The sequence below is a fragment of the Maylandia zebra genome, linkage group LG19, assembly GCF_041146795.1.
Source record: "Maylandia zebra isolate NMK-2024a linkage group LG19, Mzebra_GT3a, whole genome shotgun sequence".
Taxonomy (NCBI): domain Eukaryota; kingdom Metazoa; phylum Chordata; class Actinopteri; order Cichliformes; family Cichlidae; genus Maylandia; species Maylandia zebra.
Genome location: NC_135185.1, coordinates 1368075 through 1511243, shown reverse-complemented (window position 1 = coordinate 1511243; position 143169 = coordinate 1368075). Strand labels below are relative to the sequence as shown.

The 143169-nt window shown below is 43.2% G+C and overlaps 6 protein-coding genes across 11 annotated transcripts in view; 3 read left to right on the top strand and 3 right to left on the bottom strand.

The window, feature by feature from the left end:
- The window catches only part of enpep (glutamyl aminopeptidase), a 44427-nt gene extending 13589 nt beyond the window's left edge, over positions 1-30838 (bottom strand). Inside the window, exons 1-15 of the mRNA XM_004564166.5 lie at positions 29694-30838; positions 28346-28487; positions 27305-27439; positions 27074-27194; positions 22954-23108; positions 20717-20830; positions 20487-20621; positions 19565-19630; positions 19376-19441; positions 16369-16529; positions 12514-12596; positions 11206-11342; positions 10963-11018; positions 10712-10862; positions 2553-2626 (exon numbers count right to left, since the gene is read on the bottom strand). Of these exons, the coding sequence (XP_004564223.2) occupies positions 2553-2626; positions 10712-10862; positions 10963-11018; positions 11206-11342; positions 12514-12596; positions 16369-16529; positions 19376-19441; positions 19565-19630; positions 20487-20621; positions 20717-20830; positions 22954-23108; positions 27074-27194; positions 27305-27439; positions 28346-28487; positions 29694-30331 (2234 nt within the window). The 5' untranslated portion in view covers positions 30332-30838. The remainder of the gene's footprint in view (positions 1-2552; positions 2627-10711; positions 10863-10962; positions 11019-11205; positions 11343-12513; positions 12597-16368; positions 16530-19375; positions 19442-19564; positions 19631-20486; positions 20622-20716; positions 20831-22953; positions 23109-27073; positions 27195-27304; positions 27440-28345; positions 28488-29693) is intronic.
- Positions 30839-31385: 547 nt separating this feature from the next.
- Positions 31386-50613, bottom strand: lrit3b (leucine-rich repeat, immunoglobulin-like and transmembrane domains 3b). Of its 4 annotated transcripts, none has more exons than XM_076877776.1 (7): positions 50361-50613; positions 42400-42774; positions 42241-42326; positions 38475-38768; positions 38324-38393; positions 34211-34251; positions 34022-34133 (listed from the first exon to the last, which is right to left on the bottom strand). In XM_076877776.1, the coding sequence occupies exons 1-6, from the start codon at positions 50468-50470 to the stop codon at positions 34212-34214; spliced, it is 975 nt and encodes a 324-aa protein (XP_076733891.1). In that variant the 5' UTR covers positions 50471-50613; the 3' UTR covers positions 34022-34133; position 34211. The 4 variants fall into 4 exon arrangements, with proteins under 4 accessions (XP_004564220.2, XP_023008359.1, XP_076733891.1 ...); XM_023152592.2 differs by having other exon boundaries at positions 38334-38393; XM_004564163.3 differs by lacking the exon at positions 34211-34251 and having other exon boundaries at positions 31386-34133; positions 38334-38393.
- A 1772-nt stretch (positions 50614-52385) lies between these two features.
- fam241a (family with sequence similarity 241 member A) lies at positions 52386-59262 on the top strand. Its single transcript, XM_004564162.5, has 2 exons — positions 52386-52740; positions 56896-59262. The coding sequence occupies exons 1-2, from the start codon at positions 52591-52593 to the stop codon at positions 57184-57186; spliced, it is 441 nt and encodes a 146-aa protein (XP_004564219.1). The 5' UTR covers positions 52386-52590; the 3' UTR covers positions 57187-59262.
- A 1847-nt stretch (positions 59263-61109) lies between these two features.
- jkamp (jnk1/mapk8 associated membrane protein) lies at positions 61110-70048 on the bottom strand. 2 transcript variants are annotated; one of them, XM_004564161.5, is made up of 7 exons: positions 69892-70048; positions 67644-67723; positions 66422-66576; positions 63906-64112; positions 62839-63020; positions 62628-62704; positions 61110-62136 (listed from the first exon to the last, which is right to left on the bottom strand). In XM_004564161.5, exons 1-7 carry the CDS (start codon positions 69893-69895, stop codon positions 61918-61920), a joined length of 924 nt encoding a protein of 307 aa, XP_004564218.1. In that variant the 5' UTR covers positions 69896-70048; the 3' UTR covers positions 61110-61917. The 2 variants fall into 2 exon arrangements, with proteins under 2 accessions (XP_004564218.1, XP_023008367.1); XM_023152599.2 differs by lacking the exon at positions 67644-67723 and having other exon boundaries at positions 69892-70023.
- An 8857-nt stretch (positions 70049-78905) lies between these two features.
- Positions 78906-119790, top strand: baz1a (bromodomain adjacent to zinc finger domain, 1A). 2 transcript variants are annotated; one of them, XM_014408195.3, is made up of 29 exons: positions 78906-79464; positions 83733-84011; positions 84133-84294; positions 84383-84478; positions 84885-84972; positions 85059-85181; positions 90543-90785; positions 90890-90985; positions 95264-95402; positions 97667-97798; positions 98466-98786; positions 98899-99064; positions 99987-100094; positions 100402-100463; positions 100547-100644; positions 101319-101563; positions 101682-101866; positions 101963-102093; positions 102170-102312; positions 102421-102572; positions 102753-102824; positions 102952-103034; positions 113865-114029; positions 115271-115479; positions 115562-115660; positions 116547-116725; positions 117001-117209; positions 117660-117747; positions 117843-119790. In XM_014408195.3, the coding sequence occupies exons 1-29, from the start codon at positions 79352-79354 to the stop codon at positions 118016-118018; spliced, it is 4362 nt and encodes a 1453-aa protein (XP_014263681.3). In that variant the 5' UTR covers positions 78906-79351; the 3' UTR covers positions 118019-119790. The 2 variants fall into 2 exon arrangements, with proteins under 2 accessions (XP_014263681.3, XP_076733957.1); XM_076877842.1 differs by having other exon boundaries at positions 84380-84478.
- Positions 119791-121623: 1833 nt separating this feature from the next.
- On the top strand, positions 121624-131243 carry cfl2 (cofilin 2 (muscle)). Its single transcript, XM_014408188.4, has 4 exons — positions 121624-121781; positions 124154-124461; positions 125472-125548; positions 130274-131243. Exons 1-4 carry the CDS (start codon positions 121779-121781, stop codon positions 130384-130386), a joined length of 501 nt encoding a protein of 166 aa, XP_014263674.1. The 5' UTR covers positions 121624-121778; the 3' UTR covers positions 130387-131243.
- The last annotated feature ends 11926 nt before the right edge of the window (positions 131244-143169 follow it).

The following is a 143169-nucleotide window of genomic DNA, read 5'->3' as shown; positions in this document are numbered from 1 at the left end:
TTCGAAGCACCTAAATGCTTTTTCATCCTATCTAGCTTTGTGGAACGGCGGTCTTCCTCAGTTCTCAGCATGAGGAGGAATTCAGGAAATGTTGGTGGATTTCCCTTTTTGCACTCTAACTGTAAGCCGATGATGATGCTCTGATCCCAACAGCCCCTACAAAACTGTCTGAGCAAATGATCATTGGAATTTCCAGCTGAGGCTCCCCCTCTAGAAATTGCTCTTGTGAGGAGGCTATGGAGCCTGTTCAAGTATGCTGATGGCTTCTCTCCACTATCTTGGTTAGAGCCGAGAAATGCCGCAAACAACTCCTCTCCATCCTCCACAACACCAAAAGCAGAGTCAAGTTGAGTGATGTAGACACTTGGTGGTGAAGAGATGCCAAGAGGCTTCACAACATCAGCTGCTGGACTCAGCAAGCTCTCAAGAATCCTTCTCACCTTGTGAGCATCATTCAAGGAAGGATCGTTAAGGAGAAGATCAACTTGGGTGTGCCATGTTTCGTAGTCCACCTCACCATTTGGCCTTGGCATCCGCCCAGAGAAGGTGCGCAACCTTATTTGTGGGGATGGTGAAGTGGTGGACTCACTTCGGATGACATGCTCCACAATCACTCTCTGGATCTGGGGGGGGTTAAAAACATCCTCACTGATGTGGACTGGGCTCGTTGGTAAACTAGCAGATGCACTATAAACATGTGAGGGCTCTGCAGGCTCATTTTGATCATTATTAGGTGTGTTAGCATTTTGAGCTGCATAGGGCTGTGTAACATTACTGTGTACGTCATGTGATGTGCCCTGGTTCCCATGCAGTTCCTCCTGAAGCACATTCAAGAAACCTTTCCTGCCACTGCCTGCGACAGACTTTAGTTCGTCCAGGTATCTGCAAGCTATCTCCCTCCCCACCACTTCCTGACAAACATCTCTAATGGTCCTCGCAAACCACATCACAGCTGGGTCCTTTGGACTTGGTACGGTACCCAAAGTAATGGGGTCGATTCTAGAGATAGACCTGTCAGATGCATACTGGACCAGGGCTCTACCCTCTGGTTGTCCTGATTCGTCAGGGATCCTCACTAATTTAGAAATATCTCCATTAACTTTGAACACAGCAGTTATTTCCTCATCTGTGTATTCTGGTCCTATACCTGTTACATACAGGGAGTTTTGACCATTAACCTCAAAACGATTGCAAATATCCATACCTGACTCAGTGGAACAAATCTCAAAAATCTCAAACGTGCGTAGTGTGGGGTGGAAGATCAGAAAGCTACTATTAACCAATCTCCTGGCTGGCTCGCCACTTTTTATGTAACCTGGACGTGTGTCCCTCTATCTATAAAGAGATGATCTATACTGCTCGCCCAAGTGCAATGTCTACAATATCCGAATCTAGGTTTGGGAAGGAGATTGGCGGTAGCAACTCTGTAAGAGCAATGAGACTTCCAACCCACATAACACGCACGACCACAGGTTTATGAAACAAAGTTTGCTTTATATATTTCCTTTTGGATCAGTTCCCTTTGCTCATCCTCAATGTAGGGATACCTTCAAATGCAGTAACCATCTCAAATGCATCACAAAAATAATTGAAACAATCAAAATAGATGTAAGACAAGAAACACAATATTTCAACACCCCAAAGAAAAGGAAAAAGAAAAGAAAATAGCACGTGAGTGTCCAGTTCCTTATGGTGTCAGTTTATTCAGTTACCCACTGTCCTGGGTTAAGAACTGAAAACGACCTGAATCTCAGGCGGAGAAAAAGTAGCAAAGAAAATGATAAGGTATCTCTCAGGTGGGCTTCCTTTTGTTTTTTTCCCTACCGCCCTCCTGGTACGGCAGGCATCAACGTGTAGCGTCCTGACACAGAGAAGGCCTCCACAGCAGCAACAGTGTCTTAGACCCACGATACCAGCTCCTCACTTGGCACCCATGGAACTGTACCTCAAAAAAAAACCAGTCAGAATAGTTCAAAAAGTTCAAAGAAATACTCCAGCTCCTTTCAGGTAGGTACCCGTCTGTGGTTCACCGCTAACGACAGCTCTCTCACAAATGTTAATTAAACCTCTTTCCTCTCTTTCAACTGGAAAAAACCGTGCTCCGCGGCAGCATGGAGTTTTTCCTTGCCGTCCTTTTTCCTCTACACCACACCTTCACGCGCACGGAGCTGCAGACGGTGCCTTCAGGGCAAGCCCGGAAATTAAACTATCAGACAAGGACTACGATGCATTCAAAGAACCCTGTACTTCTGATTGCTGTAAATCTTACCAGGGTTACACCAGTCAAACAGCAGACCGTGAGTGTGGGAGGGTCGTAACACTGGTTATTAGGTTTTGGGGGCTTACTTTTTCACACAGGGCCTGGTGGGTTTGTATAGCCTTTTCACATTCATCATGTTGTATTTACCTGGTATTCAGTGCATATTTACCTACATTGTTAAACATTAAAGTTTAATTAACGATCTAAAATATTTAAGTGTAAGAAAAATGCAAAAAAAGAAAAAGATTGAGGAAGGGGCTAATACTGTTTGACAGAACTATTAATGTTGTACCTCTCTGTCTGTGTTCCTTCATCCTCCCATCCAAGCTGTGTCGCGATTGCTTTAACATGGTCACGAAACAGTTGCTGGAGAAAAGAACCAAACATTTTTGTTAACTGTCACAGGAAAACCATATGTGTGTAGCAGTGCAGAAATGTCACATTGCAATATAGAAATGTAGTTTCTTCTGAATCAGTGATTACTGAATTTTTACATATTTGGACTCTAGTCTAGAGCCACCCCTCATTTCTTCATATTTTGCTGAGAAAACTGGAACACTTTAAACATTAATGAAAATACAGTATTTAAGACAAGAACAGAGTTTCTGCATTTGTTACAGACATGAAAGTCAATAATTCTTGTACACATCAACAACTCGTTTAGACAAGACTTGTTATGGGGGATTGGCTTGTATATTATGTATTGCCAATGCTTTCAGCTTCAGGTACATGAGCTAGTGCAGTGGTTCCCAAACTTTTTTTGCTAGGCCCCCTTTGTTTTACAACAAAAATGTTCGACAGAATGGCAGATAGACAAAATACTGTTAATCTGACTATCTGCAAGTTTTACACGCTTACATACACACAGGCAGTTACTGTCCCTCCATTTACAAAGGCAGAGGCGTCACAGTGCGATTATTTTACGTGTAGTTGTTTTTTCCTGTGTAATAATATTCAACATTGCTGTCAATACATTTTTCAAAAAATGCCTCTCTGTACAAAATGGGTTCAAAAACATAAACAGCTGTGGGATCCTGTTTGTCTGTGATTGAGACAGGAGGAACAAATCGTGGCAGGATCAGCCTGATGTTATTTGTATCCCGCTGTAACTTTACTGTATAAAGAGCAAACATCTCCAAAATGTCAGGAGTAGTTAGTCATTACAACAAGTGTTTGTGAACTAAAAATCAAGAATGTGGGATCCTGTTTGTCCGTGATTTGAACAGCCCAGCGCTGCTCCCGACGCAGGGAAAAGCAATTCTGCAGGGAGACCTTCCTCAGCACTAGCTGGACTGGCCATCGGGCATACCGGGCATTTGCTCGGTGGGCTGATGGTGATTTTCCGTTTTTATGGGCCGATGATTTTTTTTTTTTTGTAACAGCATGAACAATGAAAGGTGGTGGATTGGCCAGATGCTGGCTGGTGTGTAAAATAACTCAATTGTTTGGTGGTGGCTATGGCTGAGCTTCCACAGATTCAGTAACATTAGCAAGTGGTGGAGGCCAGCAGGTGGATGAGGGAAAGGGGAGGCAGGAAGAGGAGAGACCCGAGGCAGCTGCAGGTCCGAGTGTGAACTGAACTTCAGGTAAGAAGTTATGAGCTGCAGTCTCTCTGGGTCAGATATGAACCAACTTTAGGTGGAGTTTATTTTCGTTGTGCTGACTTTTTACCGTCAGTTACAATAACTCGTACTGCTACTAGCTAGCATGACGGAGTTTCTATACAGCTGGGTGGTGCTATGATGTTGCTGATAGTGAACTTTATTTTATTCATAAGGTTAGTTAGTAGACTTGCCAACCGTCCTGTAAAAAGACGGAATCGTCCCTCATTCAGAGAAAATATTACGCGTTTCGTGTTGAGCTGAGAAGGGACGCAGTTTGTCTAGGATGGAAAAAGACACAAAGGTGGAGTTATTCTGTCTTTATGCTGCACAGCTGCCTCTTCTTCTCTCATCCTCTCCCCTCCCTCTCCTGTTGCTACTTCAATCATGAAACTGATCAATGATCAGCTGATCGGCTTTTCTCTCTTGTTTGTTTATCGCCCACTTTGCGCCAGAAAGAGGAAACCAGCGGATGTCGCGCTAAACAACAGCAGCACGTTTAAGCTTGATCAGCTGTTGTTAGAATTGATTTAATATTAATTTCTAGTATCAGCTGATGTTTGCTGGAGCCACAGCTGTAAAGCTGCTGGTCATGATGTCGGTTTGGATATGTGGTGAGAGGGAAACATGAGGATGAAACCAGGAGATGTCCTTACTGAACCATCAGAGCTGAACAGGTGATGGAGAAACAGGTTTACCTTTTAGGTGACATGAATGAGTTGAAGGGCAGTTATAAGGGAAGGAAGAAATACACGGATACACCCATAGACTCGAGACAGAATTCACAATGCATTTTTGGGACTTTCAGGTGTTTGGACCAATGTTTTATTTTCTGATCAAACCAGAAAGCTTTAATGAGCAGCTAGACTTCTCTTGCATTAACTGGCTGAGTTAATGCAAGGTGAACTCCCAACTCTTGAGCCACGATCGCCCCACGAAAGTAACTTAACTAGTATTATAACAAATGTCTTTATTCTGGGTGCCATTAAGTAACGTACTGCATTACTTTTAAGAAAAGTGTTCCATGTGATATGTGTAAGAACTTTTTTACTTTACTTTCAATTGAGTAATGACCCAAACACTGATCACATCATCTGACATTTACAAACATTTGAGCACTCAGCATGCAATGTCTTTGATATGCTACTTAGAGATGGTGCTGACAAACCCAATTAGAATTGATAAGGGAATCAACAGGGAACCCAATCGATAAGTGTCATTTCTAATGGAATCGGAATCACTAAATTCTTATCAATTCCTAACCTTAGTGATATGTCCCTGTAAAAGAGAAAATACAGTGTAATCAGATATTAGGGTTGCTATCCACTTTTATCATATCGATTCTCTAGAAAACGAAACATAAGAAAAACCAAAAACGAATACATTTCTGTTTAACTTAAGTAGTGTGTTGATAAATGCAACATGAAAAGCTTAAAAAAGAGAGACATTTCTTCATGACCTCATACCACTGAGCCATACAGCAATACTGGTAAGATGACTTGATCTGAACAACTATAACTGGGTTCCACAGTTCATACCGTCTGATTTGTTGGTATAAACCTTTTCATCACTACCAAGTTAAATAATTTGGTAACCAATGAAATCAGCTCTGCAGGACTTGCACTCATATTATACTATTTATTTATGAGTGACTTATGTATGTATGTATGTATATATATGTATATATTGTACTATTCTTAGTTAGTGTATTGTCTGTCTTGTCTTAATGTTGGTTTAAAATGGAGCACTGTAACAAAAAATAATTTCCCCCAGGGATCAATATGTCAGGGTCCTGGGACTGGGCGACCCAGGACCCCTGGGCAGTCATGGACCTGTGTTATTGTTGTGTATTTTGGTGTTGCTTCCCCTTCTCTGTGCTTGTGTATATGTGTGTGTGTGTGTGTGTGTGTGTGTGTGTGGGTGGCTGAGCACTTGTTTATAGGCGGCGTCAGGCCTGGAGGGTGTGGCCCTGCAAGGGGACTGGCCACACCCGAAGCCACTCACCTGCTGCTGATCAGGCCTCGTCGGGGGAGCTACTTAAGAGAGTCTTGGAGCTCCCACCGGCGCGGGACCATTGCATGAGACTCCACGTTAGTCACACTGTCTAAGTTTAGTCAGAAAGTGTATGCCTGCCATTTCTGAGTGTCCTGACAGCTGCGCTATTGTTTCCCGCAGGAAGGGCGTGGAAGGCACGGAGAGCAGCGAGCACCGGGGGGTGCTGACACGGGAGCAGAGAGCACACGGACTATTCACGGGAGACACGACACGGGAGTCTGGGAGAACACGGGGATTTATTGTTACGTTGTTTTCACTCTGTAAATAAACACTGTTTGTACATAGAGCACCGCGCCTGGGTCCTCCTTCCCCACTCCTTCCACGGTGTGCCATGCCATACCGTGACAGAATGATCCCGCCACTTATGGACCCAGCGGTCTCCGAGGAGAGGCTCAGGAGGGAAATTATGGACAAAGTGTACCGCATGTGTGAATTATGGTGGGAGAAGCCTGCGGAAGGTTTGCGTCACGCCGTGGAGAGGCGGCTGCAGGAGATGCTTTTTAAATTCCCCTGGCTGGTGGACTCCCTTAATGCGGTGGTCCTGGACTTCCTACTTTCCACCCTCCACCTCCACTCTCCTCCTCAGGCTGCCCACCAGCTCGGACAGCTGGTGGATTCACTGCCTGAGACGCCGGCCCCGACGCTGGCGACACGGAAACGACGTTCGCGCCGCCAGCGTTCCTCACCGCAGCTAAATCCACAGACATCTCAACAGCCGGCTGTGGTGAGTCATATGGACAATTCATCGTCACTCACCTCAACTGTTTACTCTGGGGCTATGTTTATACGGTCAGCTGCCCAGCCGGTAGCCAAAGCGCAGCCCGCGGCCCAGCTGGTCGCTGTACCTCAGCCTATCGCCCGGCTAGTGATCCAGCCGTCACCTGCTGAATCATCCCCCGCGACATCTACCTCACCGCTTACCGTTTCATCCTGTTCACCATCCACATCACACGCTCAGCCATCTTCTCCACCAGCAGCAGCCTCCATTCCACTGCCCACTCCAGCGGCCTTGTCCGGAGAGAGCGACCTCACCCGCGTCCAACGCCTGATGGACTGGGTAACTCACACCACCAACACAAGGGCAAGAGTGGTGGGGTTAAACGCCATCGAGGCAATCCTGGAGGGAAACCCCTACCTCGGCCAGCTCAAGGGAGTTTCCGCCTGCCTTTGCACCCTGCGTAAAGCCCGGGGGGTAGTGCAAGCTCGGGAAACCTCAGACTTCGTCCAGCTGCAGCAGGAGCTCAGCATGCCCGAGCAGGAGCTCAGCGAGCCGGAGGAGCCCGCACCGTCAGCTGAGGCGCTCAGCGAGCCGGAGGAGCTCAGCATGCCCGAGCAGGAGCTCAGCGAGCCGGAGGAGCCCGCACCGCCAGCTGAGGAGCTCAGCGAGCCGGAGGAGCTCAGCATGCCCGAGCAGGAGCTCAGTGAGCCGGAGGAGCCCGCACCACCAGCTGAGGAGCTCAGCGAGCCGGAGGAGCTCGGCATGCCCGAGCAGGAGCTCAGCGAGCCGGAGGAGCCCGCACCGCCAGCTGAGGAGCTCAGCGAGCCGGAGGAGCTCAGCATGCCCGAGCAGGAGCTCAGTGAGCCGGAGGAGCCCGCACCGCCAGCTGAGGAGCTCAGCGAGCCGGAGGAGCTCGGCATGCCCGAGCAGGAGCTCAGTGAGCCGGAGGAGCCCGCATCGCCAGCTGTGGAGCTCAGCATGCCCGAGCAGGAGCTCAGTGAGCCGGAGGAGCTCGCGCTGCCAGCCGAGTTGCGGCTCAGCGAGCCGGAGCTCGCGCTGGCCGAGCAGGAGCTCAGCGAGCGGGAGGAGCCCGCGTCGCCAGCTGTGGAGTTCAGCGAGCCGGAGGAGCTCAGCATGCCCGAGCGGGTGCTCAGCGAGCGGGAGGAGCCCAGCGAGCTAATGCTGGAGGAGCACAGCGAGCCGGAGCAGCTCAGCGAGCCACCCACTGAGGACCCCGCACCGCTACTGGCGAACCTCAATGAGCCGGAGGGACCGGCGTTGCCGGCAGGGGAGCTCAGCGAGCCTGGTGAGCCCACGCTGCCACCGGAGGAGCTCGGAGGTCCGGAGGGATCCGCGGAGCCAGAGCTGGAGGTCGGCGTGCCGGAGGGGCCGCCACGTCCAGCAGCCCGGCCGCCACGTCCAGCAGCCCGGACGCCATATCGGGAATCGTGGGTTGTGCTGAGGCGGGAGCTGCGACGCCGCCGCCACCGGACCCGTGGCCGCCTGCCGGAGCTGCGACGCCGCCGCCACCGGACCCGTGGCCGCCCGCCGGAGCTGCGACGCCGCCGCCACTGGATCCCGGGCAGGCCGCCTGGGGAGCAGCGCCGCCGCCGTCGGACACGGGGCAGGCCGCCGGAGGAGCAGCAGCGCCGCTACCGCCACTGGAGCCCGGGCAGGCCGCCTGGGGAGCAGCGTCGCCGCTACTGGGCCCGGGGCTCGCCACCGGAGGGGCAGCAGTGCCGCCGCCACTGGAGCAGTGGCAGGCCCCCAGAACTGTTTTTCTGCTGCTGCCGGACCCGTGGCCGTCCGCCGGAGCTGCAACGTCGCCGCCATTGGACTCGAGGTAGGCCCCCTGAACTCTTGTGAACTCCTGAACTGTTGTGTTGATGGGCCGCCTGAGACTGTTTTGTGGCGTTTTTTTCTTTTTTGCTCCGCTGCCGGATGCGCGGTCGGATTTTGGGACTGTGACCTTGGGGGGGTTGTTTCTTTGGTGGTTGTTGCTCGTTTTTGTTCTGGCCCTCCGTCCTGGACCTCCCGCCGCCCGCCCTGGGTTGGTTGTACTGTTGTTTTTGGTTTGTGTTTTTGGGTCGTCGGGTGCCGACCCTTAGAGGGGGGGTACTGTCAGGGTCCTGGGACTGGGCGACCCAGGACCCCTGGGCAGTCATGGACCTGTGTTATTGTTGTGTATTTTGGTGTTGCTTCCCCTTCTCTGTGCTTGTGTATGTGTGTGTGTGTGTGTGTGTGTGTGTGTGTGGGTGGCTGAGCACTTGTTTATAGGCGGCGTCAGGCCTGGAGGGTGTGGCCCTGCAAGGGGACTGGCCACACCCGAAGCCACTCACCTGCTGCTGATCAGGCCTCGTCGGGGGAGCTACTTAAGAGAGTCTTGGAGCTCCCACCGGCGCGGGACCATTGCATGAGACTCCACGTTAGTCACACTGTCTAAGTTTAGTCAGAAAGTGTATGCCTGCCATTTCTGAGTGTCCTGACAGCTGCGCTATTGTTTCCCGCAGGAAGGGCGTGGAAGGCACGGAGAGCAGCGAGCACCGGGGGGTGCTGACACGGGAGCAGAGAGCACACGGACTATTCACGGGAGACACGACACGGGAGTCTGGGAGAACACGGGGATTTATTGTTACGTTGTTTTCACTCTGTAAATAAACACTGTTTGTACATAGAGCACCGCGCCTGGGTCCTCCTTCCCCACTCCTTCCACGGTGTGCCATGCCATACCGTGACACAATAAAGTATTCTGATTCTGATTCTGATTATTATTCTTCAGATACTTGATCTGGGTTTTAACCTCTTCCTCAGAAAAAGTCTTGAAATTAAATATTTAAGTAAATTTGTATTAAAATCAAACAAATCTGTACCATACGGCTTTAGATGTTTATAACCATGAAACTCCTCTACCGTTATTCCATCACAGGCAATCAGTTGTGAAGATGTTCCTATTCATTATCATCCAACACCCTTTAGCATCCTTACTTTTATAGTTAAGCGCATATTAGTTTCTTTTCTATACTTGAGTTTAAACTTAAGTAAACTTTTACCCTGATGGGGGTAAGGCACAGGATATCCTGCCTTAATCTTTTCTTCTTACACTCATGATACTATTAACATTAACAGTTTTCACCATGCCATATCTAATATTGCAGATTTATCACCTTCAGCTTTGTTACTAATGTATCCAATTTTTAAATTTTTTTTTTTTTTTGGGGGGGGGGGGGGGGGGTGTCAGAATTTATATCCTTAGACACATGTAACCCACTAAATACATACCTAATTGGATGATCTACATTATTAACAAAACCTTTTCCTTCCTTCCAACTTCTTTTTATTCCTTCCAAGCCCAGTGAGAAGCTCGTCAGAGCTTGTTAACTAAATTCTTCTCCCACCTCCACCTTTTCAATGCGAAACAAATTTTCCTGCCCAAATTAGGAGGTATCTGCTTTAGGCCGTGACAGATGTGGCAATCCCAGCTAACACCAGTATCACAAAGAAGCATTTGAACACTGACAAATGCCAAGAGCTTCCAAGTGCTGTAGCAACCACTGGAGAAGATGTGGAAGGTAAAGTCCAACACAGAACACCCAAGGAGACACACACTTTGTATATATGGCATATATAAGTTAATAAGTATTTCTACCTATCTCACTGTTATGAGCATTATTTCCTGGGGACATTTTTCTAAATGCTACAGGTTGATATTATAATGTAGAAGAGAGATTAAAACTATCTCACCTGGTGTATATAATGGTAATAATATCAACGAAGCATGTGAAACTTGCACATTTCATTGCAGATGGAAACTCAATGTCTTACCCAAAGCACAAGAATATCATCTAAATTGCAGCTATAAAAACTATGCAGATAGTGGGATTAAAAGTTGGAAATGAGTTGAGACGTATTAATATTATTTATTAATAACAGCAATAATAAACTGACAGGTTTATATACTGTGGCCTTGTTTTGTTTGTGATTTGTGTTTCTGCTTACAATGATTATTTGCTTTTAAATAACTGAGCGCTTAAATGTGAATCATACATAGAAAGACAGAAGCGTTAACATTGTGATTACCTGAAACTTTGGATAGAGTAGAGCATTGCTAGACAACATGTTCCGGACATAGGCAATGGAGGCATCCACACGGTCCCAGACTATATACTCCGTCTCACTTGTCAGGTACTTAGTGAGGTTGAAGGCGTGACCGTAATCTATAATGTCCGCTCTAAACAGTTAAAAGAAAAAAGATTAGTATTCTGTATTTCCAATTAGACATCAATGATTTGTTTATGCAGATTTCTTTGAGTGTTTTGATGATATCCAACCTTGCAAGAGCAAAAACATCATCAATATAGCTTGTGCGATCAGCTGCATCAAACTCCTGGGGGACAAGAGATTCAGAAAGAGTAACAGTGAGGCCTATGAATGCTGTGGTATGGTTTGGCTCTGCCTCTTCATTTTCTAACTCCTCCATAATAAGAGTTTAGCAACCCAGATAAAATCTACAATATGATTGGTTGAGTGTAGAATAGATATTATTATGTTCAAGTGGGGTCTGAAAGGTATACCAAATGGTTGGTTTGAAGCTGTTGACTAATAGCAGTCCACATGCGGTCATCATGGTTGACTCTGTAGAATCCAATATGATCATCGTTAACCTTTAGCAGCCCATCCGCTAATGGTGAGTAACCGGTGATGGTTTGCTCTGAAAGTAGTCATTATAAGAACAGTGAAGGAAATATTATGAGCAGTACTGTTTGAAAGTTTGATGTTTAAAGTTAATTGTTACTTGTCACTTCTCTGGTGGGGATAAATCCCCTGGTTGAGCGATACTAACTAGATATATTTGGGCTCGCCTCAAAGCACAGCTCAAGCTCTGGAACCAGTGTCTATCTATTTCCCCCAAGATGTGCCCTCAGTGGGAGGTGGCAGACTGGGATGAATTTACTTGTATCCTCTTGGTTCAATAACTGCATGTTCAGTGTTTTACCCAGTGGATAAAAGGGTTGCCTCCCTGTGCCATCAGATCAGGGAATGGGTCCCTACTGTCGTAACTGTGCACCAAATAACAGTTCAGAGTACTCAGCATTATTGGAATCACTGGGTAGAATGGTGAACAGTGTTCCACCTGTGGACTCCACTGTTGTGCTGGGCACTTCAACACTCACCTGGAGGCTTGTGACCGGGAGGAATGGCCTGCCTGATTTTTCAGTACTGATCCTGGATTTCCCAATTAATTCTCTTAATGCATGAGTCATGAACTCTGGGTATATATACTGAGCTCTCCATTAGGAATATAATGAGCAGCTCAGCTATTTAAGAGGGGTTGGGAGTACAGTTTCTTCTTCTCCATATTAAAAGGCGCCAGTTGAGGTTGTTCGGGTATCTGACAAGGATGCCTCGTAGACAGGTGGAGGCATCCTTGTAGGACAAGCCCAAAATACCTCATCTTGGAGGTCCAAGATGAGGTATTTTGGGCTTGTTCTACTGGCAGGAGGCCCCAGGGCAGACGCAGGACTCGTTGGAGAGATTATTTGTTGGCAAGCTTGGTAATGACTCGTGTCCTCTTGGATGAACTAGAGGAGGTGGTTTCCCTGCTTTGACTGCTCTCCCTACAACCCAAACCTGGATAAGTGGTAGAGGATGGATGGATGGATGGACAGTTATTACCATCCAACTGGTTGCACTTAACATAGATGTTTCTCTATGTAAGAAGATACCAGATAAAAACTAAACTATGTACTATCAATTGCAGCATCTCAACTTTGCTTTTAGTGCAAAACATTTATATCACTGTCCTGCCTGCTGGTTGTGGATTTGCTTTTCATTATAATAAATGTTTTGTAGATGACCACAAAAAATTTAAGCTGAAATACCTGCTGTGTTTTTGTTAAACATAAGCGACATGTTTTTGTCACTTTGAAGAGAATGCCATTGGACTGGAATTGTCCACTTGTACCTGGAACAAAAACACATTTATAGTGATCAATTCACATACATTTTTTTTACTTTTTATCTATTCTGTGACTTAACTAACATGTCCTTATTTAGTCTTTTTCATCAAGAACAACAAATACTCTCCTTTACTGCTAAATGCTCCAATAAGTCACAAGAAAGTCTCTAATTTTGTCTCTCCAAGATCTCCAAGCTTCCTTTTATCTCAAACATTCTTGAAGCAGTTGTAAAACAATAAACAGATCGTCTGCAGCAGAATGGTTGATCTTAAAAGTTTCAGAGCTCAGCACAGCACAGAAACAGCTTCAGTGAAGGTTACAAATGATCTTCTTATGGCCTCTGACAGTGGACTCATCTCTGTGCTTGTCCTGCTAGACCTCAGTGCAGCGTTCGATACTGTCGACCATAATATCCTATTAGAGCGATTATGCTGTAGCATGCGGTCATTAATGTCGACAAATCAAAAGGGGTTTTCTTGAATTGTACAGGTCAACGGGTCTTTCACTTTTCACCCAGGTATAAACCACATCAACTCATTTCTTCAATATTTGGTAAAACTTTGGGGGGGGGACTTTGGTAAAAGATGTCAGGGAATATTTGTCCACCTGTCAAGTTTGTGCCCAAAACAAGGCAGTCGCCTCCCTTTCTTCGGGACTTCTCTGACTTCTTCTAACAGACTCTGGACTTCATCGCCTGCCTTCGTCCCTCAGCAGACAACACAGTTATACTAATGCCTTCAAACAATTCCTGTGGATAATTGTTTTGGATCAAAGACTCCAATTCCATTCTGGTATCCATCCTTAGACCAAAAGCCAGGCAGAGTGGTATCACTGTTCTGGGTCTATAACCCTTTTTTTTAAAACTTTGTTATCCCTTTAATGTTTTAAACTTTATGTTTCCTAGTCTCTATTGGTATAGTTTAGTTACTGTGTGATTATGACTTGTATTTATTTTATGTATCTCTAGGGTAATTCAGACAACTTTAGATATTTTAGCTTTCTTTAATACGCTTCTCTTGAGCTTTAGCTTTCTCTTTGTTTTAGTATTTTTCTTACTTAGTCTTGTTGTTATGTCCAGTCTGTCAGAGTTTTGTCTCTATGTTCTGTGTACAGCGTCCCCATGTTTGGTTCCCTTCGCGCTCTGTGTCTCTCATGCTGTCTGTCTCTGGGTCGTGGTATTCGCTTCCAGTGTCAGCTTTGTGTTTTGAGTCTGGGTATCTTTCTGTGTTTATTGTGTTTCCTGTCTTATTTTGATAGTCTTTGTCTCATGTGCTTTGTGTTTAGTTTTGCTTCTCCTGTCTCGTTGTATCTAATTCGTTCCAGCTGTGTTCCCCTGCTGTCTCCAGTCTGCTCATCACCTGTCTGTGTAGTTAATGGTCGTGTCCAAATTCATGGGCTGCATCCTCCTGAGGCCGCATTTGTAGACCGATTACGTCACAGCAACGCGCCGAAGGCTGTCCAAATTCGTAGACTCCTCCGAATACAGCCGACAAATGCGTCCTCCTTTTCCCTTTGAAGGATGGGTCGGGTGGGTCCTTCATGGCCTACCATATCCCAGAATTCATAGCGCGGACCAGCCAAACTCCAGTTTCCAACAATGGCGGCCGCTACTAAGTTTTAAAATTACTCTTACTAATCTTTCTGGGTCACAAAATAAACTTTTAACATATTTTCAGGTGAGAAAGTAGCTGTGTAAACATCAAATATCTGCTCGGTTTATCAAGATATCCCATATTTGCCAAAGTGCTTCGATGTTTTCGGAGACGTCTGCTACCCACCAGCTCGACAGCTAGCCGGGAGCTCGAGGGTCACTGAAGCCGCCGAGAACGGCACAACTCCCGGCACATCATTTTCAGATCACCGCGGAGTTTCGCTACTCAGGTTAAACGTAATATATAAGTCACTTAGACAACCTAAACCTTTTTTCAGTGTTTTATTTGTTCGTGAGTAAATCGGTTTGGCTGAGATTAAAGTTATTAGATTAGATTAGATAAAACAAAACTTTATTAATCCCCCGGGTGGGTTCCTCCGGGATTTTCACACAGCTGAATAAACGTCAAGCAGAAAACTGATTAAACAGAAGTGTGAGACGGTCGAGAGTTTACGCCAGTGTCTGGTTATATTTTAGATAGCAAGGAGCAGACGGCCGAGTTTATTAAACTCCACCGAGACAGCGGTGATGCTAATCTGAAGGCTAGACCGTCCAATTTCCCCAGTCATTTACTTCCAGCCTACCCGACCTTCTGAGGACCCGGCCCACGTAGACCGCGAAGGCCGGGTCCTCAGGAGGATGCAGCCTATGAATTTGGACATGACCATTGTGTGAGTTCCTTTTTGTCTCTCACCGGAACGTCAGCTGACCTCCCTTCGTGTCTTTCCCAGGTTCTATTGTTCTAGTTCCTATAGTGTTTTCCTACTCTTGTTTTTTGCAAATGTCAGTCTTACAGTAATTCCCTTTTGCTTTTTGTTTGTATTTTGAATAGTTATTAATCAGCATTAATAAACAATTCGCCTTTTGTTAAGATCCCATCTCTACATGTGCATTTGGGTCCTGTTTTGCTAAACACAATCTGCGCCCCACAGATCCTGACAACTGGACCTAACTAAGAGTGAGCTGGCCCTCCGGTGTGATGTCTATTCCAACCTGTCCACCTGGAGCACCAACTGGCCTTGATATAGTTCCCGCACATATCCCTGACATCCTCTGACACTGGCCTCTCATCTCTTGAGTCGTCACTGGGGTATCAGTTGCCTTTGTTACCTTCTGTTAAGGGTGAGTGCACTGTCCCATCTGTTCAGCACCACTTATGCTGGTGTCGCGAGCTCTGGAAATCTGCTCAGGCCACCTTGCTGGGCACCGTGGAGCAGAATAAGCAGCTAGCTGGTCAATGCTGAACCAAGGAACCTCACTACCAGCCAGGTCAGAAAGTTTGGAAGAGGGCTGTGATATTTAGTGCAGCAGTCCCCAACCTTTTTTGCACCACAGACGGTTTAATGTCAGACAATATTTTCATGGACCAGCCTTTCAGGTGTGGCGGATAAATACAGCAAAATAAAATGATACGATCAAATGCGCCAACAACATTGAGAGTAAGATCCTCCTCTCTGCCACTTTATGCTCTCTAGTCGCTATGGTAACGTGTAAATATTTCTTTCAAAATAAGACACACAACTACAACACGGGAAAAGACCCAGGGAAACCGAGTTAACGATAAAAATCCTGAAAACCCTAAATATCACACCCGAGCCTCAACTCTTGCGGCCTGGTACCAAACGACTCACGGACTGGTACCGGTCCGTGGGCCAGGGGTTGAGGACCACTGATTTGGTGGACTGCTTATCAAAATATCAGAAGATTGTTAAAGCTGCAAATTCTGCATTTATGTCCAGTGTAATTTCTGCCCCAGAAACACAAAATACAAATAATGACAGAGCTGGAGCCGGTAACAAAGTCAGTCGGATGACTGGAAAAGAACATGGCACAGTAGAGCACACAGCACTGAGGGCAAGAGGAAACCTGAGGTACAAATACACATAAGCTAATGACTACCTTAGTAGCCTTCACGAGAAACTAAAAATAAAAACTAAAACTCTCAAGAATAAAATCCACAATGAGCCACAAAACACATAAGACTTATAAATGCAGAGAAAATTCAACTAAAACCACTAAACAAACTGCAACTAAATACTAACTAGAACGAGGACAAATACTGAGACACAAATGCTGGGTCAATGACCCGAGGACGCTGTCATGGTTATTTTTTTTCTTTCTCATACCCAAGATCTGAAGGAGGCTGGCTAGTATCAGCTTTGGGGTCCAAGAGGAAACGCTTTTGGCTCAGTCTGGCATCCGTATCAGAGACAGACAGGTCCAGCACAGGATAGCCCATCTGTTTGGTCCATGTATCCATGACTTCTGCAATCGGCAACCCACTCACCTGGATGCAGAGAGGGTAAATTAGCTATGTGCTAAGGAAAATGTAAATACTTTTCAAATACACTTTAATGCTCTTAGATTAAGATATTTGTAATAAATCAATATTAATGTCTTTGTATTAAGTAAATATCCGAGGTTGGGATGCTGGTAGTTTGGCTCAGGTTAAAACTACTCTCAGCCGCCAGTGGTAATCCTCAGCCTTCTGGTAGATGCAGCTGGTAGAAGGTATGGCATAATTTTGAAATCCTACGTCACGTCATTCTCAAGTTATTGCATTCACGAGACATTCAGAAAACCTGACCTTTGATCTTGACCTTGAGGTTGAGGTCTATGAGAATTGAGCTCGTTTGTGATCTTTAGTAGATGCACCTAACATTATCAGTTTCAAAATCATGTGTCTCTTACTTCTTGAATTATCATGTTAACAAGAGATTCAGAAAACTTGACACAGCGTTGCTCCTCCCGAGGAAAGCGGCGCCCACGCCGCCGTCATATGGACAATTCTGAGCAACTTGTGGTGGTGAGTTGAAATGACAACATTTCCCACACTCCTGAGCCAATAAACAGAAAGGACTATAATCTCACCTCAGACACCTTCGGGATCTCTTTTCTCGATGATGATTTGGATTGGGAGGCCAGTTTTGGTTTAGCTCCTCACGGTAATGACAATATACATTCCTCTGAGATTTTTAGTCCTAATACTGTTCATCGTGGTGGAAATAAGCTAAAACCCACTTTTGCCAAGTCTGTTTTTTCTAAACCTGGCCACGTAAAGTCTGAGACTGTGAAAACTGTTAAATCAAAGACTGTTGAGACTGTTGAGACTGTTAGACGTGGTGGTGGTAGGACGCTAACAAACATTTTAGATGAGTCTGTGTGCCCCTCTGTTGGTCTTCCTTGGTCTCTTGTGTTCTGGGGGCCTCTGGATGTCTGGATCTCCTCCATACCTGCTTCATGCCCTGGAGGACGGGGCTGTGGCCCCCCCACACCCTCTAGCAGATCATTACATGAAGGAACCTTTTAAAAACAAGCGCGTCCATGCTCAGGTGATTGATATATGTATTTTTTTGTCTGCTTATTTTGTTGGTTTTTGTTTTTTTGCCCTTTATCCTCGTCCCTCTTCTCCACTGTTTTTCCCCCTCTTCCTTTCTCCCTTTTCTTTTCCTCATTCAAGTCTGTCCCGCATCTAGCAAGTGAAAATAAAAAATAAATAAAATAAACAATAAAAGGTGAATCAAACAGACCATTACGGCAAGGCTGGGATGGTCCATTTGGTAAAGTAAATCCGTTGGGCATCTTTCTTCGCCTCTATACAATAATTCTTATGGCAAAAGAACCAAACGGGACAGGCAGAAAAAAAAAAAAAAGACTGTGTTTGCTGAGCCTGCTCCTTCGCCCTGTTGTGTTCCTGCTCGGGCCCAGCATTTCCCTGCACCTGTTTCAGTGCTTCAGGTGAGGGAGGCTGAGGTCCAGCTGGTCTCTGCTCCGGTGTCCAGGCCGGCTGAGGCTCTGCCTGTCGCTGCACTCGTACTAGCTCCTCGGGTGGGGACAGCAGCGGCCCAGCCGTTGACGGTGCCTGTCCCGGCTCCCAAGGTGAGGATGACCGGGAACCAGTTAGCTCCACCACCCGTACCTGCACCTGTTTCTGACCTCGCACCACCCTCTGCGGCGCCACCCTCTACGGCGCCACCCTCTGCAGCTCCCACGCCGTCGCCGGCAGCACCACCCTTTATGGCTCCCACGCCATCACCGGCAGCGCCACCCTCGTCTGGTCCAGCCTCCGAGTCTTCACCCTCGTCTGGTCCAGCCTCCGTGTCTTCAGCTTCTGCGTCGCCTGGTCCTGCCTCACTCCGTCTAGCTTCGTCTGTGCCTGAGGTCTCCATGCCGTCTGGTCCTGCGCGTCCTGTCCAGCCTGCTCGTCCTGCACGTCCTGTCTGGCCTGCTCATCGTGCACGTCCTGTCCACTTTCCAGGCCGATGACTGGACGTCATTGCCGTCATGGATGGCCCCCTGAACTAAGTCGCCGCCAGTGCCCCCCGCCCGGCCAGCCTCCTGACCTGCTCCGTCGCCGCCGGTGCCTCCCGCCTGCCCGGCCCCTGAACTGTTTTCTGGGCACTTGGGCCATCAGCCTCCGGGTCGCCCCCCTGAACTGCCCGGGTTTGGACTATTGTGCCGTCAGCCTCCGGGCCGGCCCCCTGAACTTTGGGTGAACTGTTTTTCCTGGCCGCCTGCGCCTGTCGTGAGCCTGTTTTTGTTCTGTTGCTTTCCAGGCTCCAGTGTTTGCAACTTTTTTTGTTTCTGGCTCCTTGTGTTTGGTTTGTTTCGAGCCCTCCATCCTGTTTTATTTTGAAGGTCCTTGCCTGAGGTTAATGTATCTGGTTTCGCTTCCCCTTGTCTCATTGGGCCTGATTTGCTGCAGCTGTGTTTCCCTCCTGTTACCCATTCCCTGATTGCTCCCTCTGTGTATTTAAGCCCTGTGTTTCTCTGTGTCCGTGTCGTGATCTACTGTTTATCTAGCTGTGTGTTCTGTCAGTCTTCCGGTGTAAGTTTATTTTGATATGTCCAGTTATTTTACATTTGAGTTTAGCATTAAAGCTGTTTTGAGTTCAAGTTTTGCCTCAGAGTGTCTGCACCTTGGGTCCTATTCCTGCCTGCACACAGCCGGTCATAACAGTTTTAACAGTCTAGCAGCTCGATGTTTTTAGGGATTTCAGTTGCTTGAAGAAATTTCCTGAAGTGTTGATATGATTAAGAAAATAACCCTAAATATTTCCTTTTTCTTTTAGCAATTGTGTATTTTTCTTAGTCTTAACACTAGCACAGACTGAAGGGCAAGTCCAAACATACACTGGCAAGAGATGCCCAGAAGTCGCTCGTTTTGGCATTCTTGAAATAGAAGTCTTTCAAATATTTCTGTTGAATGAGAAAAAGACTTGATTACTCAGCTGCTGGGAGATTTGAAATTATAATTAATGTTAATCAAAAGAGCAACATCAATTTTTTAAATACTAAAAGAGCTGTGAGTCTATGACTTACTCGACAACCATCTCTGAACTCGTCTCTGCCCATCCAGTCCTCCAGCATCCTGAGAATAGATGCTCCCTGGAAAAAAGTTGAACAATTTTCATTACAAGGTAAATGGGCCGTGTTAAATCCTCCCAATTCTTTTGATCTTTGGGCTGAAGGAAGAACAATACTCGGTGTATAAATGCTCACTCAACAATCCTTTATTCCATACAATTCAACACTTTAAGAGCACAAACCATCCGGATGGGGAGACAGCAAATCTCAAAAGGGTGGAGCGTTACTCAAACCTTTATAGCCTCTGTTGACCCCCACCTAGTCGTAAAAGCCTAAAGATACATACCCTCTAACTCTCAGTGAGCCTGAGTTATGACCTTGGCTCCCTGTTTATCTGCTTCCAATGAGGGGGTGAAGCTCCTGTGGAATGTGCTCTCTGCACACAGTATTCTCTTCTTAACTCAGCAGTATGAAATGTCATGGAACAGTAACTCATTCACAGTAAAGCAATATAGGTTAATTAAAACCTATCTAATGAGTCTAATGATTTTCACATTCTTTTGTCATTCAGAAGCATAATGCAAACTAGAACTACGGCTACATACTAATTATACTCTCTATAATAAGAAGTATGGTGTGGCTTACAGCAGTATAATAATTCACGCATTTCGATTATAGGCATAGGATAACATGATAAAATAATCTCACAATTGATATCCATAGAGCAATTTTAATGTATTGTTGACAACTCACAGGACTTTTATAGTGCAATCTACATCCACCCATTCAAATATAATATCCAGTATTTATTCTGTTCATCTTAAGTGCTTAATCTGTCACACACAGTCACGAGTGATATATGTTGGATCTTGTTTGCATGTAGTGTAACAGTATGGTTAACTTTTATTGTCTGAGTGCTTACAGAGAGATCTCATACCTTGCTGTATGAGATGGCATCAAACACAGAGGTGATTTCAGCTGGGGTTGATACATCTACAATGATCGGATGAGAGGACAGCAGAGCGTCATCCACCATGACAGGAAGCACATCACTGATGATCATGATGTCTCGCTGTAAGACCACAGAAACACAGGTACTGAGAACTTCCAGGTGACTGGCAGTAATAGCTCGGTGGATCTTTAATGTGCCTTTAAAGGAGAACTCACCATGCCCCAGGTTGGTTCTGCTAATTCCACTCCGATGTACTCAAAGAAGCTGGCAAAGCCCTCATTGAGCCACAGGTCATCCCACCAATCCATAGTTACAATATTTCCAAACCACTGAAAAAAATACAACTGACATGAGTTTCAAGAGTCCACACAAAATAAGAAATTACAAAAGCACACAAAACAAATACGGAAATAGGAAAAACGAATTTCCATTTTCTTTTTTCCTATTTCTGCTGTGTTTTGTGTGCTTTTGCAGCGTTTTTCTTATTGCTGGTGTTTTCTTAAGTCGCAGTTTGTTTGGCCTCTCGGGGCCACCGTAAACTCTCTCTACATTGTTATAAGTGTGCCACAAAACCAACCAATCACAGACTAGGATGCAAAAATTCTGATTGGCTGTTACGGCTACAGCTGTAGCTAAATCCAGTGGAGTGGTTTGGTTTAAACTGTGGTGGACCACTGGAGGGCTCCACTTCCCCAGTGGACAGGAAATGGTTGCTGTGTTTTGGAGCGCAAAGTATTCAGTTGTGTGGTGATAGTGAATAAACCAGGAGTGATAATTGAGAGATCTCGTGTCGTCTGTGTTTATCTCCACAAAACTCGATTAAAACCAACAAAATAAAATAATTAAACATACTAACTGCAGTAGCAGTAGGAATGCAGTAGCTAGCGAGTTGATTGGAGACCGTAACAGCCAATCAGAATTTTTGCATCCAAGTCTGTGATTGGTTGTTTTTGTGGCACACTTATAACGGTGTACAGAGAGTTGAGTGCGCAGGGAGCAGAGATGCTGAGAGCAGGTCTGCAGATGTCTGTGAGCACACAGAGCAAATGCCAACAACTGAGCGAGAGGGGCTGTTACTGTGTGTGTATATGGATGATAGCAAACACTGAAATACATTTCTTGTTCGCAGAAATGAATTTTGTTCGCTCAAATTAAATTTTTCTTCACTCAAAATAATTTTCTCCTCAAAATGCAACATTTGCCCTTGCATTTTTTTAACGTGTGCTCAGAATAGAGGCACAAAAATAACACCATATAAACCTAATGCAGACCGGTGAATAAAAAGTAGTGCACAGTTGTCTTCAGTATTCCAACACAGCAGTGCACTACCCTGTAAAAGCTTTATTGCTCAAAACATGTAAGAAGAGGGTTTTGTAAACATCAACTTAACTGCAATTTTAAATGAAAAACTCATCCATTCCTGTCAAATATCTGATATGTTGCAATGAATCATGTACATCATGCAAAAGGTTGAAGAACATATAAAGAATTTTTCAATTATACCTCTGGATTCTCAAATGAGTCTTTGCGCTTGCAACTGCTGAATTGTGACATACTGTAGAGGCCTGAACTAACCAAAGACCAAGTCACAATCAATGTAAACAAGTACAAATGGTCAACAGACTGGCACTTTTGTACTTTACTTAAGTTCTTTATACTACATGCCTCATTCAGCCATTCATAAAAACACTTTTTTCTATCCTTTATATTTAACATTTCCGTTCTGATGAATGCATCGGAAAGCAACTTAGGGTTCCTTATCTTGCCCAAGGATCAGATTGAAGCAGCCAGTCTGAACAACCTTTCAATTAGCAGATGAGCTGCTCTACCTCTACCCCGACGCTTACAGAAACTGGTATTCCCAGTTTTCTCTCATCCAAGAAAACTTGGTTCAAACAAGAGTGGCTCCATGATGGAGCTACTGTTTTATGCTTGTTCCTCTTAGCTGCATAAAATTTAAATTAGGATGAATGACTAGTGATGTTTAATACTGATGTTATAGAACTCGACCAAAAACACCCAAACTCTATCAAAACAGTCTAAAAATTCAAACAATGTTTGCCATAGAAGAAGAAAAAGACACATGATCCGCTCTGTTATTAACCATAAGATGAAATCCCCGCTGAGCGGGCTGAGCTTGCCCTACAGAGCTTCACTATGTTAGTTTATGACCCAAATTAATGTTGGACTCTGTCGTTTTCTCTGGTCCCCTTCATTCTTTTCTAAGAGTGAGATTCTAGTCACACATTCTCCTTAATTTCTTGCTCAGTAAAACTGACTTGAATTAAACTGAATTGTATCATACAGTTGGCATTTCAGTGGTACGTAATTCATTCTAAAATGTTTCTTTTAGTCACTACATTCAAGCACAAAATATAAAGTATGCAATTTAGCAAAGTGGAAGAAAACATTTTCAGGAAAAATGTTTAATCAAAATATATCAAAACATTACCTGGTGAACCAGTTCATGTGCGATGACACTGGCAACTCGCTGCTTGTTGTAAGAGGATGACTGGTTTTCATCATAAAGCAAGTTGGTTTCCCTGTAGGTGATAAGACCCCAGTTCTCCATGGCACCAGTACCAAAGTCAGGAATGGCTATCTTATCTGGATCCAAACAGCAGAGAGGTACAAATCACCACACACACACATACATGATTACCTCCGATGACCACTGGGACCACTGTTACCTTCACCTTCCATATCTTCTCCAGCTTCTCGTGTTCCTCTTTCCTGATGTTTCTGTCATCACTACATCTATCTAGGGGCAGGGATAGCTCAGTAGGTAGAGTGGTGGCCCTGTGATCGGAAGGTTGGGGGTTTGAATCCACTGAACGGCTACCCTGCGGTACCCAATGGCTGCCCACTGCTTCACTGAGTGCATGGGTTAAATGCAGAGAGGAATTTCCCCACAGGGATCAATAAAGTATAAAGTAAGTATATCACTACGGCCGTCTTCTTCTGTTTGTCTACCACCACTATGTCCGGTTGGTTAGCCACCACCATTTTGTCCGTCTGTATCTGGAAGTCCCACAGGATCTTAGCTCGGTCATTCTCCACCACCCTTGGGGGCATCTCCCATTTTTGACCTCGGGACTTCCAGGTTATACTCGGCACAGATGTTCCTGTACACTATGCCGGCCACTTGGTTATGGCGTTCCATGTATGCCTTGCCTGCTAGCATCTTGCACCCTGCTGTTATGTGCTGGATTGTCTCTGGGGCATCGTTACACAGCCTGCACCTGGGGTCTTGCCTGCTGTGATAAACCCCAGCCTATCACAGCAGGATCTGTGCTCAGAGCTTGTTCTTGTGCTGCCATGATTAGTGCCTCGGTGCTGTCTTTCAGTCCAGCTTTGTCCAGCCACTGGTAGGATTTCTGGATGTCAGCCACTTCCTCTATCTGCCTTCCATGATGGTTCCTCCTCTTCCTCCTCTTATTTGGGTTTCTGCTGCCTGAGTACAGCCTCGGGTGCTGGACTTGGGGTGAAACCCTCCATGCATGGTCAGGAGCTTCCTGGTCTTGATGTCAGTGGCTTCCGTCTCCTTCTTTGGCCAGCTTATTATCCCAGCAGGGAATCCGATCATGGGCGTGATAGCTTACTGAACGGTAGATCTGGGCTATCAATACCTACGCCCTGCCTGTGTTCAGGTACCCTGCGGGATAATAACGAGTACATAAGAAAGATGGCCACAAATGACCACATGCCCAGTGGATATCTCAGGCAGCAGAAACCCAAGAAAAAGGAGCAAGAAGAGGAACCATCATGGAAGGACAGGCCCCTGCACGGTATGTACCACTGGCGAATAGAGGAAGTGGCTGACATCGAGAAATCCTACCAGTGGCTGGACAAAGCTGGACTGAAAGACAGCACAGAAGCACTAATCATGGCAGCACAAGAACAAGCTCTGAGCACAAGATCCATAGAAGCTGAGGTCCATCACACTAGGAAAGACATAGTAGTATACGTAGTATACAGAAACATCTGTGCCGAGTATGGACTGGAAGTCCTGAGGTCAAAATGCTAGACGCCCCCAAGGGTGGTGGAGAATGACTGTGGTATGATCCTGTGGGACTTCCAGATACAGACGGACAAAATGGTGGTGGCTAACCAACCAGACATAGTGGTGTTAGACAAACAGAAGAAGACGGTCGTAGTGATCGATGTAGCAATACCAAATGACAGCAACATCAGAAAGAAGGAACACAAGAAGCTGGAGAAATACCAACGGCTCAGAGAAGAGCTCGAGAAGATGTGGAGCGTGAAGGTAACAGCGGTCCCAGTGGTACACAGAGCGCTCGGTGCAGTGACCCCCAAGCTAGGCGAGTGGCCCCAGCAGATCCCAGGAGCAACATCCGAGATGTTATAAAAAACCCAGCAGGGGCGAGAGGGGGATTTGTATTAAAAAAAAAAAAAAAAACACAGAGAGACAGAGTTAAAACAAATTTAAAAAAATCTCCCTCTCTCCCACTGGAGGCTGGTATGTGTGTGTTTTTCCTCAAACTCTGACCCCTGTATGCCCCATATTTCATCCTGGATTGTGGCTTGCATGCTCACTAATTCTCACCCTTCCTCTTTCCACATGGAGCCTTAGGGTGTTAAGCTTCAAGTGGGACCCTCTGTGCACTGTAGGGCGTTTTCATGTCTTGCCATCAGTGGCATCTGTCTCCTCCTGTTGCCATATTATTATTCCAGCTGAGTTTCTGATAAAAGTCTCACAGCTCTGGCCAGTAGGCTAAAGAGATACAGCAAGGAAACATTGGCCAACAGAATAAATTGCCTGTTCTCCAAAGATCCATCCGAGGTATACTCTCAACTACAAGGGAAGAATGTTATGAGGGCTGACTCACACAGAGCTCAAACAGAACAATTCTGTAAGAATATCCCCGAAAACAGACGGCAACACACGACACCAACACCAAGTGGCTAGTGGACAGCAGACCACAACAACCTCCCAGAACAAGAACCAGTCAACATCACAAAGACAGACATCTAACAACGCCTTAAAGTCTGTGCTCTCTCTGCTGTTGTGTTGGTGTGTGTCGGGCTGTGAGCTGAAAAGCTACAGCCGGCGGTATGTGTACAACAACCGTGTGTGAAAAGTGGCCTATAAAGAAACATTGTCATGCAAACATCGTCGGGTCTGCCGTGATATGTTTACAATGGGACTTCTGCTCCTGAACCTCTGAGCGGTGTTTGTTTTTAACATAGTTCACAGTGAAGAACAGCCGCTGACATAATGTGGATCCGAAGATCCATAACTGGCCTACCTGGGGTTGAAAGTCTCGATAAATGCACGCCGTTTCGGCGGGTACACCGGCTTGTGTGACGCTTATTTTGAGCGATGAAGAAATAATAGAATATAATTGTATTTTTTATATTTCAATATCACAATAATCTAACAATTTAGAACTACAAGTTAAAAAAGAACTAATATAAATAAAATACACTTCAGCTAAATACTTCTAATTTATTTTCCCAAACCACGCAGAGCCGCAGTATAAGGACTAAAGAGCCGCAGGTTGCTGACCCCTGTGTTAGTTGGTTTCAGAGAAAGAAAAGAAAGCTGCTAGCATGACCCAGCTAATGACCTGACCCGAATCCAAGTAAAAATCTATGATATGAACTAAATCTCAGAGTACATAGACGGTGGAACCTTCAGGATTTGAAAACTGTTTGTGTGAATGAATAGGACAAAATTACATCTGAGCAATGCATGCAGCTAGTTTCTCCATATACGAGGTGTTTTGAAGCCATCATCATCAACAAAAGTTATTAAATTAAGTAATAAATACATCTCAATGCTTTTTCCTTGTGTCGTTTCTCTTTATCATACTTTATTTGTGAACATCTATGGCTTGATTTCTTTGTCTAGATTGGATGGGTTTTTACGGACTGGTGAGAATTTCATATTAATAGCACCTTTAGAAATATATTTTCTTATAACACTAGTGACATGTTCAATCCTCATTTTACCCACTGTATACAAGTACCTAGGTATTCCACAGGTCAACAGGAACCATGATAAAAAGGCACGAAGGTCAATAACAGCCAAATAACGCAAGAAGGGAGCTGAGAAGCCAGAACAGTATTGATAAGATCCAAACCATCAATACATACACCCTATCAGTCATTAGATACCCAGATGGAATAATAAGCATCTGCCAATCATGTCAAGACATCATGGGTTTACACTATCGAGGGACAGAGGAAGAGGATGGCATCATAAGGACAGCACTCAGCCTCTGGTCATGGCAGCATAAGAACAGGCCCCAAGCACCAAATCTATGTGGAAGGATATATCCAAAGTGGTCCCGGGATTATTAGGAGCTGTAACCCTTGCACTGGAAGAGTTATTGCAGCAGATTCTAAGCACATATCACAGGTCTCTGCCCAGAAGAGTGCAGTCCAAGAAATACCTAAGTGATATGCAGAACCCTCAAACTCCCCAGCCCGTCAGAGGTCCCGAGCTTTAGGCTAACACACATACCACCCGCCTTGGGCTCAGAGGCAGATTTTTTTGTTGTTGTTTTTTGTTTCATATCACAGAAGTTGGTTAGTGTTCCATTTACCCAATTTTGAGATGGAGTATGTCATGTTGAAATATTCCTCAAAATAGTCAAAAATGAGCTTGGTTACATTTACTGCATACAAAGCTGTGCTGATCTGACTTGGCTGGGCCCAGATTTTCAACTGCAAAAGAATGAAAAATACAAAAAAGTGTGTGACAGTATAAATCCAACAGTGTGAATTAATGAATCTTATCAATACTCTGCAATAGTGGCATATAAATGTAAACTCACGGGAATTCCTCTGGCTGAAGTTCTCTCTACATAGGCAAACTGGTGCACAGCAAAACATACCAAATAGGTGCTCATTGGAACAGACTTCTGAAAGGTGGTTTTGATTTTATTGCCTAGTAGTTGCTGAGGGGAGCCCTGGAGATAGACAGCAAAAATTTATTTGGATTTTCTGCCCTATTATCACAAGAAGAGCACCATCTCAACTGTTGTGCTTTGAGATGAGATCGTCCTGTTGCAGGAACTGATAAACCTGACCTTGACTGTGTAACTGTCATCTGTGACAGGTGTACATACAAGGTTTACACTACACTCAGTTAGATGGTAAAAAATGTCACTCACCACCACACCAACTGAATTTTTTTATCACATGCTAAGATAGACGATGTTATGCTAATGGATGCAAAGGATGATAATGCATGAAGACACAGCTAGCTTAAGTGAGAGGATTTTCTTGCTTCCTCCCTATTAAACAACTGGCATGTAAAGTGCCTAACACCAAAACAGTTGTTGACCTTGAAAATACTAAAATGCATAGAAATCTACTGGAAAATTGGTAAATATCGTTAAAAATGTATCAAATTACAGTGAATCATTGCGACTTTTTAAAAAAATCAGTTTTCCTCTGTTCATGCTCGACTACTAATGAACTCTACAGTTAGGGCCAGAGCTGTCTCTATTTCACAAGGCAGCTGAGGTCTTTCAACATCTGTTGGACAATGCTTAGGATTTTCTATGAGTCATTTGTGGCGAGTGTGGATGCTGTTGCATGCTGGGACAACATCCATCAGGCTGATATTGTCCAAGATAAATGTAACGCTGGACAACAACCCCCAACATTTCCATGATGTGCCAGCCAATCACAGGAGCGCGTTCAGTGAAACTGAGATTACCTAAATTCACCACTGACTGTTTTGCATTTTCAGGCATGTATACTTTTTCTACGACTTTTACTCACTGTACTTTTACACAAATACCAATTGTTTCCAATTTAAATACAGCACATAAAGTCTATTGTGATGGTAAACACACATGCTGACTTACCTCTACTGGCATGTTGGACAGCACGTTGTAATTAACATCATGAGTTATTGAGATGGTGTAGGTGGCTTTCTTGTTAGGTTCATCAAAACAGGGAAAAGACTTGCGGGCATCCGTTGGCTCGTGATCCGTAGCTGCAATCTTTCTGGTGTTCAAATCGAGGACAGATTATTGGAAAATGTAACTTTATTATTGGAGATTGTTTGAAACCAAATGTTCTACAATCTTTTTCAGCAAATTTTACTTTGAAAACTAATAATATGTGACAATTTAAACTAAAGAGTTAAGTTTAGAACAGTCATATTTGATTAATAACATCTTTCAGTTATTTTGTTCAGTTAGTTCTATACAAGCTAATGAAAACAAAAGTACCAGATGCCAATCCCAGCAGTACTAGGAGACTACAGGGGTTTTCCATTTAAAGTAGGACGCATAACCAAAACGTACATCTGTTTAAATCCCACATAATGTAGTGACTCTGAAGAAGTAAAGACCAAATAGCTGGTGAATTATAAAAAGTCTTCTATTGATAGTTTTTACCTTTTTTTAAATATTTAAGCCACGTTACAGTCTACAATCTACCTCAATAAAATATGTCATAGAACAAAATGACCTGGACCTCTTTAGTGTAGAAATTCCATCAAAGAAGGAGCTCAGCTACATAAGAAATACAAGTAAAGTCATCAGTAAATATGTATGTAAAGTGAAATATGATAGGATGACTAGACTAAGTCTAAAATGATGTTTTGGTATACAGTGGTAAAGATATTCTGTATCTGTTCTTGTGATAGCAAATCTGAAACAGATGTCAGAGAACGTTTTCAGCTCCATGTCCAATGAGTGATGCAGAGGGCAGGATCCATTAATTATCCACATCCACTGACCACAGCCGCAGTCATGTGGACGATATCTGTGTTGCTTAAGGATCCAGGAAAGAAACAGTTAGTAGAAGACTTGCTGTTCCTCCTGAGCCACAACCAACGACTCTGGTTTTTATCCAAGATAAAACCAGATAACACCAATTTTTACAACCATCATAAACCTGCTCTTGGTTGCTTCTCAGAAGACAAGTTTTACACAAAATATTACTCAATAATTAGTTTTCATTCTTAGCGGAACTTGTTTTATTCCAACATTTCAACATTTGCAACTTATGAACTATTGCATAGAATGTCCACAGTTATTTAACACCTATTAATACCTCCAGAAAAGACTGTAAGGCGACTCTGAATTTTCTTGAAAGATGCAACTATTTCACATGTCTTATGCCTTCTTGCTCTGTTCTTTTCTAATTCTTGATTAATAAAGATGTTTGTGTATGTTTGTGACAGAACTGAATCACATGACTTACTTGGTGATTCCATTCTCCATGTAGGTAACTCTGTAGAATCCCACCAAAGAGCCATTGAGCCAACCCTGGAAGTCTAGACTGAGGGTGTATACCTCCCCTGTGTCCAGGACAGGCAGCTCCTCTGTGGCCTCCACCACCACATACTGCTGAGCTTTGTATTCAAAGCAGCTTTTCACTGCCACTTCCCTCTGTCCTCCTTGGCTACTCAGCACCTTCAACCTTGGCAAGGTACTGACAAATGTCTCCCTGATGTGGAGCCAGAGATGACGGGTGGGCTTGGTTACTTCAAGCTGGATATCAACAGTGCCTGTGTAGGTGTCATCCTCTAAGTTCGGCTCCAGGTGCAGATTGTAGTGGACGGGATTCACATAGTCAGGTAAGCGGAAATTCCTCCAGTCCCCACTGGAGTCAGTGGAAGGCAGGCAGGGCCCTCTGCCAGGTGAAGGGGGCTGGGTAGGCCCCGCTGTGGGGGCTGGTGTGGTGGTGGCAGCAGGAGTGGTGTTGTTTGATCGAGAGAGACCCACCCCGAGGCCCACTGCCAAACAGCACAACACCACTGTTATGCAGATGATGACTGCATGCTTGCGTCGAATAAAGTAACGCTTCTCTGGCTTCTCCATGTTCAAGCTGTCAACCATGGTAACTCCCAAAATGAAAAGTCCACCTGACAAAAAAAATCCCAAAAAACAAAACACAGCTTTCTAAAGGTAAAGTGTTTAGCTGACCAGAGGTCAGAGCTGCAGGCTTTGGCTGCTGAATTAGCTGTGTGAACTGAATCAAGGCTTGCCTCTGTGGTGCTGAGGGGTGGAGAGAAAAATGAGAAGTGAAGAGTATCAATCTTTCAGACGGCCAGAAATCGGAAGGATTTAATCTGTCCTTTGAGCTTTCAGCACACCTCCTGTTAAACATCTACAATCTTCCTGTAAATCAGCAGCTAAAGTTCTTTTTTTATCAACTATGCTAAGCTGCAAAACTGAACGTGTTGTTCTCACGTGAAACTAAACAATACACATGACGCCTACATCTAACATGTGAACCACTGTGCATGTCAAAGTGTTGTCTGGTTTGAATTTGAAGCATCAGAGTCAAATTTCAAAGCGGCTTCAGCGCAGCACAGTCTGTCTTCTTACAGTGCACACACTGCAGAAACACTCTATGATCTGGACATGAGTCAGCATGTGGTCTTTGGTCAAAACAGTGATTGCAACAGAGACGTATGTGAAGCCAAAACAATGGTTTTATTGAACTGAGCCACGGTAGAATTTCCACAAATATTCTTCCCCTGCTCAGTTCTGTGAACTCTGGAAAAGACATTACTGAAATATCAATTTCTATCATTTCTGTCCACACAGATGATGTTTTGACTGGAAAACTAATCACGGTGTAGAATTTTCATTGAAATCAACTACAGCTAAGTCTAGGATATGTAAGGGTGTTCATGCACAAATTCCTAATATTAGGAACACACCCAGAGAAATACCCAGTACAAAGTGTGCACTGGAACTACAGTAAGTGTTACGTTTGTTTGTTATAGTTTGTAGTATATAGTACTATAGTTTATGGTGGTAGTAGATAGACATTTTGAAGTGGGCAGTTGTCCATTCACACACACACACACAAATCTGGTAGGCTGAATAGCCTCAACCAATGTGTCTTTTGGAAAGTAAAAACTTACAAATACTTGCTGTATTTGCTGTACTTAAGTAGAAATTTCAGGTATCTGTGCTTTACTTGAGTATTTATTTTTCTAGCAACTTTACTTTTACTCCCTCCATCTTTACACAAATGTCCGTACTTTCTGCTTCTTACATGTTGAAAGCAGGCTAGTTATTTTAGGTTCAACAGTATCATCCATAGTGTTTATACTCAGGGGTTGAAGTGGGTCGGAAGGAGAGCAGGTGTCCGTCTTCTATAGCTACCTCTATAGAAGAGGAGGGAGTATGAACTGAGTTTTCTATTTAGTGTTTCTATCACTTTAAGAGAGTTAACTTCACTCAGAGATCAGGAGAAAGATAAAGACAGGACCGGAGAGGAAGAAGAGCGGTTAGATTTAAAGTGATGTTTGATAAACCGCTAATTTAAAGCTTACATGCGATGTCATTATTGGATTTCATATTGTGAAACATCCTGCTAAACTTTATCTTATTCAAATGTTGCATGAAAGTACCGTGTAGTTTTATACTGGGCAGTAAAAAAAAGTTGCTTCATTACTGCAACTTTTACTGGACGAGTTTTTAACCTGTGTTTCTACTTAAGTAAAGAAAGTCTCTACTTTCTCTGGTCTTTTGATTATGTATTTCATGACCTTCCAAAACCTCCCATAGGTGACTTCAGTGAGCACTTGTGATCTTTGTGAAAGCATGTACTTATTATATTTATGTAAGTGTTTTATAGAAGGTGTTGACACCAGGACGTTATCTAGTAAGTTTTGTTTCTACTGTAGTTAAAGTGTAAAAAAACGTTTAACAAACAGCTCATGTGACAGTGAGCATTTTGTGGATTTATTGGCCCTGTTATATCATACAGATAAGACAGTCGTAAATGTAATGGCTCCCTTATCCTTGAACTGTGCATAGGATCTGCATAAGAGACAACAATCACTGTCACTCAAAATTTTAATCACCGTCTAAAGTCATGATTCTTTCATGACGTTTATGAGACGCCGTGAACCTTTTGTGTGTCTTATTTTTCACAGACATAAATCTGTTGGGCTCAGGTACAGCATGTTTTACCATGACCCTCACCAGGATTATCACAATGAGCTTATAGTGCAGACAGTGAAGTAAAAGGTGTGATATGGAGCTGCATGAGTGAAGAAGGCTGAGAGAGATTAGATTAAAATGCTTCAGTGGGTGGCTGTTGATGCACTGTACAGGTACAGGCTGACGCCATGATTGCCAGTCATCAATACAATAATAAGCATACTGCCAAAATGACAACATGGTTTCTGATGATGAGAACAGCTAAACTGATGGCTACAAGTCTGTCGCCTGACTCGTGTTCAAAGGAAACCTGTGCTGCATTTTACAGCAAAACATAGAGATACTTTGGTAAAAAACACAAAAGCCTGTCTCAAGGTTTTTGACGCTAGAAGTCAACATAGAGTTCTCTCTGTCTTCTTCCACATGTTCAGGTTCTAATGCATTTGTTGCCGACACCAGCACAAACAGGCCTGACTGTGAAGAGCAGTCAGGGCCTCCTGGCAGCCCTATGAGACCGGAGATTGGCTGTATGCAGTCTTCTCCAAGTTCTCTGGGTAGAGACCCATTGGCCATATTGTCCTGCAAACTTTGACTGCGACTCTGTAGAAGACTGCCTATGGTTCCTAAGTGCTGACAGGGTAAAGAAAACATGGTGGGAGCCCACTTTCCAGCCCTTCTCTGGCATGCCCCATCATGCTGCATCTTGGTTTTGAAGCATGCCAGGTTGAATTCGCCCCATGACATGGGCCCTAGCGTTTTCAGTCAAAGATGTCTTGCTTGGAGAAGACAAAACTGACCACTGCAGCAGGGTCCATGCTCACATATGCTGCTAATCTGGTACAAATCAGGCACCTGGTTGTCAGCGCCTGGGGTACCAAAAGCTCAAAACAAGAGTCAATAGCAGAATAAGGTGTTTGACACTGCAGGGAAGCTTTGTGAAGTTTTTGATGGGTGCATCCCACAAACTTAACTCTGCTGCTCAACTCACAAATGCATTTTCCTTATAAATGTGGCACCATTTAAAGGGAATAAACGGGCTTTTCACCTGTATAAGATTTATTGCCAAGAACACAAACAGGCACATTTTGAAATTTGAACTGAATAAAACTTTTTTTCACAAACATGCAGACTGCATCACAGAAACAACACGCACATTTTTGTCTTATGTTTTTATTTAGCGAGTAATTCACATTAACTGCTGCAACACTAGAGCTTTAACAAACAGTAACGTTTATTTCCTTTATTTTCCCACCGCCATGACCTCCGCTCTGTAACAAACACTGAGAAACTTCAGCAACAGTAAATCAAATTACAATGGTCAGGTAGCCACAGACTAGATCTATATCATGTTCCTGTCTCTTTGCATCTGCTGATTTCATTTAGTATTTTCTGACGTGCTCCAAAAAAGTCACGAGGCTTTGAGGTTTCTTGGCCTGGTTACTGGAAAATGGTGTGATACTTGATAGTATCTGATTATCCTTCACTGAGGGGACGTTGGTGATAGCTGACATCTGGTATGGTTTCCTGTACTTTGATGGGGATTTGGAGGAAATCTTTCTGGACTTCTTTGGAAGATGGGGTAGTTTTGTGATTCCCATGACTTTCAGTTTAATCAGGGCTTCAGAAATTCCTGCCATGTTCCGGGCTTGGCAGCGATATTCACCAGCATCCTTGTATGATAACCCGTTCAGGCTGATAATCGACCAGCGGACCCCCACCCGCGGAGATTCCTGCATAACTGGAACAGAGAGAGTTGTACAATCTTAGCTCTCGGCACCCTACATTTAGCTTTTTGCTTTTAACTTAAAAGAGTACCTTACAAAGGAAGTCTTACAGGCCTGGGTACTCCTGAGTCCCTAACAAACCAGAGACCCAAAGAAACTTTGGAGTTACACATTAAAACAAGATGTAGTTAAAAACTTTAGGAATGAGCTTATAAAATCAAAAGTTTCACTTGATTAAAATTTGGCCCATCTCATGTTCAAAATTATTTTCTCATGCTGGGCTGTTTTCATTGTGCATTCCATCTGTAGCTCTCTCAATGGAAGTCCTGTTCTGGGTGCTTGCACTTGTGCTTCTGTGATGGATGAGTGGTGAGTAAGAAAATATTATGTCTGTGTGGCCAAAGTCTCCTGTACTTCTGATGCAGTCAATCCGGCTCACAATAGCCACATAGCTCAGCTCATTTCTAGTGAATATTCTCTTGCAAGTGCCTCCGAGGGTTACAACAGAGCCCGATCCTGTGAATCTGATCCAACTTTAGCTTTAGAAAATAGGAATTTTTCATATTATTAAAAATGCTTTGCTGTAGCAGAAACCCATCGCCACCAAATAATCATCCATCCATGTTCTTACACAACATGAAGATCATCTCGAACGGGAGATTATTTCAATCACTACTATTGGTAATGCATAACTGTACTCATTGTACATTTCATTGTGTTTCTATATAATATTAATTATCCTGAGTCAATTTGTCACATCTCTGTCACAGAGATTTGTTTAGAAACAAGTTTGTTCCATCCGCTATGTTTCTCATCAAAGGAGCCAAACTCACTAAGTTGTATTGTGATCACTACTGAACCGCTGTTGTTACTATGGTACAGTTATTTTGTTTGTAGCTTGCTTGTTATGCTGTCGTATAGTATTTTATTGTTTATTTTATAGTTTATAACCTAGAAGTATAAGTTAAGGAAAAGACATTTTGTAATATTTACTTTATGTCTGTTTTTAGTTTTATGGGGGAAAAGATGTCAACCATTGGACTAACAACGAAGTAAAAAGCCCTGAACTTACTTCTGCCTCCAACATTCGTTGAAGTCGTTAGCTGTCAAAGAGTTATGGTAGTCATGTGACTGAACTTATGATAAATCCTGCTGAGGTAAAATAGCATAAACTGCATGAAACATGAAAACTATATTCATATGCGATGGAGTTACTGATAAATCGTGTGAAAGTACAACATAGAAAAGGAGAAAATGAAATGATGTGATTTTAATGAAGTAACCTCCTTAGTTAAAGTAGGTGAAAACTCAGAGAGAGAGAGAGGCTGGACATTGGTTGACTGCATATCAACAATGACTGGAGGGAGAAAGAGAGGGAGGAGGGAGAAGGGGAGAAACTATATAACAACCCCATGCAGACAGAGTAAGTTGTCCTTCCTCTAGTTCTTGTGATGTTCAAGAAACACGGCCTGAACATCTGGCCCTGGGAGTCCACAGATTAAATTAAACAGTACTTTTCACACTAAGGAGATACTAGTGTCAGGCTGATCCATGCTCCAGTCCAATTCTCCTACCCGCATTTCCTTGACCTCAGTGATGTTTTTATTGAAGTCAAGAAAAAGAGGTTAGAAATAGGAGTCGGGAGACAGGGGAGACTTTGAGGCACACCCTCGGGCCAGTCGGAAAGGTGATTGGGGCAGAGAGGAAACATCTGGAAACACAGCTGAAACTCATCAGGAAAGCAAGACGAGAGAAGCAAAACTAAACACAGCGCACCTGAGACCAAAGACTGATAATCTGTGTTTGGACTTTTTTAGCTTTTTCATTTGCTTTTTCAAAGGATGTAGACTGATGCACTAAGCTAACAAACAAAGAAAAAAACAACACTTACATGTCCAGACATAATCAGTGTTGGTCAAGTTACTTGAAAAAACTAATCAGTAACTAATTACTGATTACTTCCCCCAAAAAAGTAATCCTGTTACTTTACTGATTACTTATTTTCAAAAGTAATTAATTACTTAGTTACTTAGTTACTTTTTAAAAACACGATTTACAACCTGAGTAGGTGATAAAGTGATAGATCTTTCAGCCCAATTCTACTTTTTCTGCATAATCCATCATACAAAATGTAATCAAATGGAAAGGTCTCTTTTTAAAACTTGTTTTATTAGTTTTAATCTTTTAACTTTATGCATCAAGCAAACATTTAATTATATGCAACATTCTCTGACTGGAAGAAATTAGTTTAACATTTAAACCTATTTTCTGCACATTCCAGCTCATAAAATAAAATATTTTTTGTGTTTACACTCAGTCTTTCAAATAGATGCAAGTAAAACACAGCAGGAATTAAATAAAGTCAAAGACTCAGCGGTCCTGTTGCTCTATTTTCACCTGTAAAGCAGGAGTGGGGTAGGCGGAGGTTTACCCTGGTGCAGGTGAGCCGCGGTCAGTGGAAGAATCCGTGAGTTTCTCTGTGAGTTTCCCATCACGTCGTAGCTACTCGGTGCTTGTTGGAAGTTTAGGGGTTTTTTTCGCTGTAAAAAGAAGTTTTCTTCCCACGCACAGCGGACACTAATGTTTTTGTCACTTTTTATGGAATCAAACTCAAAGTAAGGTCAGTACTTCCACGCTTTAAACGCTGCACGCTCACACTCTCTCCCACACTCGATATATGATCCATTGTTGATCTGCACACAGCTGTTGTCACTAACGGCGCACTCGCTTACGTCACTGTCATGAGACATTCTCGCAAAGAAATCACGGTTTTAGTAACGCAGTAACGCAGCGTTCCTACGGGAAAGTAACTGTAATCTAATTACCGTTTTTGCAATAGTAATCCCTTACTTTACTTGTTACTTGAAAAAGTAATCGGATTACAGTAACGCGTTACTGTAACGCGTTACTGCCCATCTCTGGTCACCACACCCACGGTGTGTGTGTGCAAGTGTTGGGGTCCGACGTCACAGTGTTTAAAGTATTTCAAAAACTTTATCTGTTTGTCAGTGTCAGTGAGTTTTTGGATGTCTATGTTATGAGACAGGGAGTGCTTTCATGGCTTTCATCTGGGGTCAGGCTAACAGGCTAGTAACATCTTGTAACATGTTTTTTGACTAAATTCATCATGATATCTACTACTCATTACAACTATGAGGAGAGCCAAAAACTACGTAGGTTCAAATATTTGACAAATATGAATTTAAAAAGTCCAAACACAGAAACTCTGAGTCAGACTATGACAGCTCTGCTCTCAGCTTTATGATAATAATGTACATTGTGCACGTCTTCCTATTAAAACAGGGACTTTGGCTTTTATGAGTTAACTGATCTGCATATCAGGTGATGCTGCAGAGTAAACTCCATTGCTACTTCTACTATTACTTTTGATATTAATTATTAGTGGTAGTAATCATAATATTTCCAGTGCTGTAGTAAAGTAGTGTACAAGATTACTTTCTGCAGTGAATAAATAAAAAAGTAATAAAGGCCATAATATTGACATTTTAAATTCATCAGTAATGATCCACTTAAAATTCCCAATCTTTAAATTTAGTGCATCGCAGTGCTGAGTCTCACATGCATTAATGTCCTCTGACTCCGGTATTAACTGTCAGTTGTTCAAAACTATTGCAACCATGGAGTTAGGGAACCAAGGGATAAGGGTCTTTCCTCCCCACTGCTGTCAGACTCCATAATAGAGACTTTAACTGATCAAGCACACACATCCATACATATGCAATAATACTAAGTGCAATAATCCTTTCTGTCATCGTTGTATTTTTACTCAGTTGTATATAGTATTTGTATTTGTATTCTATTTTTATCTTATTGTATATTTATTTTATTTTATTCTACTGTACATAGTATATTATTTTATTCTATTCTGTACAGTTGTGTACTGTATTTATTCTTATTATATTCTAATTTTTGCCTCATAACTTTTGCACTGTCCACTTCCTGCTGTGACAAAACAAATTTCCCACGTGTGGGACTAATAAAGGTTATCTTATCTTATCTTAAAAACTGGTCAGAACAATGAAACAGCCTACCTACAGAAACTGAAGTGTTCACTGCACTTCAGTTCTAAATACTTTAAATACCTTCTCCGTTATGGACACAAATACAGATACAGTACTTTAAGTAGTAAGACAATCTGAATCACTGTATGAAATAAAAATGTTTATTAGAAGCGACAAAGCACCTGCACTTACAACTCTCCAAAATCCTAGGCAGCTGTTCAGAGTTGTCAAGGTTGTCTTGTTGGCAACAATCTGTACAGAAAAACAAATCACAGCATGACTCAACTAATTCTCAAATGTTAGTGACATTACTTGACACCCGAGCCAGCTTACTTGTGTAGGTTGAAGTTTTAATCCAAGTCAGTGTTGGCGTTGGGTAGCCAGTGGCGTCACAACGTAGGATTACATTGCTGCCCATTGGGGAAATTACCCTGGTGGCCGCAGGCTGGACTGAAGGCCTCATACAGCGGGACAGCTCAGCTTGGGTCTGCAGCAACTCTGACTGACTCAGAGACTTACTGCACATCAGCAACTGGTCCATAAGAACTACAGTACTCCCCAGGGTCATGGACAAAGACATCAGCATGGAGATCTGGCAGTCACACAACCAGGGATTGTCATGGAGACCTGGGTATCCAAGACAGTTTAACTTATTCACATTTAATGTCATTTGTTATTGTTTATTTAACCTTCATTTAACCAGGTTAGTCCTACTGAGATCAAGGGAAACCTGGTCTTCAACCGTGCCCTAGGTTGTACTAAGGGCAATTGGCCCGTTGATCTCAATGCTCTACTAGGAGTGTACAAGCTGAGAAGTTCAACAAGATAGCTGGGAGCAATGTTATTTATAATTTTAAAGGTAAGTAATAGTATTTTAAAATCAATACGGTATTTGATGGGAAGCCAATGCAGGTCAGCGAGGATAGGGGTGATCAATCAAACCTGCCAGTCAAACCTGCCAGTTCCAGTTAAGAGGCGTGCCGCCGCATTTTGAACAAGCTGCAGCCTGCGGAGAAGGGTAGATTGGAGGCCAAAATAGAGAGAGTTACAGTAGTTTAATCTAGAGGTAATAAAGGCATAGATACGTTTCTCAAGATCCTTACAGGGCATGTAAGGCTTGGCCTTGGCAATTTGGTGTAATTGGTAAAAGCCAGATTTAACTACAGCGGAGACTTGTTTATCGAGTTTAAAAGAACTGTCTAAGAGAACACCCAGGTCGCTTGCAGTGTCAGAAAGAAAGGTAGCAAACAGCCCAAGTGAGCCTGTTAGTTGGCCCCTAGGAATATGGCTGTCGAAAAAAACAATTTCCATTTTCTTTTCATTTAAAATGAGTGCGTTACTCAATAAGCAATCCTTAACTTCTCTCTTACAATCAAAAATCTGTGTAGTGACGGTAAGACATCCTCAGTCAGATGAAAGTAAATATGAATATCATCTGCGTAACAGTGAAAGGAAATTTGATATTTTTCAAAGATGCGACCAGTGTTGGGAAGGTTACTTTTAAAATGTATTCCATTACAGAATACAGAATACATGCCCCAAAATGTATTCTGTAACGTATTCCGTTACGTTACTCAATGACAGTAACGTATTCTGAATACTTTGGATTTCTTAATATATTATCATGCTTTTTACAACAACGTGAATGTACTATTGCTGTGTGATTTATTACTGTTACTGAAGGTCCGCGACTCCGAACTGTAGTAAAGGGACCTCTGACTAATACTGGGTCCCTGTCGGCTCGTAGCCGAAAAATAGCTTTACTTTGTTGTGTGGGTCAACTTTTCTTGCGAGATACAGAGAGAGGCGTTGAAAGGCTGCTCCAACGGAACTTATTGTTTTCGGAGGAAAACAGGAACACGGTGTACAGTCGAGTCTTAATAGCTTACTTACAACTGGGCTCGTCAGGCTCTCTTCTTGGCTGCAGTGGTTATTATTATATTTACATGCTTCCAGCTCCCGTTTTTGCTTGATGACAACTCGTACCTTTCCACTCCCCTTTTTCTCCCTCCCTCGCTCACAGACACATAACGTGTATGGCAGTCCATTCTCCCTGCAGCACGGACTACACTGCCCATGATGCTACATTCTTTAGAGCTATGCTTGTAGCATTCTGCCTGTTAGCTTAGCACAACAACAACAACGAAAAGGCGCTCTCTCACCCAGGAAACACACAGTCGCAGAGAGAGAGAGAGAGCGTCGCCCTGTAACCATGGCAACCGTAACGCTGCCGCCTGGAACAACAGAACGTAGCTGTCAAACAAAACCCAAACAGTCATGACCCGCGACAATATGAAACAGGAAAGTACCGCAGTGTAATCCATTTATTTCAACAAAGTAACTGTATTCTGAATACCACCTTTTTAAACGGTAACTGTAACGGAATACAGTTACTCATATTTTGTATTTTAAATACGTAACGGCGGTACATGTATTCCGTTACTCCCCAACACTGGATGCGACCTAGAGGTAACAAATACAAAGAAAACAACATAGGGCCCAACACAGACCCTTGGGGCACACCACAGGAAAAGGGGGCAACAGAGGAAGAGTAACTTCCCATCGTAGCAGCGACGGACCTTTCAGAAAGGTACGTCCAACTTCAGAAAGGTAACCAACTAAGAGCACTACCCTTAATGCCTACCATGTGCTCTAGCCTCGTTAAAAGGATATTGTGGTCCACTAAATCAAACGCTGAGGACAAATCAAATAAAACTAAAACCGCTGAGCGCCCTGAATCAGCAATTAAAAGGTCATTGAAGACTCTCAACAATTCCGTTTCCATACTATGACGTGTTTGAACCCAGACTGGAATTTATCAGTGATGCTATTCACATCTAGATAGGCCTGTAGTTGCAAAAGCACAATTTTCTCTAGAATTTTAGCCAAAAAAGGAAGTTTGGAAATCGGCCTATAGTTTGCAGGGTCATTTTGGTCAAGGCTACTTTTTTTAAGAACAGGTTGTACTACCACATGTAGTATGTTACAAGAGTAAGTTTGATGTTGTTCTGACTGTAATTTATTCCAAGCATTTATTGCCAGAAATCTGCATGCTTCCCAATTCAGTCGGTGTTCTGTGGACTACAAATTGCAGAAGATCCATAGATCTGTGATTTTAACTTTCATGTTTTCAACAAGATGTTTCCAAGAGTAGTTTTATAAATATTGAATAATAATGGGACGCTCTTTTTTACTTACAATACTTGAATGACTCCTCTATCTGTACAACTGCCTGTGAGATCATTTGCAAACCACTCAAGTGCTGGTTGAGAAAAAACAATGGTTGATAAGCCAGTATCAAATAAACAACACTGCTTCTTATCAAGAGTTTCGGTTATATCATTTATGACCTTGCGCAGTAGCAGTACAGCAACAGCAGCAGTACTGTGATTTTTTATGGAAACCTGACTAAAAGGAGACAAGATGGCGTTAATGGCCAGAAAATCTTTAACCTTATTACTGACCCGAGATTCAAGCACTTTACCAGAACTGAGAGTTTAGAGATCCATCTATAATTATTTAAAATACTAGGTTCACTTTTCTTTTAATAGAGGAGCAACAATGGCAGATTTGCAATCCGAAAGAACTTTATTTGTAACCAAGTAGGTTGAAAATGTGACACAGTGGTCCAATTATAGTTTCAGCTGCTAGTTTTAGGAGAGCTGGTTTTCAAGGATTAAGTTCTTTTAGCCCTCATAACCTCTGTTGTTGTAAAGGGAGTCAAATTAAAAACCTGGGTACTGCTACTGCTTCTTTCAGTCGAATTGTCAGAATTAAATAAAATAAAAAAAACAGAAAAAAAATTATTAAAGAAATATACTAGATGGAAAATTAACTAGATTATGACAAGATAATAAAAACTTTATGGCCATCCAGAATTTCTTTGAATTTTTAAGGCACTATGTTGCAGAAAAATATAATTGAAGTAAAAGTACATTTGTTGTGGGCAGTCTATCCTTTCACTGGCACCACGCGTTAGTAAAACTATCCCTTAATGTGCATTTCACTCACTTTTTTGACTTAATGATGACCACAACTAATAGATATCAACTGTACAATAAAAGATTATGTCTTACTATTGCTCCAAAACATACTGTACCCAAAATTCTTCTTTCCACTTGCCCTTCACTTTGTCCTGGAAGAGGAAACCAAAGATCCAGCAGCTCAGCTGGTAATATAGTCAACCTATTGATAGAAAAGGAAAAGAGAACTGAAAACTTGAGCAAATCTGTTGAAGATTTTGTGAAATTGGACCAACCTGTTGCTGGACAGATCCAGATATGTGATGTTAGGAAGGAAGAGAGCAGCATGGGCTGGAAGACTGGACAAACGATTGTTATGTAGACCCAGAGTCTGGAGACGGGGCATGTCTCTGAGTCCCTCCCAGGGAAAGGATGTTAGGAGGTTCCCATCAAGACGGAGCTCTCGCAGGGCTTTCAGGTTGACAAAGCTGCTTGGGTGGATCAGAGTTATTGAGTTATAAGTTAGCCATAAGAACCGCAGCTCTGACAGGTTGTAGAAGGCTGCCCTGGACACCTTGGAGATCGGCGTCTTTTCTAGACGAAGTTTGACCGTGTCAGCTGGGACACTAATGGGAACAGCTGTGATTCCAGGGTCACTGCACTGGACCAACCTGATGAGTTAAAAACAGGAGTAAAGTCTGAATGAATAAATCGTATACAAACAGGCAGATAAAACATTATGATCTGTAGTGACAGTAGGGAACAAGTTAAGGCTTGAGAGGTGGAGGTGTGCACAGGAAGAAGCACGACAAAAAGCAAGTCAAGTGCAAGTGTGAATGAGAGCGAGGTGGAATAGAGGTAATGGACTGGTTCTTATATAGCTCTTTTCTACTCAAAGCACTCATAGCACTCATTCATCCATTCACACCTATTCATTCAAGCACGTTTTTCTATGCTTTTTCTATTTAAGTGCTTTCTGTCACGGCACTGGATCGGTGTCCCAGTGTTTGTGTTTTTGGTTTACTGTTCTTTGATTATTGTTATTCATGGTTTTGATTATCTTTTGTCTTAGGTTCTTCGTGATCGTACTTCTCTCTCCCTCAGTGTATAGTCTCTATCTCCATGTTTTCCCGGTGCCTTTCCTGTGTTCCTCGCTTCATGTCGAGTCACCCTTGTCTCTGTGTTCATTCATCTCCTGTGTCTCCCCTGTCAGTCGTGTCTCCTTGTGAAGTCCGTGTCTTTGTGCCTGTCTTATGTTTCCTGTTTTACTTTGACAGTCTCATGTCCTGTCTTCAGTGTTTTCAGTTTTGCTTCCTCCCCATCTTATTATGTCAGATTAGTCCCAGCTGTGTTTCCCTCCTGTTTCCCATTCTCTCATTATTCCCTGGTGTATTTAAGGCCTGGGTTTTCCTCTGTCCATTGTCGTGTCATTATACCTCACATTGCTGTGTGGTCCCCTTCTTGCTCCTGGTAAGTCCTAGTTCTCTGTTTCTGGCTTAGTTTCCTAGTTTTGAGTTCCGTGTTTCTAGTTTCTAGTTTTCTTAGTTCTTTTTTGGAGATCTTGATTCAGCAATAAAGCTGCCTCCCTTGGTTTATTCCTTTGTTTTTGAGTCTTGCATTTGGGTCCTATTCTGCCTGCCACACCACACTAGCCATCACAGAATGATGCAACACTGATCTAGTTAAACTTTTTAGCCCTGTGGCTATGAAATTAGTAACAATGTAACAGACTTAAAGTTAGGTCCGCTCCTAATAAGTCTTTGTTTTCTCCGTCTCTCCCAGTCACAAGACCTTTTAATCAACAGCAATGCTGACTTCTGGACTCAAATCTGCAATAACACTTTCAACTGCATCAAAAACACAAACTTACAACTCATGGCACACTGCACAGGTGACAGATTACACAAAGTACGATTTACTGAATTAAACAAATTTACATTCTACTCTCAAAACACCCCTGATACTTACTTGCATGCCATTTGGCACTGCACCCCAGTTAGACACTTTTAAATTCAAATTATGGATCATCTCTCACATGTATCTTAGGTGACTTAACTATGCAATTGCAAGGTTAATACACTTTTGTTCCATTTACACCTCTAAATATCACCAAGAAGGTCATCCTCGTAAACTGTAAGTAAAAAAACTTTATAACAATAAAGCAATGGAAAAATCTCCTAACAGACTATTTATATCTCTAAAAGCTTGAATTCAGGAGACACACAGATTAGGCTTAAAACGTTCCTTTTTGTACATAGTCAGAGCCAGAACAGATGATCCTGAATCCTCCTTTAGTTATGCTGCAATAGCCCTAGGCTACTGCCATCTTCCAATGATGCGCTGTTTCTTCCTCACTCACTTTTTTCACTCATTATGTGTTTATACACCAATTTGAATTTAATCATAAGTTATTATTCATCTCTGGCTCTCCACAGTATGTCTTCTTCCCCTCATCCCAACAGGTCATAGCAGATGGCCCCGCCCCTCCCTGAGCCTGGTTCTCCCACAGCTTTCTTATTGTTGAAAGGGAGAGTTTCCTCATTTTTCAATCTAATTGTTGGGGTTTTGTCTTTATTATTGTAGGACTTTTACCCTACAATATAAAGTGCTTTGCGTGATTGTTATTGTGATTTGACGTGATATAAATAAAGTATTAAAGTATTTGTACTTCATTACTTCCTACGACTGCTGCTAAATATAGCAAGTCATAGTCCTAGTATATAAAAACAAGTATTGAAGCCAAAGATTTAAAACACAAGCACACAAAACCACGAGCTGTGCTTGTTGTGCTCTTGCGATCAGGCTTCTCTGATAAAACAGCACAATGCATGCAATTAAGAAAGTTGAGCAGATATTCTTTGACTTCTAGCAATCAGACTAATTTAGCAAGCTACCATTAAGCTTAAACCCACAAGATAAAACTGCAGTTGAACTCAAACCTCTGCGGGACTCACACAGGATGCAAGCAACTATGTCACACAGTGAAACTGAAGAAAGAAAATGAAAGCTTGAAATACTAAAGTAATGAAATAAAGAAAAGGATAACTGAACTCCAGAGTATTGCAATTCACTACTGAGAACACCAAAAGCCAGACTGAAGTAGAGTTGTTCCTGATGCTAACACAACAGCCTGGCAGGTGCAGTAGATGTGGCAAGTTAGGAAAAAGAACTATTGTTAATGTGTGATCATCTCTAGAACTGCAAGGGATTTCACAGATGTTCACAGATGTTCAAGAGAGTGAATATCTGAAGAAGAATTGCTGACAGGTGACAATGAGGCTCAGAGTCGACTTTGGCCAGGGGGGGAGAAAGCTGGGCAAATGAGCAAGAAGGCATACGAAGCAAGAGCCTTTACTGATGGCAAAGAACTAAAGACCTAAAATATTAATGGTATATTCTATAAATCAAGGACAATCAGTATAAAAGAACACTATTCGTAAACAGTTGACTGGAATAATAACTGATTTCATTATATAGTAATTGATCTGCTGCACTTATTTTACTTATTTTACTATTTTAAATGCAACTTTTTCAAATTAATTTGTTTAACATATGTTCCTTTTTAGGAAATACTTTCAGAATATACCATAAAATGGGTTACACGTAACAAATATGTAAAATATACCATTAAGTATAAGCAAAATCAGTTAAAAACAACAACCTCCCTACGCCATTTGGTATACATGAGGCTTGTTACTGTCATTGGTGACATCCTGCTCTGTGATATATTCCATATTTATCAAGGCTTCCAACTCAAAGGTTCGTTTTTCTTTACATATTAGCAATTATTGATAATGTTACTTCGATAACAATATGCAGCCGTCATGAGATTTCTGCTATGTGAAGAACCGATCTGCTTACCGTTAATCATTACAGTTTTATTAAGTTTTATTATCTTTATGTCAGTTTCAGTGTTCTCAATTAATACCAGACGTATTAGGAATCTGCTAAAAAGAAAGGCTCCGTTTCTTATTGCCAATAAAAAAGTGCTGACTGTTGAATATTATTCAGGAAACCCGTGCATGTTCAGAAGATGCTTTATTTTGGAGAAATCGATGGGGAAATAATATTTGTTGTTCTTTTGGTGCAAAATGATCAGCAGGTGTCGCTATTTTAAAAGGAAAATATTAACACTCTCAATGATAACCCTTACTTATCTTCCTATGTTGCCCAGTTTTATCAAAAGATGTATTCTTGATGTAACAAACACCCAGTGCAGAACATTTCTTAGGGAAATTACAACATAATAACAGGTAAACTCACAAGGAATTTAAAGAAACATGCAACACGAAGGCCTGCCTGAAATAACCGATTCCATAAGAAACCCTAAGACAACAAATCACCAGGCAATGACAGATTAACAGGAGAAGTTTACAAAACATTCATCACGGCTCCTTTTCTGCTTGCTATGTTTCAAGAATCAACTGATAAACAAGGAACTTCCAACATCATCACAACAAAGAGTGATTACACATATTACAAAACTGAATAACTGGAAGCCAATTAGTTTACTAAATAATGATGCAGAAACATTTGCCTATAATCTTTGCAAAGAGACTGAAAAAGGCCACAAAATAATTGATGAAGAACAATTTGGATTCGTAAAGGGAGACATATCAGCAATAACATTAATCTTCTATTAGACAGTTCAGTTAAGCTGTCTCCTGGAACCTCTAAAAGTTTGATTGGTATAAGACAAAGACGCCTGATGGCACCTTCTCTACTCTTGTTAGTAATACATATAATGGCGCATTACGATGAATGATTGTTTTGGGCACCAGTTTTTGGAAAACAGTTCAAACTGTCCTAAAGGATTATCTTGTTTTAGGATGAACCCCTGAGCAACTGAGCAACTTCATGCAGCACCAAATCAGCCACAGACCATCACACTTCCTCCTCCATGTTTGACAGGTGATGACACACACTGTGGAACCATCCTTTCACCTACTCGACGACAAAGATCCTGTGTGATGAACTGAAGATTTCACATTTGATCCATCGGTCCATAATACCTTCTTCCAGTCTTCAGCAGTCCAGTGTTGGTGTTGCATGGCACAGACAAGCCTCTTTGTCTTGCCTGGCTTTCTCGCTGCAACTCATCCTGTCAAACCTGCAGCTTGAAGTCTTCTCTTCACAGCTGAAACAGACTTTCTTACTACGAGCACTGTTAAGCTGCTTGAAGCTGTTGTCCTGTGAGCCGCCATCACATGACCTGATTCAGTCGTGTCTCTGGGTCTGTCAGACTCTTCCTGTCACAGTTTGTTTCATAGTGCAGAAGGAAACTGGACTCACTGACACCTTGACTTTCTTTGCAGTCTCTCTGTAGGACAGACCTACATTTAAAAGAGTTATGATGGTCCGTCTCTCTTCCATTGTTAATTGCCTTTTTCTCACCATGTTTGTACCAACACACTGCTTTCTGCAGCACAGTACTGTTCAGCTGATGCTGACGAGGGTACCACAGTGTGTCCAACACTGCTTTATGCAGACAGACGGGGCTGTAAGTAATCCAGAAAGGTTGGAACACCTGTAGGAATTAGTAGCACCAGCTTCCAAGGCTGATCAGCCTCCTTTGCTGCAGAACAGCTTTAAACTGTTAAATCACGTTGTGTTCCCTAAAAAAGACCTTTTTTTATTATTCTGAAATGTATGTTATATTTCAGTTTGGGGTAACCTTAGCTTTTTTTAACCTCTGGCAGTTCACCACTTACCTTTGTACCATTTCAAGCTGTTCATTGGACTTGAACAACTTGAACTGCAATAAAAGTCTTTGGCTCAGAATGAAGTTGGTTTGGAAACATATTCAGCGATGCTTCATCTCCTGCTTTGCGTTTCTGTAGGTGCCCCATGCTAGCAGTGTCCAAGCATTTTTTTTTCCCCTTTTCATACCGCGCCCCCCCTGCAGTGGCTCTGCAACCCCCCTAGGGGGCGGGCCCCACACTTTGGGAAGGTCTGCCTTAACCAATGACATCTATTTGTGCAGGTGAAGAAGGCTTTCTGTGGGTGTTGCATCTTCACCAAACAAAAATGGAATCACTGAGCCACACACGGGGAACATAGTTGCTTCTCGTTTACTGAACCTTTTGTAGTCACATGTTCACAACATCACAGTGTCCGTCTACTTCCTACATCAAATCAATTTATTTATATAGCACTTTTCACAGGATAAAAACCACAAAGTGCTTCACAGAAATACATAAAATACATTAATAATAAAACACACAGCACAAATCTAATTAAAAGCCAATCTAAATAAATGAGTCTTAAGCTGCTTTTTAAAAGAATAAATACAATCAAGGCAACGTAATGATGGGAGAGCATCCCACAACCTGGGGGCCACCGCTCTAAAAGATCTATCACCTCTGGTTTTAAAATATGTTCGAGGGACTACCAACAGCCTTTGATTAGAAGATCTCAGGCTGCGAGAGGGAGCGTGGGGTTCTAAAAGATCAGAAATGTAAGCAGGGGCATCACAATTCAAAGCTTTAAAAGTCAAGACCTTCATGATATATCACAGATGAGATGACAAGATAAAAAACAATATACTGAAGCAGTCGACAAAAACACGGAGCACGAACAGCGGCCAAGCCGAACACAGGCGCCATGTTCATCATGTACATGACGCTCTTCTGTCTTCTTACATGACATTTACTTAACACAGCACCAATACCACCTCTCCTGGCCTTGCTGGTATAACAACACAAAATGCCCTTTCTCACACCCATCCCACTCCGTGTGCTTTTCCAGAGCAATAAACATGAACTAACAATGCCTGTACCTGGAAATAATAACTGTTATGCATACCCATACACGTATACATATATTTATATAAGCAAATGCTTCGTTACAATATCACATCTCCTCCGCCCTTAAGTCAACTACTCCTACTTGTCTACAAACAAATGCTTATACTGAAAAATGCTTAACAAGGAATTAACACATAACTATGGTAACCATACAACTGTACATATGTTTCTTTTTTTAATGCTAACTAGGACGATACGTCCTTCCTGTGAGATCAGACTGCATTGTTTGCTCTATTCCTGGAAGATCTCATTCTATCTAACAAAGTCCATTAGAGTCTCTGGTGGACGTCTCTCTCTCTGGGAACGTTGCAACACTGGTGCCACTGAGGAGTCTACAAGAGCCGGAGTCTCCGGAGCATATGGTAGCTCCTGGGGCTCCGATGATGGTTGTGGCGTGGTGCCCACCCCTGATGGCAAGCAGCACTCAGGAATGGCTTCCATGTCATGTAATGGCTCCACCTCCCTGTCCGGTGCACTAGGAACAGTGTCTGCAACTCTTGCTCTCGCCTGATCCACACGTTGCTTCACAGTTTGACCCGATTCGATTGCAACGATGTAAGACCATCGAGGGAGAGCTCATCAAGGCCAGTCAATGATCTCACAGTGACTGCGGGAATCCACTTCGGACCATAGGAGTAGTTTCTGATGAACACCTTGTCCCCTGGTGTGAACTTCTCAGTCTTTTCTAGATGTCACGATTCTCTTTCTGTTTGTGCTGCGTTTTTGTTTTCACATCAGGCATGAGCAGTGTTGGAGAGTAATGGAATACATGTACCGCCGTTACATATTTAAAATACAAGATATGAGTAACTGTATTCTGTTACAGTTACCGTTTAAAAAGGTGGTATTTAAAATGCAGTTACTTTGTTGAAATGAATGGATTACACGGCGGTCTTTTCCTGTTTCATAAGGCTATGAACTCCATATTTTTGGTTTCCATGCCGGTGGAAACCCAAACAAAACACGCATTAAGAGGCTCTCATGTCTGTGTTTCAATCTCGCAGCCCATGTCACCTCTACTTGCAGCCTTCATAATGACGTAAAGAAATATTTTAAAAAATTATTCACAAAATGATTTAATATGAAGGCAATAGGCAGAGTGTTACAGGCATCGCCCTAAAGCATGTAGCCTGATGAGCAGTGTAGTCCGTGCTGCAGGGAGAATGGACTGCTGTACCCGTTACGGAATACGTTACAAAATACATTTTGGGGCATGTAATCTGTAATCTGTGGTGGAATACATTTTAAAAGTAACCTTCCCAACACTGCCAGTATCTAATGTTATAAAACAGCACTGCTGTTCAGCACTTATACTATTGGCACTACTGATACTCGGTTGTCACAAGAGTACTGCAATGTGATGCCACATACTAACAAAATGAGCAGTGATCATTGAGAAACAGATTAGATACACATAGAAACACAGAAATGAAATCTGAGCCTCACTTAACCTGAGTTCTGCTATTCCACTTTTCCCATCATGGCAGGAACATAAGGATGGACAGGAATGGGCCGCTAACAGAAGCGACTGCAAAATGTGAAAAAGTACCAGCAGATGCATCCTTTGTCAAATTAACCTTACAAAAACACAGCCTTTTGTATATCCATGTTAGTAGCCCTATCTCTCTGATGTTGTTTCCAAGGTGCAGAGTGAAAAGGAATCCCAGATTAGCTGGGATTACGCTGCTTACGAGTGGCATGTAATCCCACACTTCAATCAGAATAACACATTAAAACATCGGGGCCAGCCTAAGGCTTTTTGAACCTTGTGGGGGGTCCGCCTGTGCACCGCCTCCTAATAGTTTTGTACATCGCAGCATAAGCATTAAACAGTCCTGCTAATGTTTTCACACACACCATGCTGGGGGTGGAGGTGGTTGAGAGGAAGAGGAGTGAAGGGGCACTGAAGTATTGTGGTTAGCACAGGACGGTCAACATCAGCTGGAGCCTTTGGAGTTTCCTCCCACAGTCTAATGTTAGGTTAACTGGTTGAGTCCATATCATTATAAGTAAGGTAATACTAGTGCAGACATGTTAATTAAATCAAAATAACATTACCAATTACACGGAAAATGACACCCGTGACAGCACTTTATTGTATCAGTGAATTAACGGAAACACCATTTTTACTTGTTTTACTGCCCCATAAATGCACATCACCTCAAAACTTTAAAACTGTACTGCTACATTACAAAGTAGCACAAAGCAACATACAAAGCATGTCACATAACTCAGCAGAAGCACACTGAGACACCACATACAAGCACAGGGCTCCTCTCTGAAGGTGATGCAAAATGATGCACATCCACACCGGTATTTAATGGGTTCTACTTTAGACTCAGATTTAGTTTAATCATGCTGATAAACTAAATGAACGCGAGTGATCACATACCTAAGGAAGTCTGATTATGAAATCATTACATAAAATAAAAAGGTTTTGTTTAAATTAAAAAAATTAAGTCATGAAAAACGTGGTGATGTGGTGGTTAGCAACTGCTGCCTCACAGCAAAAATGTTCTGTTTGGGGCTTTCACAGGTTCTCTCCGGGCACTCCGGCTTCCGTCACATCCAAAGACTGTGATTAAGTTAATTGGTGTGTTAGCCCTGTAATAGACAGGGCGTGTGCCATCTGTTTCCCTGGGACAGCAGCTTCAGCCCACCCAACATCAAATGGATAAGCAGAAGAAAATTGATGGGCCTATTTCCAAGCAGACATTTGGAGATTTACTGAAACTGCACTTAAACATGACTCCCAACTGTAAAATTGTATGAATTAACTAATGTATGCTTATCTACCCAAAATGTTAGTAATAGGAACACAAATTTTTGGCACACTACCAGGAAAAAAATATATGAAGATGGTTAAGGCCACATTAAGACAAAAATATTACTGATCATTTTGAGAATAAAGCTGAAATTCTATTCCAGAAATTCAAGGAAAAAAGTGGAAATACTATTTTTTAAAAATGTGGAGCTTACAGTTGTTTCAAGGCAAACTGCTGCTATACCCTGTACAAAATGTCTTGTGTAGATGAGTTAGTGAAATCATACCTCAGAGTCAGTTTTAGTTTCAAGGAAACGATTTAAACACAGTGTGGTGATGGGTATAAGGGGGTGAAAAAAGTCAGTGCAGAGCGTTGCATCTGGTCACAAGGGAAAAAACACACAAACATGGATTTGTGCAAAATGAAATGTTGCCAGTGGACAGGATATCGTGCAGTAAAGAGGATGGAGGACAAGACATGATAAGACAGCTGATCAGTTTGTGTCGCTGACTCATCTACACGAGGCTGTTTGTACAGGGTATAGCAGCCTTGAAACCACTGCGTCTCCATATTTCGACGTATTTCAGCTTTATTCTCAAAATGACCGATAATAATTGTTTCCTTAATGTGGTTCTTTTTAGTGGAGGAAGCATGTTTCCATAGAAACAAGCTTCCATACTATTTGCCGTTTTTCCGAGCATTTCCACGACTGTCTGGCTCAGTGTTCCACATAAGTGAAGGGAGATAACAACGCTGTCATTACTTTCCTGCCCTGTAGGTGGCGCCTTGTCACAGGGTCGATGAAGTTTAGACGCTTAAAAAAATCTGCTGGCTCCCGAGATCGAGAACGCGCTCTGAGTCGCTTCCCCAGCATGTGTTTACTCCTAAAAGTTCCTGTCACTGTACTAGCAGGACTATGTCTGCTGTGACGCCTCCTGTTCATGGCCGGCATGTTTCTCATCGACGTGAGTTAGAAGAGCTACCAACGGAAAACCGGAGAAGACAGCATATTCCTCCGCCTGTCCAGGGTGGAAGGCAGGCACCACTGCACAGCCAGCGGCACCGGGTAAAGCGGCCGAGCGGCGTTTGTTGAGCTAGCCGTAGCCGCCTTTTTCAGATTTCATGCTAACATTGTGGCAAACAGGGCCGAGTTGTCAAGATCTGGGAGCGGTTTCACCGTGTCGGCTTAGCCTGCCGTCAGGTCTAACTTTGTTTTTGAGCTTTATCTGTTGTCCTAACGTAAACACTTGAGTCAGATTCCATTCAGATGTTATTTTATTCGAAGAATTAAGCAAAGGATCCGCGGACAGGACAGGATATAACTTAAGTCGGGATATTATAGAAGCCATGTAACATCATACAATATGAAGTTAACGATCCCGTCTTCTTGTAAGACGCATTGCTTTGTGTCAGAACACGCGATTGATCATTGAACCCACAGTAAACTTGATCGGTCAAAGTACACCAGTGGCAGTGGGCCCTACTTTAAATATCACAAATCCTCTGTTATTTCTAATTGTTTTCTTTATTATTTCATTTAATAAAGAAAACTGCATCTATTGTGGTGTTATTAGTTAAGCAAGCGAGTTTTTAATCGACTGCTGCCTTATTAATGAGCAACGGTAAATGTTCCAAAGTGGAAAAACAGGCATTTCAAAACTGATCTGCTCATTGTTTTGTGTTTTTGGAAATGTCAGTGTTTTAAAATTTCACTGCATCCAACATCTGTCAAAGAAACATTTAATATTTTACAGCATCCACTTTCCAAATGCAAAAGTAAATAGATGATCTCCAATAATCGGAGGCAAACAGCCCTGACAGCAGCGTGTCTGCATGTTTAATGAGAGAGTTATCAGCACTCTGAAGCCTGTGCTGCTGAAAACGGATGTTGTAATGCTGTAGATGTTAATAATAATCCAGTGTCCAACCTAACAGCCCCAGGTCAGTGGCTCAGAGCCCATGTACATTTTATTGGCCTGTAGAAAGAAAAAAAAAGCCTTTATTCTTATATTTTTCTAAAGCATTTGCTCTCCGGAGTGTAGGAGGACCCGGTTCCACATTAAACTCTCATCATCACTGCTGCTGTTGATTTTTCTGTCTTCCTGTTGGGAAACTGGTGGGCTCTTTATCCATACTTTCATTATTGCAGGTCTGCTATGGTTGGCGCTATAGAGTGATGCAGTGAAACAATGAATTTTTATAATCGAGTTATTCCAAGTACTCGATGAATCAGCCCTACGTTATGCTTGAGTTGAGTTTTCTTCTATATGAACTATAAATGTGATGCTTTTTCACACAAGTGCCGACGTGGAAATGTAAGCTCGTATGTAGACGTGATACGTGCCAGCAAAGCTTTGATTTGCTTGACAAAGGTCCATTAAATGATCTTACTTTTTGAGCGCAGTCTTGGCCTCAGTAGATGTGAGTGTGTTTGGCAGGGACTAAACCCGGGCCTTGCTGTATTCTTTCACATCTCGTCACCACTGGTTACATCTGTAATGCAGTGTTTCCCACAGAATTATGTAGCATTTGGAGCAGTACCAAAGGCCGGGGCCACCCACAGACACTTTTTAATTCATTATAAATACTACCACATTAATCGTCATAGTAATTTGTATCTTCCTAGCTGAATGGATTCAGCATTAAGCTTTGAACTGTATCTAAAGGGACACTTACTTTATCCTCAACCAAACAAACACGAACACACATAATCGTGTTTGATCAGCGTGTTGGTTTGTCTTTAGAAATGCCACGCTGGAATGAAGTTTTAGCTTGACTTGTCCAATCTTGTCGAGTCTTACTAGTCCTACTGGTTGGTTTGCTATCTTGGGTGAGATGCTGCCTTTATGGAATCTGAACTGTTACAAAAGCGGACAGTATGAGAACTGTGCAGTAGGGCTGGGCCATATTATACCGTTCACGGTAATACCGGTATAATGTTAGGCAACGATAGGAAAATGAAATATCGCGATAGAATGGGAGTAAAACGCGCATGCGCAGTGCCTTTGTTTTCATACGCACATGGCCGATTGTTGAGTGAAACAGATGAACCAGAATTGGTTTGTAAAAATGGTGCAACTTCCGTGATGTGGAACTGGTTTGGTGTTTGTCCATCAGATACACAACAAAGCACATTTTTTTGCAGAACATGCAAGCGGCCGTTGTTATTGTCGTATTTGTCGGACTAAGATGCTCTTAAATCTGGGAGTAATCTGGGTCCTAAACTCCGTATGCTTCAGGTCAAACGAACACTGCAGCATCACTGAGAGTTAAAAACTGTCTAAATTCTTTCATCTTTAATAAAACGATCAGCATTGCTGCTTTACCAGGTGTAACTATGAAGTTTAACTTCCAGGCATCCATGAAAACTAAAGTTATTACATTTAACGGAGTTAGAAGTTAGCAGGAAGCTAGCTCGCTAGTTTCGCTAGTTACCTAAGCATGATATAGCATGTTCTGACTGAGAGATTTCTGAAAAAAATCAAATGTACAGCTCTGCTATCACTTCCAACATAAATGAAGACGGGAAACTAAACAGCAGTGACGTTTGTAGGGTTACTGAAGTTGGGCTAGCTGGTATATAATGATGTGCTACGTGATCGCTAGCGACACAGCTATGTTAGCATAACATAAACAGTGAAGCTGGAGGACGAACACTAACACTTTTCCACTTATAAAAGTTAACGTGAAGGTTCTTCATGGTTAGAGACAAATGCAATCGCATGGCAGGATGCTGTAAACGGACCAAACTTCAGTCAGGAGAACAACTGAGATAATCCATCCACAATGCGAGGTTAGTCATTAATATACTGCAACAACATGGGAATAGAGCAGCTGCCAGAGAATTCAACATTAATGAATCAATGGTACAGAAGTGGAGGAAGCAAGAAGAATGAGTTTAATAAAGTTTGATTTATCTGACTGCTTTGTTTCGCTTAATGTGCCTTATAATCCCGTGCACCTTATGGTCCGAAAAATACGTACTGCACACTGCAGTTTAATGTTGCAAAGCACCTCTTTTTAACTTCAGTGGATATTATACATGGTTATGCTCAGGATATGTCAGCCCATTTCTACTGGAAATGCCTTTTGGTTAAACTTTCAGCAAGGAATTTGCATTTGCACTGTTACATTTTTATAAAGCTTTAATGTACATAAAAACCAGCTTCTTGTTTAAGTGAAAATAAATGGAAGGTTGTCTTTTTGCGCTAGTAATGTTGTGGAGTTGTATTTTGTCTCGCATCAATTATATCGTCGGTTATATCGTTATCGCAAATTTTCAAATATATATCGTGATAAATATTTTTGGCCATATCGCCCTGCTCTACCTGTGCAGCACAAATGGAGGCTGTGGAGAGAGACTGAACTACTACACAGTTAACTTCTGCGTAGATAGGCTTTTAGACTCAGCTTGTAGCATGTTCCATTAGGTGCTAGTACCAGGTACTTTGTATTTTAAGTACCTACTCAGCTGGGGTTGCAAGCAGTCTGAGACGATCCAAAAATGTGACATCAGAGGACTGCATGTCACTGATTGCCTAGTCATTGGCATCACTAGATGAGGCTTTTGTAGGACACAACTTTAGACCACAAAAATGGGAGCTCTACTAAGTTGCCTGACTTTCTTTAAATCATAACAGAGCGTCTTTTTTTTACGCTGCAGCAGAAACTGTTGGAGCACACTGCTGAATAAGAGCAGTTCATTAGTAGATGCACATCCAGTGTGATAGCCACACTGCTCTTTACACCGGTCAGCTCACTTCTCTGGCTAAGCTAAAACAACAGCACATCATTACAGATACAAAGAAGTAACTGAGCGTTATAATTATGTGCTTCTCAAAGCTTCCGCTGTCACTGACTGTAGCTCTCTGCAGATCTCCACAGTGCAAACACATTGTGGCTGTCAGTTTCTCTACATACTGTCTATGTATAGTTTAACATTTTTATTTACGTTTGCTATTCATCTGTTCACAAGTTGAATTATTCTGAGTAAAAGTAACCTCTGAGGTCAAGCGTGCGCATACTCGTTTCTCACAATGTTTCTTTTCATTTTTTTCACTTAGTCGAGTAAGTGGTTGACAAAAATCTTCACAATCAGACATTTTCTTGCCCAATATATTACAGGATGCACTATAAGCTGTCTTACATTTTATACAAGTGTTGCATTAATTTACCTGCCATCTGAATTTAGGAATTCGTAAATATATCTTTGCCTCCACAGACTGATGTCAGCCAGAACCGCCCTCGAACTGATCCCAGTGCAACCTGGTCCCGCACGAATGATCCCAGTACCAGAGAGCCTCTGTTGGACGACTGTGAGCGAATGGGGACTCTGTTTGGTTCGCTCAACAAGTGTCTGCGGGGAATGGGCTTCAGCCAGATGTACTTTGGGGACAAAATAGTGGAGCCGGTCGTGATCGTCTTCTTCTGGCTGCTGCTCTGGTTCCTGGGCATCCAGGCCTTAGGACTGGTGGGAACTCTGTGTATTATCATCATCTACATCCAGAAATAATGTTGATGATTTGAGTGGTGCTTGGTGAAACTCTGGAGAGGCCTGTACTTATACACTCTTGGTGATTTACGATGCTTTATAATTGTGATTGTCCATCTGGAGCCTTCACTTGCTTTCCACAGTTGATGCAAACAATGGAGACTGATTAAAGAAAAACCAGCACAGAGCCAGATTAATAGATTTGATCATCTTGCAGTATTTACCACAGAGGACGCGGCGTCAGTTTGGGGTATTTTTGTGGCTGGTTTGATTGCATGCACGTTTATGTTCATGTACATTTTTGGGAGAAATATTAAATGAATCCCACAAAGATGATTCACTAATGTTTGCAGTGCACAGTTCACTGTGAACTGTGTTGAGTGTAATGCTAACAGTGTCTCATTTTGGGCCGGATGTGGTTGTGATTGTGTGTCTTTATTTGGACAGAGAAGGGCTGATTTATCGAGTGCATGAGTGATGTAGAGGCCTTCATGCTGTGAGCACAGTAGCTGAGCTCTGGCTCATCGTGCTTCACTCAGTCCTCATTCTGCATCCACATGTTTCTGCATCAGGACAGAGGAGGAGAATCCCGATGCATGGAAGTTACAGTGACCTGATGGGCTTCCAGTGTGTCAAAGATCATTCCACAACGACACAATCTGTTGTGTGTTTTCTCAGCCTGCACAAATATGGCGACTGTTTTCTTTCTTTCTGATTTTACAGTTGTTACGAAGCAAATTGAAATGTAATTTCCAATGTGACAATAATGAGACTCGGAGCTGCACGATGTGACGATGTGGAATTTTGACTTTGACGCATACCTGCACCCTCACACAGCCTGCTGAAAACAAACCGTGTTGTGCATGTTTAAGAGTAACGGTAACATGAACAACTTAGCGGTTACGCTCAGATTTCAGGTTTATATGGTGGAATTGTAATAACAGCGCCCTCCTCTGGTTGAGTCCTGCACTACACCTGGCCTGTCAGATTTATGCAGAGAATCGCTGTCAGCCTGCATGACCACACAGTGCATTGTCCGTTCTAACAGAATTTGCCTTGATATCAAATTATCTAAATTGCCATCGAACTTTGAACTCCCATCAGCTCATCTGAAGACTTTATCGGTCATGCTAATAGTGAACACAGTCCGTAATCTCTTAATATCGTGTCATTGCCAGAAACACCTTTAGTCTCCTTTGCAATGATTCTGCAGGATTTTATTAGATGGTTAAAATTATTTGAATAGATTTAAAGTGAATATCATTAATGGAGTGTTGTCGCACCCACACCCACATAGTATGACATGCATGCTGCTGGGAAAAGGAGAGAAAAGAAGAGACTGAAAAGTTTATTTCCGCCTCCAGGATGACCAGAAGAGAACACACAGTTCACCACAATGTAACCAGTTTACTTAAGAGCGAGGTTATCTGAGCACGTAATGATTTAGTGGTTCTGGAGTTTTTTTCTTTGACTTGAAAGTGGAAAAATTAAGCTAGAATGATACACTGGTGAACTTTGAGGACTAATTCCTGCCCCATGCAGCTGATCAGAGCCACTGCATGGTCTCTGTGGGCAGTCGAGTATTTCACCGCAGTCTTCCACTTTGTGTTTGCTAGTGTGGTAGAGTGGCTGTGAACATCAGGCCAGGATGCTGTATGTTCCTAAACTAAATGCGATAATGAAGATATTGTTATTTTGTTAAACACAAGTGTGTGACAGCGTGTTCAGCTGAAAGCCTAACATCGCACACTTTAATGTGTGCTGTGCAAACTAATCTGTGACCTCTCGGGTTTCCAAAGAGCTGAATGCTTAAAACAGCAAATGCTGATGTGAGTAAACCCTGGACTCGCCTTTGCTCTTGTCTCAGGTTATTTAAGTATATTTGTGTTCAGACGTGCAGGTGTCTACATTAACTACACTCTAATCATGGGGAATGCATAATCACAGATGGTAAGCTACTGGTTTCCAATGGCCAAGCTACATTTGTCCCTCCTTTAAGATGCTGCAATCAGCTATTATCAAAATAAAGTATTTTTCATATGGCAAACATGTCATCTAATGATATTCCAGTGTATTAATAAAATGTTTTTAAAAATATTCTCTGGTTGTACTGTGTTTAAAAAAAAAAAAGTTATTCCCAGAAAGTAACAAATTACTCTTTACTTAAAAAAACATAAGTAATCACACCATGTAGAAAGTAATTTGTTACATTAGTTCCATCATATTTTTGTTACTTGGCAACTTAATATGGAAAGTTGTCTGCCATTAAACAGCACAAGCTTACAGTAAGTCTGTAAGACTAGGAAGAGATCAAAGTGCCAGGACATTGTGAGACCACACACTTTGAGCATCGAGCTGCATCTGGTTTGGATGTCACGTCCGCATGTTGTCTTTGCAGGTGCTTGCAGAACTTCAGTGTCATGTTTTGCAACAGTAGGTGTTTCTGCACTGGCACAGTTTATACCTTATTATCACATTGTTTTTCATTTGTGTAATAACTGGCTGTAATACTCACGTCTGCTCTCCTCCAAAGCGGTACATCATTGCCGCTTGAACGAGCTGAGCTCAGGCAGTTGTTGCAAACGTTTACCTTATAAGCCCCAACAGATCATTTCTATGCATCTGTCATTCAGATTATTAGTACAGCAATGTTTTATATATTTTAAATCTGTATGCAACAGTCTGTACTAGTCATCAGGGTAGACAGTCGGATCCATTCTACAAGTGAAACGTTGTTCTTCACTTTTCTGTGTGTGAGCCCACAACTACAGATTACATGTATTCACAGTGGATGGTAATCAGCTCGTGCTAAGCTGTCAGCGCGACATACAAATAAACTATAATATAAATCTCAAATATTTATACACTTATGGCAAATTGAAGTAAATGTAAATGTAGGTGGTATTTCTGTCAAATGTACTGCTTATTTTTCATAACTGCAACACTCTGAATACAGTGGTTCCCTCGCTAGGTTCACTTCTCGCGGCCTCGCTGTTTCGCAGATTTTTTGGGGGGAACACTGTGTCATTGGTTTGGCTGTCAAACATCTAATACACCATGGATCAGCCTTCGCCTAGTCTCCCTGATGTGCACTTCTTCTGTTGCAACACAGTATTTTATTCTCTTTTGTATAGTATGTTATTCTACTTTATCTTCTATTCTATTGTTCTTTTCTTAATTGTTGCTGCTTTTAACTTTAACTGTCCACTTCCTGCCATGACCAAACAAATTTCCCAGGTGTGGGACTAATAAAGGTTTATCTTATCCCATCACATCAGAGGAGTCACCCCGTGGTATTCTGAAGATAAGTAAAGACAATAGATATAAACACAGAAGCAGCACAGATTCCTTTTGGCACAACACCGGCTTTCACGTCCTCGGGGGACGTAGCCCTTGTACCTTTTTGACTTTGCTGTGTGGGTATGTGTGTCAGTGATTTGAGTGTAATATTCCCAAATTTGTGTGCATTTCATTTCCAATACCAGTTTTGCCTTTTTGATGATACGAAATGTTCTTTTTGTCTCAGCTTTTGTTGCTTTGCTGTAGTTTCTCTTCACACACATGCCCACAAAGTTATGGTTGATGTGATACGATTTACAGGAGCGTAAAATCTTCACGTATTAGTCAGATCTGTTAGCGTATTTACCTACCATCCAAAATGTGGTTACTGTGGATGAATCCTTACTTGCATTAACTGTAGGATGAGAAAACATAAACGCACTCAGGTCTGCTGTAGCTGCATTCTTCTAAACAGTTGGTGTGGGTATGTGCAAAAGCTCAGTATACAAATGAAGAATCACAACAGGAAACAGTCTTTTTGAGGATTTTTCCACTTTTCCAGATGCAGCAACCTTCCTGTTTGTCATCTGACAACCTGAGAGAAGAACAAGCTTCCCACCTGCACTGCCGGGTTACAGGACGTGTCAGTCAAAATGATACCAAAATCATTTTCTGACACCTTTATTCATTTACAAAGAAACAGCAACATATGTTGCAGCGTAGACAGATGACTGTGAGCAAAATGAAAGTGCATCGTCACACAGATCGACCTGCAGTAACACAGATGTACACTTTGATATCAGGTAAATGTTTGAGACCAATAAAAGTTGAATCTCATGGTAACAAAGATCAATAGTCAGAGCACAAAGATAACATTCAAAGTTTTAGTGTTAAATTATGTATATGCAGATAAACATACTGAATACACTAACATTTACAAGCAATGTACAGTATATACAGTGCACTTTCACCTCCACAAACCTGTGAAGGCTGAAATATTCAACAGGAGTCAACATACAAACCTTTTCAAGTATATCTGTCGGAGCGATTTTCCTCTGGAGAAATTCACCACCAATCAAAATTTAAAATAAACATTAAAAGCAGCGACCTGTTAACGCTTTAGAAACAGCTGCTCAGCTCCAGTGGAACGATCACATCTTCTACCACACTTGACAAAGCAGTAGTGCATACACTTTACTGTACATGCCAGACTTCTGGGACCACATCATTGTCATGTCAGACCTGTAGACACTTCACATGAGAACTGAAGCTGAGCGTGAATGAATTACTGAGCTTATATTTCATGAGTTAAAGAAATTAACAAACTACGTTTGGCATTTTGAGTCCGACTCCTCACTGACTGAGATTTTGAACTAAAAATAAACAGACAATTTCAAGACATCACACTGGACAGGGGCAAGCTGCTGTGACTTTTTTTCAAGAGTTATTTATTGAACTCCTGATAAATCCAGCTCAGTGTCCATTGCCAGCCTCCAAGAGGATGCGGCTGGGCTCAGTGAATTTGGCTGTGACGATGTAAAACAGAGCGGGTCCTGGCACGAGGGCCAACAGCGGCAGGTCCTGTTCCAGCTTGTCCAGTCGGGAGATCGAGATGATGCCGTAAGCATGCAGCAGCCAGTGGCTGAACAGGACGATGAGACGCTTCTTCTTGGCAACCAGATTCTTAAAAGACTGTGTTCAAAGGAGATGGGTTATGGTAAGTGGACAGAGAAGAGAAATAACCCATACACATATGTCAGCTTCCAAACGCAAACAAACATGTGCAGTAATGACAGCAAACCAGACAGAGTCCTGAACATACATGCATACGTGTGTGTGTGTTCACAAGTTATCATGTTCGTGTGGGGTCTGTCTACACTGCCTGCCCGCTGAGGGGGCAACAATACCCCATCAGCCTTTTACAGGTAAGGGGTTTAAAAAAAACACAACAACAACAACCATCTACAGTCTAGAGTAGTTCCTAATTCCTAAATGGTTAGTGCCCACACAATTAGTTTGGAGGAGTCATTTTGCTGTTGTAACTTTATACAAGTCGATGAATAAACACTGTAAAGAAGTATAATTAGTATCCAACCTCATATCAAATCGAAGAACTTCTTGATCACAATTGTAAAGTTAAACTGGGAAATAAGAAATGCCCACACCGCAGTGACTGTAGTTACCTGTATCTCAGAGGCAGACATGTAAACAGCCAACGTGACAAGAGACAGGACCAGGATGATGTAGGGGAATGCATAGTCTGAAACAATAACACAGTCGTCTTTACTCAGACTTATTTAAACAAAAAGGGCATTAGTCATAGTCTTATGAAAGCTGTAAAACAAAAATGATACCACAGTGTGAACTAAGAAGCAGAGTCCCACAGGTACTCACAGAGCAGTCCTCCTCCTATAGCCTGCAGCACAGTGAGGATCGGGAAGAAGTACAGAGCAGCATAGATGCTCTTAAAACGGTCGGATTTGCCCAAACCACACGCCATCTTCTTCACCAACAGAGGACGCAGCATCATCATTAGTATCAAGCAAAATGCATAGTAGATCAGCACGATCGTGTAGCTGAGAAAAAGGACATTGAGGAGTTCGTGTTACGCTGATGCAACAGATACAGAATGAATGACAAGCCTGAGGTGACCTCCCACCAGCCTATGCACCAGTTCAGAAGGAAACTGCACAAGAGTTAAAAAAGAGAATAAAGAATCAGAAGCATGTTGATCGGTTTACTCATTCAGCAGGTGTCTGTTCAGCTTGTCTAATAAACAAAGTAGCCTCGATCAGTGTGAGGCTACTCTCCTGCTGCTTCATATCGAATGAACCTCCCAGTGTTTCTCCTGTCAGCACGCTGCTGCCAGCCTCCACCACCCAGCATCAATGTGTCCACCTGTCATGATCTGCAGTGTAACAGGAGGAAAAGTCATCTAAGAACTCATCTGACTGAAACACTAAGATCCAATAAGTAACCTCAATCTTTTGAATAAAGACTGGGTATGCTGGTCTCTCCTCAGCTTGCTGCCTGTACGTTGAGGTTTTTTCCCCAGTTGATAACAGGGTTTGTTCCCTGTGCCTCAGGGTCAGGGAACAGTTCCTGACGAGCGACAGTTCAGAGTACCCAGCCTTCTTAAAGTTGCTGGTGTTTGAGAGCGCTCCATGTCTCTGCTGTCACTCATGTAGGCATCAACAGTGAGGCTGAAGGCACTGACTGGGAGGAACCACCTGCTTGACCTGAACCGTGTTCTGCTGTCCATAACTAAGCTTTTTCTTATTTAACGTATAATTGTATTTTCTTTTTTTACATTTTGCCCTAAGACACAGAGCTCAGTGTCCCACAGTATGGCCTTGATGCCCTGCTGCAAACACACCTTTGTCCTCTTCTGTGGAGTGCTGGGAATTATTGTTTTATGGTTAATTGTAGAATTTGGCAAAATGATTACTGGTAATACTCACAGTGGGTACACAGCTTCCTGAGTGCAGTGTAATGTGTTGACATAGTCTGGACTTGGGTTGTACAGCATCGTGTACCAGTCTGAAAGCATTTGCACTCGACAAGAACGGATAGTGAGCATTCCCACAGGCTCTGTGACCAGCAGAGTGACCACAGCTGACATACTGCACTCCAACATGGCGGTCACATGTTGGAGTAAAGCACTGGAACTACAAAGGAAGAGCATGAGATCAAATGACAGAAAGAAAACACACTGTCCTCACAGACAAGAGCACTAAAGGGATTCTGTGCTTGGAACAAATACTCCCTAAGTTAGACATGTTTCATATAGCACCCCAACCAATCACAGCAGATGGCCCCGCCCCTCCCTGAGCCTGGTTCTGCTGGAGTTTTTCCTTCCCACTGTCGCCAAACGACTTGCTCATAAGGGGTCATATGATTGTTGGGTTTTCTCTGTATGTATTATTGTAGGGTCGACCTTACAAGATAAAGTGCCTTGAGGCACTGAAATGAAGCCAAAAATTGTCACACTACAGGAAAACCTTAAAGACATAAAGCCCTGGGTAACTAGTTATTTTCTACTTCCAAATTCAGACAAATCAATGTTCTGAACAAGACCTTCAAAATTAGACATTTATGAGTGATGCTGAAAAATTAGTTCATACCGCAACTTAACAGCAGCACAATTTGAATTCCTTATTATTCAGCTATCAAACACTAATTAGACTCAAAATGCCACAGTGACTGAAACGGGGGGGGTTGCACACGTGTTGAAGAACAAAACAAATAGTAATATTAGACAAAAACAACCCAAGTAAGTACAAAATGTGCTGAGGGCAAAACCTTCTCCAAACCTACTGTATATGGTCTTATTTAAGAGTAATTGCCTCCTAAACCTACTAACTAGACCCTTAGAAGCAAGAACTGCAATCAAGCATTTACAATAACTGGCAATGAGTCTGTCACGTAACTAGAAGCTCATTTTTCTTTACAAAACTGTTTTAATTCAGCTACACTGCAGGGTTTTTCAGCGTGAATGACCTGTTTAAGGTCAAAGCTGTTTATTTTAAGCCCTGACACTGACTACACCAGTCCAAAACCTTCATTTTTTTATTTTTAAGCCATTAACAGGTGGACGTGGGGGTTTGTTACTGATCATTGTTCAAGTGTGTTTGAGCTTCTCCTCCATGATTTTCTGGTAGAGCGCAGAATTGACTCCATCAGTTACAGGAAGTCAACCAGGTCCTGAAGCAGCAAACAGCCCCAGAACAAACTGACACCACCATGTTTTACTGCTGCCATGTGTTGTTTTTATGAAATGCTATGTTAGTTTTACAACAGATGTAATGTGACTTCAGATCTCTTCTTGTCAGTGCACAGCATGCTTTTGCTTTGTCCAAAGTCTCTGGTGCAGGGGGCAATTACTTTTCCTACATAGTACCCTGAAAAATGCATTTTATATTTACTTGATTTATCTTTGTCTAATATTAAAGTTAGTCGTAGTTCCCTACATATAGCCAAGCTATACCATTCAACATTATACTGTGACAGGAATAGAAAAAAAGTGTAGTTCAACATGAAATCCTGAGAACTTGAATTTGTTTGAAAACATAATAGTAAGGTCTCCACTACTGAAGGCTTGTAGAAAGATAGGGGGCTGAAATTTAAGGGATGGCAATCAAGAACCTTGTAATTATCAGTCTGCTCGTCTGTGGATTCTGCTTGTCGTTTCCACTTACACTACAGTCAGCTGGAGGAGGGAAATAGTGGAACAGTCTGCAGCGTAGATGTGGACGTTATTTTTGTTGTTATTGCACAAAAGGACGACAGCATGTTAGTAAAGTTCAAACTGCATCCAGAACAGAAACAACTGCATTGCACTGCTAACAGAACATCACAGACAACGCTAAGCTAGCCAGAGCGATATTAAAGCTGAGTAAATGCTGACCGGGCGGGGGCGGGGTCACGTCAGCCCCGTGTTCATTTTTATTTGAAGTGTTTTCTATTTATTGTTTCATTATGACTTTCTTATAATGCTACAGTTATAAGACGGAGTGTTTTTGTCATAAGCCGTACTGCTGCCACAGATTAACCTTTCAGGTGCGTCTGGTATTAAACATAATCTAATGTTAGGCCTGTGTGCAGGCTTAAACTGCTTATTTGCCTTTTTTCAGTTACATGTTTTCATAGAAGCAAAGGTTAGAACAGCAGAAGTCTGAATGTTATAATTCAAATTTGGGACTATTTTATTTCACTTAATAGAAAAAGTACATTACTGCTACAGTTTACATATTCTTTACATTTGCTATTTTATATAGTAATATTTTATGTTTGGCCTTTAGAGATGTGTTTACAATATTAATTACACATTAGACCAGAAGTGCCACTGAGTGCTCATTATATAAACTCTTCATTAAGTTTGAAGTTATGCAATATGACTTATGGACATGATCACTTTGGTCACTTCACACAGAAGTAACTTCCTCTGTACAGCAGCAGCTTTGGAACTCAGTCTCACCTCTTCTTTCCAGAGTACCATTCAATAAAGAACCAGTGCAACACAAGAGGCAACATGGCCATAAACCCCAGATAGAGCCAGTCGTAGATCTCAGGAGACTCGATGCAGCGCTCACACACTTTCTGCATGTTGGCCCGCTCTCCTCGAGGACAAACCTGCCAAAACACATTATTGTGAGTACAATCTGAATCTCATCCAAATCCACTCTTAAAGCTGTCTTTCATTTAATTGCGCTGCTACATTCATTCAAATCCACCATTCAATGCTTTTTTAATACTTTGAATACAGAACACAACAACTGAACGTTACAACTTAACAATTACAGTTACTGCTTTGTGCTTACAACATATAAACGTAGTAAAATTAAAAACGTGATGACCTCAGATTACAGGAACAAAAGTCCAGACAGTGACTATAAAAACGACTGACCAGGAACAGTCGCAGGTGTCACAGCTGGTTTATTTAACGCTTTCTTTGGTGTGTGGGGAGACGTTGACATGCACTCTTCATTTTGCAGCGGATGACTTTCAGCTGGTGGAATAATTTCGTGGTACTGCTGCCTTTTGCTGCAATAGTTTTACAGCATGTTTTGCAAATTTCTGCATTTCGTTCTGCATCATCCTTGTGAAAACGAGTCAACAGCGAGTCTCGTTCACTCGCTCGTCTGTCACCATATTTTTCCCTAACTGGTAGAATATAAAGACGCATGCTCAGCACAGTGCGCCAGGTGGAAAATTTTCCAGTTGGGAGGGGGGATTAATGATGCATTTGCAGCGTGTGGGAGGAAAAAATGATTCATTATCTATTTTACACACGGTTATTGTAACTGAAAATAAGAACACTGGTAGAGTAATGAGCATTTCTTAAGTGCTGGCTAGTTATGACCTTTCTAAGTGGAGACGGCATGTTCTCTCTGTGCCTGTGAGAGTTTGGCTTCTCCAGCTTCCTGCCACATGTCCATTCATGTCTCTGCACTGTTCCTACAATTAGTGATAGTCCAGGCTGTGATAGGCTCTACTGGCTCACAACTCGAACAAGCAGGACGAGCACTTTCGAATTTCCTCAGAACAGTCTGCTACACCACAATGACTGGATCTCAATATGGAAACCTGAATTATTATGAGCCGCGCTCTCTTTTATGATGCAAGGCGCAAAGTTAGACATACATCCACGTACTGTCTATCCAACAGCACATCAGCAACAACTAATGTTTAGTACTCACACCACATTCTCCCTCCACTGAGCCGTTGACCATCATCCTGCCACAGTACAGCCCTGGACATGTTGAACTCACGGCCACAGCTGCAAGCATACAAAACCATTGTGAAGTGTGCAAGCATCAATACTATAGTACAGTATTTTCAAACAATCAGGATGCTTGAAACTTAAAAATTGAGCTGTAAACTTTCTTTTAGCTTGGTGGTGGTATAAAGTTCATTTAAAACAGGCATGTCCAAAAAGTCTGGCCCGGGGACCAATCATGGCCCTTTCTGCCTACCTTAAAATGTATAATTTGTGGCCCACCGCCACAAACAGGATTAATAAAGTGTAATTTCTCTGTTCCTCATGTTGTCAGCAACATGAGATGTAACCAGTGAGTGTATACACCAACACAATACACACAATGGTAAGTCTCTTTAAAAATTAACCTGAGATTCAGCAGCTTTATCCCACACAGCCTGATCTTTGTGTTCATTTACTCTCCATATGCAAATGAAAAGTAGTTTTATTTTGTAATTCTTGTGTTATTGAAAATATTTTGTTATGATTTTTGAAAGAATAATGATTATATCTCAAAAACAAAAGATTGAGTAAGATTGTTGGTCCTGGGTGACAGACTGGATGATGATGGCAGTGCAGAAGATGACGGGCAGCTCCTGTGACAGGTCGAACTTCCTGAGTTGCCGCAGGAAGTTCAACCTGTTGGGCCTTCTTCCAGACACAGTGTATGTGAAGAATATTGTACTTCCCATGAAAAGATGGATCCTAGGAATCTAAGGCAATCCACAGTGGGTGCACAGTACTGTTGAAGATGGCGAGAGTAGAGGGGGGGTCTCTAAAGGTCCACTGTCATCTCCACAGTCTTGAGCAGGTTCAGATCTAAGTGGTTCTTACTGTGTTGTGTGTATGTGACTTCAGGTCATCATACAGCCCACTCCAAAGTCAAAGGTAAATCCCACAGAGCACCACTGCACCTCCAATCAGAATCATGGTTAGGTTGTCTGCGTCGATGAAAACCAGGGAAAATATACGTAGAGAGGACCGTTTAAGAGTTCCTCTCTGGTAAAATGATGGGAGGATAACAGCAAAAGACGGAACAAAAAACACAGGAACATGCAAAGCATGAGAACACAAAGCGCTGAGGCTCCATCCTCAGCGACATCTCGGATCATCTACTGAGCAGATGCACCTGTGGTATCAATTTCAAAAATCCAAGATGCCGTCTTTCTTGAGTTATCATACTCACAAGATTTTTTAATAAAGTTTGACATCTGACCTTGAGATCACTAAGATTTCAACTCATGTGAGATTTTCAATGTTAGACCTATGGTATGAATTTGAACATTTCTTCAGTTATCACATCCGCAAACTTGGGTGTCGACCCTGGCCCAGCAGGGGGATAAAGATACCCCGTCAGCTTTTTACAGCTGAGGGGTAAAGAGTAGAGGGTTAAAAAAATAGCAGGCCTACAAACAAAGTCTTTTTCTTAAGAAATGGAAAAAAAATTCTGCAGGACGCAGAACCTGAGAGAGCATCTGACCCTTCAATCGATCCCTCTCTCGTTTGCTGAAGCCGGATCAGAAATGGTCACAGCAGAGGGTTTGCTGTCATGAAGCAATGTTTAAGGAAAGGAAACAGGAAGAAAAGGTAGACCAAATTACACAAGAACTGAACTTTAAAAACAAGGAGCGACATGTCTATTGGAGTGATGACTCTAAAATCTTTGGTTCAAACTTGTACATAGAAAGCGTGTATAGAGCTTAATGACTGATTGTCTACTATAAAACACAACGGATGCGCTCTCCAGCCAGTGGTGTTGGAGAGGTTGTCAAAATGAATGTAATTATAAACACAGACATTACTGTCAGGCATCTCTCTCCTCTCGGTTTCAGTGGGATAACTGCGCGTCTTATTTCTGAGTTAAGCCTCCCATGCAACACAGCAGCAGAGACGGGACACAACAACAAGACCCCCCACTCACACGTACACGTTGCGTGAGCTTGAGATTAACACATATCCACTCCAGTTCTTAGGAAAACTGTACACACGCTACTGCAGTGTATGTAACCGGCATGCAATATTTCTGTCACTTAGATAAGCTTCGAAGGCCGGGCGGTTGTTAGCTAAACTTCCAAGCTCACAGCTAAGGCTAACTTCCACATTTTATAAAAATACATATTATGAGAAACGCCGCAAAGTCTCTCAACACCTTAGGTATCATGTGAGGGTAAAAGGCGACCTCAACTTACCCATTTTGAGAACGATATGACTTGTAAATCTGCCTTTTAAAACCACAGCTTAATCGTGTTTGTTTGGGACTGCTGTAACCGGAAGTGGACCAGAACACTTCTCTTGTTTAGCCGACTGGTCTCCGCGTAGTGCTGCCCTCTGCCGTCTGTCGCTTTTCACTCCTTCTTGACATCTGTGGGGTTTTGTGACATTTGTGTTATTGTCACCTTCTGAGCTGCACCGGGATACTCAAAAACATCTGTGCTTTTTCTGTTTCTTATTTTTTAAGTGGAGCAGGTGGAGGAGCCTCAATATTAATTGCCATGGTTAATTCAGTAAGATATAAGCAGATGTCTCATAAGCTAAGCTAACTGACTTCATTACTAAATATATTTGTTACTGCGTTTATGCACTTATCACTTGGATCTCATAACTCATCAAAACAGTTTGTACTTTTGTCAGTCAGAATTTTAGATCTCTTGCGTTCCTGAATACTGTCAATCATTTAATTCGTTTTTACTATCAAATGACTTCAATCTATGTATGAGGGAGCAACGCCAGTAACACATTGTCAAAGTAAATGGGGTCTTTTGCACAGGTCAGTTTGTGTTGTGAAAAAAGGCATAACTGTTTTGAGGACATTCATTACAGTGATAAGCATCACTTTTCTGTGAGAACTGTGCCATAGTGATTGAGAAAAACTGTAATCTACCAGAATTTTCCCACACAACCATCTTTAGGGTTTACAGACACTGGCTTAAAAAAGAGAGATGCAGAGACTGGCAGTTCTCTGAGTGAAAATACCTTGTTGATGTCCGAGGTCAGAGGCTGACAGGAAGGCAACACTAACTCAATCAACCACTAGTTACAAAAGAGAGAAGAACATCTATAAACGCACAACACATGGGCTACAACAGCAGAAGACCACAAGAGGTGTCACTCCTTTAGCCAGGTCCAGAAAACTGAGGCTACAGTTCACAATGACTCACTGAAACTGAACAAGAAAAGATGCTGTACTCCAGTGACCTCCACAGTCCAGTAGAGCACCATTGGGATGAGCAGACAACAAATCTGACAAACAGTGAATCAGAATCAGAAAGGGTTTTATTGCCAAATGTTGAGCAGGTTTACAACATTAGGAAATTGCTGCGGTGCTTCAGTGCAAACATACTGTCATAAATTACGCTTAAATAGACATGAAAATAAGAATGAGAATAAGAATTAAAAGTACTACGTAGATAGATATATACATGATATATACATGAGTGCAGGTGGTGATCAGTGCCAAACATAGAATGATGCAGTGACAGCGTAGGGTCATGTGTTAGTGGCGGGAACAGTCATACGGTTATTGTTCATGTGTCCAACAGCAGAGGGGAAGAAACTGTTCTTATGGCGAGAGGTTCTGGTGCGAATGGACCGGAGCCTCCTGCCTGAGGGGAGCAGGTCAAACAGACTGTGTCCAGGGTGAGAAGGGTCAGCTGAGATCCGGGCTGCACGCCGCAATGTCCTGGAGGTGTACAGGTCCTGCAGAGATGGGAGTCTGCAGCCAATCACCTTCTCAGCAGAGCGCACAACACGCTGCAGTCTCTGTTTGTCCCTGATAGTGGCTCCAGCGTACCACACGGTGATGGAGGAGGTGAGGATGGACTCGATGATTGCAGTGTAGAACTGCATCATCGTCCGTGTTGGCAGGTTGAATTTCTTCAGCTGCCTCAGGAAGTACATCCTCTGCTGGGCTTTCTTGATGACGGAGGTGATGGTGGGCTCCCACTTCAGGTCCTGGGTGATGGTGGTACCCAGGAAGCGGAATGAGTCCACAGAGGTGATGGGGGTGTCAGTCAGGATGATGGGGGGGAGTGGGGCTGTGTGCTTCCTGAAGTCCACAATAATCTCCACTGTCTTCTGGGCATTCAGCACCAGGTTGTTGTGGCTGCACCAAGACACCAGACGTTCAACCTCCCTCCTGTAGGCAGACTCGTCCCCGTCAGAGATGAGTCCAATAACGGTGGTGTCATCTGCAAACTTGATTAGCTTGACAGACTGGTGGGTGGAGGTGCAGCAGTTGGTGTACAGGGAGAAGAGCAGAGGAGAAAGAACACAGCCCTCAGGGGAGCCGGTGCTGATGGTCCGGGAGTCCGAGACATTCTTTCCCAGCCTCACATGCTGCTTCCTGTCCGTCAGGAAGTCAGTGATCCACCGGCAGGTGGGATCAGTATTTAGTATTTAGTATTTATTTATTTATTGTCATTGTCAAGAACAATGAAATTGCGTCTGGGGCTTCCATACAACCCCAAAAAAAGAAGAAAATAATAAATACCCCCTAAAACCCAAGTGTACATATTTAACCCAGTGTGACTCCAATGCAATAAGACAATCCTTAGCAATAATGTTCGTAGAAATTCAGACAAAGACCTGAGAAACATGACAAAATACAACAATGCAACCCATTCAATATTATTGTACTGTGAGATATGATATCAGATATGATAGTTATCTATTTAAGAAAGGGGGGGGGGGCAGGAGGGGGAAGAGAATAAAGATATGATGCACCAATGCAGACCAGTTCATTGCTATTAAGAAGTTGGATATGGTTATTGTCCGTGAGAGGGGGGCAGAGAGTGGGGGGCACATTCATCTGGGAAAGCTTGCCTTGGAGATGGTCTGGAAGGATGGTGTTGAAGGCAGAGCTGAAGTCCACAAACAGGATCCTGGCGTAGGTTCCTGGGGAGTCCAGATGCTGCAGGATGAAGTGTAGGGCCATGTTGATGGCGTCGTCTACAGACCTGTTGGCTCTATATGCAAACTGCAGGGGGTCCAGGAGGGGGGCCGTGAGGGTCCTGAGATAGGAGAGAACCAGGCGCTCAAAAGACTTCATGACCACAGATGTCAGAGCCACGGGTCTGTAGTCATTTAGTCCAGTGCTCCTAGGTTTCTTGGGGACAGGGATTATGGTAGAGGACTTGAAGCAGGCAGGCACATGACATGCCTGCAGTGAGGAGTTGAAAATGCCAGAAAACACTGGGGCCAGCTCGTTTGCACAGTGTCTGAGGGTGGCAGGAGACACACCGTCTGGGCCGGGAGCTTTCCGAGCATTCAGACTCCTAAACTGCTTCCTCACATCTGCTTCATGAATATGAAGAGTTGTGGTGGGAGGAGGTGGTGTGAAATCCTCTTTTGTGTGGGGTGAGGAGGGGGGTGTTGTAGGTGAAGTGTTTGAAGGTGGTGATGGCTCTATGGAGGGGGGAGAGGTGGGGGAATGAGTGTCCAAAGTGTCTCTATTGTTGGGGCCGTTGGAGGTGTGAAGGCTGCCTGATGGCTCGTCAAAACGGCAGTAGAAGTCGTTGAGGGTGTTGGCTAAGAGCAAGTCATCAGTGGAGTGGGGGGTTTTAGGCTTGTAGTTTGTAATATTCCTAAAACCTTTCCACACAGAGGCCGAGTCATTCTCTGAGATCTGCTGCTGCATCTTCTCAGAGTGCTGATGTTTAGCAACGTCCACTTCTTTAGTGAACCTGTACTTGGCCTCTCTGTAGCAGTCCCTGTCTCCGCTTCTGAACGCCTTTCTCTTTTCCAGCCACAGCTTTTTGAGTTTAGGAGTAAACCAGGGTTTGTCATTGTTATAACTCACCCTGGTGCGTGATGGCACAATGCTGTCCTCACAGAAGTGGATATAGGAGGTGACAGTGTCCGTAAACTCGTCCAAGCTGTTAGAAGCAGCCTTCATTGTGTCCCAGTCTGTGGTCTCCAAACACGTGCGAAGCTCCTCCACAGCCTCGTTGCTCCACAGTTTTTTGGTCCTCACGACAGGTTTGGAGAGCTTCAGCCTCTGTCTGTACGTGGGGATCAGGTGGATCATGACGTGGTCAGAAAGTCCGAGTGAAGCGCGGGGCACCGCACGATAGGCCCCGCTGATCGTGCTGTAGCAGTGGTCCAATGTCCTCTCCTCTCCTGTGATGCTGTTGTGTTAATATGGAACAAAATCTCTAAGGAATGATTCCAGCAACAAGCTGAAATTCTGCAAAGACAAACTACAGCAGCTCTGAAGGCAAAATGCGGTGTAAGTGTACCTAATAAAGTGGTTGATGGATGCACACATTACTGCAGTGTATGCAACTGGCATACAGTATTACTCTCACTTAGTTAAGCTTCACTTATTATTGCTCTTTTGTACATATTTGAGTCTGAAGTAAAAGCTAATTCAGTGCTGGACAGTATTCAGGAAAGTGACAGATGAAATGTCATCAACAGAACCAAAGTTTCTTTAGCACTGAAGCACGTGTAGAAAAATTAGCTGTGTAAGAAAGGCTAGTGTTGTGGGGACATGTGTCACTGATCTGACAATTGCAGTAAGAGTAGAGCAGAATCCCCAAAAGTTGATTCTGTTCATCTGGACGTAGCGTTTTGAACAGATGAACACAATCAACTTTCGGGGATTTGCTTACATGGATGATTGAGCATGCATCAAGTAGAGCAGAATGACTTTTCTGATACGAGATTTGCACCCAAGATATAGAGAGAAACTGGTAATCTCAAAGTGAACCACCAACTTTCTGATTGGTAAACGACCCACTCTACCCCTTGTGCCAGCAGCCATACTAAACAGATTACGAATGCTGCGGAGAACAGAAAGGAGTCAGAGGGCACAGCAGCGGCAACAACACCTTGGCCTGATACATCCTAGATTCATGATATAAATTGGAGGTTTCATCAAATTCGATCCACATGGTGGAACCCACGATGTCGCTGCTCCTGTGGGGGAAGATGACGCAGCTACATAGAACAGGACAGCAGGTCAGAGTAACCTCCCACACCTCTACAATGGTGCTGGGAGGCTCTGGACAGCCCTGAAGCAAGTCTTCAGGTGTTGTAGCTCTCAGTTGAGTCCCTCACCCTCTCCCGCTTCTCGGTCGAGTTTCCTGGATCTGAAACTGGTGAGTAAGCACTGGTTTCCTGTACATCTCTCCACCCCTCTATATTCTTCCACTGGGTTTGTTGTTTGTAGACTAGCCTATACCTAAAGATACAGTGAAGATTAGACTATGAAATAAGACGTTAAGTTTTGTATTCAATTGAGTACACAGATAAACTATATGAAAACACCACTGTGTGTTGTAACCGAAACAGGAAGTGGTACTGCACCGCAGAGAGCCAACACCAGTTCCTCATCTCCAAAGCAACCTCCGTCTCACCTGGACTCCAGCCCTTTGGCCCCTCCTCCATCCGTGTCTGTGGGAGGTCCGATGACACCTCTGGATTTGATCATTCGTTTTTATTCATCTCTGGCTCTCTTTCACTGTCCTGTCCACACACCCCAAACCAGTCGAAGCAATGGCCTCCCCACCCAGAGCCTGGTTCTGCCAGAGGTTTCTTCCTGTTAAATGGGAGCTTTTTCTTCCCACTGTTTCCAAAACGCATCCTCATAGGTGGTCATATGATTGTTAAGGTTTTCTCTGTATTATTGTAGGGTCTTTACCTTACAATATAAAGCGCCTTGAGGTACAAATGGGATTTGAGTAGTACCCAGTAGTTCAACCTTTAGTTGAATTGTTAGTCTGCATGCATATCGATCCCTCTTGATCGACTGGTTCATTTGCACTTGTGCTACAATCAGTGGATTTCAGTTTGTGTGCCGGAGAAAGAAAAGATATGGATATTACTTGTATTTTATTTTTAAATGACGAAAGGTAAAATGAGGTAGGTAATTGCGAGACAGTGTGTTTCAGCTATTTTATCAAGTAATTTTAAGAAAAGTCTTCTGTGTAATATGTGTAATATATTACTTGTTTTGACTAACGACCCCAAGAGTGTTCACAACAAAGATGGGAAATACCTCGCACATGCACAAACATTTGACATGCATACAATTTATTTGCAGAATATAATGTCTTTGATATGTTGCTGCTTAGAGTGAAACCAATAAGAAACCAGTAAAACCAGCAGGTTTAGGAACAGCTTCTTCCCCACAGCTGTCACCGTACTGAACTCTGCTGAACCTTTCCATCCACACTCACTTAACCCTTCTACACTCCTCCTCCCCCCATCCCTCCCAGTGACCATGATCAGGACTGTCATTCATTCTCAACATTCACCATATGCTCACATTGGTTACTGCTATAGTTTAGGACACTGACATAACATAGTCTCTGTTATAGTGCTCACACTGTTCACTATTATAGTCTGTCAGAGCTCTGTGCTTCCACTGCTGTAGAGCTCTGAACAGCAATATAGAACATCTGTATGCTATAGAGATCATCTGTATATACATATACAACATTACATCTGTACATTTGTCTGCAGTTCATCTGTATATTTGGTCTCTACTTAACTTATCTGTATATAATATGCTCCTATTGCACTTACTGCTTAGATGCAAACTGTATTTCTTACCCTGTATTTATACATGTGAAATAACAGTAAAGTTGAATCCTGATTGTTTTTGTGATTTGGCACTATATAAATAAAACAAAACTGATATGAATTCAAATAAACCAAATTTTGAATTGAATTAATTCATATATAGTGTAAAGGACCATGCACCCAGCGAGCAGAAAGGCCATGACACACACGCAAGAAAGCGAACAACACCAACAAAAACAGGGAAATGGGCAGCAGCAGCAGAAGCATTCAGGGAGATGAGTTTCAGGGTGCTGTCTCAGTGCAATTTCCAGCCTGAATCCTCCTGTGGTTCTTGTGCTGACAGAGTTAGAAGAGAGAAAAGACAGAAAGTGCTGCCCACACCTGTACAAGCTTGGTATAGGTAAGTGCATCAGGACGTGAGGCGTGGTTGATGATATTTGACAAGTGTCATCAGTTACTCTGAAACTGTGTAATCAATATATACTAATATTGTAATAGTATATTGTCAGATTAGTGTAGTACAGTTGTTTAAAACTGTAAGAGAAAACAGATGCTAGTAATCATCAGGACCACAAAAGCACTGTTAACAAAACTTCCTACATTTGCTCTTCTAATCTTTATTTATAGCTGCATGTCACAAAAATACAGTTTTCCCCCTGATTGTTGTGCAGTTATACATACCAGTGTACAACAGATCAGACAGCTACATAATGTCTTACTTAGCTAGTATTTCGCTTGGTCAGCCCAGTAAAACTAAGTTTTGAAGCCCTTATTTCTGATTTAATATTGTTGGTATTCCTGGTTAATAATATGTTTCTAACCTGTCTTCTGTTTAAAACACTACTAATTTTCTGTGGATAATCCACTACTATGTTTTCATTCACAAATTCATATGATCTAAGTGTGCGGATAACATACAGTGTCATTCTTCAAAAACATCTAACCTTTTACACGTGCATGTCTAACTTATGCGCCGATATGGGCGCGGCTAGCGCATTTTGCCGACTTCCGGGAACTAATGCGAGGAATTAACCATGATGACGCGAGCCTCCCTGTGTAGCTGCGGAAAGGGGGTGGGGGGGGGGGGGGGGTTCATAAAGCCTGGTTGGTTGGCAGTTACAACATGGCAGGTCAGCGGACCAACAGCCTTTGAGGAAGACAGGAAAACCCTCCCACCAAGACTCTGGATGGTGCGTTTGGGTGAAGCAAAGCAATTCAGTAACAAAGTCTTTTAATGGTTTAGTAAGCGGTTTTCTCTTACTTGCTGTTGCATGTTCTGATCATGCTCTGGAGTTTAGTTTAGTTACAGTTTTTGTTTTTATGAGTATTTGCTTTATTGCTTTAATCATAGTTCATTGCTATAATTCTGAAGTAAATATTCTTGGTAGAATTTCAGCCGCTCAGCCGCACAGGCTGCCATTTTTATACGTTTTCTATGTTTCTATGCACTGTGTTTATCTCCCAACACTTATGTTACTATGCAGCCACGGTGATTTATATACATCGAAAATATGGTGAGACACTGTCAAGGACATCTTAACAATGTGCTATTTTAAATTTATTTTCTTTTAACCCATTTTAAGTATGTTTTTCTTTGTTAAACTGTACATTTAATAAATGTAAAGGCTTGGATAAAAGTCATTTGTTTGAGAAAAAAAACACATTTTGTGTCTGTGTCACTGGGTTCTTTGTAATTAATACTTTTCTATACAGCAAATAATAACAAATGAGAAAAACGTAGGTAAAAATAATAATAAGTTGTTGCCCCCTTTGAACCAGTAACAGCAATAGAATCAGTGGACCAAAAACTAGACAGACAGATACTTTATTGAGCCCACTGCTGTTACAGCAGCGTGATAAAGAGTAAAAATAGTAAAGTCTACAATGAACAACAAATAAATAACACAGTTAAAATAAAAGTGCCACATGCTCCTGGTAAGAACCTTATACGATGAGATTTATAGGAATGATAAAAAACAAAGAAATGTAAAAATGAAGTTAGTTAAAAGCAGTAAAAGTAAGACTAGCATTGTGTAAATGATGCAAAGTGCACTAAATTACATGTACACTATAAATCTAAGAAATACAGCTGCATGAAGGTATAGTACAAGAATACTTTTGGGATCATCTGAATGCATAGTTATTATACAGCTTTATAGAGATATTGAATTTACAGATTCAATATCTATCCAATATCCTCACTTATGTGGAGGCAGCGGAGAGTGAGCGGCGGGCAAGGCAGAGTCCGGAGAGCTTCCCTCAGTCTTTGGTGGTGCCTCTGCTCCACCTTGCTGCTTTGCACCAATGCTGCAGGCTGACAGAGCTCTGTGAGGACGTCTTATAAAGGTTCTTATAAAGAACCAAGCAGAATCAGTCTGGGGGAGAAGGAGCTCTGCTGAATCACAACTGTGGAGTAGAGACGGTGTGATGGGTCAGGGAGAGCGGTTTGGAACTATTTGGAAATAATTCATTCAGTGTCCATCATTTGTTCTTTCTTCTGATTTTCCTGATTTCATAATAACACTTACATGCTTACGTACTACTTTAATAACATTTCAGATGCAGTATTTATATTTGTAACAGACTAATTTTAAATGGTGGTGTTAGTACTTTTATTTTGGTGAAGAATGCAGATTAAGCGAAACCGTAATATTTCCCAGCTCTTTGTGGGTCCGTGAAGTACACGAAAACTTGGTCAACAAGCCGCCAGTGAGCGGCTTTTCAGCCCGGACTTCTTCCTCAGATTGGACGGCGTATTATCGCTTCTTTGTTACACAACTCGGTAAAGACCACCAGAAGCGTGTTTTTAAGCTGTTCTCCACTAGGAGCGAGTGGATGTGGGCTTTGTGATTTTTATTTTACTCTCTAAGAGTTGAGTGTGTCGATTTACACGGTGAGGAGTACACTTCCATGTGGTCAGATTATCAGCGCGTCTAACAAAAGACCCGCTCACCTCCTCTTGTCTCCTACCACTCGGTTAATCCCCGCCGCGTTCACAGTCCGGGTTCCGGGTTTACTTTACTTTGAAGTGTTTGGTCAGAGTTTACGTCTGATCTTCGGATATTGATATATCCAGTTTCCTTCTTATTTTCTAAGTGCGGCCGGTGGAAGCGGAGCTGAAAGATGCCGCTTCTCCACAGAAAACCTTTCATCCGACAGAAACCCCCGGCGGACCTACGACCAGACGAGGAGGTGTTTCTCTGTAAAATCACGCACGAAATCTTCAGGACCTACGAGTAAGTACCTTACGGCCACTTGTCTCACCTGGAGGGTCCTTTAAAGAGTCACTTGAACTGAAGTTTGAACGATGTCTCATTGACAGTTGGTGCTTAGCAAACTTCCAAACAAGATGAACAAAAAACAACTTTTGTCCTGAAAAAACAAAACAAAAAACTTTTATGGGCTCGGGCGGGGGGATGCATGCCCCCCTTCTCCCGCGCCATTAAAACGTAGGTTAAAGCAGGTAGTCGGGTTTGAAGGTGGGATTTGGCAGGTGTAATGTTATCCAAGTCAGTTAGCCAACTGAAGCTAAAGTGGGTTAGCTGGGTAAGCTAACACTGAAGCTGTCAGTGAGCCGGCGGTTAGCTCAGCTAGTTTTAGCAGTTAGCTTGATGTGGTGAGGCTCGGTATCCGTTCATAGTGTAGGTCTGTTGCACCCACCTGCTGAGGTCCAGCGCACTAAGAGTGCTTTTTAAGAGCACACATGAAGTTTGCAAACTCACTCGGTCATTTTCCCGAGCGGGAAAAAATCAAAGAAGTTCTCTGTTTTTACTCCAAACTGAAGTTAAAGTTCCGCTAAACTCGACGTCAGTCTGAAGAAACTCGGGCCAAATGGACCGTGGACGTCTTCAGCTGACAGCTTCAGTATATAGTGGTACATGTTGGGTGAGTGTACTCAAACATTATGTGTAACTTTATACATCTGCTCCACTGTAACATAGTGGCAAACATGACGCGATACGTCACAACTTCTGTTTTTTCTGACAGCTTTAGCAATAAAAACGGTGTAAAACAAAAGGTGGCACACCTCAAATTTCTATTCAAGTAAGACAAACTTTTCACTTTGTTTCTCTGTTTTTATATAGAGACATGCTTACTTGTCTTGGCAGAGAGTTGAAATATGTGCAGATTGTACTAATTCTTCATTTGATGAAGTTAACATGGTGTACTCACTGACTACATTTACATGCACACTTGTATTTCTGAGCATTATTCATATTGGCATACCGTGCAGGTCTTAGAGGAGCCTTTGTTATGACATTGACGAAACTGAAAATTACTTGTGCATATAATTATTATGATAGATGGATCTGCTGGTTTGTTTTCTAAGATTAGCGCCTGCATATTTGTATCCCTGGTTCCTACGTGTTGAACAGTTCCTAATATTTTAACTGCCTCTAGTTAAAAGTTAAAAAGCCAAGTATGGTTCAAAAAGAGGTTCACATTCTGTGGACGTCTTCGCACTGAAAACCAAAAGTGACTACAAGGCAGTTAACAGATGTTGCATAATTGATAAAGGCAAGCTTGGGCTTCCAAATGTGCGGGGGGGTGTTGTAGCCTAGAGAGACGATCGGGAAAATTAAGTTCAAGTAAAACAAGAACATACAAAGAATGTAAAATTACACTAAAGAAGGAGCAAATATATCTGTCCACGTATGCGACTGATGGCACACCCGTAACCTGTATCACTTGTGTTTATTACGCTCTCTGTACAAATGTTCACTCAGTTTTAGATCAGGTTTAGTTTGTTGGGAACTGTTCTCCCTTTCTGGGAGCTAATCAGATCATTTGATTAGTTTTAATCAAGTAGATCAAGTAGCGATGCGCTGCCCGGTGTAGGAGGAACTAAGTAGATTATTAAAATGTGCTAGATTTACAAACTAGAAAGAAACAGAGTTTACTAAAGAAACTTACTTGGCCAGTCTCTCCTGCTACATTTTGCAATTCTGGATTTTAATATATATTTTTCATTTGTCTGAGACAACATTGCTTTGGCTTTAGTAAGGGATACCACCCTCAGTCTTACTTTGGATGTTTGCCTGCTTCATAACAGTTAGTCTGTACTGTACAAGCCTGCTCTACAAAGCAGAAGGTTGAATTATCCAGATAACTTTACTGTTAACCCTGGAGCTTTCTGGGCTTCGAAGATGCTTCAGTACTTCCTGAGGTGTAGCACTTTGGAAACATATGGTTCCCTAATGTTTGGGGCAAAGACACTTTTTATGTATTTCTTTCTTTCTGTACACCACCACAGCCTTTTGTAAATCAATCGATATCATGTTGAAGTGCACACTTGCAGTTGTTGTGGAGTCTTTAACTTAAAATCTAAAGTGTCTTGAGGCGACTGTTGTGTTTTGGCTCTACATAAGTAAATTCATGTAATATTCAGTGTCTGCCTGAAGTCTACAACCAGTTTCCTCCTTTGCATCGGTGTGCTAGACCTTTACTGCATTCAGTTTTGTATTTAATAATGGAGAAGTATGTTAGGCTGAGATCAGATGACTGACTTGGCCATAACATAGAACTTCTAAACATGCTGGTTTTCTATAGAAAGCCTTTTTTTGGGGGGGGGTTTGCATACAAATTATTTCAGAAAACCACCAGGGTCAATCTTATTAGTACTCTGAAAAATGTAGAAATGTTTAGCAATTAATGTAATGCTCAGTGCTTTCAAAGTCAAATTAAAATGGGGATCTTCAGATTCCAACATAATATAAAGATTTCAGGTTGAGGTTCCAGAAAGATCGTGTTACTGGAAGTGCTTCCTTTCGGCAGATGATGTGAAACTAGAGCTTTTTGGAGAAGGCCTGTTTATGTTTGTTGACTGAAGAGAGATGCATACAACCCACAGAACCCAGCTTCCACAGTGAAACACGGTGGTGGGAGTATCATACTGTGGAGAGATCAGAGCTGGAAATCTTCTTAAGGTGGGAGGGATCAAGAAGAGAGAATGATGGGAGAAGACTTTGAAAGACAGCCAAAGCGGGTCTGTGTCGACGCTTCGTCTTCCAAAATGATGACGATACAACAATCCCTCCTGGTGAAGAACTGCCTGCAGAAGGACAAAGTGAACATTACTCACTTGCTTCAACAAAGTGCTGAACTGAATGTTTGGCAGAGCTGTGTTAAAATCTGTTTAATAATCTGTTAACAGCTCATTAACACTTTGAGTCTAGTAATGCTGTCCTCATGTATATCTGGTGTCATTATCATTTGCACTGCAGATGCAGTCCGGTCTGTTTTGCAGCATTTAGATGACTCTGAGCAGAGAGCATTACGCTTTAGAGTTCATCTGCTCCCCATCAGCAAACACTAATGGCCCAGTTCCACTGGCAGCAGTACACAGCCATCCTATAATGATGCCTCCACCATGTTAGACGAGCTGGTGTGCGTTGGATCCTGAGCTGTTAGACTCAGTCTCCATTCTTTGTCTCTCTGTGGTTTCACAGAACTCTGCATGCTTTCACACTTGGTGTGACTTTGACCTTCATATGGATCCAATCTTCACCAACATGAAATCAGCTTGAACTGTTTTTGGTTTTTACCCGAAATTTTAAACTATCTCAAACTGTGGAGGCTACACTGCTATAAAACAGGCAGACAAACGGATTCTATTAAATACTTCCTCCCTTCATACTCTCACATCACTCTCACTCTTCTGCAGCAGCTGTGTTGTTTCAGTCCATATTATGTGGTTCACCCCTTGTTTTTCTCATAATATAGTTTTATCATTCTCTGTAAAGTCAGTCCTTCTCCTGCCAGTGTACTTATCCATAAAAGTGACTGGTTAGATGTTTCCTTCCACCCCTTTCACATGAACGAGCAGAGAAACCCTGGGATAGCTTAGTCAGTTGATCACCGCCTTCATGTAGCTGCGTATTCTGATGGCACGTGTTAGTGAAGTGAATCCAAAGAACTGGACCTGTGCATGTTGAACTCGCTTTGTAGTACAGGGCTCAGGTTGTTTCAGTGGTCCTGGATGTTGGTCCTGATTGCTCTGCACTGGACTGTCTTGGTCTGCAGCTGATGGTGTTACTCCTTGTTTTGAACTGTAGATTTGGTGTGACTTGAAATGCCACTCTAACCAAGACCTGAATCAGGTGAAGAACTGATCCACTCCTTTGCAGTGAACCTACCAAGCCTACAGAACAAAACGAGGACAGCCATCACCTGCTGGAGTCCATTGGTGGAGTTGGTACTGGGATCAGTAACTGACTGAACAGCAGTTGACAGCCAAATAAATAAAATAACTGTGTGGGGAAAAACTTTAAAATAATTTCGACCAGCATATGATGGGGGTCATATTTGTCAATCCTGCCTTATAGAGAACTGTCTGCAGGGTTCTGGTCTTTGGATAAGTTCTGAATGTCATACAGGACAGTGAACGAGATGAGAGGTACTTGATGTGTGTTTGTAAACATTCTTGGAGCTTCTAGAAACTGGACTTGAATATAAAGAGGCTGTGTGCGCCTTAATATCTGATTGTGACCCTCCTCTTCCTCAGTGAGTTCTTTGAGAGGACCATTCTGTGTAACAGCTTGGTGTGGAGCTGTGCTCTGACGGGGCGAGCGGGACTCACTTATCTTGAGGCAGTGGAGAGTGAGCGGCGGGCAAGGCAGAGTCTGGAGAGCTTCCCTCAGTCTTTGGTGGTGCCTCTGCTCCACCTTGCTGCTTTGAGCCAGTGCTGCAGGCTGACAGAGCTCTGTGAGGATGTCTACACTTTTGTCAAAGACCGGTTCTTTCCTGGGGAGGTGGTGGACGTCAGTGGATGTAATGGAGCCAGGTACACATTTGAAATATATCCATGTTTGTGTACTTACAGATTGTTAGCCTCCATCTTTCTGTGTTAAAGAGCAAAGGTGAAACCAGGTGGAGTGAGGTCATTTTCTGCTTTTGCTTTTCAGATATGTGTGTGAGATCCTGCAGGTACACCTGCCTGATTCCAGTGTTAGTCGAGCACCAGATGTTAACGGCCACGGCAAGATGGCTGACGATGACACGATTGTCATCAGTGATAGTGATGACGAGCACAGCGCCTTCCAGAGTTCCACAGTACAAGTCAATGGGTCAGTAGGTGAAAGGTCATGCCAATGTTACGATCTCAAGTTATTGAAGTGTGATCTAAAGTGTGTGTGTGTGTGTGTGTGTTAGCAGGAAGAAGTCTTTGAGTCCATCAGTGTTCAAATACACAGTGAGGATGATGAAGAACAAACACAGCGAGCCATTCACTGTCAAAGCCAATCAGATCAGGTGAGAAGCTCCCAGGTACAACCATGGAAAGTATTCTCATAATGCAATAAAATAACAATCTGCTGCGTTCAACGGGGTAAACGTCGTGGTGCATAATACTCTGTGAAACACAAATTTCAGAGCAGGGAGAACTTACAAGCTCTGTGTCAGACTCTTAATCCTAAATCGATGTGATATTATTGGCACTTAAAGATGTGGTGTGAGAGGACTTCCTTGTCTGTTCACTGTTCAGTGCTGGAATTATCAAGTGTTTTGTTCCATATCTTGACTATACATGTTGTAAAGGTGAAGCATGACACATTAATAAAACTGATGTGGGCTGAGTTGGAGTGGGAATGACTGCGCTCAGGCACTGATGGGAAAGTGGTTTCTCATTGTTAAACTAATTGATTTATTTTGTATTAAGTCGCAAGAAAAGCGCTCTGTCCAGAGAGAGACTGAAGCTGCTCTTCAAGCAGCACTGCGAGCCTCAGAGTGGGATCGTCACACTAAAGGTGAGAATATTACTGCTAAAGTCAGCATCTGCTGCAGCTGCAGCACCCTAATCACAACCTTGCTGTCGTCTCTCGCTGTGTTTCAGCCCTCCTCCATGGCAAAGTACCAGCTGTCTAAACAGACCTTCTCTCAGTTCTTTCCTGACGAGCCCCCACTATTCTCCTTCAGCCCCTCTTCTAAATGTGGAAGGCGTGACTCACCCGGACAGGTACGTATGAGTTATCATGCACTGGCATACAGTAGGGTTAATGGGGGGTGACAAAGGATTAACGGGGTCCTACCCTGAAGCCGGGCTTCAGAGTCTGATGGCTGGCTCTTAGCCCCTGGGGCCCAGCCAAAGAAGCTACCTGGGTCCCCTCTCCGGTGGGCCCACCGTCCACAGGAGGACCACATATCCTCGGTTGAAGGTCGATGAAAGAGTTTGTTTGTATCCCAGATCTGAGGTTATATGTCCCAGTTACTCTGGCTCTTTAAGAAAATCTGTGGCAGAAAGGTGAGTCCACGTGTTGGTCAGCCCTCAGATTCAGGAGGAATGGTCCCATACAAATGCAGGGAGAACTTGGTCTGAATGTCTGCTGTATGCTGGACTTGTTCCCAGTGGACTTCCAGCTGCTTGTCACAGGTTCTGTTTAGGGCAGTTCGATATAACGATATGTATCGCATGACGATATAAAAACGTCTGTCGTTTGTTTCGTGGTGTCGCAAAATAAACTGTTTACAGCAATATTTTTTCATGTTCTGATGTCACTGTAGTGACTTTATTAATTTCTTAAAGTTCTCTCTTTCTCTTATATTTAATATAACCACACTACGGACAGACAAGCGCCTGTTTGTACGTGTTGTCGTTAGCAATAGTGACGGTAAAACCATCGCGTGGCTCCGCCGTCCACGTGTTTGTTTTCCACGTAAACCTTTCACCATAAAGCTCAAGACGCTGTTGAGACTTTTGCATGTAATTCAGTTTATTTTGAAGAGTGTGCAGAGAGTTTACGGAGGAGAAGCAAAAAAGAGCCGTCAGGTGCTAAAAAATAAACCTTAGACTCAAACTTTGAAAGAAAACGGCGGCCGTTACAACTTGCGTCTAAAAATGTATCGTTTCATGCATCGGTCAAAACACTCGACTCCAGCTGCACGACGCCCAGCTGGAAACAACTTCACGCAAGTCGAGCTGCCAGAGATTCACAGAATTTACAGAAAATGTTAAATTTTTGTGATTTATATCGTTGCCAGGACGATAAATGTCTTGTATCGGGATATGAGATTTTGGTCATATCGCACAGCCCTAGTTCTGTTCATAGTTTCCATCAGCAGGTGTGTAACCAGCTGTTGGTGGATCTCCACTTCAGTAGTTTCAGGATTTCAGCTTTGTTTTCGTGCATAGAATAGAATTCAACTTTATTGTCATTGCACATGTCACAAGAACAAGGCAACAAAATGCAGTTTGCACCCATCCAGAAGTGCTTTAGCAGTAATATGGATATATTGCAGAGTATGGATCTATTATAGGAATGTTACAATGTACACGGTATGAAGGCATGTTATGAATATACTATAACTACACTCAACAAAAATATAAACACAACACCTTTGTTACTGCTCCCATTCCCCATGGGATGGACGTAGAGACCTAAAATTCATTCCAGATACACAATATAACCATCCCTCCCAAACAGTGGTCACAAATCAGTCCAAATGTGTGGTAGTGGGCACATCTGCTATATTGAGATAATCCATCCCACCTCACAGGTGTGCCACATCAGGATGCTGATCTGACATCATGAGTAGTGCACAGGTGTACCTCAGACTGCCCACAACAAAAGGCCACCCTGGAATGTGCAGTTTTTTGCGCTATTGGGGGTCTGGGGACCCAGAACCGGTCAGTATCTGGTGTGACCACCATTCGCCTCATGCAGTGCAACACATCGTCGCATGGAGTCTATCAGATTGTCAATTGTGGCCTGTGGAATGTTGGTCCACTCCACTTCAATGGCTGTGCGAGGTTGTTGGATATTCGTGGGAACTGGTACACGCTGTCGTATACGCCGGTCAAGCACATCCCGAACATGCTCAATGGGTGACATGTCCGGTGAGTATGCTGGCCATGCAAGAACTGGGACATTCTCAGCTGCCATCTGCCCTGAACAATGTGAACCATGATTCATCCGTGAAGCCCACACCTCTCCAACGTGCCAGACGCCATCGAATGTGAGCATTTGCCCACACAAGTCTGTTACGGCGACGAGCTGGAGTCAGGTCAAGACCCCGATGAGGACGACGGGCATGCAGTTGAGCGTCCCTGAGACGGTTTCTGACAGTTTGTGCAGAAATTGTTTGGTTGTGCAAACCAATTGTTCCACCAGCTGTCTGGGTGGCTGGTCTCAGACGATCTTGGAGGTGAACCTGCTGGATGTGGAGGTCCTGGGCTGGTGTGGTTACACGAGGTCTGCGGTTGTGAGGCCGGTTGGATGTGCTGCCATATTCTCTGAAACGCCTGTGGAGACGGCTTATGGTTGAGAAATGAACATTCAATGCACGGGCGACAGATCTGGTTGACATTCCTGCTGTCAGCATGCCAATTGCACGCTCCCTCATTGCTTGTGGCATCTGTGGCATTTTGCTGTGAGACAAAACTGCACATTCCAGGGTGGCCTTTTGTTGTGGGCAGTCTGAGGTACACCTGTGCACTACTCATGATGTCAGATCAGCATCCTGATGTGGCACACCTGTGAGGTGGGATGGATTATCTCAATATAGCAGATGTGCCCACTACCACACATTTGGACTGATTTGTGACCACTGTTTGGGAGGGATGGTTATATTGTGTATCTGGAATGAATTTTAGGTCTCTACGTCCATCCCATGGGGAATGGGAGCAGTAACAAAGGTGTTGCGTTTATATTTTTGTTGAGTGTATGTACAGGCTATAGCTGTAGTGAGTGCACAGGCTATGGACAGGTTATGCGTATGAAAACTATACAGATTTTAGATATACAATTGAGTTTTATTAAACAGTTGTAGAACTATAATTATCACATTGTACAGAATGACTGTCTGTACAGCATTACAGTAGTGCAGTTCAGATCAGTGAGAGTGGCTAATTTCCACAGTGGTTATATAAAGTGCTGGTGGTTGTGAGTGGTGGTTCAGCCCATGTTATTATTGTGTGTATGAGTTGTGTCCATTTGTTTGTTGTGTCCATTCTCTGTGTGTGTGTGTGTGGTTGTGGGTGTGCGTATGTTCAGTCCATGAGTTTAACGTGGGTCAGATGTCAGGAGGCAGAGTTCAGGAGTCTGACAGCTGTGGGGAAGAAGCTGTTCCGGTACCTGGTGGTCTTAGTCCGGAGGCTCCTGTGGCGCCTCCCAGAGGGCAGGAGGGTCCATGTGATGGGTGACTGGGGTCTTTGATGATTTTCCCAGCCCTTTTCAGACACCGCCTCCTTTAGATGTCATTTATGGCAGGAAGTGGTGCTCTGGCGATGTGCTGGGTGGTTTTCACTGCAACGCCTTCTGGTCCGAGGTAGAGCAGCTCCCGTAGCAGACTGTTATACAGTTGGTCAGGATGCTCTGGGTGGTGCGGCGGTAGACGTTCACCGGTTCGAAGTTCACTACGTTGGCCTCATCAAGTTATGACCTCCAGCTTACACTGGAGCAGTTTGCGGCCGAGTGTGAAGCAATGGGAATGACAGTCGGCACATCCAAGTCCAAGACTGGTTGATTTCTGAATTTACAGTCATTTTTTCATTCTGACATTAATACAGTTGATCTTAAATCACAAGAAAATGCGAAAATCATCATGAAATGCTACGAGAAAGTCTCAGTTTTAAAAACATATCCGCAGATTTTAAAAACAGCAAAGTTATATGCAACCATTTTCCTAAAAATGCAGCCAGTGTCTTTTTTTGTACAACAATTTCAAACTACTAAAAATAAAATGACAGAACAGTTCGCTGCCACAGAATTTATTTGTGCCACTCCACAAAATAGTTTCTGTCCAACACAAGACAGAGGAGCCAATCACAGGCCTGCCAGCAGGTGTATCACTCCCCTGCGTTTACACTGCAAACGGCCTCTGGTGGCTTTTTGGCAGCGACTGTGACATTTGGTTTGTCTTCATTGTTCTGACACAAAACAAACGACTACACTCCAAACACACTGTGTGGCACCAATCTCTCGTCTCAAATCCCGCTAAAACTCACTCGCTCCTGAAACTTTCTCCTCTTCCTAAACAACTAAATATGACGTGGTCATGTCATTGTTCTTGTGTTTGACGTGGTGCATTTTCCCACCAATAGTAAACGGGTTCAGTGCGAGCAGAGTGCGCCTGTGAGCCTGTCCTTCCTGCTCTAAACATGATGATAGTATTCAGGAAAAAGCTTCGCATATATTCCACGTATAACTCTGGTTTGACTGGCCCATTAACACAATTTTAAAAACTTGTGTTGAAGGTGCGGACTTCAAACTATATACAAGTCGAAATGGAGACTTGGTGTGACTGCTCCTCAGTGATATATCATCTTAAATTGGTCGAGTGATTTGGATGCGACCCCAGAGGATGAAGCAGCTCTGTGCTGTTGACCAGTGAGGGGACAGTTTGACATTGATCGACAAATTGGGGCAGATGTTGTACCGGCCGTGTAAAAGTCACCCAAACTATACTTGATGTTTTGAAATAGCCTGTTTGTGCTTCACCAAATACACTTTTAATATTTTTTAGCAGAGAATGTAGTGACATAATCTTTAAATATCTGGTCAGTTTGTCAAGACGGAGCCTGTTTCCATAAGTGTAAATAAAAAGTCTGGCAACATCAGGCCCACACGGGTGTTAAAGCAAAACGCTGACATCACAACAGCAGCAGTGACGATGACACCAGCACAGTTTAACATGGAGCCGTTAACGAGAAACAGGAAACGGGGGTGAGTCCAGGCTTGAGTTGAGTTTGCTCCTGCAGGGCGTTGGGAAGAGTGAGGGTTGATGTCTGCATTTAGTCGCACCAACGAGAGGCAGAGGGGCCTGCTGCTATCTAGTGGCAGCTTTTTGACAGTCATTAGAAGTAGCTGCTGTGTGGATTATCACACTGATGCTGTACATCAATGAAATCTGATTAGATTAGTCCAGTGTTTTTAAGCGTCTAATCAGCCGGGCAGGCACGCCATGCGTGCTCTCTTTGAAACGTCACAGTTTCACAACAACTTCCACTTAAACGTTGTGTTTATAAATGTGAGCTGGTGACATTAGCCTGACACGCTGCTATCTTGTTATGTTTTCCATTAAAAACTGCAAACTCTTCAAAAGTCTTGATATTAATTGTTGCTGCAGGCTGATCTTTGAGGAAACCACTCACACATGTTAGTTTCCATGTTTGTGTTAAAGTTTCTGTATCCACAAGATGAACAGGTTTATTTGGTCCAGGTTACATAAACGTCATCCTTAGACAAAGAGTACATGTGTGCACCCTTCAAACTGTAGTATAACAGGAATGAGTGTCAGTGGTGTCTGCGGTTTACTCTCATTAGGTAAACCTGAAATGTTACGTTTGTGTAGAAATAAAGCATGTAAACGTTGTTTTCAGGCGAGTTCGTCTCTACTGAAAGCTGCAGAGGAGAAACTGAAGTTGCTACAGCAGAGGGAGGAGATGGTGGCTGCAGCTCAAGACAAGGCGCGACTGAAGAAAGAAAAGGAGGAGGTGCAAGAAGCCAAGCGGAGGGAGAGGGAGGACAAGGAAAGGCTAAGGGAGGAACAGAGACGCAGGTTTGAAGAGGAGAAGCAGAGGAGGAGGGAGGAGAAGGAGCGCAGGAAGCTGGAGAAAGACCGGGTAAGTATCTTTAATCATCAGATGTAGCTGCACGTCTGATGATTAAAGCTGCACATCAGAAAAAATTACAGGAATGATGTTGAGACATGTTTTCTGATTCACAGGAACGAGAGAAGTTAAAGGAGGAGAAGAAGAAATACGCAGAGCAGCTGAAGCTTTGGAGCAAACCCAGAGAGGACATGGAGTGTGAAGACCTGAAGGTCAGTGAATGCACCGCCTCTGCCATGAGCACATTTGGACAAGCGTGTTGACTGAAACTTTAGTGTTGGTCCAGGGGAACGAGCCAGTGGACGTCATTTACACAGTATACAACACAGTTGTCACATTTAAAAGAAGAAACATTAGCAAATGCAATGCTGTGTCTGAATACTCGGGATGAGGAAACTTTCACTTCCTCATTGTTTTGTGTTACACTGTTCCTCACTGACGGCATATCAGAATCAGAATCAGAATACTTTATTGATCCCTGGGGGAAATTATTTTTTGTTACAGTGCTCCATTTTAAACCAACATTAAGACAAGACAGACAATACACTAAGAATAGTACAATATATACATATATATACATACATACATACATAAGTCACTCATAGATAAATATTTGGAAAAGAAACATGTGTAGTTGTAGCAGCAAACAGTGTGTTAAGTGGATGCGTTGTACAGGGAGATGGCCACAGGCAGGAATGATTTCCTGTGTCGTTCAGTGGTGCATTATGGGTAATCTCAGTCTCTCACTGAACGAGCTCCTGTGACTGACCAACATGTCATGGAGTGGGTGGGAGGTGTTATCCAACATTGTCTTTATCTTGGACAGCATCCGCCTCTCCGACACCACCTTGAGGGAGTCCAGCTCCATCCCCACAACATTGCTGGCCTTACGGATCAGTTTATTAAGTCTGTTGGCATCTGCGACCCTCAGCCTGCTCCCCCAGCATGCAACAGCATAGAGGATCGCACTGGCCACAACAGACTCATAGAAAATCCTCAGCATTTTCTGGCAGATGTTGAAGGACCTCAGTCGCCTCAAAAAATAGAGACGACTCTGGCCCTTCCTGTAAAGTGCTGTGGTGTTTTTAGCCCAGTCCAGTTTATTGTCAATGTGTACTCCAAGGTATTTATAGTCCTCCACAATGTCAACACTGACCCCCTGGATTGAAACAGGGGTCAAGTGTTTCCTGGTCTTCCTGAAGTCCACGATCAGTTCCTTGGTCTTTGCCACGTTGAGCTGCAGATGATTCTGCTCACACCACGTGACAAAGGAGTCGACCACAGCCCGGTACTCTGTCTCATCATCCCTGCTGATGCATCCAACCACCGCAGAGTCATCAGAAAACTTCTGAAGATGGAGGTCTCTGTGCAGTGGCTGAAGTCTGTGGTGTAGAGGGTGAAGAGGAAGGGGGAGAGGACAGTCCCCTGTGGTGCCCCTGTGTTGCTGATCACCTTGTCAGACACACACTGTGGGAGACGTACATATTGTGGTCTTCCTGTCAGGTAATCAACAATCCAGGACACCAGAGAAGCATCCACCTGCATCGCTGCTAACTTATCACCCAGGAGGGTCGGCCTGATGGTGTTGAAAGCACTGGAAAAGTCAAAAAACATGACCCTCACAGTGCTCGCCGGCTGGTCCAGATGGGTGTAGACACGATTGAGCAGGTAGATGATGGCGTCCTCAGTTCCGAGACGAGGCTGATAAGCGAACTGAAGGGGATCCAGATGTGGTCTTACTATGGGTCGCAGCTGGTCCAGGATGAGCCTTTCCAGGGTCTTCATGATGTGGGAGGTCAGTGCCACGGGCCTGTAATCCTGGGGGCCACTGGGACGAGGCGTCTTTGGTACAGGGACGAGGCATGATGTCTTCCACATCACCGGGACCCTCTGCAGACTCAGACTCAGCATAAACAGTTTATGAAAGACTCCACACAGCTGGGGGGCACAGGCCTTGAGGACGAGGGGACTCACTCCGTCTGGTCCAGCAGACTTGCCTGAGTGAAGTCTCCTCATTTGCATCTCAACCTGGTATTGAGTGAAGGTGATGGGTGGGGGAGGGGTGTCAGGAATCTCACAGGAGGCAACATGTGAAGAGAGAGGCTGGCACAGTGGTGTGGCTCTGGATTCCAGGCTGACTGCAGGTGAGGTTGTGGGGGTAGGAGCAGACACTGTGGTGTCGAATCTATTGAAAAACAGATTCAACTCGTCGGCTCTATTCTCACCTCCCTCAGCTCCCCTGCTGTTGGTTGGCCTGAATCCAGTGATGGTCTTCATGCCCCTCCACACCTCTCTCATGCTGTTCTGCTGGAGTTTCCACTCCAGCTTCCTCCTGTAATTGTCCTTAGCCTCTCTGATCTTGTCCTTTAGTAACACCTGGATCTTCCTCACCTCCTCTTTGTTGCCCCCTCTGAAAGCCCTCTTCTTGTTGTTGAGGAGGGCTTTGATGTCCTTAGTCACCCACGGCTTGTTATTTGGGTAACAATGAACAGTCTGAGCTGGAACAATGGAGTCGGTGCAGAAAGTTATGTAGTCTGTGATACACTCAGTAAGCCCATTGATGTCCTCGGCGTGAGGCTCACAGAGTGTTTCCCAGTCGGTCACCTCGAAACAGCCCTGTAGTTCCGCTATTGCCTCCTCTGACCACCTCCTGACAGTCCTGGTGGTCACAGGTTCCCTCCTCACAATTGGCACATAGCGGGGGGTGAGGTGAATCAGGTTATGATCTGACCTACCAAGTGGGGGGAGGGAGGAGGAGCTGTATGCATCCTTGACGTTAGCATACAGTAAGTCTAAAGTTTTCTCTCCCCTGGTGGGACAGTCCACATATTGTTTGAATGTTGGTAGTGTATTGTCCAGTGATACATGGTTGAAGTCACCCGAGATCACAATAAAGGCACTCGGGTGCTGAGTCTGTAGCCGAGCTATGGCAGAGTGGATAGTGTCACATGCAGCTGTGGGGTTAGCAGAGGGGGGAACATAGACAGCCACCAAGATGACGTGAGAGAATTCCCTGGGTAAATAATACGGCCTGAGTCCAACAGCACACAGTTCAGTGTCCGGGCAACAAATCCTTTCTTTGATTGTTATGTTGGCAGGGTTACACCACCGGTTGTTAACTAAAACAGCAAGCCCACCTCCTTTACGCTTACCGCTAGCGATGCTGTCCCTGTCCGCCCGAACAGTGTGGAAGCCTTCCACGGAAGCATTCTCATCGGGAATGTCCTGGTGCAGCCATGATTCGGTGAAACACATCAGGCTACACTCTCGGTATTCCCTCTGACTCCGTACCAGTGCTGAGAGCTCGTCGATTTTACTTGCCAACGATCGCACATTTCCCATCACGATAGACGGCAGACACGGTTTAAACCTCCTCCTCGCTTCGAGCCTCCGCTGTCTCACCGTCACCTTTTTTCTTCTCTTCTGTCCTTGACCTCTGCATCCCCGATGTGTTTTCCTCCAAATTTCAGCTGGTACTTCTGCGGGCCTGGCCAGCGAGCCGGCCGGCATCAGGGCGATCAGCTGATCTCTGGAGTAAACAGTCCGTGCGTGTAGGAGATGTGCCGCGGTCCCGTTCCATGATAAAAGTAACAGTTCCACGGCCACCAGAAGAACAAAAACTCTCTCAATCCACATGATTGAGTAAGAGATGGAAAACGGAGGAAAATACAAGTCAGAAAAAAAAAGAATACGTAAGAAAAAAGAGCTAAACTAAGAGAAAAGCAGGAGCGACTGTAACAGGCTGCACGCTGGTTGGAGCATGCGCACAAAAATAATATGCCTGCATTTATCCATGCACTGTCATCTTTACATGAGAGAGTGACTCAGTAGTGCCTGTTGTTGTCTGAGGAGCCGTGAGACAAGCTCTTAGAAGGAGCTTGGTCTAATGTAAATCAGAGGACGGTGTCTGTTGTAGTCTGTGCCCTCCTGTCTGTGGTGACGTGGCACTGAAGTCAGTATAGGTCACTGCTACAGAAGCATTAATCAAGTTTCAGTTGTTTCATTTTGTAAACACTGAGTCAGTTCAGTTTTATTTCTGCAGCGCCAAATCATAACAACAGTCACCTCAAGGTGCTTTATATTGTAAGGCAGACCCTACAATAATACATACAGAACCCAACAATCAGAAGACTCCTTATGAACAAGCACCTGGTGACAGTGGGAAGGAAAAACTCCCTTTTAACAGGAAGAAACCAGAACCAGGCTCATTGAGGGGCGGGACCATATTGCTTTATCTATAAAGCCCACATGGTTTTTTGGACACCACCTAGACAGACAGCAATTTAAGGAGAACATGTGACTAAACATGTGACTCCTGGTCTAATTGGGGAGGGGACCAGAGAAGACCAGAGTCCCACATTGTTTTGGCAAAGTTACACACTGATTGATTTTAATGACCTCTGATTGACATAGCCGTGTCACGGGTGTCATTACTGCTGACGTGATTTATAATTTTACTGAATGTGTTCCTCTTTTGCTTCTCCCACCAGGAGCTGCCAAGGCCAATTCCAGTGAAAACCCGGCTTCCAGCAGAGCTCTTTGGAGATGCTCTGATGGTTCTGGAGTTCCTGCAGGCCTTTGGTGAGGCCTTTGACCTGAAGGATGAGTTCCCTGATGGGGTCTCTCTGGGTGAGAATACTTCTACATGCTCTTTGCAGTTGATGGCAGAATTATTCTTCCAGTGAAAGGTTCACAAATGCTTCAGCAGAGCCATGAATTTTCTACATAGCATTTCTAAACATGCTAGATTTCTTTATAAAGAATAAATTATTTCTATATGCACACCATTTAAAAATACAAGATTCCTGAAAAACTGTCCTTTTTATTGTGTTTTAACCAGAGATGGGCAGTAACGCTACTGTAATCAGATTACTTTTTCAAGTAACGAGTAAAGTAAGGGATTACTATTGCAAAAACGGTAATTAGATTATCGTTACTTTCCCGTAGGAACGCTGCGTTACTGCGTTACTAAAACTGTGATTTTTTGCGAGAATGTCTCATGACAGTGACGTAAGCGAGTGCGCCGTTAGTGACAACAGCTGTGTGCAGATCAACAGTGGATCACATATCGAGTGCAGAGAGAGTATGAGCGTGCAGCGTTTAAAGCGTGGAAGTACTGACCTTACTTTGAGTTTGATTCCATAAAAAGTGACAAAAACATTAGTGTCCGCTGTGCGTGGGAAGAAAACTTCTTTTTACAGTGAAAAAAACCCCTAAACTTCCAACAAGCACCGAGTAGCTACGACGTGATGGGAAACTCACAGAGAAACTTGCGGATTCTTCCACTGACCGCAGCACACCTGCACCAGGGCAAACCTCCGCCTACCCCACTCCTGCTTTACAGGTGAAAATAGAGCAACAGGACCGCTGAGTCTTTGACTTTATTTATTTTCTGCTGTGTTTTACTTGCATCTATTTGAAAGACTGAGTGTAAACACAAAAAATATTTTATTTTATGTGCTGGAATGTGCAGAAAATAGGTTTCAATGTTAAACTAATTTCTTCCAGTCAGAGAATGTTGCATATAATTAAATTTTTGCTTGATGCATAAAGTTAAAAGATTAAAACTGATAAAACAAGTTTTAAAAAGAGACTTTTCCATTTGATTACATTTTGTATGATGGATTATGCAGAAAAAGTAGAATTGGGCTGAGAGATCTATCGCTTTATCACCTCTTCAGGTTGTAAATCGTGTTTTTAAAAAGTAACTAAGTAACTAATTACTTTTGAAAATGAGTAATCAGTTAAGTAACGGGATTATTTTTTTGGGGAAGTAATCAGTAATTAATTACTGATTACTTTTTTCAAGTAACTTGACCAACACTGGTTTTAACTTGGTAATGCTCAAAGCTTAAACTTAGGGGTTATCCCCCAATTTACCCAAAGTACAGAAACTCTGACAGGGGTTTGACCTGTTATTTGGAAAGCAGCATATCAAAAACATCCTAATCAGGCTGGATTTAAGAGTCGCTCACAAAGCAGGAAATTGATATACATCTAGTCAAGGTGGGGGGAATCATGACGACAGGAGAAAACCTTCAGCTGTCAGCGGCAAAACTGGGTCTGGGTCATTGCTTTGTCTTCAGAGGTGACAGTACATACATCGCTTCTGGTAAAGAAATGCCTCCTTTGAAATCCTGTGGGCTGAACATGCTGCATCTGTTATCCAGCAACAAGGATGCTCGTCGCCATCAGTGGGCTAATCGTTTTGATTCTGGTAGTTTTCAGTTTCAGTGAAATGTTATTGTTTCTATGTTCAAAGTACAATAACCAACCCAACTAAAACGAATGTTTCTAAAATCTGTGTTACTGTTCTGTTTAACAACATTTCCAGTGTGTCCTCGTCTGTACTCTGCTCCCAGACTGGTTACGTGTGATGCTGGGCTGTTTTGTGGCTAAAGTGATATGTAGATAAAGGAGGTTCTAATTATAGATGCTTCACCCGTTGCCTGCTGGTGGTGGTCAGAGGGCCCGGTGGCGCCAGTGTCCGGCAGCCTCGCCTCTGTCAGTGCGCCCCAGGGTGGCTGTGGTTACAATGTAGCTGCCATCACCAGTGTGTGAATGACTGGATGTGTAAAGTGTTTTGGGGTCCTTAGGGACTAGTAAAGTGCTATACAAATACAGGCCATTTATAATCTGCTGCCTTTTCTTTCATTTTCTTTTCTTCTATGTAAAGTCCATCAGACTTTTTGCAGAACAGACAAATTCTTTTCTTTAACTTATTTAGAACTTCTACAGTTTTGTTACTCAGTCATTGGTAGAAGGGACTTTGATTTCAAATACCTATATCAAAGTGAAACACTGAGTTAGTTCTAACGTACAGAGATGCAGGACCTTTATTGTTCAGTTTTCCAGTTTTCTGACTGCGATGTTTGACTGCTGTCTCCTTACAGAGGTTCTGGAGGAGGCTCTGGTGGGTTCTGATCCTGAGGGTCCTCTGTGTGAGCTGCTGTTTTTCTTCCTGACAGCCATCTTTCAGGCTCTAGATGAGGAGCAGGAAGAGGTAGCTGCAGACCAGGTTGAAGGTCAGACACACTTGCTGTCTTTGTTAGCAGTACACTACAGGAAACTGACAAACACAAGAAAAACCTTACACCCACAAGCTGTCCCAGTATCTGAATCTGATCATTTTCTCTATGAGCTGTGTTCAAGTCCCAGTGTAACATGGGGACACCGGGCCTTCCACTGTGTACCTGTGTTTGTTTGTTTACTGTAAATAAAGTGGACACTTGTACACACAGACAGGTGTTTGAAAGAGAAAATGATCAGATTCATGAAGCTGAACTTAAATGTGTGTAAATGATCGATATTTCTTCAGGTTTGGGCATATGTATGGAAATAGTTTTACATTTGAAAATGTGTTACACATGCCGATCGTATCGTAAACATTTGCATCACAGCAAAATTCTCTCCACACTTAAAAGAGGGGAAGAATGTGAGCCCCCGAAAACTTCCCAACTGTTAAGCTGTGTTGAGTTTTATTGTCTGTAATTGGTCGATTCAGTCAGGATGTGAAACAGAAAAGGGGAAATTTAAAATTTTCCTCCCTTTTATTAAATTTTGCACTTGAGGAACATGCACACTTTTCACGTTTTTGAATGGTGAGACTTTTCAGCGGTCCTGTTCAGTTCTATGCATGTGTGCACAGTCTGTGTCATGTGTCTTTTGTTCTTACTATGCATGTGCCTTCAGACCTGACAGACGCTCTGGATGACGATTCTGACCCCACGTGTTCGGCTCTGAGTGCTATCGCCTCATTGGCTGCAGCTTGGCCTCAGCTGCATCAGGGCTGCAGTCTGAAGCAGCTCGACCTAGACAGCTGCACGCTGTCTGAAATCCTGCGCCTGCACATTTTGGCATCTGGTGCTGACTGTAACCACGGGAATGCAAAGTTCCGCTACCAGAAGCAAGGCGGGTTCACCGTAATGGACGACCCTTGTGTGGAGCTGCGACTGGCAGATCCAGCGCTGCTGAAGAAGCTGTCATCCACGGCAGTGTATGACCTCACCCCAGGTCAGATACCATCTGCTTTGTGTTCAAGAGTCAGCGAATATGTAACAGATCAGATAATGATACAGTGATAGTGCTGTGTGCACGTTTCATCAGTCAGCATTGCTGTCTACAGGGGAAAAGCTGAGGATCCTGCAGGCTTTGGTGGGGAAGGTGCTGACATTGGCGTCCAGCAGAGACTTGATTGAAGACTGTGTGGAGGAGCAGCGAGCGGCGAGGCACGAACTGAGGGAGATTAGAGCTGAGCAGCACCGTAGGGAGAGGGAGGAGGCTGCACATAGGTATATGCACACGGGCGGGCACCCAACAAATACACACAACTCGGCTGAAGAGTGAAGGTTATCTATCGGGCAGTGTAGATTTGTCAATATTGAAATCAATGTTCAGTCATCAGAACTGGTTAATAGACTGGTTCAGGCTTCTGTGCTGCAGTGTTTACGGGACCCAGTTCCTTCATAGTCTGTCCTACAGATGAGGACAAATAACCACCCGCCTGTGAAACCCTGTCAAATTTTGTAGTTTTGTTTTTTCTGTCATGAAAACGTTTCACCTCTCTCAAACGGTGGAGAGTCCCAGGCATTAAAACCCCCTCGAGGGTCGTTGACCCATTGATCATCTGCCTCATCACATGAGCCAAGGTGTGAAAAAAAGAGTGGCCACTAGAGGTTTGGGGTCAAACCACTGTGTGACCTTGCCTCATCCTTTCATGTGGCCTATTGAGGACATCTGACACTGAAGCCATGAGTTGAGCAAGGGCGGCGTGTCCAAATAGAGCTCACGTTAAGGGCTGTTCACATCACGAGACCAAAGATAAACGAGGTCCCATTTCCCTGAAATGATTCGAGCTGTTGAAAAGACACATTCGGAGGGTCGTCACGAGCTTGCACAGAGATGTAAGCACAATATGGAGCCGCCAAAAAGAAGGAGATCAGCAGATCGGGAGCACATTAAAAGCAATGCAGTGCATAAGTTAATGTAATTTGTTACATTGTCAACTGTGGCAAAAAAATAACAAACCACTTTGAGCCTTCAAAAACATTATACATCATGTACAATAGTTAAAAGAACCCGTATGTAATGAGAAGGATGTACAAAGGTACTCCTATATAGTGTGCTCACAATGCAGACATGCAGGGACACATGACCGTATATACAAAAGTCAAAGCTTGAACATGACCGGTTTAACCTGCTGTGTACTTCCAGGGTTCGTCTCCGTAAGGAGGAGAAGATGAGAGAGCAGGAGCAGAGGATGAGGGCGAAAGAGGAGAAGATGAAGGAACAGGAGCTCAAGGGACGACTTCAGACCAATGGGTACGCAGGGAACTGCAGACATTCGTAACTTTAGTGAACTGCCTCCTTCAGTAACTGGGAAGTGCAAAGTCATTTTATTCTGCCTGAAACGTTCAGACTTAAGATAAACAGCTGGCTTTCACATGTCGGTTACAGTCTTGGTAAAAACCAAGTAAAAGGGCATCTTTACCACGAGTGTATGACACTCCATCAGTCGTGTTAGCAATACTTAGGTCAATATTATAAAATCTTTGATTTTATTTGCCTTCCTACTGGTTTTCATTGAGTCTCTGACAGATATCAGAACGTTCTTGTATTTGTTCTGCAGTGACTCGTGTACAGAACATCACACTGGAAATGAAGAGGAGCAGAGCAGCAAGATAATGAAAGGTGAAAAAGACAACAAGAAGAAGCAGGAAGAACGATAACGTTTGTGAATGTCTGAAGTCAGATGTGCTTGTTCTGTCTTCCAGCCAAAGGAAACCAGAAAGAACAGCAGCAGCAGACGGCGTCTGACCTGAAACCTCCCACCAGCCTGACGGCAGAGGAGCTGGAGAGAGAGCAGGAGAAGGTCAGAAACAGACGCTGGTTATTAGTCTCTCTGTCAGGGAGTCGGGAACAGTTCTGCTGTTCACACTGTCATCGATACAAAGAGAGAGCATGTACGCACAGCACCGTCATACAGCAGCTATATCAGTCACCAACACTTCAGTGTTCTTTGAACATCCTAGTTCTTGTTGTCGTCTGATCTGAACGGGCTTTTAATTAAAGCCTTCTGCCAAAGTCCAGGCGTTTGAAACTGCTTTTAAAACCAGCGTTTTTTCCCCCTGTAGCAATCAGAATTATAAGTGGATGATTTACCGTTCCACTTGATTGTCTTAGTTTATTCAGTCTTTATTATTATTTTTATTTTAAGTTATTACAATCAGAACAAACACAACCGGGGCACAGGAAAGAGGAGAAGAGGGAAAAGACTGAAAATCTGCTTCAACAAGCAGAAAGAAAACAACACAGCAGGGAAACCATGGCAACAACCACACAACAGTAAATAATAAATACTGAATGGTACTGAGCAGCACACAGGACTAATGATGTTCAGAGGCGTGTGTGTGTGTGAACATGTCTGTATTCATAAAGCACTTTTTGTTTTTCGTGGCGTCTTCTTCAGCCAACTTTCTTAGTGAGAATGACAAAAGCCTAAAAAGCAGAAGAATTCAGTTTGATCCAGCTCTGTCGTCACTGCAGGTCAGAGAGCTGCAGGAACGCATCCAGAAAGCTGCAGCCTGCACCTGCCTGTTGCCTTTGGGTAGAGATCGTCTGTATCGCCGATACTGGCTGTTCCCTTCAGCCTCCGCCCTTTTTGTGGAGGCAGACCACTTCGGCCTGACCGAGGACATGCTGCAGCCTAGCCCAAAACCTGACCAGGACACAAGCACCACCAAGGTGGAGAAAGGAGAGGAAATGGCCAAGGATAAAGCAGCTAGTACAGGGTAGGTAACATTTTATACTGGGAGTGAACCAGTTAGTTTTACACACATAACACAGCTTTCTGATGGTGACGTGACTAAAAAGTGCCGCCTCAAATCCCGCCCCGCTCCACATCTGCAGCCCACCAATCAACCAGTCCAACCAGTGGTCCTTCTACAGTTCACTGGAGGAGGTTGATCATCTAATCGAGGCTCTGAATCCTCGAGGTCACCGAGAGAGCAGCCTGAAGGAGGCGCTGCTGCAGGAGAGAGAGAGGCTGCAGCACCTGCTGAAGAGCTGTGACAGAAACAAATACGAGCACACAGGTAAGAGAGCCTGAGCCTAAATACATGGGTGGACATTAGGACTACAAATATTATTCAGATGCAGGTAGTAATCACTCACACCTTTTCTTTACCCAGAGGATCAAGAGTCATCCCAGGCACTCCCAGAATGCACTGCTGCAGCTGAGTCTATGATGGAGGTGAGACTCAGAGAGCTTCTGCTGGATATTGAGGACCGGATCCACCAGGGAACTCTGGGAACTCTGAAGGTGAGAGTTCCTGCTGACGATGGTAAAGGATGGGTATCCTAAGCCACAGCTGACTCATCTCTCTTTTGATGTTCAGGTGATGGATAGACAGGTATGGCGCTTGGCGTTAGAAGCTGGAAATTATGAGCTGCTCGCTTCTGATGGCAGAGAGAACACAGGGATGAACGGAAGAGTGGAGGCCATGGAGGTGGACTCTGCCCACCTGAGAGCCAGAGACAGGTGCGTAGTTTGGCCATGATGATCCAGTGTCCAAATCAGGGTTTCAGTCTTCGTGCGTTCAAAGCTGAACGTTCCTGTGTGCGGTGTAAACAGCTGCTTATTCTTCAGGCTTCAGGAGGTGAAGTCTGACAGCTCTGCAGCGTATGGGTCCAGCGGCAGTGGAACTCCTCAGGTGGTCAGCAACTCTGTACGAATCCTGGCTCAGGCTCTTACCAACATTGAGCAAGGCATCGAGAGACGCTTCCTCAAAGCTCCGCTCGGTGAGTTTCTTTACATGATCGCATGTAAATGGTGTGTGAGAGTGAAGGTGACTGCCTGACAGAAGAGCAGGAAAGGGCAAAATGTTGGTGGCACCAAAACTATTAGAGCTACATGTTTAAATGTACTAAACCTTTCCACTTATGTTTACCGCATAACAACTGCCTCTTTCACATCTGCAGCTGATGAAGACTCAAAGAAGGACCATAAGATGAAGAACAAAAAGAAGAAAGATGAGGACCAAGCCAGTGATGGTATGACTGTCTTCTAATAATATTATCATCTGGTTGATATTCTACATTTCTCAGTAGAGCCGGGTTTCTATTTTAAAAATAAAAATCACTGTGGTCTTACCTGTGTGTGTCTGTGTGTGTGTGTCAGATGGCAGCGACTGTGGTAGAGTCAGTAAAACGGTGTTGGAGCGATGGAGGGAATCTCTGCAGTCCTGCTCCAGCCTGTCTCAGGTCAGATTATTACATATCCCATCTCAGTTATGTTCACTGCGTTTATTTTATCTTAATGAAAATCTGTTTATGGTCATGCAAGTTCTTCTTCCACCCCAGATATGTTTATTGAGCTGTTCACATGTTTGTATGACAGAGTGGAATTTACAGAATCAGTAATTGTTTTTTTTATGCAACACTATGTGATACAACAGCCTCCCACACACACAGTCCCAGCTGTCCAGCTAGTCTGTCTTAATGAGGAGCCTAAAAACTACCTGCTGGTTACAGCTGCAGAAATGTAGAGCTGGGTACCCAAACTCTACTGAAGGAGGAGAGTCTGTCACTAAGAGTATGTTGTGTTCAATCCAGATGTAATGCATTTGCAACATCATCATAAGCCAGAGCTTTAAGGGAGTTGTGTCTCTTTCCTTCCAACGAGTGAGAATAAGCTTCTTTGCAAAAATAATACAGTAGGATATAAAACATGGCTTTGCACTGTCTATCCCCACAGCATCATTAAAAATGCCCAGAATAGTTGTCAGTGGATCAGAGCTCAGCTGCACGCGAAGAATTTGACACATTGAATCAAAGATGTCTGCCCCTTGGGACAAAAAGGTTTCTTCAGCTGGAGAGCATTTCTCACAGGAGAAAATTAACCTTCCTCTTTAAAAGTGTAGATGTAGAGCATTGAATTGAGTCAAGCACTGTCTTGCATCATAAGAGCATTTATGGATATTCTCCAAAACCTTTTCCCAGTGAATATCAGTGATTGTAATACCTAATCCCTCTTCTCATTTAGTTAAAGGACGAGTTCACAGGGCTCACTGACATTAGGCTCTGATAGATGCAAGAACGTTGGGTTACTTAACATAATCCCTGGTTCTTTGATAACAGAGTGAGGTGTTTCACTATGGGAATCGCCTTGGCGTGACCAACTACGGAAGCTCCAATGCCACCACGTCTGTCTATGACAGACCTGTCGAGCCGTGCTCAGGGCTCCGCCCCCTCGTACTAACACGGCCGACCAGCTCCTCCTAACTCATTCCAAGCAGATTTCTTTCCGTGCCTAAGCAAGGAGGGAAGTGTTGGTGAAACACCTCACTCTGTTATCAAAGAACCAGGGATTACGTTAAGTAACCCAACGTTCTTTTTCTAACTTCGCTCGGTGTTTCACTATGGGAGATATGGCCCACTCCCAGATTGCGCCAGCTCCCGAAGCTACTCTCCAGTGCTACTCAAGGATCTCAGGTCGAACCTGAGGCACCAGAATCCAGCACTGCCTGAGCCAGGGATGACTGTGCAACATCCAGCCGATAAAACCGGACAAACGTGTGCGGCGTAGCCCAGCTTGCTGCCGCACAAATATCCTGGACTGATACACCTCTGAACAAAGCCCAGGATGTGGCCACACCCCTAGTGGAGTGAGCTTGGAGTCCCGGGGGGTCCTGCGAGCCCTTACAGCTATAAGCCAGAGCTATGGCCTCTACAATCCAATGAGCTAGCCTCTGGCGTGATACGGGCCTGCCCTTGTGAGGTGAGGCCCAGGAAACAAACAGCTGATCCAACTTCCTGAATCCAGCTGTTCTGTCAACATAAGTCCCCAAGGCCCGGACAGGGCACAAAGTGTTCAGCCTCTGCTCCCTCTCGGAAGAGAATGGAGGGGGGTGAAAAGCTAGGAGCTCTACTGTAGGGCACCTGTATGATGTTTCCAACACTTTAGGGACAAAGGCTGGGTTAGGCCTCAGGAGTGCTTTAGTGAGTCCCGGGGCCAACTGTAGACAAGAGGGGTGAATAGACAGACCAGTCGATCGCAAAGGTAGTATTGGTAGATCGCATGGCATTAAAAAAATAGATGCCAGCCTATCATCCATCCCGTCACTTGATTGATACAGGGAAGCCATTCAGATGACATCAGATTTTTTCTGACGCTTAGGTCGCTGCGCATGCGCAAACAGCGGCGCGAAGTGTAGTAAAACTGACAAGCTAGTCAGCGAGTTAACTCCAATTTTTAGCTCTCGGTTTTTTCTCTTAAACCTGGCCGTCAGCAGCTACTGTCCGGACTATGCATCCCTGGCTGATTCAATTCAGTGCAAGTCATCAGAGTAAACTCAGGTAATGACAAAAAATTTACATAGTTAATTGTGTTGTGAAATATTGGATATTGCGGTTATGCATGTATATACATTGTAGATATAAAGAATCCTCAATATATTTATAAATAAGTATATGTTTTGGATTTTTGTAGTGGGTAGATCATTTTGACTTGGTCATTTTATAAGTAGCTCACATGCGGAAAAAGTGTGAGCACCCCTGCCATAAAGGGACCAGTGGTCTAGAAACTGGGAGCGTTCGACGCACCCCTCTCATGAAGCGACATACAAGGGGGTGCTGCCCAGCAGGTTTATCACCAAACCCCATGTGGCAGGCTGAAATAGCTGCTAAATAGACCTTTATGGTGGAAAAAGCTTTCCTTTTGTCCAGCAAGTCTTGAAGAAAACACAACAGCGCCACCACTGAACACTGAAAAGGGATAATCTGCTTTTCATGGCACCACTTTTCAAAAACACGCCGTTTACTGCTGTAAATGGAACGAGTGGAGGAGGCTCTGGCATTCTGAATGGTTTCAATAACCTTCGGAGGCATGCCTGCTGCCTTCAAATTCCACCTTTCACGGGCCAGGCCCAGAGAGCAACCTGGTCTGGATAGGGATGGTATATCTCCCCCCCGCAGAAGGTCCCTGCGGATGGGGAGTGGCCATGGCTCGTCCACCAGAAGCTGGATGATTTCTGCTATCCAGTGTTTGGATGGCCACCGTGGAGCTATCAAAATCAGTGACAGCCCCTGATCCCTCACTCTGATCAGTGTTGGGGAGATCAGGCTGAGGGGAGGGAAAGCATACAGCAGAGTTTTTGGCCATGAATGGGCCAGCGCATCTGCGTCTGACAGGGAGAAAAACAGAGGGCACGGTGTGTTTTCTCACGAGGCGAAGAGATCTACGGCAGCCTGGCCGTATCTCTGCCAAATCTGCTCCATCACCTGTGGGTGAAGCCTCCATTCTCCGAACAGTGGATTTCCTCTGGACAGGAGGTCCGCCCCCCTGTTCAGAATTCCTGGCACGTGAGTTGCCCGAAGGGAGAGGAGCCGAGTGCTGCTCCACACAATTATTTCCCTGGCTAACCTGTGTAGCTGCCGGGAACGGGTGCCGCCCTGGCGGTTGATATAAGCAACAACAGTGGAGTTGTCTGTTTTCACTAAAACATGTTGACCCCGGAGATACGGCAGAAAATGCCGTAAGGCTAGGAGCACCGCGTGGAGCTCCAGCACATTTATGTGATTCAGAGTGAGTCTCTGTGACCAAACGCCATTCACTGCTCTGCCCATCATAGTCGCACCCCAGCCTGACAGGGATGCATCTGTGGTCAGCGTCACCCTGGATGATACTCCCCCGAGAGGTACCAGCGAGAGCTGTCGGGCTCCTCCAAGGCCGGAGAGCCGCGATACACGGCTGCGTTATTTTTACACCATGACTGAGATGTCGGCGACCCACCGCTGAAAGTCTCTCATCATAAGCAGCCCCAAATGTACCACCGATATCACCGAGGCCATGAGGACAAGGAGGCGCAGACAGAGTCGGAACCGCACGACTTTCCCCAGCTGAAAACGGGAAAGACAGTGAGTGAAGGATGCGATCCTCCGCTCTGAAAGTGCGATAAGAGATGGAGTCTATTCTGAGCCCCAGATACTCTGTAAACTGTGCGGGTTCCAAGTGGCTCTTTTCCAGGTTGATTGTGATTCACACGAGGTGGTAGGTGATTTGCTACCACCTCGGAGTCTTTTATCGCCTGCTCGTGCGATCGTGAGCATATTAGATAATCGCCGATGTAAAAGAATATTCTGATGCTGCCGTTCCTTAACAGAGGCAGCGCTGCCTCCACACATTTGCTGAACACCCTTGGGGCTAAGGATAGCCCGAATGGGATAGTTTGAAACTCGTACGCTACGCTCTGATAAGCGAACGTGAGATATTTCCTGTGTGGAGGATAAATGGCAATGTGAAAAAATGCGTCTGATAGGTCGATTGTAACAAACCAATCGCCTGTGTGAATTGAGCGACAAAGCGTCTTGTGTGTGAGCATTCTGAACGTGTACTTTCTCAAATGCTTGTTTAACACACGCAGATCCAGAATAGGGCGGAGCGACGTTCCGTCCTTTTTCGGGATGAGGAAATAGCGGGAGTAAAAGCCCTGCTGAGCGGCTTCGCTCGGTACCGCACTGATCGCCTATTTGTGTAACAGGGAGGATATTTCCTCCTCCAGCACATTCGCTGAATCGCGACTGGCCACAGAAGCTAACACTCCGCCGAATCTCGGTGGTTTTACCGCAAACTGTAGTCTGTAACCATGGGAAATGGTTGACGAGACCCAGGGATGAACTGCGCATGCGCGCCACCGCTCCGGCCGCGCTGCGAGCGGGCCTCTGAAGAAGCGGTAGCGTGACGTCACCCCTGTCTCCCGGAAGGAGTTGGGGTCTCCCCCTCGGGAAGAGCGTGAGCTCCCCCCGCTGGGAACAAAGACAAATGGCAGTGACTTTCTTGTGTTTTTATTTTTGAAACTGGGGTGACATTCTGCCCTTGGCAAACTGCCTGGCTGCAGAAATGCACGTTTTATTTCTTTTGTTACCCCCAAACCACAGTGAAGTGTCTGGTGACTCTGGGCAGTGCTTGGTGACACAGAAGGAATGCTTGGTGACACTGCGCCATTTGTCCACAAGTCTGTCCTCCCTGAACTGGAGGAGGAGACTGAGAGGGTGCTCCTGGTGAACTGGAAACTTCCAGAGACCCTGAACCTTGGAGTGATTTGGTTACCCCTTCTAACACCTTCCTTCTCTTTGGGGGATAAGAGAGGGGTGACACAGAATGCTGCATGTGTGCTTGGCTGACCACTTCTTTTTCCCCTCTCTGGGGTGTGACGGCTTGTTCTTTGCAGCAGCTGCTGCAAAGGAATGCTTGCCCCAAGGTCTTTGGTTCTCTACCTTGGCCTGGTGGGCACCCTGCTGGTCTCCTGCTCCTCTCTGCATTCTGACCCCACTCTGTCTCCCTCTCACAGCTGCTGCTGTTGCGGCAAAGCCAGCTCTTGGCACCTGCTGGGGCTGAGAGTTAGGTTTTCTGGGTAAGCAGAGGTTGAATGCTTCTCCCTCCTGCTTTCTGCGGGTGCTTGTTTCTCTCATTCTCTCCAGGGCTGGGCCAAAGAGACCCTTAGTTGGGTCATAGGCTGCATCCATGACCTCAGCCTTCTGAGCATCACCTAGGCCTGACAGGTTTAGCCACAAGGCTCTCTCACCCGCGACTGCAAGATCATTAACCACGCAGATTTCATCCCAGAGGACTGGGTTCTGGGAACCCGAGTCAAGCTGACGGCCCATGTCTTCCAGAATTTCTGCCTGATATGCTGATGGCAGTGTGACTGCATTAAGCGAGCAAACTGACTGTGCAGCATATTTGTAGATCCTTTGATAAATAGATGCCGTGAGGCGATCTATCTTGTTGGGCAAAGAAATGCTAGAAGAAGCTGAGATTGCCCTGCGGTTAGGGTGAAGGTTCGGTCAGCCCCATTTCACCCATCCCCTGGATCTCAAGCTTAGAGAAGCCCTTGGTCAGAAGCTTGCTTTTAAAAGAGCTTGACCAATAGCGACTCATTTCTTTCATGCAGGCCGGGACTGCTGGCAGAAGCTGCTTCGATGGCGGCAAGGCTGGAGGGAGCCTTTTGCCGTCATACAGGTCGCGTTCTGCCCCTTCGGCATCCTGGGCGGCTGGACATGGGATGCCTAGCTTGGCCCGTTTGCAGACCTCGTACAAATTGCTGTCCACCGGGGATGCAACTTCAGCCACACTCGGTGTCCTGGACTGCTGGGGAGGAAAGGTAGAGTCATCCTCCTGTTCCTCATCCATGTCCACCAGGTCGAGGAGGTCTGAGTCGGCATCGCCCTCCGCGTCCTCGCCACCCGGCTCGCCCACGTTTTGATCGAGGAGGTCCTCGAACGATGGGGGCATGAGCAGGTCCTCTTCTTCCATCATGTCCGCCCAGCTTGTGGAGGCTCGCGGATGACGGATATTGCTCGTAGCAGTAGCGGCCAACAGGCAGGGGTCCTGACTGTTCGTTACTGCTACTCTAAGCCTCCTTTCCAGGACTTTCTCTGGCATCAAAGCACAGTGTGGGCATCCCTGAGGGCCACCAGTGAAGCCTGAGCATGCTTGGCACCCATACAGATGATGCACATTGGATGAGGGTCCCTGCCCGAGATGGGGGCATTGACGGGGCACGGGCGGGATGCAGCCTCTTTGGCCTTCGGCTCCGACCTTTTGGCAGGAGTAGGAGCCGCAGACATGGTTAGCGGAAAGGGGTGAGACTAGGCTACACCAGGCTCGTTTCGACACGTTAGCCCGTAAGTAGCTAGGACTAGCAGCGGGTGTTAAATCCGAGCCAGTCGCTGCGAGAGTCAGCTCGTCATGACACGTTAGCTGCACTCCTCTAGCCAATAGAGATTGAAAATGTGACGTCATTCAGGGGTAAAACCGCAAAGGATTCTGGGAACTCGTGGCAAGAGGTACTAGCGCACGCAGGCTTTCAATTGAAATCCGTTACACAGCAATAAAAAGAAACACAAAAATGGCAAGAAGCTGTTGTATTATTAACTGCAATAGCCGGTCGCATGACAGCCACGGGAAGCCGACGGGTAAAGAGATCGGTTTTTATCGGATTACGTCGTTGAAGAGAAATTCTTCGAGTCGTGTTTCCGAAGTAACAAAGAGGCGACTGGATTGCAGCCATTCAAAGACCAAATATAACGTCCCAGAACCCTCCAGCTCACAGGTTAGTCTGCTCCAAGCATTTCCACAAAGGTCAGTCTGCTGAACAGAAATGGTCGTGCTATGCTCCTTTATTTATTGTGCATAAATAGTGAATTGTCCTGACACAATATTGCGTTTCGCTTCTGTTATTATGGTACATTGACAAAAACATATACTTTTATTCACAGGGTAAAACAGGTTTTTTGTATCACTAATTGTCCAGTACGATTACAACATACAATATTATCGTCACTGCTACATTTCTGTAACGAACCAGAAATTATTTCCACTACTAATTAATTACCGTTGAGCTCAAAGGTCCTATTAATAAACGGTTAACGAATGTGTATTTATGAAGACAATTTGTGAGACTGGTAAACTTATGATACGTACGATGGTCTGTCGTTCTACACGGTGCATTTCAAGGTCCTGCACCCATCCGTCCGTAAACTGTACCTGGGCTTGTTGCAGTGACCTGAAGTTACTAAACTTCATGAGTGTGTGCACTCACTCCAAGAACCGTATAATTATAAATATGAGCGTGGTGAAAGTTGGGCAGCACGCTAACGTCTTTTGTCCCTCTGTGTGCTCGTAAGGGTCTAACCCTTTCACTCCTTTGATTTTTTTCCTCGTATCTTTTCTTTGACTTTTCATCAAGTCTGTCTTTGTACATACCTTTTTGGGGGGCAAAGAAAAAGCAACAAGGTATTGGAACCGGAGAATGAACGTTTTGCGGTGCAGCATTTGATGCGGTACTTGGATTGTTTTTGCCTCGAGTTCCCGACATGCAATGCGCGAAAGTCATGTGGTCTGTCAATCTCTATATCATTAGCAACTTAATGCTAACCGAACCCTAGGTCGACTAACAAGCTAATGCTAGTGAGACGCTAATGTGGTTCGTGGCCTGCTAACAAGTTAATGCTAGCCGGACACTGAACGAACAGCTCGCCGTAACGCGTTAGCCCGAGTTACACAACATCGGCTACCTCGCTAACTAAAACCAGGAACCGCTGGGACAGCTCGCCTGACGCATTGCTGTTCCACAGTGCAACTCTAAGTACACTTCTTTCGAAGGACTTACTCAGCACGATCCAAACTGGAACCGGAAAAACTGCGTTCGGCGACGTGCTCCTACACGGGACGCCTGAAAACTGTTAAGCAGCTAATCAAGTTAGCCTGGATGCGCTGTGGGAGCTAAAAGTAGTTTGTCACGGGAAGAAAGCGAGAATGAGTTAGGAGGAGCTGGTCAGCCGTGTTAGAATGAGGGGGCGGAGCCCTGAGCACGGCTCGACAGGTCTGTCATAGACAGACATGGTGGCATTGGAGATTCCGTAGTTGGTCATGCCGAGGCGATTCCCATAGTGAAACACCGAGCGAAGCTAGACAAAGAAAGTAATTTCTTCCTACGAGGTGGAAGTTGCAGACTTTTATCAAGACATTAATTGTTAAGACTCTCACAGCCCTGTACGCATTTCCTGACAGAGTCTCTTATCTGCAGGTATCTGGAAAAGTTTCTCCCTGGTAGCTTGAAAGAGGCAAAGACCCTCTCCCAGTGTTGATTAGTGGTTGTCCTACCTGTTTCCAAAGTCTAAATGTGTTATGTAGAATAGATATGATAGGATAAAGACTTCAAATTAAAGTGTAGTTTAATCTGCTTAAGAATACGTATGGTGCTATGTTTCACCACATTGCTGTCATACATAGGCTGACGAGCTTCCTGCTCCAGTTACAACCATGTAGAGCAGGACTGTCCAACCTTTTTTGCGCCACGGACCAGTTCATGTCCAACAATATTTTCATGGACCGGCCTTTAAGGTGTTGCGGATAAATACAACAAAATTAAACCAGTACCCAAAAAAAAGAAGATTTGTTCATAACACAGAGAAAAAGACCCAGTGAACCCAAGGTAACAATAAAAAAGATTACAAAATAACGCGAAATAACATTTTAAAAACCATGAATTTCACATAAGTAAAGATGAGTGAACTCAATTTTGTAAATGTGATTTAGCAAGAAATAACGGGAGATTTTGAAATGAATATAACTACTTTGGCAAAATTATCATCTTAATGCCATTATAGAGGGAGCGTGTTTACTGTATACTCAACTGGAGCTCAGATATTAAGGGAGAGAAGTTAGATTTTAATAGCGAGGAATAGCACTTTGTAAGCTGAATACCCAAATACGTGAACTTCTCATAAGCTGTACCGAATGGGAGGTTTTGTAGCCAAGATGAGTTACTCACATGTTACCAGTAGCGGTTTTAGATACGGGCGGTATCGTGGTGGGGGGTGGGGGCGGCATCACGGGCCTCGGCAAAAAAAAAATGCTCGTACTCATGCTGCCCCGACGTCAGCCAGCGCATACTGGGAATGGCACAGGCACCGATCGGTTTTCTATCGCCCATTTGCTGGGAGTAAGGGCGCCCTCCGTTTGCGGCACAGAGAGGAGAGGGCGGGGCGGCGGGGGATTCTCTGGCTGGAGCAGCAGCTAATAACCAACTCGCAAAATAAAACAAAACAACAAACACGAAAACACCAGACATCATGATACAGACTTTATAACCTAACTTTATAATTTGCACCGATGTTTTTTTCAAAATTCTGTACACGAAAAGTGAGCGCGAGAGCCCTCGGTGCACCTGCTCGCTGCTGAAGTCAAAGTAAACTTTATTGTCATCTCCGCTACAGACAGTCCAGTATGTAGAGACGAGACGACGAGGCTGCAGTTACAGCAGTGCAAGTAAACAAACAATATATATAAGAAGAGTAAGAAAATAAATATACAGTTTAGGACCAGGAGTAAACGGATCAATAACAATTTAAAATTTACAGTTTGATGATTTAAAGTCTCACACAAGACGTCGAAAGGGGAGGGGCCGGCTGCTTCCAAATAGAGCACATTTCATTTATAATGTTGTAAATCCAAGCCCATTATGTATTCATGATTTGAATCCTGGGTTGTGTGAAATCCCAGAAATGCGCCTTAGACAAAGTGAATCTGTGAACTAAGGTCTGTTAGGTTAAGTTGTGGTGATCCTTGGGTTGAGGGATTTGTGTTCATACTGGAATGCAAAATTAAAACCAATGTAAGATGGACAAGAAAAGTTCAAAGCCATCAGGTGCTCAGTTTAGAAAAAAGAGAAAAGAAGAGGAGGAGAAACGAGCAACAGATGCAGGTAAGCAGATGTGTGATTGGATAATGGCAGCTCATCCTGAAACTATCAGTCAGAAAACTTTATTAATCTCTAAGGAAGTTATGAGAGTTACAGTTGCTCCAAGAAGAAATGGTAAAAATAGCAACAGTAACAGACTAAACTCCAAACAATACATTATGTTACAGATTTTAATATTAATTGGGGGGGGGGGGGGCCTCGACTGTGTAGTCGAGGGCCTCTTTAGGATCGGTAAAGCGTTTCTTCATATTGCATAACACCTAGTATCCATCTGCACTTTGCAAATGCAGTGGTGAGGGCACTGGGTGAGGGCACTGGGTGAGGGCACTGGGTGAGTCCGAAGAGGCTTCCAGGCCTACATCGCTCGCATCATTCCTCTTAGGTTTAGGCTTCACAACTGTTGAAAAACTCTCAAAAAAATCTATCCACATTGATTAGCAGGTTATAAATTTGCATGTTTGAGCGTATTCGAAGATTTATTTTTTAAGTAATTCTGATGAGCTATCCCACGGCTCACTAGCGCCCCCCTGAGCTCATGCAAGTTCTTTTCTTGTCCTACTCTTTGTTTTTTCTTTTTTCTTCTTGTGTGTTTGTATTTTTGACTGAGAAATGAAATTTTGAGAAACTTGGAGCTTTTTAGCCACCTCGGTGTTTTAGTTTTGTCTTTTTTCCACAAACCTTTTTTGAAGATAAAAACTTCAGAGATTTTAGCCAATATATAGTTTTAGGAATGTATTCAGGTTTATGTTGTGGTGATTTCTGCGCCGTCCTGATGTTTATGGTTGAATTAACGTCTTAACAAGTTTATGTGGTGGTTTGTTTTCAGGTGTTTGTTCACCTGTCCAGTCTGGAGCGAAGTATCCTGTGGTCTCGCTCCATTCTCAACGCCCGCTGTCGCATCTGTAGATGCAAAGGAGATGCAGACAACATGGTGCTATGTGACAGCTGTGACAGAGGACACCACACCCACTGTCTGAGGCCACGCATGAAGGTAGGCACACTACACCGGCACTGTGAGGGACAGCTTTGTTTGCAGGTGCACTAACACTGCATGTTTACAGTGCTGCTGTTTTCTTTCATCTACTATTTTGCATAAATGTGCTAAATTCAGAGATCTAGTGTTCCTTCCTCCTCCTGCGTACAAATTTCTAGTTTCACATATAAAATGTATGAAGTGTGTGAGCCATGAACCAGCAAGTATTTGGAATTAAAAAAACGTGCTCTCTGTGATTGCAAAACCTGCAGGTTGGGCAGTAAGCAGGTAAATGTTTTTTCCTGCTCCACCCAACCTTCTTGAACTTGCCATGAACAGCACCGTTACCAGGGATGTGCATGACAGGCTGAGTGATCGTCGCTGTTGTTACTAGTCAGTACCGGATTTACTAGTCCTTCAGTCTAAGGCTACGTTCACTCTGCAGGTCTTGATGCTTAATTCAGAGTTTTTGATCAAATCCGATGTTTTTGTCTGCTCGTTCACACTACAAATAAAATGCGACAGCAAACGCGCTCTAGTGTGAACGCTCAAAGCGCCCGCATGTGCAAAAGAAGACGTCACACACAACGCGCTCTGTTTAGACCCAGAGCAACAGTATGTTTGACTGATGGCCTTAATATAAAGACTTCGGACTTCACGTTAAGTTATTTTGTTATTTACATAATAATGTAAATAACCTAATAATTATCCTTATTGCTGTTTAAGAGAGGAGCGCTGCTTCAAAGGATAGCTGCAGATTTCTGTCAGAATCTGCAGATTATACAGAACAAATAAAATGTTTACGTTGTCTTCCCAAGAGTTTCGCTGGATGACCAGGAAGCGTTCGCGATGTCTTCTCCAGCGCTGATAATTGGCGTCTGTCTTGTGTCGGTGACGTAAAAGGCGGATTTAATGCGACATGACCATCAAACAGCAGTCGCTTTCTGAAACATCAGATATGTATCAGATTCAGCACCACATACGAAAGTGACCCAGAGCGGATTTGAAAATATCGGATTTGTGCCGTTCACACTGTCACACCATGAGGCTGCCCCCAGCTGTTATGGGAGGAGCATGTCATACTGAGAGGAACCCCCATGTGTAGGCCTTAATACGCTGGAACAATTACATCTGCCTTTTAAACTCTTTGAAAAGAATGAGCTGTGTGCACAGTTGGAAAGCTTCTGATTGTGAGGCAGCTTCAGGCTGAGCACGTGTTTGACATGTTTGAGGGAACCAACCAGTGTGTTTTCACTCAGTCTGTTCCAGAAGGTGAATGGTTTTGTCCAGACTGTCGACCCAAACAGAGATCCAACCGCCTCCCATCCCGTCAGCGCTCGTCTATTGACGAGGAGGAGGAAAGAGACTATGATGATGAGGAAGAGGAGGAGGAAGAGTCTGAAGAGGAGGAGGAGGAGGAATCTGAAGAAGAGTCAGAGGAGGAAGAGGAGCAAGAAGTTGTCGTGAAGTAAGTGTTAAAAATAAATCAATAAATGACCTTGTTCTTCAGGAATGAATCGTTCTGGAGCTTTTCTTTTGAATCTCTGCAGCCCTAAGAAGAGGCAGACTCCACTCCCCAAGGGCAAGAGCCAACAGGCCACACCCAAGAACAGCATCACCACGTCAGGGAAAAACACATCAGCCTCCAAGTGAGTGTCTACCATAGATTGACCTCTTAGGTCATGTAGTCCTGATGGCAGTTTTGCAATATTCCCTGACCTTACCTTAATTCCATTTTATTTATAGTTGCCTCAAGGCACTTTATAATATAAAGTAAAGACCCTACAATAATACAGAGAAAATACCAACTTCATATGACCCCCTATGAGCAAGCAGTTTGGTGACAGTGGGAAGGAAAAACTCTTTTAACAGGAAGAAACCTCCAGCAGAACCAGGCTCAGGGATGATACTGCCTAAGAAAAGCATGTATAATGTAAATGGTACATAGCTGATCATTAGAGATAGGTTGATCATATTTAACATCGAAGAATTACTTAATGGCAGGACTTCTTTGAGCAGTTTTGTAGGAATGGGGTCTAAAAGACACGTTGATGGTTTGGAGGAAGTAATTATTGAAGTTAACTCAGAAAGATCAATTGGAGAAAAAGAGTCTAACTTAACATCAATGGTACTAAGAGTAGCTGTAGATAATATTACATCTGTGGGATGATTATTGGTAATTTTTTCTCTAATTATAAGAATTTTATTTGTGAAGAAGTTCATGAAGTCATTACTAGTTAACGTTAAAGGGATGGTTGGCTCAACAGAGCTCTGACTGTTTGTCAGCCTGGCTACAGAGCTGAAGAGAAACCTGGGGTTGTTCTTATTTTCTTCAATCAGTGATGAATAGTAAGATGTTCTGGCTCTGTGGAGGGCTTTCTTATAAAGCAGCGAAACTAAACTTTAGTGCAGTCACAACAAGTCCTGATCTAACTTTACTATTTACTTATGCTAACTGTGAAACTTCATTTTGTGTTAATCTAGATGAGTTTGCTGTGTTTCCAGTCCCACTTTACTGACTCTGTCTAATCACAGATCCTCAGGGAAAAAGCCCATAACCCCTCCGGCCTCTGATGGGAAAATTCCAACCCGCTCCAGGAGTCGGACTGGTGCTCATGTGAGCCATGAGAACGTGGAGCCAAACAGTCACATAAGCAAACGCAACACCAAAACTGCACCAGCTCAGAGCGAGTCTCGCAAGAGGTCATTAACAGGTAAGCAGCCAGTCAGCAAACAGTAAACACCTGCTGAGGGTGAACTTTAACAACTAACATATAAACATCCACTCAACAATGTGTGCACCAATCAGTAACCAGCCAGTTAACATCAAATAACTCTGACAGGATGGTGCCACTGTGGTCCATGCTCCTGTACTGCACAGAAACCTGCCTGGACCACAGTGGCACCATCCTGATTCTTAGCCAGCAGAATTGGTGCATTTGCTGCTCTGATCTGAGCACACATCGGTCTCTCCCTCTGCTCCTCGTAGAAACCGCCGCTCCTCGTAAACTGTCCAGACCCATCCTGCCTGTCCTTCCCTCGTCACACTCTCCAGGAGCCTCCTCATCGTCCTCTAACCGTCGTTCCTCTGGGAGGAACCAAGGAGTACACGAGCTGTCCGCCTGTGAACAGCTGACAGTGGAGCTAGTCAGACATGAAGACAGCTGGCCCTTCATGAAGCTGGTGTCCAGAACCCAGGTACTGCACCCATGTAGCTGTGTTTTAGTTTTATGTTTAGACCAACAAGAAGTTGATGAAAACGAAGCAGAAATGTTTCTCAGTCCGTTTACATCAGAATTAAATTTAGTCATCTTAGTAACAGTTAGATACTTACCTCAAACACAACTTGGTAGGAAAAGCAGACGAGTCAGGTTTAGGAACATGAACTATGGTTCAGGATGGAGGTTTAACTCTGAAGATGTTGTGGACCACAGCACTGTGCATCCTTTGTTTTGTGAGGGAAATGGATGCAGCAATATGCAGGTATGCTTTGACAGTACGTTTGGGATCATTGTCATGCTGGGAAATGGACTTTTTCCACAGTAGTAATTAACTTCAGGCCCGGGTCGAGTCTATATTTGATGTCATTGTGTCTGACCAGAAACGCAGCCTGTAGCATATTTCTTTACCCGTTACATCTCCATACAGGTTCCAGATTACTATGACATCATTAAGAAGCCGATTGCGCTGAACACCATCAGAGAGAAAGTCAACAACTGTGAATACCAGACTGCAGGTGAGCCACGTGTAGATCACTGCGGTCAGAACATGCGTGCTTCTGTGCACAATGTGAACATGTGACTCTCATTTCTCTCCATTTGGTGTCTGCAGGCGAGTATATCTCAGATGTGGAGCTGATGTTCTCCAACTGTCTTCAGTATAATCCTCGTCACACTAATGAGGCGAAGGCCGGACATCGACTGCAGCGGTTCTTCCACGCTGAGCTGAGCAGACTTGGCCTATTGGAGCACGGCTCTGCCCTGCCCACCAAACGCTCCCGACACTGAAGCAGACGCACTCCTGTCACCTTCACCGCCGTCCAGGGACTGGAAAGAGGAGACAGATGTAGAAGTTGCAGTTGTTTTGTTCCCGAAGGACTGAAAAGGTGTCAAAATATATTAGCAACCTGTGTGCTCCGTTAAGCAAAGGGATAACGGAGGGCAAAGGTCAGCAGAACCATTAAATTAATGTTAAAAAGAGTTAAAGTTCCATTGTTAAAATGAGCTTTTTTCCACTGCTTCTTACATGAATCTGTTCTGGGAGCTCTGCCCTTCTCATGTGTTGTGCGTTTAAAAGCGTCTCTCTCAAAATTAAATACGTTGCAGCTGCTGTGAGTTCATGGGAAAGTTGTGAGCTAGGCTTTGTATGACCTGCTGATCAGGGCATTTATTTCTAGTCTATTGGATAGACAGACATGTAGCAGATTGATGGGCACAGACACACTGTGGCGCTGTAACGACAGTAGAGTCCCACCTGATTTCACCTGATGTTTCCTTTAATCCAGAAAAGCAAAAACCACTAAATACTCTGGGACTTGAGGCCCTCAGTGTTTTCTCAGGGATTTGTGATTTCAGTGTAAACTGTTTCAGCTAGTTTTACTGAAGCGGAGCAGCTGCAGGGATTCGGGGCTCAATCGATGGAAGTCTGTGGCCAGCACTATTACAACAGTAAATTGTATTTAAATAGGTTTTCTAGCACGTGAAGTATGACCAGATTGGTTTACAAAGGAACATTTAATAATAGAAAAATAACTGATTAATTCCTCTACATGAAGTTATTTGATGGCATGCACAGCCTGCAGCATGACCCTTGGGCTGACGTGATTGCAGCTTCCATGCACTCAGACTCACTGTGGGGCGTAGAGCTGAGTAACTTTAGCTTGGTTTGAACGGAAATGCTTGATTTTTCATTAGGATACAATCAGAAGACCATAAAAACTTTTTGGCTAAATTTCATTTAATGATGACACTGAAACAACAGCCTTGTTTTTATTGGGATGTATAAATTTAAAACACGCAGGTAATATGTACATGTACACCTGTTTATGCTAATTATCAATTCAACCAGACTGTGTTGATTGTGGCTTCCACAGACTTCTGTAATGATCTACTGGGTGAATTTCAAACTGTAACCAATAACATGCAGCTAGTAGTGCAAACCCTTTCATTATATTGCATTGGCAGAGTTATAGATGCAGTTTGAGAGACTATGAAGATGCTTCAACATCTCAGGAACACCTTCCCCCAGCTTAGCATTGAGACTCAAAGGATTCCTTTAAAGCTCCATTCAGACGGGATTCAGTTTAAAGGCGTGGATCTGAGTCTGTCGTGCATGGAGCTACTTGATAACAATTCTCCTTGTTAATCTGACAAAACACAAAAGTCTGATCAGATCTGATCACTAAAGAAGTGCACGATTTGAGCTGGTCCTTTAAGCTGCAGCTGCCTCTGTGGATTTGTAGTTTTTTGTTTGTTTGTTTGTTTTTTGACTACTGAGTTTTTCTACATTAGTTGTTTTGGTTTTGTCAGCATTGTCAATTACATGCTGTGATGATGATGATGATGATGATGATGATGATGTCTGCGTTGAAGGATGGAGGTCAGCAGTAGACACTACACTGGAGCTGCTGCAGCCTCACTCCTCCCCTCCCCATCTGCTGTGTATTTATTTAGCCTCAGTATTGTCTTTATTTATGACTGCTAGCCTCCCTCTTCCTCCTGAAGCTTTCATCTGTTTGTTGTTCTAATGTAAAAATAAATTGCCTTTTTATAAGCAACTACATCCAGTCTCATGATCTTTCATCTTGAAAGTTGCTTTTGTGAATCTGTTTTCTTACATTATATATTCTTTTTTTTTTCGTACATTATAATCTGAGGCGATAACTGAAATATTCACCGGTCTTTGTTACTATCAAAATTAATCAGGATCTAAAAAAAAATGAAAGCCATCATGTAAAGTCCACATTTGAGCGCACAAAAACAGTTTGCAGACTAGTTGGGCAAAGAAGCCTCTGCCACCTATCTCGACCAGGTTCACCTGTGTCTGCCAGTCTTTATCACCACAGTCCTGCACCATGGCTCCTCGCACACCTCTTCCGATGACCAACTACACAATGATGATCTTTTTCCCTCTGTGGAGAGCAAAACTACTGGTCTTATGGTAGTGTGGATGACATCTGGAACCTGGGGCCTCCTCTTCAGGTCTGCTCTTGGTTTCCATTCTTAGGCTGACTGAAGTAGACTTCAGCTGGTTTTACTGGATACTGCTGGCTTTGCTCCCTCTGCCATAAAGGTTATTGCAGGTGTAGTCTTAGCTGTAAACGGACTTTCCCTGAGCCAGTACGCTGTCCCAATGAGATACGATGAGAGATGACAACCCCAACCCCCGTCCCAAAGAAAATATGTAGACTAATAAAAAATTAGTAGTTAATGAAAATAATTTTAACATCTGGATTTTGTGTGTGTAGACCTGATCCAACTTCAACCTTGGCAGAATGGTGGTTGTGTGTGTGTGAGAGAGAGAATGTGAGACTGGCTGCAGGAAAATATTTTTTTAAAGTGTCTCCAGCCTATTATTATACATGATTCTGAAAGAGAGAGATCCTATTAACTTTAAGCGCCTTGAGACGACCTTCGTTGTGATTTGGGGCTATATAAATAAAATTGAATCGAATTTGTGAGCCGGCTCCCTGCCTTCCTGTATTGGGGTGCCTCGTTGAAGATCCACACTGGTCACATCAGTCTCACAGATATATGAGGAGAATCTCACACTCACACACACACACACATATATATCTATATCATATAGATAGATAGATATCTATCTATCTAGATAGATATATAGATATCTATCTAGATAGATATATAGATCTCTAGATAGATCTCTATCTAGATAGATATCTATATCTATCTATCTAGATAGATAGATAGATATAGATCTATCTAGATATAGATATCTATCTAGATATCTATATCTATCTATATATATATATATCTATATATATAGATATAGATCTATATATATAGATCTATATAGATATAGATCTATATATATAGATCTATATAGATATAGATCTATATATAGATCTATATAGATCTATATATATAGATCTATATAGATCTATATATATAGATCTATATAGATCTATATATATCTATCTGGGAACAGCTAAGATACTGCGCAGGACCCTCAAGCTCCCAGGCCTCTGGTAGAGGACCCGAGCTTCAAGGATAAACCGCCCGCAGGGGCGTGCTGGGTGTTATATATATATATAGAGAGAGATATCTATATACAGATAGATAGATAGATAGATAGATAGATATTAGCTCAAACAGCTGAAAAGCCTATTTTTCCCAGCTCGGGCGTGTTGAATTCTATAAGAAAGCCATAAATAGGTGTGTCTGAGTCTTCTATCAAAAATTACAGCTGTCTTTATGAAGTTGTAGAAAAACGCTTTATTTCGCGTTTCTCGCTATTACATGCATTTGAATGGAGTTCTCGCTAAAACTAAGCTGATCTTGTGAAAGTTTACAGTGAAGAAAGAAGTAAACGAAGCTCTTTAAACATTGAATGCGCCTCCACAGCTCTTCCTGGTGAGTCTTACGGAGTGACATCGGTCAAGAACCGCCTCTCTTCCTCTTCCACTCCCTTCCAGACTCCCCCCTCCTTTCCTTCTTCTTTGGTCAGCCGGCCACATTCCCCGCTACCTTTCACCCACGAGAAATACCGTTCTGACAGCAAAGCAGTCCGGACAAACCCCGGGACAACATGGTAAGAACCAGCCGAAACGGTCCCGTGTGCTGGGCCGAGGTTCGGAGGAAGCTCATTGTTTGCGGTGCGGATCTGTGACACGCCGTTATTTGCGTCTTGGCGTGTAGCATGATGTTAGCTAGCATGGCTGCCGCTCCCGTTAATTAGCCGCTCTCTCAGCAGATTATTCGGTGTCTACGTGGTCGAGCCACCTCCGACATCAGGATTTAGTCTACTGACGTCGGTACATTGTCTTTTTTTAGTTTGTGTTCAAAGATTTTTATCCAAATTAACGGCCCGTATTGTGAGTTGGGCCAGGCCGGACCAGACTGGGCCGTGCCTAGCCGCAGGCCGTGTGGCCCGGGGCGGCCATCTTATTCCAGTTGATGTCCTGGTGCGGTGACGGGCCTGAATCCTGCGGGTCCGTGTGAACGAGGTTCGGACCGGATCCGGCCGGCTGGACCCGCTAGATTAAGGTGAATGGGGTCCGGAAGGCCCGACCGAGTCCGAGTGAATGAGACGGACGGTGACTGTGCAGTCTGTATGGCGGCCTGTAGGCTAAGCTGTGGTGCACCAGTCAAACCAGCCGGGGACTTCATGTCACTTCTGATTGTTTTAAAGAGAGCAGTCCTGATTCTCTTTGCTTTATTCTGAATTTATTAATGCATCCGGCGGTTTTCTTCATTGTTGTTATTGTTATTTATAAGCAGCTAATGCAGCAACTAACTTTGTGTAATCTGACTAATATGGATCAGTTGTTTGTGTATGCGCATCGATGTGTTTTTATACCTCGAATATTTTTCATTTGAAATGGAAACTCATTCAGTATTTGTGGATGCCGTTCTGTAGATGCTAAGTTGGAAAAGCATCACCATCATATTGCCTATTGCATTTTATCGTTTTCACTTATCACCTCTCGGTCTTCAGAATCCAAAGTCCAAACCAGAGATTGTTTTTTATCATCAGAGACTTTGGGTGGAGCTGTCATGCCAGCTGTGGTCATCACCGTCTCCCACTTGTAGTGTTTCCTCAGGTCGTGGGTATCATCCTCCTTTAACATAGAAAGATACACTTAAACATTTGTAAACGTGTGTGTGTGTATGGGGGCGCGGTCAGTGCTGCATAGTATAACAAACAAAAAGTGTTTACATATTTGTCAAATATGTATCGATCCAGTGATGCCAAATAGTGATATTTTCTTATATGAAATGCAAATATAAAGCAAACTCGTTTTGTATCAGTTGCTCTTGCAGTCCACCAGATGGCGCAATTGAAGAGTTTTTTCCCCTTAGTGAGCTCGGCAGAGGTGATGACCACATGTGGGATAACGGAGGCAGAGATAGAAACGAGGAAGGTGTCATTTGTGTTTAAATCAAATTTCTGGACATTTTTTTTAAATGAAATGGAAGTGATACATGGGGTCTGCAAGGAGTGTCATATGAAAATATAGAAATTCTACGAACATCAGGACTCATGTTACACCCAGGGATGGCTTTGCCTTCCTGTGTTAATGTTAACTCTGAATCAGCTCAACTGAAAAATGATCCAAGCCAAGTGCTGGTTGGCTACCTCCCAATTCAGAGCAAGCCAAGAAAATAACACTCTATCTGCAAAGACCTGTGTCTGTACAGCATTGTGGAAAATGCTCCAAACACTGGAACCCAGGTATGGGATACCATCACAACGTGGATTCTCTACAGAAAGAGAAGAGGCCGTTCCCGAGCCAGTAGGCGATAAAGCTCAGGAGGAATCTGACATCACTGAGCAGGATGACAGACCGACACCCTGTCATACCAGCCAGGATGAGGAAGCCGTGTGGGCTAACAGACTGGCTTGGTCACACTTATGATGATGTTGGAGCACCTCCAAAATTATTATCTGCCACAGCTGCAGAGGAGGAAAAAAGATCTCAGGAGGGCTACACCACTGGCACTAAACTGGTAGAAATCCCATGAGCAAGTCTGTCCTCTCCTGGCCATGCTGGGGGGGAAAAACTCCTTTGTATCCCAGGTACTAGTGTTTTAATAGAAGTCTTCTCGATGGCTGGAGACATCGTCACACTTTGACCTCACAGCATGTTGATCAGCTCCTCTTTAAGAATCACAGTGTTGACTTTCCTAAGAATATGAACTTACTGTCGTTGGAGGCCGACCCGTGACTGCTGCTCTCAGATGCTGCTGGGCTTGTCTGTTTTCTCGCTGTGTGCTAGAGAATTTAAATACATGGTGTCAGCAGTATTAAACTTTATGTCACATAATATAAAATGTTATCAAATTTGGACCGGTATTATTGGAGACTATATTACAAACAGTTGTAGACTGAGGCTCCTCATTCTTTTTTGACATTTTGCAACGAATGAAGAGCTTCATTGAGTTACTGCCTCTTCTTTGCAGGCATCAGGTGTGACAGTGAACGATGAAGTCATCAGAGTGTTCAATGACATGAAGGTCAGGAAGTCTTCAACCCAGGATGAGGTGAAGAAGAGGAAGAAGGCGGTGTTGTTCTGTCTGAGTGACGACAAGAAGACAATCATCGTGGAAGAGGGAAAGCAGATCCTGGTGGGGGACATCGGCGACACAGTGGAAGACCCCTACGCCAGCTTTGTCAAACTCCTCCCACCCAATGATTGTAGATATGCTCTGTATGATGCCACCTACGAGACCAAGGAGTCCAAGAAGGAGGACCTGGTTTTCCTCTTCTGGTACTGTATTATTTGGGAGTAGTCAGGATTATGAGATCAGTCTGAATCTGGGCTGAAGTAGATGGGATGGGTGCAAGACTTTGAATACATAATCTTTCTCTGTGACAGTATATACATATGCTATAAATAATTTTCTTTACAAAGTTGATTTGCTGTAGTTTCCTCGCTGACAGTTTAACCAAAAGGCATTTCCAGTGGAAACTAGCTGACATATCCTCAGCATAACCATGTATAATATCCACAAAACTTAAAAAGAGGTTATACACACACAATACGGTAACATTATGTTGAAGCACAGTACGTATCACTCTGCGAGGCTCCGCCTACGATAGCCGTAATGCTCCAACAATCCATCAAGCGGTGCGGCTTCGTAGCTCAGCAAAGTCGTACTGAAACATCTGACAGATTTTCGAGCGCCGTGCACATAAAATCGTTTTGAGGTCAGTAAACACAACCAGAGTTCATACATAAGGCACACGGGATTATAAGGGGCTCTGTCGACTTTCAGAAAAATCTAAGGATTGATTTTAAGTGCGCCGTATTTTCCAAACAACACGGTAATAACGACGGCCCGCTAGCATGCGCTACCAAAAATAGTGCTTTGTTGTGTATCTGACGGACAAAGGCTAAACCAGTTCCACACCAGTGAAGCTGCAGCATTTTTACAAACCAGTTCAGATTCATCTGTTTCATTCAACGATCCGCTTTCACTCTTCTCGTTCTCCGTCGCCGCCATGCTTTTTCGGCCATGTGCGTATGTAAACATAGGCACTGCGCGTGCACGTTTTAACCATATTCTATCGCGATATTTCATTTTCTTATCGTTGCCCAACATTATACCGGTGTTGCAGAGAACGGTATGATATAGCCCAGCCCTAGTCCTAAGCCTGAGCTTTTGGCTCGCAGGTCTTGCTTTTTCCATAAGCTGATCTCATTATTTGAACCTTTGTCACCGTTTAATGTGAACATCCACCATGACATCATGTGACTCTGTTTTTCTTCCTCCTCAGGGCTCCAGAGAGCGCTCCACTGAAGAGCAAGATGATTTATGCCAGCTCTAAAGATGCCATTAAAAAGAAGTTTACAGGTAAGTGTTCAGATCTGCATATACACCACTCTGTTATTTTTTTGGGCCATCATCGAGCCTCTTTATTGATGATGTTGCTTATTTTTAGGTAGAAGCACGAGTCGGAAGTTCACGCGTCTGACACACCTGTGGTTATGACATTCACTGCTTAAAAATTTCATGGTCCAAAGTTTGAACATATATTCCTGTGAAATAGCTTTTAAAGGGGTGGGGGGCTTGGGCTGAGACCCAGCCTATTCATTTGTCCTCTGTAATGCAATTTTACTGTATTTATACAGCGTCAAATCACAACAACAGTCGCCTCAAGGTGCTTTATACTGTAAGGTAGAGCCTACAATTAGGGCTGAGCGATATGGCCTAAAATTCATATCGCGATATAATTTGAAGCATGTGCAGTAACGATATATATCGCGCTATATTCTTTTCTTCTGTATAACATATTTCCCACACTATAAGGACTTAAAATCCTTTAATTTTCTCAAAAATCGAGAGTGTGCCTTATGTATGAATTCTGGTTGTGCTTACTGACCTCGAACCGATTTTGGCAGAAATCTGTTAAATGTTTTAGTACAGCTTTGGTAAGCTGCACTGCTCGATGGATTGTCAGAGCATTACGGCTGCCGTAGTGAGGAGCTTCCCGGAGTAATCTGGGTCCAAAACTCCGTCCACTTCCCAAAGTCAAACGAACACTGAGAGTTAAAAACGGTCTAAATTCTTTCATCTTTAATAAAATGATCAGTGTTGCTGCTTTACCAGGTGTATTAAGTTTTACATCCAGGCATCCATGAAAACAGAATTTATTAAATTTAACGGAGTTAGAAGAAAACTAAACAGCAGTGGCGTTTGCAGGTTACTGAAGTTGGACTACCTGGTACATAATGTTGTGCTACGTGATTGCTAGCGACACAGCTATGTTAGCATAACATTAGCACAGTGAAGCTGGAGGATGAACGCCAACTTTTTTTCCACTGGATAAAAGTTAACGTGAGGGACTCTGGTGGTCAGGGACAAATGCAATCGTATAGCAGGATGCTGTACACGGGCCAAACTTCAGTCAGGAGAACAACTGAGATTATTCATCCACAATACGAGGTTAGTTATTAATATACTGCAACAACATGGGAATAGAGAGAGAATTCAACATTAATGAATCAATGTTACGGAAGTGGAGGAAGCGCAGTTTTTGGCTTTCCCCATATTTCAAAAGTGCTTCATCTCTTTGCTATGACTCTCGGCATAATTTTCAGATGATAATGGTTTTAGCCGCTGCGACGCTTTCGACCAAAACAGGCGCAGTTTGATGACATCATTAACATGCACTATCGCCATAGAGTGGTATAGTCAAAATCTCTATCGTTGGCCAAATTTATATCGTTTCTATCGCCCACCCCTACCTACAATAATACATACAGAGAAAACCCCAACAATCATATGACCCCCTATGAGCAGCACTTTGGCGACAGTGGGAAGGAAAAACTCCCTTTTAACAGGAAGAAACCTCCAGCAGAACCAGGCTCCTGTGTGAATATCATCTTGGTTTTTACACAAAGTGCAGGGAAAAAAACACAATTTTTTTTGAAAGCCTAACATAAGTAATAGAATAAAAAGTTAAAAATACACTAAAACCCACTCAGAGTATGGAAAACAATGATGAGGACAGCTACTGTTTTTTTTGTTAGGGTTATTTGTGATTGGCTGAGTGGGTCCAGGTTATATTTGTTGGGTTCAGGTGTTGTGTTAAGAAACCTGTATGAAAGAGCAGACGTGGCGATTTTAGTCAAGTCAGAACAAGTGACTGATTTAAAAAGAATAGGGCTAGATTTACAGTAAAAGTAATGCACGGAACAGACAAACTCGTAGTAACCAAATAAACATGATAAATGCATGAAAAAACTCACACAGTAATAAAAAAAGACCTTCAGGGTTAGGGTGGTTCACTCCTGCCAGCTCAACATGTATTAAAGCACCGCCCACCCGCCAACGCAATGCTACTGTCAGTGTTGGGTAGCGTTACTTTTCAAACTAACTTGTTCCATGATTATTGGCAATAAAAAGGAAATTTATTACCGTGTTACCTTCTGAGAAAACAGGAGGACAGGACACATTACAGTAGTTTTTGCCATAGAGGGAGATGGGATTATTGTAGGGTTATTTTTCTGACCCCTTCCCAGAAGAGTTATAACCTGTTACAGCTGCAAAGGGTGCACATTAAACCCGAGGGTTTAAGAATGAGATATCATTCCAGGTGATGTAATTGAGAATAGGGCTGTGCGATATGACCAAAACCTCATATCCCGATATAAGACATCTATCGTCCGATAACGATATAAATCACAAAGATTTAACATTTTCTGTAAATTCTGTGAATCTCGGGCAGCTCGACTTGCGTGAAGTGTTTCCAGCTGGGCGTTGTGTAGCTGGAGTCTTGTGTTTTAACCGATGCATCAAAGGATGCATTTTTAGACATAAGTTGTAACGGCCGCCATTGTCTTTGTATTTATTACACGGCGTGCTGCGGGGAAAAGCCTGTTCTAACGTTTGAGTCTAAGGTTTATTTTTTAGCACCTGACGGCTCTTTGCTTCTCGTCCGTAAACACTCTGCATACTCTTTCGAGTGATTCAGTTTATTTTGGAAAGTCTCAACAGGATCTTGAGCTTTATTGTGAAAGGTTTATGTGGAAAATAAACAAGTGGAGATGCGATGGTTTTACCGTCGTTGTTGCTAACGACAACGCATAAAAACAGGCGCTTGTCCGTCTGTAGTGTGGTTATATTACATATAAGAGAAAGAGAGAACTTAACATAGCCACTACAGTGACGATCAAAACCATGAAAAAATATTGCAGTAAACCGTTTGTGTTGCGACACCACGAAACAAACGATAGCATAAAATGAAACAACAGATGTTTTTATATCGTCATCCGATATATCGTTATATCGAACAGCCCTACTTGAGAAGGGAAGCACTTTCAGCTATAAGTGTATATTTGGGAACTGCCAAATTGATTTTTCTGTTTTTAGAGCTGCTGCTCATTCATCTCAGTTCAGTTTAATTTTTATAGAATCAAATGACAACAGCAGTCATCTCAAGGAGCTTTATTTTGGGAGGTAAAGAGCCTTCAATAGAGAGAATGACCTCTGCCACTGTGAGACGATCCATAGGTTAGTGAGGTTAACGTGGACCTAACTGAGAAACCAGGGAGCACTGCACGTGCCCAGTCAACAACTTGTCAATCACAAGTCTCCTTTCTGACTAATTGGACCCTAATTTACAAAATTACACATTGCTCACAGTATGATTAGCGAGTGAAACCAGGAACACAGGAGGAAAATGTTTGCTGAGGTTACACAGTGAGCGGTTGTTTCCTCATAGACTGCAGCCACACGAGTACCCATTAGCTTTGTTCTGTGGAAACCCCACAATGTGTCTGGAAAGTTCTTTTGGTTGTTATGCAGCGTTGGTCAAGTTACTTGAAAAAAGTAATCAGTAACTAATTACTGATTACTTCCCCAAAAAAGTAATCCCGTTACTTAACTGATTACTTATTTTCAAAAGTAATTAATTACTTAGTTACTTTTTAAAAACACGATTTACAACCTGAAGAGGTGATAAAGTGATAGATCTTTCAGCCCAATTCTACTTTTTCTGCATAATCCATCATACAAAATGTAATCAAATGGAAAAGTCTCTTTTTAAAACTTGTTTTATTAGTTTTAATCTTTTAACTTTATGCATCAAGCAAACATTTTATTATCTGCAACATTCTCTGACTGGAAGAAATTAGTTTAACATATAAACCTATTTTCTGCACATTCCAGCACATAAAATAAAATATTTGTGTGTTTACACTCAGTCTTTCAAATAGATGCAAGTAAAACACAGCAGAAAATAAATAAAGTCAAAGACTCAGCGGTCCTGTTGCTCTATTTTCACCTGTAAAGCAGGAGTGGGGCAGGCGGAGGTTTACCCTGGTGCAGGTGTGCCGCGGTCAGTGGAAGAATCCGCGAGTTTCTCTGTGAGTTTCCCATTACGTCGTAGCTACTCGGTGCTTGCTTGGAAGTTTAGGGGTTTTTTCACTGTAAAAAGAAGTTTTCTTCCCACGCACAGCGGACACTAATGTTTTTGTCACTTTTTATGGAATCAAACTCAAAGTAAGGTCAGTACTTCCACGCTTTAAACGCTGCACGCTCATACTCTCTCTGCACTCGATATATGATCCATTGTTGATCTGCACACAGCTGTTGTCACGAACGTCGCACTCGCTTACATCACTGTCATGAGACATTCTCGCAAAAAAATCACGGTTTTAGTAACGCAGTAACGCAGCGTTCCTACGGGAAAGTAACGGTAATCTAATTACCGATTTTGCAATAGTAATCCCTTACTTTACTCGTTACCTGAAAAAAGTAATCAGATTACGCGTTAATGCCCATCTCTGTTGTTATGTACACACATCTCCTATTGCTTTCTTCTCCGTGTCACAAAGGAAACAATTCCAACAATTTTAACGTCGTTTGACGACATCAGTGTGGGAGCTGCTTCGTGTTAAGATGCATTTCATGAAATAGAAAATTACATGGAAGGGATAAGGAAGTGGCCTGATACTGTTTCTCCTGGATGAGTCATCTTCAAAGAAAAAGTCATTTAATATTATATTAAATGGAATTTCTTCATGAACATTGTGAAGTGTTTGTACATTGTGCTGAGTGGGTGTGTCTCCACAGGTATCAAACACGAGTGGCAGGCAAACGGGCTGGATGACATTCAGGACTTTCGCACACTGGCTGAGAAGCTGGGCGGGAACACGGTGGTGTCTCTGGAGGGCAAGCAGCTGTGATGTCTCGGCGACAAACTGAGCAGAGTCAAGCCAACCGCCGTGCCATCCAGACTGAAGCACCTGACCCCACCTGAACACCACTGCTTCACCCAGCAGCTTGCTCTGTCTGTATCAATGTCCTGAAGGAGTTAGCATCTTTAGGCCTCTTTGTTTTCTTTTGGTTTTTGTTCTTTTTACTTTCCCTCCCCCGACATTAAGAAGATCTCATTAACATAATGATATGCAAACACCTCCCAGTTTGTTGCCACATGACTTCTGTTCACCTTTCAGAAACAAACAAGAGATGACACTACCAAACCACAGGAAAGGCTGTCTCTCTCACACAGCCACTTTTGCCAAAAAGTGAAAGACGCAGCCACATGTGTTGAAAGCGAGCTGGGTTGCGCCTCCGACAGCACACAGGTCACACTCACCATGCTTTTTTGACTTTATTTATTATTATAAAGTGTTTTTTCTCTCTCTCCAGTATGTTTCAGACAGACAGACACTGTTAGACTATGCATTCAGAAAAGATTACCCAGCACTTTCTGTTGAAACACTACAGGTTAAGACAGCAAAGATCTGCATTAAATTCTCTGTATTTATGTCTCCAAGATAATTTGTTTACCTCAGCTTTCATTCCTGTTGGACTCACTACTTTCTAGTTTTGGTCATCGCCTTACTTTCAGTTTGAATGTAACTGTCACACCAGAGTTAGAGTGCACTTTTATTTTGTAAAGAAACACTAAAGGATGCAGATTTGACCCCAGCAGTGAGAGACTACCCCACAACAACACGACATTTGGAGCCTTAAAGTGGAACGTTGTTTCTGAGATCAAAGGAAGCCACTTTGCAATAAAAGCCTGTGGCAGAACTGATGCCTCCGTGCCTCGTCTCTGTTAATCATGGGGTGAAACTAGGGGAGAAATGTAGAAACTAGTGAAATCGACATCGCTGACATGGAACACAAACGTGTTCTAATGCCCTCATTAGACAAGCAAAATGTCTAAAGAACGTTTTTTGGATGCACTACTACTTACCCATTAAGTAGTAGTGTATTCAACAGTAGAACATGGAGCCCAATTTTAAATCAGACTGGTCTTAGAACGTCTTAACTAGCATATCGACAGAATTCCTTCAAACTTTATAGCCTTCATTAGAACTGTGACTTTACCACAACCTTGTTAGACCCTCATTAGAACTTATGGGTTATGGATAAGTAGCACATTGGGATATATTGGCAAAAACTCCAGACCTATCAGATCTGATAGGTCTGGAGTTTTTGCCAATATATCCCAATGTGCTATCAGATCTGATAGAACCTATTATTCTGATGAATTTAGCAGAACCCCGTTTGAGACTGGATGGCTTCAAACATTGTGTGACCTCCGTAAAGGTCTCCTTAAAATTTAGACTGTAGGGAACAGAACTAAAACTCTGGAGTTTCAAGTTGAACATTGGAAACTGTTTTTCTAGTGATCTCTCTAGAACAGCGTGTGAGTGTTCCAACGGAGTGATTACTGTCAGTGGACGTCAGAGCCCTCGTGCTTTTAATAAAACTGGAATCCCACCTCGACCATGTGCAGCATGCTGTCTATAACTAAAGTAACAAATGACCACATGTTGAAACATAGAATTTTATTGTAAATAAGCAGGTTGGCACTAAGCTGGGGCGATCGTGGCTCAAGAGTTGGGAGTTCGCCTTGTAATCGGAAGGTTGCCGGTTTGAGCCCCGGCTCGGACAGTCTCGGTCGTTGTGTCCTTGGGCAAGACACTTCACCCGTTGCCTACTGGTGGTGGTCAGAGGGCCCGGTGGCGCCAGTGTCCGGCAGCCTCGCCTCTGTCAGTGCGCCCCAGGGTGGCTGTGGCTACAATGTAGCTTGCCATCACCAGTGTGTGAATGTGTGTGTGAATGTGTGTGTGAATGTGTGTGTGAATGGGTGTGTAAAGTGCTTTGGGGTCCTTAGGGACTAGAAAAGCGCTATATAAATACAGGCCATTTACCATAAGCTTGCATATTCTATAAAACAGGTCTGTTGGGACACTAAAAAATAAAAACAAAATAATTAGTTTGAAGCCTAAATGCAAAGGTACCAAAGACAACAGAGGCTCATTCTGGAAAGTCTAAAGTACAGAGGCACATGTGAACTTCAGGCCCTCATGTGACTTCAGATTCGTTGCTGAAAATTCTTCTACATGGGCTGAGGAACACATTTGAAAACCGCTGGACCAATGTTCAAACTAGAAAATTTCAAATGTTTTTTCTTTGCATGTGTCCTCGCTTTAAAAAAGAGAGATTACATTTATCCTGTCTTCAAAAGTCCCTGAACAATGTCTTTACATCATCATGTGATGTGAGTGGAGCCCTCTGGTCAATAACTCTATACAGGCCGTCATAAAGTGGACACAAGGAGAGGTTGATGAAAACAAACTGAGACGAGTCCAACGACTCCAGATCAGCCTTAATTGAATCGAAAAGAGGGACAAAGTTGAGCTTGAACAGCTGATAAGAGGGAGAAACCCTTATATAAATAAGTAAACCCAGTAGGAGACCACGAAATGGAAAGGGAACAGTTGTAACCGGAACTGTCAACAATGAACCCAAGGGCATGGCCTCTGACTTGGCAAAGTTAATCTTATAGCCTGAAAATGCACCGAAAGATGAAATTACGGGGGAGGGAGGTTTCAGGTCGGGATAAGAGCACCAACACATCATCTGCATATAAAGAGATTTTATGTATCTTCTCTTTAACACAAATACCAGAAATTAAAACATCCTGTCTTATGGTCTGGTTCAGCGGTTCTATTAAAGAGTAGAGGACTAAGAGGATCGCCCTGCCTATTTCCACGGTGGAGAGCAAAATTGCTGGAGCGCATCCCGTTAGTTATAACTGCTGCGACCGGGGAGTTATAGAGAACTTTCACCCAATTTACAACAATTTCACCCAATCCAAATTCCTCTAAGGCAAAAAATAGATACGACCATTCAACGTGATCAAATGCTTTTTCTGCATCAAGAGAGAGTACAAGGAATGGCTCATCAGAAAGATGAATAACATTAAGAAGTCTCCTCATGTTATCAGAGGAGTTACGCCTTTAACAAAAACTGTTTGGTCCTCATTAATTATATAGGGGAGTACCTTCTCGAGTCGTAGGGCTAATATCTTAGAGAGTAACTTCAAGTCTGAATTCAGCAAGGTAATGGGCGTATATGAAGTACATTTATCAGGGGGTTTACCTTTTTTAAGAATAACAGAAATATTGGCCTCCTTGAGGGACTGGGGCAGGATGCCATTTAAAAAGTGGATCCAGAAGGACTGTCTGAAACTGTAAAACTCACAGCTAAATCCATCCTGGAGCTTTACCTGATGGCATGGCGTTCAAGGCAAACAGGGCTTCTTCTCTTGTAATGGCAAGAGAATCGGCCCTTCTTTTTACAAGGTTGGCAAGCAGGGGCGATTCTAGAATCAGAGCTTTGAGGGTGCGGAGCACCCAGAGAGCTGCCCATCCAGGCAAGATCAACTTTACTTGTCACGATGAGACTTCTTCCCTGTCTCTGTCAGTCCCTGCATCCTTAAATGTCTCCAGTTGTCCTGAGTTCCCTCTGACTGTCTCCTTGGTGCATTTAAACCCTTGTTCCTCCCTGTCCTCGTCGTCTGTTGTCTTCATCTCCATTATCAGTCCTCATAATTTTACCATCTCTGTGCAAGTCTGCAAATTTCTTTATTAAATCATAAGATTCTTAAATCTTATGATTTATTTATATAATCAAGTCTCTCTGTGCCTGGGTCCTCGTTGTACATTTTAACACAATTTAATCCCACATTTGTGAAAGAAAAGCAAAACACTTTTTTGAAAAGTCTGTAACAAAACCATCAAATCTGATAAAGGTTATTTAAATGCTGCAAAAGAAGAGTGGATTGGAATAAAAAAAATACATATCCTAACCTGAATTACTGCGGGAGAATAATGAATGATGCTCACAGTGAATAAAAAGTAAAAAATTTTTCTTTTTGCATTTTTTGGACAGAGATTCACTTTTAATGTGTGTGTATAATATAATACAGATACATAAAAAATACACTCCAAAAATAGAAGAGTCCTTGAAATGTACAAATTACTATTAAAAAATTAGAAAAATGGAGACACCTTGGCCTCTGGTACAATGTATACAATGTATGAAAAGATCTTTACTGCAGATACTACTACGGCTCTGCAGATTCTTTTCTTTTATCCTATGTCGCCTCACCTTGAGGTTGGCAAATCTGTCTGTCACATTTTGGTGGTCAAGTCTCTCAAGCATCTTTCTCAACTGACATCACAGCCAGGTGCTGGAGTCGGCTTTGACCCATGGTCCTTCTCAGCCAGGTATGGAGCTGACTCGACACTAAAAGACCTCTCACAGCTACAGCTGCTAACTGGGTTTGTTAGGGCAACCTGAATAACAGTTTTCAGTGTGGGGAAGATCTGATTATCCAGAAGATTGTACAATGTTAACATATCTGGGATGGCACCAGCCTCACTCTTGAGCTTCAAAAAGTTTTTGGCAACCGTGACTTCCTCTGACTGAAGCTCAATATGGTAATGCAGTGCCAGGGCTGACAACCCAGTTTGTTTTGCAGATTCTGTACAGCAGCTTTAATATAGGGAGACACAACTTCCAGATTGTGAGTAAAATTAGTTGGGTTTTTTTCTTTGCCAATTTAACAGTTTCTCTTTTGCCTGTTAGTACTCCCTGCCTGTTTTCTTACTTGGTTCTTCCTGACCTTGTACTTTCTACTCATGTTCCCCTCTTTCCTCTCTCCCTCTTTGGACTGACAGTCATACACAAATAGATTGTATTCAATTAGATTAAAAAAAAACAAACTATTAAGATCACTAATAAAAAAGTCCTCTCTCAGTGTACTTTCAACCAAAAGGCAAATAACCAAACCACATGTACATCTAATAAAAGATATAAATATTGAAACACTGATCCAACATTATCCCTTATTGATTGCTCATTTGATCTTACACTTTTATCTGAATGTGGCTCATTCTTTTTGAAAAAACCTCATATCCAACACACACACACACACACACACACACACACACACACACACACACACACACACACACACACACACACACACACACACACACACACACAAACAACAGGAGTTATAAGGTTAATGGGCATCCAGTCAGTTGGCTAGTTAGTACCTTGGGTTCAATATCGGCACATATGACAAAATAACCAGCTTCTCTCATTAGATTTCAAACAGGACAGTGGTAACAGCAGCAGGCTACGGACAATGTTGTTTTAGATTTTAAACAGCCTGTATACATTTCAATGGGAGCAACAGGACGGTCAAATATCGCTGATTTTACTACAGAGCAGGACAGATTATAGGGCAGCAAACATAGTCGGGAAACACGTTTTCAACACAGCAGGTTACCTGGATGTAATGTTTTTCAGCTAAAAAGAAACATGGTCTGACTCCTACCTAACTAAAGAGTAACTTAGGGTTAAATGCAGCTAATAGGTCCTGTTTTAAGCCAGGCACTCATACCTCCGCTCAGCTGCGTCTCAGCCACTATCGCTCTGGCAGCAACGGCGCTAGAGTCAGAGTAGGGGAGAGGCGAGAACAAACCATTTTGGGAGGGGGGGAGGGGTTATCTATACTTTTGTTGTTAAAATGTTCCATCTCAATTAAGTACTGTATGCTTTTTATATTTTTAGTAGTGTGTCCCACAAACAGCAAATATTGTTTAAAAAAGTAAGAGATCTTTGGGGGTGCTTTGATTCATTGTGGGGGTGCTGAAGCACCCCCAAAAATGGGCTAAAATCGCCCCTGTTGGCAAGATATCTACCCGGTTTGTCGCCAAATTTGTACATCCTCTGCTTGGCAAATTTAGGAGTATGCTCAGAATTCTGGATCATAAGAGTATTTAGAGCTGTGCGAGTGGCAGCGAGGTCCTCAAGTAAATATGGCGTAGGAGATGCAATATGAAATTTCTCCAGCTCGGTCAGCTTGGTTTTGAGGGCTAAATATTGCTCATTCCTTTGTCGCTTCCTAAAGGCCACAAAACAGATGATCAGACCCCGGGAAAAGGCTTTACACGTTTCCAGAGGATAGAAGGGTTGTCTAAGGAGGGGGAGCTGATTGAGATCCTGAACTACGAATTAGAATGTGAAATAAACTTCTTGTCTCTAAGCAGGGATGAGCAAAATCTCCAGCATCCAGACAGAACCCTAACATCTGGCAGGGAATAAGATAAATACAGGGGAGCGTGGTCCGATAAGATAATGTTACCAATCTCACATGAGAGAGACTGGGGAATTTTGGAAGCGGGGATGAACCAATAGTCAGTTCTGGTGTAACATTTTTATTAGGGCAGGGAGAAAAATGTAAATCCTAAGTCGGTAGGGTGTCGCTGCCTCCAAACATCACAGAAACTATAGTCAGAGCATAACAAAGGGAGCATTCTGGCCTGGCTCGAGGGAGGGGAACTACTAGACGGCCACTTATCCAGCACAGGATCAATGTGACAGTTAAAGTCCCCGCCCATGTCTGCAGATGCAAGACCGGCAAACGTGGCAAAAGAAGAGGCAAGAAGTAGCCAGGTGGACAGTACAGATTCATAAATGTCACTTCTTTTCCCAGAAGTGTACCCTTAACTATTATATAGCGACCATGGTCATTTTTGACACAGTTGAGACACTGGAATGCAAGCTTTTTGCTAACGAGGATCGCTATGCCCCTAATAAAAGAAGAATAGGAAGTTGCAAACACCTGTCCAACCCAGCCCCTCTTAAGTTTGATGTTGTCCTTATCCTGTAAATGAGTCTCATGGAGAAACACCAAAGAAACCTCCACCCTTTTCCAAAAAGGAAAGCACAGCTAGTCTTTTGGTGGGTTTCTGCAGACCTTGAACGTTCCACGAACATAACTTAATAGTACCAGAAACTGAAGTACTAATCATGTACCCCACACACAGATGTAAAATGAATGTTCAAGTAACTTCAGCTCCCCAGATATAAATGGCAAAATCAAACAGGAAGAGAGGATGCAACAAAAAGAGAGAGAGAGGGAAAGGTAATGGTGCCTACAATAGCCGAGCATGAGCTGCAAACACAAAATAGAACAACAAGAAAGAAAGAATAATACGGTTGAGGGTCTTTTCCCAGTTAAACGGGGACCAAGCAAACAACTAACCCTGTAGCCCACAACAGAGAGCAAACTAGTCATAACAACACCACGAATATGAAGAAAAAAACTTAGGCTCATCATGCTGGAGCTAGACATTCCAAGTGAAGAGCACCTGTTCATAAACCGAGCGCCCAAGCCACATGGCTGATTCGGCATGCAGGGAACAGTCAGAACGAAACCAGGACCCAGATGTAGAATGGGAGGCAGAGCCTTCAGTTTTCAGGCCCCTCTTCTGTGGAACCAGCTTCCAGTTTGGATTCAGGAGACAGACACTATCTCTACTTTCAAGATTAGGCTTCAAACTTTCCTTTTTGCTAAAGCATATAGTTAGGGCTGGACCAGGTGACCCTGAATCCTCCCTTAGTTATGCTGCAATAGATGTAGGCTGCCGGGGATTCCCATGATGCATTGAGTTTTTCCTTTCCAGTCACCTTTCTCACTCACTATGTGTTAACAGACCTCTCTGCATTGAATCATACTTGTTATTAATCTCTGTCTCTCTTCCACAGCATGTCTTTATCCTGTCTTCCTTCTCTCACCCCAACCGGTCGCAGCAGATGGCCCCGCCCCTCCCTGAGCCTGGTTCTGCTGGAGGTTTCGTCCTGTTAAAAGGGAGTTTTTCCTTCCCACTGTCGCCAAAGTGCTGCTCATAGGGGGTCATATGATTGTTGGGTTTTTCTCTGTATCTATGAAGCGCCTTGAGGCGACTTTTGTTGTGATTTGGCGCTATATAAATAAAATTGAATTGAATTGAATCTCCGAGAAAGTTATCCCAGAGAGAAGTAAAGCAAGTGTGTAAGTTCATCTCTGAATGTTTGTAAAGCATTCCAGCGTTAAGCTTAACAACCGATATATGGAGCGACTGCCTTTCTCTCCCTCCCTCTCCTGCTGGTACTTCAAACGTGAAACTGATCAATGATCGGCTGATCGGCTTTTGTGTCGCGAGTAGGGATGGGTATCATTTAGGTTTTATCCGATACCAGTACCAAACCGGTACTTTTGAAATGGTGCCGGTGCTTAAACTGTGCTCGAACCGGTGCTTAAAGAATGGAGAACACAAAATTGGTCCAAAAACCTCTCATGTTTAGCTGTTTTTTTGGAAAAAGATAACAATGTTAGCCTTTTCTGTCGCTATAGGGGATTTATGGCATCACTCTTGGATGGAAGCAGTGCTTAGTCAATGGAAAAAACACAAACTTTGTCCAAAAACCTCTCATGTTTAACTGTTTTCCACTTTTTCTTTGGTCATTTTAGCCTTTTTGGCCAGGGTGAAGGGAGTATCTGCCATCAAACAAGAAGACAGCCGCATGTAACTATGACGGTGTTTGCTAGTTCACCTTACATGCATTAATGTAATAACGTGGTTAGTCTACTCAACGTAAATTGCACACGAACAATATTATGATATTCACGCAGAGAAGAACGGCTGCTGCTGCATCATCATCTGTCATCATTTCTGCTACACTGGCAGGGCTAGGGGCCAGGACTCTCCTCTTCGGGTTTTTGGGGGATGTTGCTAACTCCGGGTCCGATAACAGGCAACCCACCTGCAGTAGATGTGCACGGTGTGAAGTCTATCAGTCGGTGTGAAGTCAGCAGGCTATCAAATACGGCGCATTTCTCGGCTTTTAACAAAATGCTATACATCGCTAGGTGTTTCATCAGATTCGAGGTGTTACCTCCTTTGCACAGTATCACCTTAAAGCACTTGTTGCAGGGTGCTGAGTCTGCATCGTTTGCTGTGAAGTACAGACAGACTTTGACCGCTTCGCCTTGGGCATTTTTAATCTGTAGCTCTGCTCTAAAAGAACGTACGTACCTGGGCCCGCCTACTACGCTTGCAAAGGTAAAATGATTGGCTAGAATCCAAAGTGCGTGACATCTCAGGAAAAAGCACCGAAATAAAGCAAAATGTGCGCTACTTTTCGGTCTGGTTCCTACCGTTTATGTCAGAACCGGTGCCATGATGGCACCGGATACCGGTACCCACCCCTAGTCGCGAGTCCGTCTCTCTTGTTTGTTTATTGCTCACTTTGCGCCAGAAAGAGGAAACCGGCGGCTGAACAACAGCAGCACGTTTAAGCTTGATAAGCTGTTGTTAGAATTTATTTAATATTACTTTCTACACCAGGATCTTTTTCTACATAGCTGACGGCTGGTAACTGTGGGGCGGATCTACCAAAGTTTAGCCAAGGGGGCCGATAGTACGGTGGCCCTGAGTGGCCAAACGGACTGCAACTTCAGAAAGTACTTGCAAAAAGAAAAACGCCTGCAAAAAGAAAAATGCTGCAAAAAGAAAAATGCTGCAAAAAGAAAAACCCCTGCAAAAAGAAAAACGCTGCAAAAAGAAAAACGCCTGCAAAAAGAAAAACGCTGCAAAAAGAAAAACGCCTGCAAAAAGAAAAACGCCTGCAAAAAGAAAAACGCTGCAAAAAGAAAAACGCTGCAAAAAGAAAAACGCCTGCAAAAAGAAAAACGCTGCAAAAAGAAAAACGCTGCAAAAAGAAAAACGCCTGCAAAAAGAAAAACGCTGCAAAAAGAAAAACGCCTGCAAAAAGAAAAACGCTGCAAAAAGCAAAAGCACACAAGACACAACGGAAATGTTTCTGGGGAGACAATAACCCGACGGACTAGTTGCACGAACCAAAACATGTATATATGGTTGTATCCCAATTCAGGGTCTGCAGCCTTAAAGTAGGCAGCCTTAACCGTCCTCAAGGGCTGCGTACTCAAAGACCACTAAGGCCAGAAGTGCGAGGCTTGTAGGCTTGTGAAATGGGACGGTCTAGCCTCCGTCGCGCTGCCCAGGTTGCCTAGCAACCATGATACTAACAGCTGGAAACGTTTCATACAGCTTTGTTTGACAGAAATGAAGGAGAACATATTTTGTACATTTGTTTCTACATGAGCTCTTTGTGATTTGTAGCTGAGGCTGAGACCACAGGACAGTAAAACATGATTGTTGGGCTTCATTTCTGTACTGAACAGTTATTTAAGATTAGCTAGTAAATAACAATTAGCTAATGTTGTTCATGAGACTAAAGTCATCTCACTTTGGTAATGTAAATATAATATGGCCAATATGATAGTTATTATATTAATAATTATTAGTTATTACAGCAGTGAGGTTGAACTCCGTGTCAAATACTGAGCTTCAGTAAAGATTCAAGTTGCATTTATTTATATTTTCTATCACCTTAAATCTTCACTCAAAGACAAGTATCTTTGACAGTGTGTATACAGATGTATTATATATAAGAGGCAAATATTGTTTGTTTAATACGTTGCCATTACTAAATTTGGCTCAATGCTTACATATATGTGTAAAAAGCAAATGTAGGAGCTGTGATAACTGTTTCTGATAGAATGAAGAGTAGACTGATATATGAAATATTCCTTTATTGGGTGAGAAAATCAGACCATGTCATAACTGCTTTAAGTCACACAGAATAGATATCAGAGCCTTAAACAGGCTGACGTCTGCTAAATGGGTCAAACTGGGCAGAAAGTCTACAAACACATAACATCCTTATAGAATATGATGTAACACTATAGATCAACTTAGCTCAGAATATATAAAGCATATAAACAGTTACAGCAATATGATGCAACAAACACAGCAGCTACTGATCCAAAATACTCAAAGCTTCATAGAACTGAAACCAACATTTATTTTAGCTCCATCCTGCTGCTGATACAGACTTTAGGTTTCTGAACATTAAACTTGTTGCTGCCTTTCATAGTGTGTAACTTGAAGGCCCTGAGTACTCTGAGTACTTTCTCCCACACTGAAAACACTGGGAGGATAACATTATTTGAACATTACCTAATAAGACTGATTCAGCACAGACAGTTATGTTAAACTTTCCTAGCAGTCCTTCACAAACAGGGAACAGTCTGTCTATTCTCTCCATCTGTCAGCTGCTGCTGGCTCTTCCTCCTCCTCTTCCTCACACACTGCTGAGTTTGTCCTGGTGGATCATCAGGGCTGCAAAGCCTCACAGATGATGTGCAGCAGTGGGTCCCTCAGTCTGTCCTCACTCTGGACACTTGCAGTTGTCACACATGGAAATCAAATGTGTGATAAGCTGCAGGATTCAAACACAAGTGTAACTTATAAACACATGTTCATACTTTTATTCCACAATCAGAGAGAAAGAAACAGAGAGAGTGCAGGACAGACAGACAGGTGACAGTCTCAGGTGTACACACTGCTACACAACAGCACCAGAGAAGCAGGATTTAGTGTTTGTGTTATTACGAGTGTAAACAAGAAGAGTTCCAGATGGTGCAGTGGACACGTGTGTGACTGCTGTGATTAAAGCATCTTTCTTTCAGCTTAACGAGTGAACCGTCAGCTCGTTCAAACACACGTTAAAGTCCGTTTGGCTCGACACCACCGAACAGAGGCAGCAATATAACATAGCTAACGTTAACAGTGCAGTGAATCCTGCTTGTGCTGTGATATTCAGGACTGCAAACCGAGCAGCATCACTGACTTTCAGCTTGTTGTGTTTGTGGATATATGACTGACTTTAATTATCCACAAAATCATCACATTCTCTGTAAGATTAAGGTCGACTATCTAACGGCGTATATTTAAAGGCTTTAAAACAAAGTTAACGCTGAAAGTACAAACATCACTAATGTCACATAACTTTGCCGGCATGTGGCCAACAGTAATGTTTTAATGTTCCTCATTAGTAAACATTCGCACATAAATAAGTGACATCATATTCAGTACTTACTTTTGAAAGTTTTCTTTTTGCAGCATTTTTCTTTCTGCAAGTGTTTTTCTTTTTGCAAGTGTTTTCTGAAGTTGCAGTCCGTTCCTCTCAGGGCCATCGTACAATAGGGCATTAACAGGGAAAAGGGGGCACAAAGACATAAATTTCTTTCTTATTCTCATTTAAAGTGCTTTTCAGAAATAATGATCCGAATCTTACACCCAAAGTTTTAATCTGATGTAAAATGTATAGAAGTCCATTACTGTATATAGTAACTATCAGTGTTGGGGAGTAACGGAATACATGTACCACCGTTACGTATTTAAAATACAAAATATGAGTAACTGTATTCCGTTACACTTACCATTTAAAAAGGTGGTGTTTTGAATACAGTTACTTTGTTGAAATAAATGGATTACACGGCGGTACTTTCATGTTTCATATTGTCGCGGGTCAGGACTGTTTGGGTTTTGTTTGATAGCTACATTCTGTTGTTCCAGGCAGCAGCGCTAAGGTTGCCATGGTTACAGAGCGACGCTCTCTTTCTCTGTGACTGTGTGTTTCCAGCATCTGCTCTTATATAACTATCATTAGCTTACAGCTTTAAGTGTGTAAGGTATGTGCTAACTAAAAATAAAGACAAGATGATAGTTTATTACATTTTAATGACATTTAATGACATTGTTTCGGTGGAGTTTTTTTTGTTTTTTTTGCCTGTCCCATTTGGTTCTTTAGCCGTCAGAATTGTTGTCTGAAGACCAACAAGGATACCCAATGAATTTACTTTGCCAAATGGATCATCGTGGCATTGCCGTATTGGTCCATTTGATCGACCTTTGTTTTTATTGTTTATTATATTTTATTTTCAGATGTTACAGATGGGA

Bases quoted from the DNA above. Each gene is read 5' to 3' on its own strand.
- lrit3b (XM_004564163.3), bottom strand. From the start codon at position 50,470: ATGCATCTGCTGGTACTTTTTCACATTTTGCAGTCGCTTCTGTTAGCG. The intron at 38,769-42,240 runs GTACAGTATGTT...TTGGATACCCAG, and splicing joins AGTGGAAAGAAGAATTTTGG to GTCTCCATGACAATCCCTGG. The intron at 38,394-38,474 runs GTAAGCTGGCTC...TTTTCTGTACAG, and splicing joins TAAAACTTCAACCTACACAA to ATTGTTGCCAACAAGACAAC.
- jkamp (XM_004564161.5), bottom strand. The intron at 63,021-63,905 runs GTGAGTATTACC...CCTTTTTCTCAG, and splicing joins CAGGAAGCTGTGTACCCACT to CTACACGATCGTGCTGATCT. The intron at 62,137-62,627 runs GTAACTACAGTC...CTTTGAACACAG, and splicing joins TGTCTGCCTCTGAGATACAG to TCTTTTAAGAATCTGGTTGC.
- baz1a (XM_076877842.1), top strand. From the start codon at position 79,352: ATGCCGCTTCTCCACAGAAAACCTTTCATCCGACAGAAACCCCCGGCG. The intron at 84,973-85,058 runs GTGAGAATATTA...GCTGTGTTTCAG, and splicing joins GTGGGATCGTCACACTAAAG to CCCTCCTCCATGGCAAAGTA. The intron at 117,210-117,659 runs GTACTGCACCCA...ATCTCCATACAG, and splicing joins AGCTGGTGTCCAGAACCCAG to GTTCCAGATTACTATGACAT.
- cfl2 (XM_014408188.4), top strand. The intron at 124,462-125,471 runs GTACTGTATTAT...CTTCCTCCTCAG, and splicing joins GACCTGGTTTTCCTCTTCTG to GGCTCCAGAGAGCGCTCCAC. The intron at 125,549-130,273 runs GTAAGTGTTCAG...GTGTCTCCACAG, and splicing joins CATTAAAAAGAAGTTTACAG to GTATCAAACACGAGTGGCAG.
- fam241a (XM_004564162.5), top strand. From the start codon at position 52,591: ATGTCTGCTGTGACGCCTCCTGTTCATGGCCGGCATGTTTCTCATCGA. The intron at 52,741-56,895 runs GTAAAGCGGCCG...TTGCCTCCACAG, and splicing joins TGCACAGCCAGCGGCACCGG to ACTGATGTCAGCCAGAACCG.